Source organism: Salminus brasiliensis, chromosome 2 (assembly GCF_030463535.1).
Source record: "Salminus brasiliensis chromosome 2, fSalBra1.hap2, whole genome shotgun sequence".
In the NCBI taxonomy this organism is placed as follows: domain Eukaryota; kingdom Metazoa; phylum Chordata; class Actinopteri; order Characiformes; family Bryconidae; genus Salminus; species Salminus brasiliensis.
The window spans coordinates 54,397,168-54,519,063 of record NC_132879.1 but is presented as its reverse complement, the minus strand read 5'-3'; the positions used below and the strand labels follow the sequence as shown (position 1 = coordinate 54,519,063).

The 121,896-nt window shown below is 44.4% G+C and overlaps 2 protein-coding genes across 7 annotated transcripts; both read right to left on the bottom strand.

The window, feature by feature from the left end:
• Nucleotides 1-1,950: 1,950 nt before the first annotated feature.
• Nucleotides 1,951-73,633, bottom strand: cald1a (caldesmon 1a). Of its 6 annotated transcripts, XR_011978987.1 has the most exons (16): nucleotides 39,430-39,787; nucleotides 38,820-38,918; nucleotides 28,465-28,608; nucleotides 25,307-25,688; nucleotides 24,383-24,601; nucleotides 21,918-22,009; nucleotides 20,756-21,026; nucleotides 16,983-17,123; nucleotides 13,577-13,620; nucleotides 13,312-13,387; nucleotides 12,126-12,263; nucleotides 11,900-11,995; nucleotides 9,271-9,339; nucleotides 8,950-8,993; nucleotides 6,447-6,483; nucleotides 1,951-4,081 (listed from the first exon to the last, which is right to left on the bottom strand). XR_011978987.1 is itself a non-coding variant. In XM_072673186.1 (15 exons), exons 2-15 carry the CDS (start codon nucleotides 38,891-38,893, stop codon nucleotides 4,068-4,070), a joined length of 1,797 nt encoding a protein of 598 aa, XP_072529287.1. In that variant the 5' UTR covers nucleotides 38,894-38,918; nucleotides 73,549-73,633; the 3' UTR covers nucleotides 1,951-4,067. The 6 variants fall into 6 exon arrangements, 5 of the variants coding, with proteins under 5 accessions (XP_072529287.1, XP_072529288.1, XP_072529286.1 ...); XM_072673186.1 differs by lacking the exons at nucleotides 8,950-8,993; nucleotides 39,430-39,787 and adding an exon at nucleotides 73,549-73,633; XM_072673187.1 differs by lacking the exons at nucleotides 8,950-8,993; nucleotides 39,430-39,787 and adding an exon at nucleotides 61,673-61,747.
• Nucleotides 73,634-89,588: 15,955 nt separating this feature from the next.
• tnni4a (troponin I4a) lies at nucleotides 89,589-97,303 on the bottom strand. The gene is made up of 6 exons (XM_072673986.1): nucleotides 97,293-97,303; nucleotides 94,835-94,895; nucleotides 92,897-93,028; nucleotides 92,552-92,641; nucleotides 90,736-90,906; nucleotides 89,589-89,675 (listed from the first exon to the last, which is right to left on the bottom strand). The coding sequence occupies exons 1-6, from the start codon at nucleotides 97,301-97,303 to the stop codon at nucleotides 89,589-89,591; spliced, it is 552 nt and encodes a 183-aa protein (XP_072530087.1).
• Between the last annotated feature and the right edge of the window lie 24,593 nt (nucleotides 97,304-121,896).

Here is a 121,896-nt window from a genome sequence, read left to right as displayed (position 1 = left end):
CCGGCACACGGCCTGTGCCGCTGCTACAGAAGGGGCTAAACCTCAGGCCTCTCGGCCCTCGCGCTTTTTGGGACACTTCTGTGAAGGCTTACATCACCGCTCTTGAACACAGGCCAGTGGCCATGCAGCTGAAGAGCTGTGTGAGTTGAGTATCGGTTACAGTGAGACAAGCCCACTTAAGACATGTGAGGATGAAAAGAAGGGCGTGCGCTGGCCTACCTGAGATGTCCGCAAGGAGAGGGATGGAGTCTTATTCTCGAGGGTCCAGGGCACAGACAGTTTCCAGCAAACTCAAACACAGCTCACCTAATACAGACCTGTAGGCCCATGTGACCTCTGGGCTGCTCTCGATTGGACCGTGTCACCAGGTCTATTGTTAGTGTCCTGTTTTTTTTGGGGGAGGGAGGAGGTGGGGGTAGATGGTACATACATGATGACAATCAGAAGTCATGGCATCCATTTCCAGGACACAAACTCAGCCTGGTCTAAAAAGGACCTTCGTGGAGAAGCCCCACTGACATTGTAATTTAGGGACACAAGATAAGCTTGGCCTGTGGGTCACACTTTGGACAGCCGCCCTCGGCTGATCTCGATCTGGGAATGCAGCCTTTAAAGGGGTCCTAGAGAATGGAAAACTGCATTTGGCTTGGCGCAGAAACCTCGTAAACACTGTGTAAAACCCATGTAAGTAAAACAGGCCAATTCCAAAACTCCAAATCAAACAGTTTTGGCTCATGTAATTTACGCCCCCCAAATGTTTGTGGACACCCTTCTAATGAATGCACCCAGCTACTTTAAGTTGCACTCTTTGCTGATTTGCAGATGCACAAACACACAGTCCCTGTAGAGAAGTGCTGCCAGTAGAATAGGACTCTCTGGAGCAGATCAACATCACCCTATTGGCACCATGCTGCCTAATACCAGGTGTGGGCTAGTAGAGGGGTATAAAGCCCCCCAGCATTGAGCTGTGGAGCAGTGGAGGAACTGTGTTGTCTGGAATGATGGATGGTGCTCCGTCCAATACTTGACTCTTGTCTCTGAATGCTGCAATCAAATCCTCACAGCAATGCTTGCTCCAAAAACTAGTAGAAGCCGCCTTCTCTGGACATTAGAGACAGTTACTTCAACAAAAGCAGGATAGAGAACAGTGAGAGAAACAGGTGTCCCAATACTTTTGTCCATATAGCATACATGCACTCAAAGTTTTAGTGAGGAGAATACAGAAGTGAATCTAAAAAAGGCTAAAAGCTAATGCTAGCAGTCGGGTTGAAGCACCGTTTGGAGCAGGGCAGTCTGAAGGAAGTGCAAATGGGGGTATGTGCACAACAGTGTGGTGGCTGGAGACAGCTGCAACGGCTGGGGAAGAGCCATGAGGGCTGGGTAGGCTCTTTTGTCTGGGGTACAGCCGGAGAGGTGAGCGGATGGTGGGTAGGTAGGTAGGTACTAGGCTAAAAGCTAACCCTACATGCGGCCTGTACACAGAGAAGACCCAGAGGATGGCAGCGCTAGCCAGTTAGGCTCTAAAATAATTATAAGAAGTTCTTTCTGCAGTGCCAAAGTCAAGCGCTTACTATTTATACACAGGAAACACCTCAGTGGATAGATTCTATGGCCTCTTTAATATATTTAGACATGCATTCAAAGCAGACCCCAATTTTTTTTTTACATTGATCTCTTTATTGCAGTTGCTGAGTCAATGTTCCGTACAACACTATCAGCTACAATAAACATGGTCAATAAAAAAAAAGTGTGGACAAGGTAAGTGCAGTTATAGTGGGTGGGATTTGCACATTTGAGTGATTACAGGTCAGGACTCGACATAGGGGGGAAAAACAGAGGTTACTACAGATAATAGGTAGCTTTGCGTCATGAGCAACAAGACCAGGACACACAACTGCTCACATTTCAGACCGTAATTCATCAAATCACTGATCTGAAGAGATCTGGATATTTTGACACATTAAAAAAAAAAAAAAAAGCTAGGCACACATACTGTCAGTCACATGACCTGTGATACTGCCGGTCTAGATGGCCCTGTAGGATCCAACTGCAGAGGTGCTGTACTGCACTTTCAGACCTTTCAGATTTTCACTGTCGCTCCTTACAAGTTCAGATTTCACATCTCAGAACTGCAGCCCCTTTTTCCTGATCTCGTGTGAGAATTCGAATGTGACATAAAATAAAAAATAATAAAAATAATAAAATAAAAAATTCAAGTAACGGCGTGTACGCCAGTGGAGCGATAGGAAGGAGGAGGAACTTCGTGTGGTTTTGGGGAATTTTGGGAATGCTGAGGTTGTAGTTTATTAGCTTGTTTGCACTATTCTACTGGGGTTTCGAACTCATACACTTTTTAAAAAGGATGGATGAAGAAGGTTCTTCAAGGGTTCTTTAGTAGAGGAAATGGTAGAACACTGACTAGATTCGCAGCTTCTTATTCGCTGAGGTTGGGTCCTCATTCGCAGCTACTGCTATGAGTGTTCACATAAACAGGCCTGCTGCGCATATCATCAAGAAAGCAACCAATATGGTATTATTATTATTTTTTTATTGTATTTTATGGTTTATCACTTTTCTAATTAATATTGGACCAGAAAACACAGATCAGATTAAGAGTTTGTTTCATACTTTACGGCCCAAGCTGTTTTTATACTTTATTTACTGGAAAAATAGAATATTAAGTCATTGTAGGCGGAGCTGAGAGCGCGGAGCTGACAGTGCAGGGCTGACAGTGCGGGGCTGACTGCGGGGCTGACAGTGCGGGGCTGACAGTGCGGGGCTGAGAGCGCAGGGCTGCGCCTCTGCAGATGGACCCTTCTCAACAGGCCGCTGGCCATCAGCCCACCAACATGTGCTTTAGTCCAACTCTATACCGTAGTTGCTCAGGTCTGACAGTGTTGGAAATTGCTGCAGAACAAACAAAATAATAAACAAGCAAAAAACAGAAACAACAGAAATTGGTCCTCAGTAATGGCTCTAAGCCATCCATGCCCCTGTCCTTAAACATACAGAACATCGCTTTTTTTATTTGTGGATAGTGATAATGGCGAACGGTACGAGATCAAGCGTTATATTGCAAAGAATGTGAAACTGAACTTTTATTATTTATTTTATTATTATTATTATATTAATTTTTTTTCCGTTTTTTTGGTTTTTGGTCAAGAAGTGTATGTTCCCTTTATTCAGTGCAGAGCGAAGCCTTTACGTCCGTTAAGAATCGGATATATCATGGTGACTATACTGATGGGAAAAGCGCTTGAAATACCGGTGAAGAAAGAATACAATAACAAAAATGATGGAATAATAATCGTGGAATGTCTATAATGGGTTTTACCTCGATCTGACATATAATATCGAGAGCGAAAGCGAGGACATCATCTCGTATAAAGCGGCAACATATAAAATATATAGTTAATTACAAAACATACACTATGTGCTAACATATATTATTAAGACCATAGTTTTAATATTTAAAAAAAACAAAAAAAACAAATGAAAAAAAAGTGTCATTATGACAAAAGTAAAAAATACACTACTCTATGGGTGCTCATATTCTGCCCTGGACCTGGTGAACATGAATAAAATACCAATAAGTGAAGCTTTGCTTTAATTATAAATTAAAAAGGGCGTGAGGGGTGACTAGCAGAGAGGAGCTTTAAAGGAAAACAAACAAACAAATTAAAAAAAAGAAACAGCAACACTCGCTTAACATGACGTTTAAATAGGGTTGCGTCTGTTTTTGTGTAAAAATGAATAAGGAAAAAAAAAAGGTGGTTTGTGGTTTTCACTGCATGCACATCTGTCTAAAAGTCCACGTCTCAGACTGGTGTCTGCTGTAAAAGAGGCTCTATGCTATGCTAAGCACTATACTGTAATTAGGGTGATGCAACATGCAGTGGTAAACACACAACCCTGCTCTGTCTTCTTCTTCTCTCTTCTCTGAGATGTCTGGGCAGTGGGAAACGCAGAAGATTATTTTTGGTATGAGTAAATACATATATATAAAAAAAAAACACAAGGAAGACGCTGCTGTCTCTTGGTCCCTGGTGCTGTGGCTTCTTGAGAAGTTAGTGGCCCATTCCTGTTGAGACAACAACAACAACAACAACAAGTATTAGGAAATCGGGCGAGCTTACATCACTTTCTGCACACTGCCGGTGGACATCGTGACATAAAAAGCACAAAAAATATCCAAGCCCAAATAAATCTGTTTATATTCACTTAGGGGTCAAACTAATAGGGTGCGAATTTTTCTTAGTTCAGGGCTGAGAGGGGTGCTAAACGGGCTGCTAAACGGGAGAGGCTAGCTCTAGGGTGTCGAATGCTCGGGACATCTTGACTAATTCTTGCCGGCTTTTTATTTGCCCTTTACTCTATTAGAAACTGACCTATTCAACCTCTGCAAAAATGATGCCATAACATACACAATTTGGACAAAAGTATTGGGACACCTGCTCATTCATTGTTTCTTCTGAAATCAAGGCTAATAAAAAGAGATGATCCTGCTTTTGTTGGAGTAACTGTCTCTACTGTCCAGGGAAGAAGGCTTTTTACTAGATTTTGGAGCAAGCATTGCTGTGAGGATTTGATTGGATTCAGCAACAAGAGCGTTGGTGAGTTCAGAATGTTGGATGGTCACCACCCCACCTCATCCCAAACAGCTGAAGCTCTTATCCAGAGCGACTTACAAGGTTACGTGTATTATAGACGAGGGCCAGTGTAGTGTTAGAAGTCTTATTTGTGTAGCACATAGGCACCCAGACCAGGAATTGAACCCCAGTCTCAGTCTGCCCCAGTCTCAGTCACATAGTGTGGTAGCTGACTGGTAGGTGGTGGTGTTATCTGTTGCGCCACACCAACCACTAACCAACGAACTCCCCATGTCATCTACAACGTACTAGATGGAGCACCACCACCATCATTCCAGAGAACACAGTTCTTCCACTGCTCCACACCTCAATGCTGGGGGGCTTTATACTCCTCCTTTAGCCCACGCCTGGCATTATTAGGCAGCATGGTGCCAATGGATTCATGTTTATCTGCTCCAGAGAGTCCAATTCTATTGGGAGTACTTCTTGTCTTCTACAGAAAGTCAACAGACTTTCCATTATTTGACGCTGCGTTGAGGTGAACCTCAGGTGAATCTTGTTCCCATCCATCACTGCCATGTGCTTGTCCGGAGGCAGCGGACAGGGCCGGCTGAATTCTTCGCTCAGCTGCTCTCCTATACTTGCCTATGTGACGTGTGAGCATGCTAATCTTTTGCCACCCCGCTCAGTAATGTGACAAATCAGGCAGCTGCTGGCTCTGACTGAGCCTAGAATGCACTGAGAGGAGGTGAGGGGCAGGAGCAGGGTGATATGTATCTGACTGAGTGTGTGTGTGTGTGTATGTGTGCACAGAGGGGGTTCATAGGCAGCCGTTGCCCATTACCCAACCACGTCTGGCATGCCTGAAGGCCACAGCGTCCTCTTCTCCTGGAACAAAAGGTGTGCTTTGGAAATAGAACACTATGCCACAGAGGCATGTTAAAACGCTGCGGCCGACGAGCGAAGAGCCAGCAGTGATGATCTATGCTTGGCGGGGACCCACCAGCCAAAGTGCGGCCATGGAATTGTGGGATATGGGTGACATGGTTCTGCTGCTCAAGACAGCCTGCCTAGAAAGAGAGACTATAGCATTATTTTTTTATTCGTTAACCTAACTGACCTGGGTGTTGACCCGAACACTGATGCAGAGTAGAGAAGACACATATACCAATTAGCCACAACATTAGTACCGCTACAGTAGCTTTATCCGTCAAGGGGTGGCTATATTAGGCAGCAGCGAACATAAGAATAAGAATCTGAGCCTCTTTGGTAAGAACCAAATGGTGATGACGACTAGACGACTGGGTCACATCATCTCCAGAACATCAGGCTCACTGATGCGATCCATGGAGGCCCCACCTCACTTAATCTAACTCAACTTACAGGACCTAAAGGTAAACTGCTGCATCGCGTTTACAACGAGGGTAGTTTTCGAGTTCCTCGAGTTCCTGCAATCTGCAGCAGCTGAGAATCATGTCTCTTAATGATGCCTAGAGGGCGCTCTGCTACAAATGCTGATCCATAATGTATATAAAAAAAAATGCCTGGATTGACCCTATCCTGAGTCACTGAACCGGGGTCGGGACATCCCTAACAGAAACACCTGTAGATGTATTAAAAACAAGAATATCTGATGAGGGCAGATGGTAATTTTTTATGGTAAATCTTTTATGGATTATTTTACAATTTAATCTCTTAATATCACCTGAAACATGAATTGCAGCTTTTATTTTTTTAATTAGATAAATGAAAGGTCTTTAGGCTTTTGCCCAGTACTTTGCATTGAACCTTGAACTGGTACTGATGCCTACACTATGAGTATTATATGGAGTCATTCCAGCAGCTAAATTCACTTACCATTGGCAACAGATTTGCTCTCTCCTCTGCTCGTCACCTGGATGAGAAAGACAGAGAAAGGTTCGAGAGAGAGGCTCGGTGAGAAGGAAATGGCCCTCTACAAACAGTGCCCTTTAAAATAAGGTCCTAGCTCCTAGCTAGCGAGGTCGTCGACTGGCAGTGACTAAATTCAGAGCTTCTTCTTCTCTATCATATCTAATCATTCATCTGATGCATTGCATCTCCAGTCTAATGACTAAATGAGTAAGTATGTAGTAATGAGTGTACCCAGCAATGTACATGTACACACTGTCTCAGGGGTGAACTAGGTGGCTGTGCAAAACCCCAATAAGCAAGACCACAGAGTCGGATTCATATCCAGGCTTATTTTCCATTCCCACACACTCTCCTGATCGCTCAGCTAGCCTCGCTCACCCCCCGCCCTCCTCCTCATGTAACCAGTGTTGTATTTCTTTACCATAAGTGTGGCCATAACCACGGCTTTCCCTTCATTAGCCCCTCATTACGTCAGCATTAACCACAGCTCAAATGGCTCCGGCCGTGAGTGCAGTGTGCGGCTAACCACGCGGCCTCGGCCTGGCCTGGCCTTGACATGGCTGCTGCATGCCAGCGTCGCTTCTCACCAGCCTGGAGACTGCCAAAGATAGAGCTGTCCAGATGAATATCGCTGCTGTCTTGCTTTATCAGAGCAACAACATCCCCGAACAAACATGTGGCTTCACGCAGGAGGCGCGGGGCTCTGGGGCATGCCTTTTCAGTTTCAGCAGAGTGGATAGAGACTGATGATAGCTGTTGGATTGGCTGCTGTTCAGGATATGTATGTGTGTGTGTGTGTGTGTGTATGGAAGCCAAGTGCAACTGTGAGAGGTTGTTAAAATAGATTCAGAGGACAATCTGCATGTGGTGTGTATGTAGTATTTGTGCAGTGTGAGTGTGTGTGTGTGTGTGTAAAGAGAACAGAAGAAAATGACAGAGGGAGGAAACACAAGCACTTGTGGAGACTGTATTTAACCAGAATCCTGCATGGCCAGTGCTGGGCGATTTGTACTGGTATTGATGTCACAGTGGTGTCACACACACACACACACACACATGTGTCATAACTATCATGCAAAAGCCTCCTATCTCAAAAATAGCAGGATTATATCTGGATCAGGCCCAGCCGCCTATAACTGCAGGTGTGAACTCAGCCAAGCCACCCATTTAAAACCACTTAAGGAGGTGGGCTAAGACCCCGTTCACACAAGGGGGTCAAGAATTAGGATTTGATCTTGATAAGGCCAAGCTACGTACACAGTGCAAGCTCTGGGGTTCCAGTGGTCCAGCTAAGGCGCTGTCACCATGATCAGAGGATCGCTGGTACGAATCTCAGTCATGCTGCTAGCCATCGGCAGCCGAGACCCCGAGAGAGCACAATTGGCCCTGCTCTCTCCCCGCACATCGCTTTGCTGCGCTGGAGCCGGGAATGCAGCACTTCCCGCCAGGCACATTGGTTGGTTGGCCGACGATGTTGCTTCGGCGGCAGTTTGAATAATGAGCGGCTTGCACGCATCTGAGGGGGCATGTGCTAGTCCACCCTCACTGGTGTCAGGGGCATCACGGCCGAGGTGGCAAAGCTGCATGGCTTGGGGTTTGAACCCGCAGCCCACACGATCCGCAATGTAAAAAAACACACATTATGTTACACAAACTGAAAAACACCTCAAATGGTTGGATGGCTGGATGGAGCACCACCATCATTCCAGAGAACTGGGGAATGCTGGGGGGCTTTATACCTCTCTAGCCCACGCCTGGCATTAGGCAGCAGCATGGAGCCAATAGGCTCATGTTTATCTGCTCCAGAGAGTCCTATTCTATTGGCAATATTTCGACAACTACTTCTACAGTGACTAGGCCAGCTTTGTGTGTGTGTGCGTTTTCACATCTGTGTCAGCAATGGGTACAACTTTGAATTTAAGCTGATTGCATTTATTAGAAGGGGTGTCCACAAACTTTTGGATGTATAGTGTATCTGTGTTGGATAATAGGATGTATAATGCCTTAAACTAGTGCTGGTTTTTGGACTCCACTGTGTATTTGGAGAATGCTGTAGTCCTGTAATTCGCTCGAATTCATGGATTTGCAATTTCAGCGTGGGGGGGGGGGGGTCCTGTTAGCCACCACGCTACACCAGCTACGTTTATCAGTGTATCAATACCGCCCAGCACTACACATGGCACACGAAACAAGCAGGAGGCTTTGCTATGCTTGCTTGCAGCCCCTTTCTGTGACTATCAAAAAATCTAGCATTCCATAAGCCCCCCAAACACCAACCCACCCCACCCCTCTCCATCTAGCATAGCTGTGAGCGAACGTGAGCAACACACAGGCGCAACAGGAGTGAGAGAGGGAAGGAACAGGGTGAAAGTCAGGGCTGAACAAGGTGAAGCCGTCGTGTGATAAGTGCATTAAGTGGGCATGATCAATCACTGTGCCCCCCCGCTTGTGAAAAAATAACATTTACCTCCTCATGGAGCCCAAATCTGAAGACAACTAGCAGGGAGAGGGCTTTAAACAGAAACACACAGTGTTAACTGCTCAGCTCGCTGGCACGGCTCGCTTGCTTATCTCTCTTTATCTTATATACTGCAGACATATCAACTGACATGATGGCTTTAGCAAAGCAAACACAGGCCCTTAATGGCATACCATGAGGGTTACGAAAACACACGGGCCGTTTTTAGGATGGAGGGCCGCTTTTTGAATTTGTCTCTGAGGGGACGTGAAACTGGGTCTGAGCGCAGAACATGCGATGACGAATGCCGCGGCTTTGTTGGCTGGTTACCTTGGTAGCGGAGGAGCCTTTGTTTTCCCATAGACTGCGTTTGCTGGTCACGTCTCCAGGTTTCAGGTCCTGCAGAAGGGAGAGAAGGTGGAACTTGTAAGGTCAAATGCAAGGGGACCAAGCACTGAGTGTGCACTCGCAGATACACACATACATACACACACACACATATATACATAAATATATGTATACACTATATGTCCAAATGTTTGTGGACACCCCTTCTAACGAATGCATGTAGCTACTTTAAGCTGCACACATTGCTGACGTGGATGTGCAGATGCACACACACACACACACACAGCTTGTCTAGTCCCTAACCCGTAGAAGTACTGCCAATAGAATAGGACACTCTGGAGCAGATGCCTAAAGCCAGGCATGGGCTTGAGGGGTGTAAAAAGCCCCACAGCAACATTGAGCTGTAGAGCAGTGGAAGAACTGTGTTCTCTGGAATGATGGTCCATGCTTCATGCAATGCTTTTGGGAGGAGTTGGAGAGTTGGGGGTGGTAGGGATGGTGACCATCCCAACCTCCTGACCTTGCTAACGCTTGCTCTTGTAGCTGAATTGGAGCAATGCTCCTCAAAAATCTAGTAGAACGTCTTCCCTGGATAGTAGAGACAGTTACAGGATTTTTCCTTGATTTTGGATTTCGGAAAAAAATACGAAATAATGTATGAGCAGGTGTCCCAATACTTATGTCAATATAATGTACAAACACTGGCAGAAGTGCTAAGACAGCATGCAGAGAGAAAGAGGGGGGCATGTACAGACGTTTGCTCCTACCTCCGTCTCTGGACAGATAGAAGAGAAGAAAGGACAGAAGAAGAGCAGCCCAGAGGCCGAGCGAGGCTGAGGTGCTGCTTTATGCGACAGTGGGGAAGCTTAGCTAGCACGAGAAAGAGGACACACAGAGACCAGAGAAAGCACTCAGAACATTCTGCATTAACGGTCCGTTCATCCAGTGTCTTCCTTTTTGCATTAAACTAGTCTGTATGGGATGCCAGAGACATTGCACATGGATGATGCTATTATCTTATGCTATTGTCTTCATCTACTGTGGCTTCGTCTGTCAATGGGTGGGATCTACATAATAGGCAGCATGTGAACCGTCAGTTCTTGAAGGGTGAGCATAAAAACCTGAGACACTCTGACAAGAACCAGACTGTGATGTTCTAGACGACTGGGTCATCAGAACATCTCTAAAACATCAGGCAGGTCTTGCAGGGGTGTTCCCGGTACACAGTGGACAGCACCTACCACCTAAATGCCACCTAAAAGGACAACTGTTGGTCTTGGTGCCACAGATACCACAGCACGACGCCTTCAGAGGTCTTGTGGAGTCCATGGCTCGTATAGTCAGATCTGTTGTTGCGGCACAAGGCGGACCTATTCAGTATTAGGCATAAGGTGGTACTAATGTTATGGCTGATCTGTGTATGTACATGGTAAACATTAGATACTGGCAGTGGCTGAGAATTCAACTGGATTCATGGTAGCTTCTGTTGGAGGTTTAGCTGAAGTGCAAGTGCAGTGCTGCTGTTGGCCACCAGAGTGCACTCTTGTGGAGGCTCACTCACAGTTTAGCAGAGCTCAGAGAGCAGTGAGTTTCTACACAGCTGAATTATGGGAATTATAAAGGAGGGAAGCAGCTGAGGAATCTGACCCTAGATGAAGCTATGACTGCTGGACACACACACACACACACACACACCTTTATACTTATCATTTGTTACACTGCATTAAAAAACACCACCTTGGCCTGCTGAGCAGTGTCTACAAGGATCCTCTCTAGCAAAATTCAAAGTGTCCACTAGAGGTAGCCAGTGTGTCATTTTTGCATTGAGGCTAATATTTAAGGGGTGACGCATAAACCTAGTAAAGACCTAGTAATTTCTCTCCAGCTGAAAACCTTATGGAACCTGCCTAGGTCCCATATGTGCCACCACAAGAGATCTGACCAATCGAGGCATGGACGCCACAAGACCTCTGAAGGTGTCCTGCTGTGGTATCTGTGGCACCAAGACTGACCAACATTAGCAGCAGATCCTTTAATAAGTCCTGTAAGTTGTAAGGTGGGTGGGGCCTCCATGACCCTGTCGCTGGTTCATAGGTGGTTCCTTTCTTAGAGCTCTTTTTAGGTGGGTACTGACCACTGCATACAAGACCTGCCTGATGACCCAGTCGTCTAGAACATCACAGTTTCCTGGGATGTTCTACCTTCATCACCTTCAAGACCTGACTGTTCACTCGCTGCCTAATATGTAGATCCACCACTTAATAGATGAAGATCCCACTGTAGATAAAGTCAGTGGTACTAATGTTATGGCTGATCAGTGTATCTATACATAAGAAAATGGCATCACAGCAAAGATCACCTTCTACACCTGAACCAGGTACAGTGGTACAGTGGAACTGAGGCTCATGCCACTGTGTCACAGATGAAGTGTGGGTGACCTTCACCTCTCCATTATCTTGTGGGAATCACCCAGAGCCACTAGATGGCATCAGCTAGTCAGTCTGTCATAACTGTCATGTCTGTCCTGCTCTAATCTAGAGAACAGTAGTCTACACTGAGGCCATGAAGTGCTGAGTCATGTTGAAGTGGGGGGGCGGTGCTCGGAGCCTACCGCAGGTCTCCCTCCCGGCATTTTGCCTGTCTCCGGGGTTTTATTCAGCCAATCGTTGATGCGGCCGGCCACGCCCACCTTTATCCCAGCTGCATCCTGCGCAGAGAAGAGAAAACTCACCGTGGGTCAAAAGTCAAAGCACCAGGCCGGACAGGACAGGACAGGAAGTTGGTGTGAGTGGAAAAAAGGCTCCCTTCATCCAGATACGTGAATGGATGTTGCTGACCTTGTTGCTGGATGGTGTGCTGGCTCCAGAGCCGAAGACATTTCCCTTCTCCCACATGCTCTTGATGTTCCGAATGCCATCAGTGACCATGGGCAGGTCAATTGCGGCGGACCGCGGCGAGCGAGCATCTTTGTTTGTCTGGAAAACAAAACAAAAATTGTTTGGCTGTACAAATGACTTCAAAACCTACACTATATGGACAAAAGTATTGGGACGCCTGTGACACCTGTTCTTTTCTTTGGGTATTATTATTTCTCCCAATTTGGTACTGCCAATTCACCCACCCATTTGTAGCTCCCCTTAGCACCAGCAATGCTCCTGACACTAAGAGGGTAAGGACTAGCACAGGCCTCTACACATAAACATCTGCTAACCGATACATGTGAAGCCAGCCTCTGCCTCTTTTTTCAATCACCGGGTGGCCGACACGCTCTCAGAGGAAAGCGCCGGGTCCCCAGCTTCACCACACCAGCTGACGGACGTCTGTGCCGGCCAACATCTTGCTTAAGAGCGATGAGGGGAGAGAGAGAGAGAGAGTGCCATCTACCCACCCAGGGAGAGCACAGCCAATTGTGCTCTCTCTGACTCAGGTTGCTGATGGCAAAGTGGCACGGCTCTGTCTGGGCCATAGCAGCAGCGCAATAGACTGCTGAGCTATTTGGGAGCCTCTCTCTCTTCTTCATCTCCACAGTGCTAAATATTTAACCCCTCACATCCCAGAGATGAACTAACAATAACAATAAGTGTGGGTTAATAAAGCACAGCTACTACCAGGGGAGGGCAGTACGACAATATTTTAGCATACTGTGCTCAATTTTGTTGATTTGGTGATGCATAACATGCATTTCTAAGCATATCGAGGGTATTGTCAGTGCTTGATGAACCCTGATCTGAGTAATTAGTCTGGATTAATTGTAATAATTTAAGATTCAGTTTGTCTGCGATCACCTGTATCGTAATAAATATTGTGCAGTGTGAAAATATCGTCTTTAAATATGGTGATATAGTGTTTTTCCCATATCACCCACCCCTAGCTACTACATAAAGATTCTCAGGACTAAGCTACGTGTCCCTCTTTATCCACTGTCCCACCGTCTGGCTTTTTTTTATGCAGCATTTTAAACTGCACTGATGCCAGACCTCCTGTTTCTGAAAGGCCTTCAGCGAAACCCCAGGTAGAGCTCACCTGCACAGCACTGGTGTACTGCTCCAATCTGTTGTCAATCTTCGACACCACAGGAGAGTGAGACATCTTCACAGCACTGGCACCGCAGAAAGGGATATACACACACACACACACACACACACACATACATAGACTTAGGTTACACCATGCTGATGCATGAAAACACCTCATGTCACATTACCTGAATAATGCAGTAATAACACAGTAATATGATTTGAATGGAAATGAAACTGGGGTTTGTGGGTTAAGTAAGACCCGACGGTACCTTTTCTGGGCTGACTTGTTGAGGAATTCGGCCCTTTCGCCAATCTGGGAAGACAGATCATACAATAGATAGACTTTAGACGGGTCACTGCATTGATCATGTGGAAGGACATACGAATACAGACACACACACACACACACACACAATGTTGGAGTTGGCTATTCTGAGAGGCCGAGAGACTAGCCTGTTCTTTTTAGGCTGAATCTGTCAGGGGGCCAGGAAAAGCAGGGCCTTTTTCAGGCCGAGCGCTCTGTGGGAACGCGGCCTGTGTTTATGATATACGACAACAGGGCTAAGAGGGGGGCAAGTGTTCCCGCTACGCAGAAAAAAGAAAAAAAAAAAACCACACACACACACACACTAACACACACTAACACACAACCATTCCCCCCACTCTTCCTTAGCCCTTCAACAGCCTCCCTACCCCACTACCCTCCAACCCCACCGAATGTGGGAGTTCTTAAAATACTCTCTTCAGGAAATTCCCCATTCTTTGGCGTGTTCGGAACAGCTCCGTTCGAATGTGGTTACAGTAATCCTATTAGGCTAATAGCCTTCCTGCATTCCCTGTGAGCCCACGCTCTGAAGCCTGCAACTCCTCTTTATCTCATTCTGTCTGTTTGGAGAAGTCGGTTCCACCAGCAGGACATTAAGCATACCATAGATATTGTGAAGAAAAAGATTAAAAAATATCACATTAACATGGTTTAGCGCTTAGTCCAGCTGCAGCTGATCAGCCAGGACATGTCTGATGTCCGAAGTATCTCATATTTGCTGCTTTGGTTTTAAACGGGAGATGCTATCACCACCCCAACTCATCATCCTCAACCCATCCCATTCAAAAGTACTGGATGGAGCACCACCCTCGTTCCAGAGAACACAGCTCAATGCTGGGGGGCTTTATACCCCTCTAGCCCACGCCTGGCATTAGGCATCATGGTGCCAATAGGTTCATGTTTATCTGCTTAATTTAAAGTAGCTGAATGCATTCAGTAGAAGAGGTGTCCACAAACATTTGCACCTACAGCTTCAGTAAAAATGAAGAGACCACCCTACATGGCCAGTTTCTCTGTTTTTATTATTTATAGGCAGTGTGTTTTAGGGAAATTAACATTTGCGTTGTATTTCATAAACCATGGACTACATTTTCTCTACAATTCCAAATAAAAATATTTAGAACCTTTATTTTTTGTCAGAAATGACAACTGCTCAAAAACAGCTGCTCAAATAATGCAGAGAAATGATGAGAGTAATTATAAAGTTATTATTCAGATTTAAACACAGTACTAATATCTATGCTGGGCTAAGATTGCTAACAAACACTGGACTTAGACTGTTACCAATCCCTAAAAAAGTTCTGTCAACCCACTCAGAACACATCCAGATCTTTATATATTTTATAGTTTATGGTAGTTATTAAACCCAAGGTACAAACCACTGTGAATTATTTGGTAATCGATTGGTTTAGCATAGCTCGTGGAGTCCCACAGGGTTCTATTTTGGGGCCTATGAAACTGATGTGTGCTGCCTTAAAAACAGGGTCTAAGGGGTTAAAGATTGGCCTGTGGCCTTATTTATATGTGCTTGTTTACTGGAATGCCCTGTTTGACCCCAACAACCCCTTAGAAACTCTTACAGCACATAATATTTGTTAGAGAGCACATCTGCGTATGGCAGCCCAGTCTTTTGCAGCCCAGCTCAAACTGAGATAACAGCAGTTAGGCAGGTTCTGAACTTGGACTGATAGGATATCGGGAAGCGTTAATAATAAACTGTAATCCACTTAAATTAGCATTTTGACGAGAAGAACACAGGAACTCAACCCAGGTACACATCACTCTCACACAGCATGCGTTACATACAGTGAACATGACGACAAAGTAAAGCTGTGGACAGAACAGAGACAACTGTTAGCTTTTACTGCAAACACAAGCCCTCTCAGACCAAACAACACGCGAAAGTGTCACGCTAGCGAGAGTGCGGCGAGATTGAAGAGGAGATGTGGTTCGCTAAACACATGCTAACTGTAATCCGATTGAGCTCAGTTGGTGGAAAATCAGCTCAGACACTGACCACAACATAACCTACAACACCATTACCACGTCCAAGCAAATGCATCCACCACAAATGGCCTCAGGCACACACACACACACACACAGACAGACACACACACACACACATACACACACAGTCTTTCTTAACTCAATGTTTAAGATGTAAACAAAGGCACTCCAAGTGTTTTGCTGTGTACTGACCAGGGGTCACAATGGCTACGTTCACACAGCAGGGAAAGTGGCCTAGTAAAAAAAAAGGAGGCGTCATATGTGACACAGGTGTGTTATCTGTGTGTCAGTGTGAACAGCGAAAACACACACACTGAATCTGATCTGATTTTCAGTTCAGATTTTGGGTTCATGGACAACCTTTCTCCTGAATTCCAAATAAAAATATTACTATTTAGAGCATTTATTTATTTAAAATAATTTTTTAAAATTTATTTATTATACAACTGCTCAAAAACAGCTGCTCAAATAATGCAGAGAAATGATGATAATAATTATAATGTAAAGAAGTTATTATTCAGATTTAATAACAGTGCTAATATCTGAACTTTGAGAGCATTCAGAAATCACTATGATGAAACATCCTCGACGGCCAATCACAGCTCTTATGTCTTGGCCGGCTCTCCACTAGTCATTCACATTGCTGTTGGGACTTTATGCCGTTCATAGTCTGCAGATTCAGCTAACTCAGCTTAGTTTGATGATATGTCTTGAATAAAACGACTGCCAGACACATACAAAAAAAATTGTGGTCTCTGTAAAGTGGTCGCTGTATAGTGTGTGTGTATATATATATATATATATTTATGCATATGCCTTTCAGACATTTAAAAAATACATTTTAGGCCAAAGCTTTATTATAAAAAACAATCAGACTATCAGTCAGCCTAAAATGGAATTGATTAGAGATTCCCACCAATTTCTTATTATTTAATTAATAGAGAAAATAATTAGCAGTTTAATCTAGAATAAAAAAATATTATTAACTAGCTCAAAAGGCTCCACCTCATGTGCAGCTTTATTTATCTATTATAAATCACTGTACTCAGTATCTGTACTCAGTATCTGTACTTAGTCTGGTACTTGAAAAGCATGTTTTTAAGACAGGGATGCTACTGGGGCATTTTGTCAAACTACTGTGATAAATATTATATATCATGAAATTGTCTTTTATTATCGTGATATAATATTTCTACCATATCGCCCAGCCCTCGTTACAACCCTAGATTTCTCTAGAACACAGCATGTCACACCAAACCTCTCAGAATGACTTTGTTTACATTTGTTTACACTTTACAGATTTAACTCGGCCGAACCTTTAAAAACGTTTACAGGAGACTGACCTTCAGGGAGGATCCTCTGGGGCTCACACAAACAAAGGGCTTCCTGGTATCTCCGTCCACTTCCTCCCCAACCTTCTGCCTCCGCTCTGCTGCTTCCGCTCTCCTCCTCTCGATCTCCTCCTTCATCCTTCTCTTCTCCTCCTGCAGCAAAACCCATCATCACATCTTCATCACATCAAACACATGTCTGGAATATCTGTTTTTAATGATAATAATAATCAGTGAATACAAATAATAAAATGTGCTGCAGCTACAACGTGTACTCCTTCATATCTTTCAAATAATTAGTGGGAAAAATGTAAACGATGAATGTCAATAATCGAGAAAGTCGAATAACATCCGTAATGATTCAAAATAAATGAAGAAATAATCCTGTATGTTTTAAACATGCGGGCTAATTTGGCAATATTACAGTGTATGACTGATCATTTAATAACTTATTGTTGTTTATTAAAACATTTTTTATGAAAATGCTCTTCACTATCTGGTTTACAGTATTTCAATCCACACATTGTCAATAAATCACTGAACAAAATAAGAAAAATTGCTGCTTTAAGGTATTTTGTTAGTTGAATTTGGCTCCACCAATTAACCCACTCATTTGTAGCTCTCCTTAGCGCTAGCAATGCTCCCGACACTGATGTGCCGTGACTCCAGCTCCAACGCAACCAGCTAACAGAAGCCTATGCTGGCCAACATCGCTTAAGACTGATGAGGGGAGAGAGCATGATCTACCCTCTCGGAGAGAGCATGGACAACCCCCGGGCCATAGTCTCAGCGCATTAGACCAACACTGATCAACCCTGAGAGATGGAGGTGACATGAGAGATTGACTAAACACATAAAACTGAAGACATTTTGAAATAATTGTTAAATGTAAATAATAGAAATGTCATTTTTCTGTAAGGAACAAGTTCGATCCCCCCGACACACACACATTTCTAACTACTGAAAATATGCAGAATCCGAATCTGGTGCAGAACATCAGCTGCAGATGATCAGAACATGGTTGGAGAGGATTATTCTGGAGGAGTCTTAGAGTCTTATTTAAACCTCAGACGTTTAGTCTGGTCTGCTCTTGATTGATGGTTGAAGTGAGGGGTGAAGAAGATCACCATCATGGCCAGATCCAGAGAGCTCTCTGAGGCTTTTCTTCAGAAAGAAGGGTGGAGATGCAGAGAAAGGGGTTTATAAGGATCTCAGATCTCAGAAGAATTAGAAATCAGCTGCTATTCCACTGTCCACTACATCATCTACTAGTGGCCAACTGACCAACATGGCCAGATCAGGCCATCTAAAAAGGCTTTTTGTTCAAAAAAAGAAAGGAAGGCTGGGGTGTCCACAGTTTTCATATGACTGTATGATGAGCGATTTTAAACTTTTGAATAGCAGTGTACACACTATACACACACACACACACACACACACACACACACATATGGACAGACTGGCCTAAAATCAGCAGCTGGGGAATCATAAAAAAGGCCTTTTTTCTTTTTGAGCCCACAACGACTCTTGGCAAGCCTTTCTGCCATCAGCACGGGGCCTTGTGCCGTCTAATTAGTCCTGTTTTTTATTTATTCCGCCTTTTAATTAGGAACAAGGAAGGCATTAGCATCACAATGACAGAACAGGGCTGGACGAGGCGAGCTGACCGCCGTGCGTGGCCCGGGCTCAGGAAAGGCCTGCTCTACACTGATAGCCTGTGTACAGCTGTGGGAAATTTGCATAATGCCATTGAGAAATACGACCGAGCTGCGGCGTGCGGCGCGAACATTTAAATGATGTTGGGCCGTAATCTGAAGCGCACACAATAGAGGCATCGGTGTGAATTAGGGCTCGGAGAGCACACGGCAGCCTAGCGATAGTGATGGAGTGTAATAAAAAGGAGTTATGACCTCGTTACACAGAGTCACCACAGTCACACACGACACATTCAAATTAGGAACGCTCTGAGGAAGACAGAGCCTCCGCACAGCCCAGGTCTTCTTATCGACGCGGAGTTAAGAAAATAAAGAGCTTAATGACTCTGAAGCAATCAAATATGCAAAGAATGTCCTTCTCTTTCAGAGAGGTTCATTCTCAGACAAATTTAGAAGGGTACTGTTGACCGAGGGCCAGGAAAATAAGATACACGCATACCAGCGAGCTCTAGAAAAAACACTCGGGATGATTAAAGGGATAGTTCAGCAGAAAAACAAATTTTTTGCATTTCCCTTATCCCAAATGTCGTCCCTCAGCCAAGACAAATTTGGTGTCCAGACGTCAAGCTGGCTGCTGCTTTTATTTTTAGCTGCACAATACAGTTTTAAGCCATTTATAGATAACAGTATGTCATACGCTGTAACAAGATGCATGTGGCCTGAGAGCAGAGTGTGACGTAAGCCAGTGTTTCTAAAGGAAAGTGCATCTTTCTGGCCTCAAAACAACTGAGTTTGTAAGATGTAGTGCGCACCGGCTGCTAAACAGAACCTAGACCAGCTGTGATTGGTCTAAATCACCGCCTTGTTTGTTCCTAATCACTACCTCATTTGTTTTGAGACCTCCCTCCAATTCTGATTGGTCTAAACGATCACCTTGAGATTTCAACTGGGATGTAATAGGTCCTAATTACCACATTGTTGGTTCTGGGACCATCCCATAACTGAGATTGGTCCAAATTGGCATCTCGTTTGTTTTTAGACTGTGATTGGTCTTAATCGTCGCATTATTTGTTCGGAGACTTTCCCCTGACTGTGATTGGTCCAAATCTCCACCTTGCTTGTTCCTAATCGCACACATCGTTGGCTCAGAGACCTCCCTGTGACTGGTTCTAACCTCTGCCTTATTTAGTCTTAGACCATCCCCTGACTGTGATTGGTCCTAATCACCACATTGTTGGTTCTGGGACCATACCTAACTGTGATTGGTCCAAATCGCCATGTCGTTTGTTTTTGACCTCCATCGGACTGTGATTAGTCTTAATCACCGCCTTGTTTGTTCTGAGACCTTTCCCTAACTGTGATTGGTCCTAATCACCGCCTTGTTTGTTCCTAATCACCACATCGTTGGCTCTGAGACCTCCCTGTGACTGTGACTGGCCCTAACCTCTGCCTCTTTTAGTCAGAGACTAAGAGAGAGAGAGTTTTTAGACTTCTATCGGACTGTGATTGGTCTAAATCACCGCCTTGTTTGTTCTGAGACCTTCTCCTAACTGTGAATGGTCCTAATGACCACACTGTTGGTTCTGGGACCATCCCCTAACTGTGATTGGTCCAAATCAGCATCTCATTTGTTTTTAGACCTCTGACGGACTGTGATTGGTCTTAATCGTCGCATTGTTTGTTTGGAGACTTTCCCCTGACTGTGATTGGTCCAAATCACCACCATGCTTGTTCCTAATCACCACATCGTTAGCTCTGAGACTTCCCTGTGACTAGTCCAAATTGGCATCTTGTTTGTTTTTAGACCTCTATCAGACTGTGATTGGTCTAAATCACCACCTTGTTTGTTCTGAGACCATCCCCTGACTGTGATTGGTCCTAATGACCACATTGTTTGTTTTGAGACCTTCCTTTTGGATGTGATCAGTCTAAATCGCCACCTAGATTGTTATGAAAATTCTCCTGGACTGTTATTGGTCCTAAATACCACCCTACTCGTACATGCTTGCAGCATTTGTTAGCTACATTAGCCTCATAGCAAAACTAAAGAAGCAAAGTTTGGACATCAAATGTGTTTTGGAGAAGAAGTGTAACATTAAGAACCAAAAATCTACTATTAAGCTAACGTACCTCCTCTCTAGCCTTCCTCTCTTCCTCCTCTTGTTTCTTATGCTTCTCCTCTTCCTCCAGCACCTTCCTCCTCTCCTCTCTCTTCCTTTTTAGCTCCTCCAGCTCGGCCTCTGCCTCTTGCTGCTTCTGCCTCATCCTCTCAAACTCCTCGCTCTCAGTCTCGTCTCTTCTCCTCTTCAGCTCCTCCAGCTTCCGCTCAGCCTCCAGACGTGCTCCCTCTGCGTCCAGGTCCTCTGCTGCCGGAACCTCGGGAGAACGCAGGCTGCCGCGGCTGGTGGGTTCACGTGCGAAGACAAGAGGTGTGGGGATACACCCATGTTAAGATAGGTTAAACAGCACGCTGTCAAATATTAACATCCATGCATGGTGGTAAGAAGATGCACATGCACACACACTGTAGGAATCAGCTCACTCGTGGCTAAGGTAACAGCGTCTCCAGTTACAGTCGTTATCAGGACTCAGGAGGGTGGTTAGGATTGGGTGACTGGGGTCAAATACATCTTCACAGTACATAAAAACAGCTGCTGTGTGAGTGCATGATCAGGACTGGTAAACAATTGGAGCACCTTACGTACTGGGGCATGAAACAAACTACTATGGTAGTTACTATGCACTACACACTGTAACTCCACCACTAGCATAATTTCTTTAAGGCTTCTTTTTCCTGCATTCTGTCCTTGATTTTCCAAGAAATATGGACTGTTTATCAAACTGTGAGATGTTTAAGGGTTCTCTTGCTGCACAGCCTGAAGTCAAGTAAGCTCACAGCATTTCAATAGGATTAAGATCGAGGCTTTGACTTGGCTATTGCAGTATTTTGGGTCATTGTCATGTTGCATGGTCCACCTCCGCTTTAACTATTTTTTAACAAATTTTTAGACAGATGGTCTCACATTTTCCTCAAGCACCCTGTGATACAATGAAGAGTTCATGGCGGATTCTATGATGGAGAGCTTGCCAGAAGGTTAAGAGGTTAAATCCCTGTGATTAAGATATACAGTCAGAAGTGTCTCCCCTTTCCTTATTAGCTAATTACAGGACTTCTATTCAAACGGTTTCCTTTTGCATGGCTTAATAGCAGTCATTAATAGCAGCCATAAACTCTGTACAGTGTGTGTTACGTGTGTGTTGAGTGGATCAGCATTATCTCTATCTCACACACCTCTGGGTTCTCTCCACCTTCTTGTGCTTGCTGTCCTCATACACTCCTCCGTTCTGCTGCTTGCTCTTCCTCCCCACGTCTTCGTCCTCCGTCTGTCAGCGGAGAGCAATCAGAAGTGAAAACATGGCACTATAGCATCATTTGCTGGGCGAGCGACCCACTCAGGGTGATAACGAGGGGAAGAGTGTGAAACAGTGGTCAGAACAGCACTCGGAGAGAAAGGGCAGGTGAGAACACACACATATACACACATACACACACACTCCTGTCATGCAGCAAGCTACCAGCAGTGTGTGGTAAACCTCATTTCGCCGGTGAGAGAACAAGACCATATGGAAGAGACCATGACCTTACTGAATTCTGTGGGGAAAATCGATGAAGGCATTTAGTGGACATTTCAGTGGGGTCACTGCACACACACACTGTGCTCAGACTGGTGTCTGGATAACCTTCAGGGGCTGGATTCACAAAAGCTTTCCCAAGAAAAACATTAGAGATACTTAAGCCCTGTTCGGATGGGATTGGTGTTACATGGGGAGGTGGGGGCATTGTCATTCTGCTGCGGGACGTCTGTAAAATTTATACTGTCACCTCTAGAAACATGATGCCCAATCTTATAACCCGCTGATAGTAATGATGGCGTTGTAGTGTAAAGACTCAAATGTGCTACATGTGCATAACACATCGTGTAGGCTGTAGGCTACGCTACATATAAGTGTCTGAGGAGTCCTTTAGCTAGTCTGCTGGATGCTGTACAAGTTGAACGGCTCAGGGGTATCTGTGCCATGCACGATGAACCGATGAAGTGCTGTGAAAAGCCGCGAAAACTCCTTTTTATATGGATATGGTGATTATTTACCTGCATTTTACTTCATTTAGGGTTAATATAACCTGATATTATCTTTATGGCTTGTTTTACTGAAGGTAAAAGCCACCAGAATCTAAAATCAGTGAGAAACTCTGGTAATAATTACATTACCCCATTACTCCCCATATAAAACTAAAATAGGGTTTGAGAGATGAACGCTAAGGAGTTCGTAAAGGCAATTCTCCAAACATAACCTAAAAAAATTCTTAAATATGCTCAAACATTTTAATAAACAAGAACCGGAAAGGATGGTGGCAAAACAGGAAAATATCCTCCTTGGAAAATATGATTTTGGAAAACCATGATTTTCCAATCTGTAGAAATCTGTAAAACTCACAGTACCAGAACTCATACAGTATTATTATTATTAGGGCTGCAAGATTCCAGGAATTTTCAAAGTTGGGAAATTTACCATGTGAATTAACGGGGATTAATGGGAATTAACAAGAATTAACAGGAATTAACGGGAATTAACAGGAATTAATGGGAATTAACAGGAATAAAATGGAAATATTTGAACCTACTTACAACGAAACTTACATATCGTTGGTAAAAAATATACCGAAGCATAATCTTGAATAAAATAATTGGATATGAGACCAAAACAGTTAAATAGCAAAGCTGCTCCTCAATCCCAGACACATGGCACATTACACACTAAAGGGCTATTGAGACCAAACCCCCTGCATGCACTGGTCATTCCTCTATCACATGTACAACATATGTCCAGATGATTTCTAGAAACCTAGCTCCCAAAATGTCCATGAAAAGTTTACATTTTGGAACATTTCCAAATTTCCAGAGCTAAAGTTCTCATGGAAATGTTACCAATAATTTACTGAAAATTTATCAGATATTTTCCACCCCTTTGCAACCCTAATTATTATGAATTATATAATAATATGACTTTTATGAATTTTTGAGGCAGTTTAGGAAGCAGTCTAAGACAATTAGATTAAGTATTTAAGAACTGTAAATGTTTTCAAAAAATGAAATAATAAAGAATAATAATTTTCACGATTTTATACGAAGTACAAGATTTAGAAAAGAAGAGCTTATCTAAATTCTCAGAATTCTTTCTTAAGACACTTTTGTGAATCCAGACCCAGGTTTGGGGACAAAGCCTCTAGCTACCATAACCACTGTATTTTGTATTTACACAGGTTTTACATAGGGCTGCATGATATATCATTGGTTTACTGTTATCACAGTATACCCACTTATAAAAGTGATCCTGCAAAGACTGACCGCTCTGACCAGTTCTCACACCAGAAGAGTTTCTGTGTGTGTTTTGTTTTCATGAATGTCCCCATATGAGGACGCAGGGCCAAAGTTTTAAGAAATTAAGCATCAATTATGTAATGTCCCCATATGAGGCCGCAGGGTCTCAAGAGGTTCTATAATTTAGGTCCAAATAATGCAGGCCAAACAAGACCTCTCACACATTTTGTCCATATCATGCAGCCTGAGTTTGATGGAAGTTTGAAATCTTGACAATTCACCCCCTTAATATTCAAGTGTAATCAGCTGTCCTCTGAGACGAAGCCCCCAAAGCTTTAATCATCCGTCTTGTACAAGCATCCATCTGGGCGCTTACCAAACCTAAATCACTGTTTGCAAACTCTCTCTCTGGCTTCTCAGACACAGCTGTCTCCTGTGTTTCATCATCTGCCTTCTCCGCAAGCTCCTCTAACTCATTCTCCTCTACTTCCTCTACAGCCTCATTTACGTCTGCTGCGTCCTCGTCCGCAGCTTGCTTTGAAAAGACTGTGGAATCAGCTGTGTCTTCACTCACAGCATCCTGCTCAGTTCTGCCCTACAAAAGGAAGTGGGAGCCACATGGTTTATATGGCAACAGTTCAATGAAAAATCAAGATACACAATTTTCCGAATGAACCCAAGCCAATAATACACCGATCAGCCATAACATTAGTACCACTGGCAGGTGTAAGTGAAAAAGTGGGATCTTCATCTGTCAAAGGGTGGATCTACATATTGGGCAGAAGGTGAACAGTCAGTAGGTGTTACACTTTGACAAGAAGCGAATTGTGATGTTCTAGACGACTGGGTCATCAGAACATCTCCAAAACACCAGGCATCAGGTCTTGTGGGGTTTTTCTGGTCTGCAGTGGTCAAAAGTACCTACCAAAAGTGCTCCAAGTAAGGACAACCAGTGAATCGCCAACAGGATGGACTTTAAGGACCTGCTGTTAACGTTGGTGCCAGATACCACAGATGGACGCCTTCAGAGGTCTTGTGGAATCTGTTGTGGCGGCAAGGGGTACACAAGGGGTACCTGCTCAAAGTCTTATGGCTGGTCTGTGTATTTAAATGGCCTCTGGTTTGATGGGCTGTACTGTATTGTGTCTTATTCAATCAGACGCCTGGGCTGAAAGACACCAAACATGTCTTGGCTGATCAACTACTGCATATCTAAACCCAACCTGTACATCAGCAGCAGACCGCACGCATTACAGCACGCAAAGGTAACCCTCAGAGGCTGCCATTTACAGAAACACACCTGCTCCCTCAGGTAAGACCTCCGTGGCTTCTCCTCCACCACTTCCTCCTCTTTCTGCTCGTCCTCCTCCTCCTCCTCTGGAGCAGCCTCCTCTTCCTCCTCCTTTGCCTCCTCATTCTCCTGCTCCTTGCTGTTGAGCGCAGACTGGTCCTCCTGCTCGTGGTGGAGGAAGCGGCGGCTGCTGGAGCGCTCCTCCGTGCCGTAGTGAGAGGTGTCAGGGGACTCCATGTCCTTCTGTCTGTCCAGCGCCTCCTGCATCCTCCTCTGCCTGCGCTCCTCGCGCTTGGCAAGGCGGTCTAGCAGGGCCTGCTCCTCATCGTCTCCTTCGCCGGCCTGGCTTGAGCTGACCACTGAGCTAGACACCGTCTCTGTGACAGTCACGCTGGCAGAGGGAGAAAGAGAGATCAGAGACATGGTGAGGACATTTCTACAATATATTGTATGGACAAAAGTATTGGGACACCTGCTCATTTACTGGTTCTTCTGAAATCTAGGAATTTAAAAAAGAGTGTATCCTGCTTTTGTTGGAGTAACTGTCTCTAATGTCCAGGGAAGAAGGCTTTCTACTAGATTTTGGAGCAGCATTGCTGTGAGGATTTGAGTGCATTCAGCAACAAGAGCGTTACTAAGGTCAGGATGTTGGACGATTACCACCCACCTCAACCCCAACTCCCCAACTCATCCCAAAAGTATTGGATGGAGCTCTTCCATCCATCATTCCAGAGAACACAGATCTTTAACTGCTCCACAGCTCAATGCAGGGGGGCTTTACATTTACCCCTCTAGCCCACTCCTGGCATTAGGCAGCATGGTGCCAATTGGTTCATGTTTATCTGCTCCAGAGAGTCCTATTCTATTGGTACTTCTTCTCTACAGGAACTAGACAAGCTGTGTATGCGTGTGCATTTGCACATGTGTGTCAGCAACAGGTGCAACGTAAAGTAGCTAAATGCATTTATTAAAAAAGGTGTCCACAAACATTTGGCATTGATGAGACCTTGATAAGAAAAGTCAGATTGGGCAGGCATGACCTGTTCCGCATTGGACCACTGTTGGTAAGTACTGACCACTGCATACCAGGAACACCCCACAAGACCTGATGCCTGATGTTTTGGAGATGTTCTGATGACCCAGTCGTCTAGAACATCACGGCATTTAGCTGACGCTCTAATCCAGAGCGACTTACATGGTTACTCTTATTACATAGGTGGGCCAATGAAGTGTTAGGAGTCTTGCCCGAGGACTCTTGTTGGTGTAGTGTCGCATAGTCACTCAGACCGTGAATCGAACCCCAGTCTCCAACATGGTGTGGTAGCTCAGGGTAGTGGTGTTATCTGTTATCTGACTGTGCTTGGTTTTAATGTTATGGTTGAGCAGTGTACAATGCACTTGTATTTGGTGTTGTTCAGACTCATTAAAGACAGACTTAAGAGTGTTATAGTCATAAACATGAGCCAGCCAGACTAGGACAGACTGTGGTAGACTAGGGTTCGATTCCCCAGCCAGGCAAACTCACCAAATGACACCAATAAGAGTCATTGGTAAGACTCCTAATGCTACATTCACCTGTTTGTAAATCTTCAGGATTTACTACATTTGGGACAAAGGGAGTGCTGTATAATGATATCAGGTCCCTGTACGTACAGTATATAGGGTCTGTCCACTAAATGTCAAAGCCAGACTATGTAGCATATTCACTGTGCTGCCATCTACTTCACACACAATACCCCATTGAGTCCCTTTCCTGAATGAAGTGTCCGCTGGCGATTTGGAACAGGCCCTGCTGTTTCCCATCCCCCCCTACCTTTGTTAGGCTGCCTAACTGGCCTGCACTGGACTGTCGCGGACCTAGCCTGGCTGCCACAGGCATGCCACTGTAGGTTAATGTAGTCTGAGCGCACCACTTGGCACAGGTTTCCCCTGGCGTCAGCACAATTCACAATAGGGGTGGCTATGCCTGCTCACGCGCAGGGAACACTCGCAGGCTGCTGCGATAGACTCTCTTGTGTGCGAAAGCATTCGGGACTACAATGGCGCAGTGTCAGTGAACGTCAGCACGACCCACTGCTTCCACATCACTGACCTGCCACAGGAAGTTATTTGTTACACACGCTGAGCAGGGCTGCGGGTTAAACTAAGGGACAGGGAGGAGACTTATACAAAAATACTGACTGTTTGTGTCTACAGAGGTGTGTGTGTGTGAGCTAGAGATAGAGTTTCATGCATGCATTATTAAGTGATAGTACTGAAATATGCAGAGGACCCAGACTCCACCTGTTTGTGGGTCACACTGGTGGAGTGCCTCGGGACAGGCCGTAAACATAGACAGTACTGACAGCACTGATACTCCAGGAAAGACATCGAGTGACCCCTAGTGTTTCAGTCTAGCCACCAGATTTGATCCAGAGTGGACTGGGATCTGGACTGGGAAATGGTCTCGTCCCAAATGGCTGGAGCTCTTTTTAAGGCTTATTTGAATATATTATTTGAATATATATATATATATATATATATATACATACAGTCTGCATACTCTGTCATCAGCCTCCTTTCACCCTGTTCTTCAATGCTCAGGACCCCACAGAACTGACCACCACAGAGCAGACCGTGTTGTTTGGGTGGTGGGTCATTCTCAGCACTGCAGTGACCCCGACTGACATGGTGATGGTGTGTTCAGTGGATCAGACGCAGCAGTGCTGCTGGAGTGTTTAAACACTGGGTCTGTCCACTCACTGTCCACTCTGTTAGACAGTCCTAGCTAGCTGGTCCACCTCGTAGATGTAAAGATAGGACGCTGTTGGCTGGATATTTCTAGTTGGTGGACTGTTCTCAGTCCAGCAGTGACATTAAGGTGTTTAAGACCTCCAGCAGCACTGCTGCATCTGATCCACTACTCGTACCACCAGCACAACACACACTACTAACACACTCACCACCACCATGTCAGTCAGTGTCACTGCAGTGCTGAGAATGACCACCACCCCAATACTACCCACCTGCTCTGTGGTGGTCAGTCCTGTGGGGTCCTGAGCATTGAATAACAGGGTGAAAGAAGGCTGATAGCAAAGTATGCAGAGAAGCAGATGGATGCCGTCTGGAGTTACAGGGCATGTATATATTATAATAACAGCAAATGCAGGAAAAACAGCATGTCATACCTGTGGCTGTTGTTTAGCTCCATGCTCTCGGGCGGGTTCGGAGCCTCCTCGCTGTCTTTGCTGCGCATGCGTTCCTGACGAGCTCTTCGCCTACGCTCGCGAGCCGCCTCCTCCTCATCCTCTTCATTCCGCCGATAGGCCATCCTGAACAGACACACACACACACACACACACACAAAAACACTCAGGCAATGACAGTGATATTGCTCTAGTGAGAGATGGTAGGAGCCAGGGCAGGAGTCTTGTTGGCAGTGACTGCGTTTCTCACAGCCATCACTGTTATTGCTGCTGTCGCTGCTACTACTACTGCTGCTGCTGCTGCTGGGGGTGAGTGGTGGCTGGATGTCAGCTGTGTGTTTGTGTGTGTGAGCAGTCAAAGCTTGGCAGCTGATGAGAGGAAAGCTGGACACCAGTGTGTCTTAGAGCCTATGAAACAGTCAGTCAGACAGAACACGCTCAGAGCACAGGGAAGGAGGCCTTTCCTCATCGAAACTGTCCTGCTGGACTGTGGTCAGTTTAGAGGAACAACACCGTGGAACCATAGATGGTTCTCACATTCCCGATCGTTTAAACTGCAAGGGAGCAAAGTCCACCTCCACCAAGGGTGTTTAAGTCCTCCTCCTCCTCCAGACTGGGCTGGGTGGAGTCCCGTGACTACACACCCCCTTCTGAGGTGCTTTGAGGAACCTTCAGGGAATCTTTTTCTTCTAAAAACCTTACAAAGCACCTTGTGAAGTTCCTTCACAGTTACAAATTGAAGAACCTCCAAAAGGTCCTTAAGTAACCTTTAATTTTAACAGTGTAGTATGTTTTTTTAAGGGACCTGTACACAATCAGCTCAGAATTGACATAAATATGTATATTAATATCATTTTTTAAAAACTGAAATAATCAACATGGGCAAGATTACATTGATTAGAGGTTCTGAATGTCGGTTTCCATAAGATTGTGATCAACCACATGGCAAATACACAGCGGAGCCCACTACACACACTCAAGATCCACTGAAAATCAAGCCCACGTACACCTGCCGCCCGCTGCTTTGCGAAGGCTTTGTCTGCAGCAGACCATGCTGCTGGACTGTGTGCTGTGGTCAGGAATTCTGCTGTAACTCAACAGAGCCTACTGCTAACGCCCAAGCAAGGCCGTAGGGAGAGTGACATCATCTACATGTCCTTTGTCCTCCCTCCCTTTCTCTGTCTTTACTGCATGTACACAGTACAAGACACAGCTTGAATCAGGCTGTTGTTTTTACACGAACCAGCCATAACATTAGTACCACCTACCTCATATTGAGTAGGCCCCCCTTGTGCCGCCACAAAAGATCTGACTATTCGAAGCATTTGAGGACTCCACAAGACCTCTGAAGGCGTCCTGCTGTGGTATCTGTGGCACCAAGATCAACATTAGCAGCAGATCCTTTAATAAGTCCTGTAAGTTGTGAGGTGGGCGGGGCCTCCAGGGATCATATTAATGAGCCTTAGGTGCCCATGACCCTGTTGACTGGTTGTCCTTTCTTGGGGCACTGACCACTGCATATCAGGAACCCCCCACAAGACCTGATGCCTGATGTTTTGGAGATGTTCTGATGACCCAGTCATCTAGAACATCACAGTTCGGTTCTTGTCAAAGTGTCTCAGATTCTTACGCTTGTCCATTTCTGCTTTTAACACCAACATCACCTTCAGGACCTGATCACTGTTCACCTGCTAATATGTAGATCCCACCCCTTGACATATAATCAATGTTTTTCACTGCATCTGTCAGTGGTACTAATGTTATGGCTGATCGGTATATCTGGGAGAGTCTCTAAAAACCTTGAATATTCCCTAAAAGTCTTTCAATTCCTTACATGAAAGATTAGATCCGAATGGATCAGAGTTATTCTGAATGAAACATTCCTGGCCATCAATCCCCAGCTTTCTCCTGGACCCCCGGCTCCACCACGCCCCCACCACGCCCGATCTGATATCCTCACCACACTCTCTCTCCGAAGTGTCCGGCAGCATCTCGGCTCCCTCTGCTTCTCAATCGTAATAATAAATCTCCTCCAGACAGAAACTCCCCGGCCTGAACTATCCGCTGCAGCAGCTTTCAGGTGGGTCTCTGCCGTTTCCTGAAGCCGTGTTCAGCAGTTTGCCTAAGCCACGCGGCCTACGCCTGTTTGGAGCTTCGCACTTCCCAGCATGTCTTCAGTGCACATAGTTATTTAGGTTAGCCGAGCATGTAGGCCATATGGAAGGCATCATGTGGTTTAGTATAACATTAATTGTTTAACGGCTTCTGTGGTGAACGCCGGGCCGGTTTCATTTGGATTTATGGAGTCTGCGAAGGGAGAAAGGGTTCTAGTGTGGGAGATGATGCTGATATGAAGCTGATCCCGTGTCTGTGGCACTTTCTGGCTCTCTCCATTTAATTAGGCTGTTAGAGTCAGACCTGCCGGAGTCGTCAGACACTACTCTGATACTCTGATCAACATTCTCTGCTCTCTGTAAGTCCATTCAGAACGAACTCTGTCTCTTTACCTTCCCGACTAAACGGTCACCCAGCCCGACCTGCTGGAAAACTGCCCGCTGGGGTCCCCTCTACCTGCGTCAGACCAGCTGCCACCTACCAGTCCGACCATCAGGCTCCCCTACCACCTGTGTCAGACCAGCTGCACACCCTCCTACCACTGCTACCTGCCTAATGACCATGATAAAACCTAAATGGACTCTTAATTATCTGCCACTATTACCCATCATTACTCTCATTGCTCTGACCATCACTGCCATGACTATATTAAATCATACTACACCATGATTATTAAATTATGAATTATTATATTAAGAATATGTCGCTCATCTGAGCAGTACAACAGTTTAGGTTAGTTCTGATCAGAGGAGATGGGTCGGTCCCCCTTGTGAGTCTTGGGTCCTCCCAAGCCTTCTTCCCTGGAGAGTAGAGACAGATACTCCAACAAACACAGGATAATTTCGATGAGCAGGTGTCCAAATACTTTTGTCACATTATGTTGCCACTTGCCACTTGAGTTTTTACTTGCCACTGTGGCCTTTGGCTGCTCACTGGGAGTATTGGGGGTCTTGCTAATTGTGTGAATCTGCTTTGTGAAAACAGCAGTTGTAAAAAGTGCTAGACTAATACATTTGATTTGATTTGATTTGATTAGATTAGATTTGATCCGGCACTCCATTAAGCAAGATCGTGGGTAGCAACACGGAGAGGGGGCTCACATCCAAACAGGCAACACATTAGCCTTCCCAAATATTTTCCTATCGTCCAAACATCTCAGAAATGTCACTTAAAACAGTTTGGGAAAGGCCCCTGAGAGCGGGGTCTGACACTGAGCGAGAGAGAGCGAGAGAGAGAGTGAGAGAGAGGGAGAGGGACTAACCCTGCCAAAAGGCTGCCCTATTCCCACACTCACCCTCCCTCCCTCCCAGCCCTCCATTCCCTTCTCTCAGAACACCCACTGACATCACGCTCATCCATTATCTCCTCTTCTACTGGCCTTTCACTTGATGATGGTTCTTTACGGTTCTTCACGGAACCCGAAAGTGGTTCTTCTCTGGCATCCCTCAAAGAACCCCTGTGTAGCACCTTTATTTCTAAAAGTGTAGATACTACAAGCTGACTGTGAAATACCTAGATGCCATACTGGTACAATACACTATGTGTCCAAATGTTCGTGGACACCCCTTCTAATGAATGCATTCAGCTACTTTAAGTTGCAGCCATTGCTGACTCAGACACACAGCTTGTCCAGTCCCTGTGGAGAAGTACTGCCAAAAGAATAGGACTCTCTGGAGCAGATGAATCTACAAACATGAACCTATTGGCACCATGCTGCTGCCTAATAAAGCCAGGCGTGGCTAGAGGGGTATAAAGCCCCCCAGCAGCATTAAGCTGTGGAGCAGTGAAAGAGATGTGTTCTCGGGAATGATGGCTGGTGGTGCTCCATCCAGTACTATCAGGATAAGTTGAAGTGGAGACCGTCTAACATCCTGACCTCTCTAAGACTCTTGTCACTGAATGCAATCAAATGCTCACAGCAATACTTGCTCTAAAATCTAGTAGAAAGCCTTTCTCCTTGCACAGTAGAGACAGATACACCAACAAAAGCAGGATCAACTCTTTTTTTTTATATCCTTGATTTCGATGAGCAGGTGTCCAAATACTTTTGTCCATTTGCACATTATGTTGCCTTGTGTGGTTTTTGTGTCTGATTTGCACTGGAGGTACTTGGCAAGATCTCATCCTGGTACTCTCTCTCTCTCTCTCTCTCTCTCTCTTGCTCTCTCTCTCATGTAAGTCTGGCTGTAACGGTGCACGCAGAGCTCACAGTGGGTTTGGGACGGCCCATTCACTGAGGATGGGTGTTATTTCCTGAGCTCTTCCTGACCTCTCATGGGAACGCAGTGCAGATGTTGTGGTGCCAAATGGCTGCGGCGCGAGAGATGGAGTTACACAGGGACTACAGCAGGATCTGTAGGAGAACTCTTGCCCTCCTCATGCGGTAAAGCAGGAGTTAGGACCTGACCCGGCGAATCGCGCAGAACTGAGACGTGTTCCTTAATCGAGGCTCTAAAGCTCTGCAGAACAATCCATCAGGAACGTCGCTGGAGAAGAGAAAGCAGCAGTCAAAACATTCCACAGTGTGTGTATGTGGAGTGTCGCTGACCCGAGTCCGCTCTGGAACACACTGCTCCGGCACGGGAAAGGCCACGATGCTCACAGAGCAGAGGGAGAGGGAGAGAGAGAGAGAGAGAGAGAGAGAGAGAGACAGAGAGAGAGAGAGAGAGGGCAAGAAAGAAAGAGTGAGAGAGAGAGAGAGAGAGAGAGACTAGAGAGAGATTGGACGTGAAAGAAGAAGGAGACAGAGGCAGAGAGAGAGAGAGAGAGACTGAGTGAGCGAGAAAAAGGGAGAGAGGCCGATAGAGAGAGAAAGATAGAGATACTGGACGAGAAGGAGAGGGAGAGTGAGATTGGACGAGAGAGATAGAGAGTAAGATAGAGATATTGGATGAGAGGGAGAGAGAGAGATTGGAAGAGAAAGAGCTATAGAGAGATTGGATGAGAGAAAGGGAGAGGGAGATTGGACGAGAGAGATAAGAGAGAGATATAGAGATACTGGACGAGAGAGATATAGAGATATTGGACGAGAGGGACAGAGATTGGATGAGAGAGAGATATAGAGATATTGGACGAGAGGGACAGAGATTGGATGAGAGAGAGATATAGAGATATTGGACGAGAGGGACAGAGATTGGATGAGAGAGAGATATAGAGATATTGGACGAGAGGGACAGAGATTGGATGAGAGAGAGATATAGAGATATTGGACGAGAGGGAGAGATATTGGATGAGAGAGAGATATAGAGATATTGGACGAGAGGGAGAGATATTGGACGAGAGGGACAGAGATTGGATGAGAGAGAGATATAGAGATATTGGACGAGAGGGACAGAGATTGGATGAGAGAGAGATATAGAGATATTGGACGAGAGGGAGAGATATTGGACGAGAGGGAGAGAGATTGGATGAGAGAGAGATATAGAGATATTGGACGAGAGGGAGAGATATTGGACGAGAGGGAGAGAGATTGGATGAGAGAGAGATATAGAGATATTGGACGAGAAAGAGCTATAGAAAGATTTGATAAGAGAGAGGGAGAGGGAGATTGGACGAGAGAGATAAGAGAGAGAAAGATAGAGATATTGGATGAGAGGGAAAGAGAGATTGGACGAGAGAGATATAGAGATTTAGAGCGAGAGGTAGAGAGAGATTGGACGAGAAAGAGATATAGAGATATTGGACGAGAAGGAGAGGGAAAGTGAAATTGGACGAGAGAGAAAAAGAGAGTTGTTGGATTAGATAGAGATATTAGACAACAGAGAGAGAGGGAGAGCTAGAGATACTGGGCGAGAGAGAAGAAAAGGGCAGAGGGAGAGAGAGAAGAGATATCAGGGAGAGATCGAGGACAAGACAGAAAGAGAGAGAGAGAGAGAGGAGAGAGAGACCCAGCAAACTCCTGCAAGCAGCTCCATATCTAATAAATAATAATAATAATAATAATAATAATAACACTGCTGTAAGAGGTTTATCTGGTCATTTACAGAGACTCAAATATGCAGCAGACATCAAATATACAGCCAGAGCACAGTCTCTCTCTCTCTCTCTCTCTCTCTCTCTCTCTCTCTCTCTCTTTCTCTCTCGTTCTGAAGTGGAGTTAATCTTGGCTGGCCGAGATGGAGGAGCGAAATGGCACTCGTCAAGCCTTCATCGCCTGACGGAGTTCCAGCCGGGCTTGGGTGCCAAGTCGCTCCCGCGTGCACAGGCCTTATCGTTCCTCTCTCACTAACCTCTCTGCACCACCGACCAGAGCTACGCCAACATCTGCCCGCCTGCTGTTCCAGACACCCACTCCAGCGCTTCCGCTGAGATGCAGCAGCAGCAGCACCAGTGCCAGCAAGCTCTGGTAATGTAGAAGCACTTGGCCAGAGGACAGCACTTACAATTACACGCTTTCCTACCTTCACTCCATGTCGATGGTTAAATGGACGGGCGCAACAAAATGTGCTAATGTGCTTCAGCTAGTTCGATTTTCAACTGACTTTTTAACCATGTTAATATAAAAGATGCAAGTTCTAGCTTCTGGGTTACGTCTTTGATCCGGTTCTGAGGGCAGAACTGAATGGAAAGCAAGGTGAAACTGCTCCAGAGGTTAACACAGATGCAAGTGATTTATTCTTATTCCCGCTTAAAGATTCTATTCAGGGCATTTATTCAGTATTTAAGTTGTTTGTTGTTGTAGAAATATTAACTATGTGGTGATTTTACAACCCTGTTTACAACCCTGTTACTTTGCCTCTATTAAACAGTAATTTTCCCTTTATGGTGAGCTCTTGAAAGAAAAAAGATGACCTCAGCTTTTATTAGCTGGTTTACTATGCCACAACAGCCCACAGCAACATAGCATACCCTAGCCTAGCCTAGCTTATAGCACTGTAACGGATTGGATCATTTTTCAGAACAACAAAAAAGATAAAGGGAGACACTAATTTTGTGTTGCTGCTTAATTTGTACTAGTGACTTTTATTTTGACGTGGTCCGTCTTTTCGTTTGTATTAATGACTTTTACTTTGACGTGGTCTTTTCATTTGTATTAATGACTTTTACTTTGACGTGGTCCGTCTTTTTGTTTGTTTTAGTGACTTTTATTTAGACACAGACTGTTTTTATTAGTGACTTTTATTTTGGCATGGTCTTTTCATTTATATCAGTGCCTTTTTTGTATTTTGACCTGATCCGTCCTTTCATTTGTATTAGTGACTTTTATTTTGGCATGGTCTGCTCATTTGTATTAGTGACTTTTATTTTGACGTGCTCTGTGTGTGATGTAGCGGTTAAGTGGAGTGACTGCCTCTCTGCGTTCCACAGTAAAGGTGAATAGTGGAGTCGGTGGTTCTGAGCTCGACTCACTGAAGCAGTTCAGATACCTGAGCCTGTCTGAGCCTTCCACTCCTCCCACTAACAGAACTCTGCTCTCCACCCACACACCAGACTGATGGAGCTGCAGCCGCGAGGCCGTGCTCGGTGTGTCGGTCAGAGTTTACGGACCGTCCCGGTCCTCCATTCACTTGACCGTCAGCTGCTCAGTCTGTGTGTGTTCACTGCAGACCTGCGTCCAGACTGATTGGTGTACTATTACTGTACAGTAACAGCAGCAGAGGGTGGGATTTTCAATCAATGATTTTCTTCAGCTTTCCACTCTAAGTTCCTAAATTTCTCCTAAATGTAACATCTGGGAAAAGAAACGCAGCTCCCTCTTTCACAACATTCGCTGAAAAATGTCTTGGGTTTCTGCAACATGAGCGAAATCGAATGGTGCCTACTCTCTCTCTCGTCAGACTTTGGCCCGGGATTACGGGAAGCGACACCGTGTCCTGTAAACCGATTTTGTGTGCATGGCACCCACTTTCAGGAAAAAAAGAGAAAATGCAAACCGGGCAGGAACTCGACACGCAGGCCTAACAATGCACACAATTAGCCGAGGTCCAGTATTCCGGCCAATGATAACATGGGCGTCAGCTATTGAAAAGAATCCGCAGTGCTTATAGCAGCGAACGCGCTGGGAATAGCGGCCAGCCGAGTCCGGCCTGCTTGCTCTTTACCCCATGATGCTTTGCGACGGCCGCATAAATCACTCCTCGGCAGCTGCTGTCCGTGTTTGTGAAACGGTGGTGAGAAGAAAAAAATGCAGCGTTCGACGAGAAACGCTGATGCTAAATCTCTATTTGAGTCCCTGCCATCAGTGTTTATGGGAGTGCCTCTTTTCCTTAAATGGGCACGAGGCTGGGGAAAGAGCTGGAGTTCAGAGCGCTTCCCACACACTGCCGTCTCCAAGCGGAGAGAGAGAGCTGTCCCACTGACTAACTCCACAGGATCTAAAGCCTGTCAAGTAGGAGCTGAGAACAGGAGCGAGAGCAGCTGTCAACAGCGGAAGGCCACGGGCTCATAAAGGCCCTGCCATGTTTTACTCATTTCGAGACGTCTGCTGAAAAGCGGCCTTAGAACCGGGCCCTGGCTGATCAAGTCGGAAACGGTATGACGGTGTCAGCCGAAGAACAGGTAGGACAGTAGAGGAGGGCTGCAGGAGAGGCTGTTGCAGTCAGTGATGCTACATTTGCACAGCTTATGGCTGTGTAGTGAACCGCTGCACATGCATCCGTGATGGCGGTGTCTGTATTCATTAGAAGGGGCGTCCACAAACATTTGGACACACATTCAGTCATTCAGTAATTCAGCTCTGCCACTAAGTCAGATGGACTTCAGCACGGTGCAGAATACAACCTGGAGGTCAAGTACACCAAGCATAAAGTGACTTCACACAAAGCCTGTGCTGCATAACAGCGAGAACTCACGAGAGCCGTTTCCAGAGTTTTCAGAATGGGCCGGGTCATAAAAAGGCCGACAGATGTACAGTAATGGATGTTAAGATGTTAAACATCTGTAAGCACGGCCCACCCAACAGAGGAGGCCATGTAAGGTCTATATAGGAACAAGCAGGACTGAAATACCCTCAGAACTGAGGAAGAGCCAGTCTGGTGCTGTTGCAGCACACGCCTGACAAAACTGCTGGTTCCAGGACCACGAACATCAGATCATCTGAAACTGGAGCAGCTTCATGCAACCCCACATGCAGCGCCAGCAGCAGACCCCGGAAAATGACCAATTTAATCAATCTGAATATTCTGACCAGCCCTGGTTTGGAATAAACTGCCCATTAGATCAGCTCCACTTATCATAAAGGATATGTCATAGGTAGTATTATTTAGGTGGTGGTCATTCTCAGCACTGCAGTGACACTGACTGACATGGTGGTGGTGAGTGTGTTAGTAGCGTGTGCTGTGCTGGTGGTACGAGTAGTGGATCAGACGCAGCTGTGCTGCTGGAGTTCTTAAACAGCTTAATGTCAGTGCTGGACTAAGAACAGTCCACCAAGCAGAAATATCCAACCAGCAGCGTCCTGTGGGCAACAGGACTAGAGGATGCAGATTAGACAGCTTCTGTCTCTGACTTTACATCTACGAGGTGGTCCAGCTAGGTAGGAGTGTCTAGTAGAGTGGACAGTGAGTGGACAGACACAGTGTTTAAACACTCCAGCAGCACTGCTGCGTCTGATCCACTGAACACACCGCCACCATGTCAGTCGGGGTCACTGCAGTGCTGAGAATGACCCACCACCCAAATAACACAGTCTGCTCTGTGGTGGTCAGTCCTGTGGGGTCCTGAGCATTGAAGAACAGGGTGAAAGGAGGCTGATAACAGAGTATGCAGAGAAACAGATGGATACAGTCCTCCTGTATGGGAAGCGGAGCTAATAGAATGGGCAGAGATCATAATATTATATGATTTAATGTGTATTAATATATTTTTATATTAAAGACATGCTGTTCCGGTCAGTTTGACCCAGCAGTGACAACAGAGTGACAAATCCATGGACAAGCATAAGAATCTGAGCCACTTTGACAAGAACCAAACTGTGTCATCAGAACATCTCCAAAACATCAGTACCAACTACCAGAAGTGTCCATGAAAGGACCGTGGGCACCTATGGCTCAATGAAATAATCCATAGAGGCCCCGCCCACCTCACAACTTGCAGGACTCTGCTGCTAATATTGATCTTGGTGCCAGATACCTCAGCAGGACACCTCCAGAGGTCTTGCTCAGATCTGCTGTAGTGACCTACGCCAGCTTCTGATGGGCAGTGGGTTCTCCTGTGGGTGGGTCAGTGCTGCCACTAGCGTAGCAGAAAGGTGATGTAGCTGGCCTGGATAAAAGCGACGTTACCTCTCAGCCTCCAAGCGCATCTCCTCTCGCTTCTGCCTCCTCATCTCCCTGCGCCTCTCGAAGTCGTCATCCATGGTTCGGCCCTGCGGAGGTGCGTCCCTGCGGACAAAAAATTACGACAAGCACAAACAGTGTGTTGGTCAGCCGCAGACAGTACACGGGCACCGCGTATTATGCCACATATTCCGGCATATGGTGCTGAAGGAGGCTTCTGCATTCCGCAGCTTCCCTCCCAGTGAACGTGTTTGCTTAACCCTTTTAACACAGTCACACATTCACATATGCAAGACATTTCCACCCCCCCCCACCCCACCCATCATCTTCCTGGCCTGACATCAAACAGATCACACAGTTTATTTTCACACTAGTGCTTTAAAATGGAAAATTGGGGAGGCAGGCAGAAGAAAGAAGGAGAGAAAAGTGAGCGAGAGAGCTAGAGCGAGAGCGAGAGAGGGAGGGAGAGAGAGGCGAAGGAGAGGATGTTAGCACAGGATGTTCACTCAGCCAGGCAGAAAGACTCTCACTAAATATACTTCTGGGTACGTGACCAAAGCGAGTGCTGGATGGACCACCCAGGAGCTCCCGGAGTGGGCTTTCGTGTGGGCCATACCTTAGCAACGGCGTCGAAAAATGCCTCGGAGCGGTCCGCTTTGCTTCTCTCTCTCTCTCTCTCTCTTTCTCTCTCTCTCTCTCACACCATTCCAGCCTTTCCTTTCTCTCTGCTTTCCCTTGCTTTCCCTTCCCTCTTCCCCGTGCTTTCAGTCTCAGCACCACTCCAACACAAAGAGTTCCTCTGGCTCAGCCTTTCTCTCCAGCTGCAGCTCCACCAGAAAAGCCAACAAAAAAAAAAAGAGAAAAAAAGGAAAAGCCAGCCTCTTCCGTTCCCCTCTCGCTCACCCTCCCTCTCTTCCTCTCTCTCGTGCTCTCTCTCCCTCTCTCTTTCTCTATCCCTCCTTCCCTGGGTGCAGACAGTATGGGCCTCCCCTCTAACCCTCCTCTTCCTCTTCTCTCTCTCTCTTTCTCTCTAATTCTCGCTTCCACTCCTCCCTTCCCCTCTTGCTCTCCCTCCATTCTCTCTCGCGCTCGCTCTCTCTCTCGCGCGCTTTCCTCTCGCTCTTCCCTGCTGCTCTGTGCCCCTGTTTTTTTCCCTCCCACCCTGAAAATGACATGTACTGTTATATGCAGGCAGTAGAAATGCAGTACACTGCAGTAAGTGTTCAGTATAACACTGGTCATCTGAGCCTTTCTCTTCCTTTCGCGCTCTCTCACGCTCTCGCGCTCATCCTCTCATCTTCTCAGTTTGACCCTTCTCTTGCTTTCGGACTCTCTGGGCCTGTTACGATAGTGGCGTTAGCAGCTTATTAGCGTGCTATATACATATATGGATGTGACCGCTGTTGTTTTTGCTGACCTCGATATTGACCTATTGACCTTGGTGTTTATTAGGGTGTTTAAATATTTTTATGTTATAATATTATTATAATATTTTATGTCTGAATATTCCTAATTATTAAAAGTCCATTGCTCTCTAAAAGGGTGTCATTCCACTGGTATGCTACGCTACCCACCTCATTTTCCATTAAACAAGAAGGGGGGGGGGGGGGGCATCTTTCAGAACCATCCTTCTGAGAACTTCCGGTTCTACGGCAGATCCACTGATACAGGTCACAACCGCAGTGCTAATGAACATGCAGTGAGTCGTGTAATTCGCTCAGTTCGGGACAGCAGCAGAGTTATGAACCCAGCACAATAGGATCGGACTGCTGTGAGGCACCACCCACCTGTGTGAGGACCCAAAAACACCCACCCAAACGTCTGTACGTCTGCTCTTGAGCAGGTGAAACCAACACCAGAACATCCTGACCCAGATGGCTCGGTTATGGAGCACCGGTGAGGCTCTTACATAGCTAGGTTAGCTCTTAGGCTTACGTCTAACGTCTAACGTCTACCCCCCCCTCTCTCTCTCTCTCTCTCTCTCTCTCTCTCACTTTACTTCTCTCTCTCTATCCTCTCTCACTTTACCTTTTCTTCTCTATCCTCTCTCTCTCGCCCTATTGTTGGCTTTATTTCTCCCTCTCTATTTCTCTCTCTCTCTCTCTCTCTCTCTCTCTCTCTCTCTCCCTTTTCTTGGTTTTATCTCTCTCTCTCTCTCTCTCTCCCTTTTCTTGGTTTTATCTCTCTCTCTCTCGCCCTCTTCTTGACTTTATCTCTCCCTCTCTATCTCTCTCTCTCTCGCCCTTTTCTTGGTTTTATCTCTCTCTCTCTCGCCCTGTTCTTGACTCTATCTCTACCTCTCTCTCTCTCTCGCCCTCTTCTTTGACTTTATCTCTACCTCTCTCTCTCTCGCCCTGTGCTTGACCTCATCTCTCCCTTCCTCTCTCGCTCTCGCCCTCTTCTTGACTTTATCTCTCCCTCTCTATCTTTATTTCCCTCTCTCTCTCTCTCTCTCTCGCCCTCTTCTTGACTTTATCTCTACCACTCTCTCTCTCGCCCTGTGCTTGACTTTATCTCTACCTCTCTCTCTCTCGCCCTGTGCTTGACTTTATCTCTCCCTCTCTCTCTCGCTCTCGCCCTCTTCTTGACTTTATCTCTTCCTCTCTATCTTTCTTTCCCTCTCTCTCTCTCTCTCTCTCTCTCTCTCTCTCTCTCTCTCTCTCTCTCTCTGTTGTGTTTACAGAGCTGTGTCTGGTTAGTCCAGGCCTGACTCTTGGACGCTATGTGTTTTAAAATGCAAAGCTCTGAGGGTTTCCTGTTCAGCATTGTGAAGGCCTGTCTGGACTGCTCTCCGTTTCAGCAGAAAGCGAGAGAGCGAGAGAGAGAGAGAGAGAGAGAGAGAGAGAGAGAGAGAGAGAGAGAGAGAGAGCGAGACTTCCAGCTGTTCAGCCTCCATATCACACTGAACCACTGGCTCATCTGGACCCGCATTCACACACCGCAGGAATTCCTCCCTATCTCTGGCCAGATCGGCTGTTTTGCAGCCCGACTGCGTCTCGTATTTGGAAGCTGAGTGTCGCTGCCCTCACACAGCCCTTTAAAAGTGTCCTGTTAAAATGTCTAATCAAATCCATCCGCTAATCTGATCATCACATCAGCACCGGAACACCACCGCACACTGTGTCACTGTCAGGGTCACACACCATCCCCGGCTGATGTACAAACCCTGCTAATTATCTGCTAACGTCCCGAACATCAACACTTTTAGGCATGCAGTATGAGATGTGTAAACACACACTGTAGAGAAGTACTGCCAATAGAATAGGACTCTCTGGAGCAGATAATCATGAGCCTACATAGGCACCATGCCTAATACCAGGTGGGCTATAGGGGTATAACACCTCCAGCACTGAGCTGTGGAAGAACTGTGTTCTCTAGAATGATGGATGGTGGTGCTCCAACCAATACTTTTGGGAGGAGCTGGGGAGGTGGGGATGAGCTGGGGTTGGGTGGTGATCATCCAAACATCCTGACCTCACTATAATGCTCACATGTCGCTGAATGCAATCAAATGCTCACAGCAATGCTGCTTCAAAATCTAGTAGAAAGCCTTCTTCCCTGGTCAGTAGAGACACTTACTCCAATAAAAGCAGGATGGTCCCTGTAGAGAAGTGCAGATGTGCAAATGCACACACACACACACACATATACACACACACACAGCTTGTCTTGTCCCTGTAGAGAAGTACTGCCAATAGAATAGGACTCTTTGGAGCAAATCAACATGAACCTACGTACTGGAAGCATGCCTAATGCCAGGCGTCCCAATACTTTTGTCCATATAGTAGTAACTAAGGAGTGCCGTAGTAGTTCCCAAGGGCCTTGGTTTTTGCGTCACTGTGTGCTCTCTGTATGGGGCATTGCTCTCTGTATGAGGCCCTGTCCCCTTCCTCCAAACATTCCTTTCTCAGCCTTCAATCAAAAGAGAGAGAAAGAGAGAGAGAGAGAGAGAGAGAGAGGGGACGGGAAAAAAAGGAGGTAGAAATAGAACTGTTGTACGTCTTCCTCTGCCGGACCACCCATATGTGGATAAAGCCAGCATACAAGCAGCAAGATAATGGAAGGCTCTAGACTTTCCTAGAATTACATCCCTCCACTGTGCTCTTGAAGGGTGTTTCGCAAGAGGGGGGTCCGGCCACCTCCTCCTGCTGGCCTCGATGTGCTGGCAGCCACTGCCCCCCCTCCTCCTCCTCCCCTCAGAGAGCAAGGATTAGAATGGCTGTAATGACACATTTACTTAGCAAATTACTACCTCTGTCAGGAGCGCGCCACTCGTGGAGAGGCTGTCATATCAGGCCTGCGCTCGCCTGTGCCTTTCCGAGTTGCACGTTTACAGTGCCGAGGTGCGACGGTAACCTCAGAAGAACTGCTTTTAACAACCAGGGTCTTGCTCTATAGTGAGAGAAGCCGTAAACAGTGCAGCGAAGGGGTGGGAAACCGTGTGCTTGTCGACTGTGCCTGCAAATAGCAAGACTGTCCGAGTCTAGACAGGATTAAACTAATGGCTGCACTTGTAGCCAGGGCACTTCCCTATAGGCTGCAGTTCTGGGTGTCCAGCACAGCTGAACAACAGCGAGGCTGCACAATTTACTGCCTGCTAATCACGCAGAGCGATCAGAGAAGAAATACTCTACGTGTCCAAAAGTTTGTGGACACCCCCTTTTTTTACTGCATGGATTTGGCTATTGCTTTAGGTTGCACTCTAGTCCATGTAGGGAAGTGCTGCCAGCAGAATGTGGAGGAGCTCTCTGGAGCAACCTAGCATCATTGAGCTGTGGAGCAGTGGGGTGGTGATTATCCAACATCCTGACCTCACTAGCACTTTTTGGCTGTGAGTGCAGTCGAATCCTCACAGCATTGCCCTCTTTCACTGTCAGTGACTTTTAGCTTGTCCGGAAATGCATGTGTTGAATTCCAGTTTCAGACTGTAGGGGGAGCTCAAGAGCAAGACATGCCCATTCTCCCTGCATAATGCTGCCTAATAATTGGTAGGCCTGTGTCCACTGCAGCCTCAGCCTTCTGTCCTCCTGTATTTTACTTTATTTAACAGTAGTTTACTGTCATTACCGTCATTTCCGAGCATTAATAGGCCAGGCTGTTTGGCTGTGGTAGAGTAAATGTTCCACTGTCTCTAATAGGATTCCCTGAGTGTCACATACCATCAAAAAAGTCAAACTCTCCTTAAAAACCCAGATTTTGTGATCCCCACACACATCTATAGTGCCAGAGCTCCTCCACCACAGCGACGGGTAGCACTTTTGTGATATTGTAGCAAGTAAAGCATGTGAATGCTGTCACCGCCTCAGACACTCCCTCCACATCTAAACACAGCGTCTGAGATCTTATACACGTGATGCTGAAGGTTTTGTCAGCTGCGTGCTGATTGGCTATCCACAAGCTTATGTTTACACACTTCCATGCAGCACGTTTATCATTTCCTCATACCCATTAGATAGCTGGAAACGCTAATGTCAACAACCTCAGTCTGTGCAATTAGCCATTATCAATTTGTCTGCAGCCTGCTGAGGGACAGAAGTACTCTCCACAGAAACAGCCAAGTCTGAAGTGGTCTATGACCCCTTACCACCATCCACGTGTTCATGCTTATGCTCTTCCATGCAGCCTTTTTATCATTTTGATGAATGCCTGCCATGGATCTTTCTGAGCAAAGGTGGGATTTTTCACAACCACTGCCGCCCCTCTATAACAACATCAGGCAGAAATCTAGCCTGTGAGACTAAACCCTGAGGGGTATGAAGCCCCCCAGCATTGCGCTGTGGAGCAGTGGAAGAACTGTGTTCTCTGGAATGATGGTGGTGCTTAATTCAATACTTTTCCGGAAGAGTTGAGGAGTTGGGGATGAGGTGGGGCAACTTCCTGCTTCCTGACCTCATGAACACTCTTGTCGCTGAATGCAATCTAATCCTCACAGCAATGCTCCTCCAAAATCTAGTAGAAGACCTTTCAGTATAAACAATGAATGAGCAGGTGTCCCAATACTTTTGTCCACAGAAATATAACTGGACAAAACATTGCACCTTGCATGTTTAAGGTGGTGGCATTGTCAGGCTCCTGCAGATGGTGCTGCATGAGGATGATGGGGCTATGAATACCTGTGGGGTGTGTGACAGGACTCAGACTTTGAGAATAGGTGGAACAGTGCAGTGAGGGTCTCGCTGGATGTGTGGAAAATGGGTTGCAAAGCAGATCCAGTTAATGATTGGCTGAAAGGAGTGACTGTATTTGGGTGTGTCACCACAGACCATAGTGTGAAGGAAGTAGCTGAATCTGCAGGTGTATGGAAGCAGACGGTCATACGGGTCTACCAGCAGTGGCAGAAATCCCACCAGTCTACAGGAAACTCTCCTCAAAATTGTGGCAAGTTAGCGAAACTGACGGGCAGGGACCGCTGGCAGGTTTCACGTCTTGTGAATAAAAATTGCTTTGATTCCTGGATAGAACTGCTTCTAGAATTTAGCGTAGGTCCTTCACCACCAACCTCTGAATGAACACTCCTCAGGGAACTGCAGACCATCAGCATATGGAGCAGAGTGGCTCATAAGAGGCCTGTACTCACTTCTGCTCAAAAATGAGGAGAATTTCCTGTAGACTGGTCGGATTTCTGCCACTGCTAGTAGACCCGTATGACCGTCTGCTTCCATACACCTGCAGATTCAGCTACTTCCTTCACACTGTGGTCTTTGGCCACGCCCAAATGCAGTTACTCCTTTCAGCCAATCATAGACCTCTGCTTTGCGGGCCATTTTCCACACATCCAACGAGACACTGACTGCACTGTACCACCTATTCTCAAAGTCTGAGTCCTGTCACACAACCCACAGGTATTCATAGCCTGATCATTCTGATGCAGCGCCATCTGCAGGTGCCTAAAGTTACCACCACCAGGGAGCTTATATATATATATGTATATAGATCCATTTCTATTGGTCCATTCATCATGAAATTTGGACATAATGTAAAAATGAACAGCAGGACTCACATCATGTCAATAAGTAAAAAAAGCAAGTTATATAATATGATATATAAAATGTGATTATTAAAAAAGCCTAAGTACACTGAAGACAGCGTACAGCTGTAATAGATTGTATATGTGTGTGTGTGTGTGTGTGTGTATGTGTGTGTGGGAGCAATAGAATTCACAATCCCCTTTTTAATACTGCCCAGCCCCGACCACATCATTGATCCACCCATCTGCTTTCCCAAGATCTCGAGTCATATCGCAATATGCAGCAATATAAACGCTCCACTGGTATTCTGTCCATATTCTGCAGCCCTACCACACAGCTAGGCAAGCACATTTATCTTCAGGGCACGCATCCGCAAGTATTTAAAGAATGCGCCTCCGCTCCAGCCGCGGTCGCAGCGCAGTGACATTGAGGTGAGATTTCTTTGCCTCCCTGCAGAACAAAAGGCGGCCTTCGTGCGGAGAACATTTCCTCATACCCATTAGATAATTGGAAATGTTAATGTCAACAAACTCAGTCTGCACAATTAGCCATTAGCAATTTGTCTGCAGCCTGCTGGGAGGGACAGCCAGGCAGAAGTACTCTCCACAGACACAGCCAAGTCTGATGTGATCCACAACCCCTACCGCCAAACAGATTAAATAACTAAATGTTTGGATCTACCACCCGCTGCTTTTTGGAGCGAGGCCTTTCTGGACCACTCCGACGAGTGGCTAAATTTACTCCCCCAGAAAAAAAGGTGCTGCACTGCCAACAGAAACCACTGGCCCTTATTTGCATGTCTGTCAATAAAGGTCCATTAACACTAAGCGGCTAGTCGTAGCTAGCGCTTTCTCGGTGCAGTCTGGCATCGGGCACGTTATTGGCTTGGGTTATATCTCGCCAAGGGGTTCATTAATGGTCATGAAGCGGAGGGGTGGTGCATAAAAAGACATTTTACTGACATGTTAAATATTTTTTATCAAACATTTATCAAATATTGTTCGTCCAACGTTTCACTGACCTCATCTGACCTCATTGGGTCTTCATGCACATCATGCACTTCAAGAACTGACTGTTCCCTTGCCACCTAATATAGCCACCCTTTGACAGATGCCACTGTAGATGAAGATAATCAATGCTCGTCACTTCACCTGTCACCTGTCACTACTGTTATGGCTAATTGGTGTACAATACAGTTATATGCATAGAGTTACTGCTAGATTAAGGTAATTATGGCATTATACACAACAACCAGGCCTTTTATGAGGGTCAGGGGATATGTAAATGAGCTGGAGGAGGGTGCCTCAAAGTCACCACCTATATACTGGGATCAAAACAACCTCTACAGGTTAAAACTAGCCACATCAGGCAGCGCTATTTTGACAGTCTATCAATGCTAACACTGCTACCAAGGTTTAGGACTTGGGCCATGCTTAGACTTCATGTTAAGTTCAGGTATGGTGAAATGTGGGGCTCTCGAGAGTCATCTAAGCATTGGCCCTATCATCAGGATTAGATCACTTGTGGCCGGGAGTCCTGGAGAGCATATTTACCCTCACTCTTTTTAGGTGGGCAGGTTGGCCCTCCAACTCTCTCCATCACTCCGTTAGCTGATATAAGGGAACCTACAGTTAGTGGTCTCCTCCAAGTGTGTTCAGCTGTCCAGTGACTTTGTTTGTGTTAGCAGAAGTGCAAATGTTTCTTCATTCGATGCAGAAAAAGCACACTCTGGCCTACACCTTCTGGCCAACAGTGCTAGCATTACATAATAGGGGAGTCCTAGCTAGTTGTGGCCCATATTTACTACTTTTATCCAGCTCAGAGTCTGCCAGAACTGGGTGCCACAACACCCACAGACCAGTTTAGCCCCACAATAGGCTCAGCATTGCCATTACTGACCCATGCAGGCCTGAACGGGACTGTATGTGGGCCAGAATTGTGTGTTGTCTTGGAAAGGTCAAGAGGTCAACGACTGGCGGCTGCTGAAACAAGTGTCTGCTGGCTTCTGTTATAAACCCGTGTCTGCAACGTTTGAGGAGATTAGCTATTTTTATTATTATTATTTTTTAGGATTAGGTGTGTCCTTGTTTATGTTTATTTATTAAAACTTAAAACCTTAATTTGCTGACTCGGACCAGGCCTTCAGCTTATGATGATCTGGGAGGAGGCTGTAAGGGAGGATCGGGGGGGGGGGGGGGGGGGGTGGGTAGGAAACCAGTCCCCTCACTGATATGTGGAGCCGGGAATGATAGATGACAGGGTTAAAAGCGAGGGGACGGGGTGTTAGAGGGTTGTGCAGACTTGGAATAGAGACTGGAACAACAGATGGATCTTATAGGACGTCAGAATTTAAGGATCGCTAGAAAACTGTCATTTTTACTTAGACTTACCACCCCGTCACACTAACTTGTTTTGACTATATATAACGTACATTTCCTTTATATGACACCACAAAGAGGAAGTGAGATTATGTGAGTCTTTGGAGCAACCAGGAACAAAAAGGGCAAGTTCTGACATTTAGTTACGGTGCTTATTTGATGCGTTTTCATGTTACAGCTTGTCCGTCAAGCTCAACCCAACCACCCCGTCACACCGAATAGTTTTATAAACTTTTTTACACTACTAATGCAAAGAAAATGAATTTTTGAATTGACTGGCATGTGTGCTAGGTCAAGAAGGTGACCACATGAAGAACCGCTGCCATTTTAGCATGAAATGTACCACCCGTCACGTTTTATAATGAATACGCATTAATAAAAATGATATTACGTATAAGGATTTTATGCCTAAGATAAGACAAAATAGGGGATGAAAATATTTTTCACACTGATTGTGATCATCTCCTTGATGGAATCTCCTTGTTCTGGGCCTATTTTGTCATTTCCGTATTCTGCAGGTGAGCAGGGCTGATACTCCACTGTCTTCTAGAGTGCATGAGCAGGTGTGCTGCCAGCCAGGTGCAGAAAACATCCCAATAATTTGCACCGTCAGCAAGCTAACAAGGCCTCACACACATACACACTCACACACACACACAGACCTTACCTTGCTCATCCACTGGCTCAAGAGGAGATGCAGCAAGCATGCCAGCTATGCGAACTCTGGCCTTCCTCTGGATTTCAATCACTCATCATCACCAGGCTCTCATTGAGCATGCCAATCAAAGCTCTCATTAACCCTCAAAGAGTGAAAAAGGCTCCTTTCTCCACGTCCACAAAGCAACACACACACATCCATCAAGCTGGAGGTGGATACAGTAGCCCTTGCAGCTGCCCGCGGAGGGCGCGGTGCATTGGCGTTCATGAATCAAGCCCATGCTGACATGGGGCCATATGGGGACGAGCAGCCAAGCCCTGAGGGAAGGAAGCGGAGGCGCGGCCTCACCTGCGGAGCGAGTCATAGAGCACAGCCGCCTGTCAATCACCAGCAGTGGGAAGAGCATCTCAGACTCAAGCTTTTCCCCCTGAGTGCTATTCGCTCAATGAACTCCAATGAAATAAAGAGATCAAAGAGCCGAGGCTGGGAGCAGGGGCTCCCTCAGGGCTGAGTCTGAGCCAAGCTAGTGAAATCCACTCTGCTGCACAGTCTAGCACGTCCACTGGGTCAGAGCACAGTCTACAACTCTGGCCTGCTGAAGAACAGAGATGTAACCAGGGACTGAAAGTTTGATCTGAACCCGAATATCATCAATTTAGTCATTGTTCACTTTTTGATATTATTGGAATCTGGCATTTGTCCTGAACATAGAGTTAAAATTTCATGATGAACGGACCAATAGAAATGCTCCAAAATGACCTGGAATAAACATTGACTTTTTACATTGACTTCCATTGAAAGTTAGGAAGGTTTTTTCCTTCTGTAAAATTAACATTTTGGTGATATGAACGATATTAGTGTATAGTATTAATAAGTAAATAAATAAATTAATATATTACAGTCCTGAAACATCACTATAGGCCTAGGCCTTCAGTTTAGACCACAAATATCAAAGTATAGTAACACACAACAACACAAAAGACCCCAATTTACAACAATTATCATATATATATATATATATATGCCCAGATGTGCAAACTCACCCATACAGCTTGTCTAGTCCCTGTAGAGAAGTACTGTCAATAGAATAGAACTCTCTCTGGAGCAGATAAACATGAACCTATTGGCACCATGCTGACTAATGCCAGGCATGGGCTTGAGGGGTATAAAGCTCCCCAGCATTGAGCTGTGGAGCAGTGAAAGAACTGTGTTCTCTGGAACGATGGCGGTGGAGCTTTTGGGATGAGTTGGGGAGTTGGGGGTCATCCAACATCCTCACAAATGCTATTGTTACCGAATGCAATCAAATCCTCACAACAATGCTTCCAAAACCCAAACCCATAATTTCATGAAATATTGATGAACGGGCAGCTTTCCCAATACTTTTGTCCAAACAGTGTAGCTGTGGTCACATTCTTGCTGAAACTATAGCTTTGTGATGAAACAATGAATACATACTTGTCCCAATACTTTTGTCCACAGAGTGTTTATTTCACCTTGCAGTTTTAGAGTTTCGTCTGGTGCTGCTATTTTTCTATTTCTAACAACTGACTGTCCGGTTATGCTAGCAGTGCTATTCACAGCCAGTGACGTATCTAGAACGTCTTGAAGGCTTGGAGAGATGGTCCTACCCAATGGAAATCAAAATATGATTGGCTGATTCTAGTGTCACTGTCCCAATTGGACAATTTTGAGTGTTGGGATAGATCTGAACCTTAATGTTTACAACCTAAATGTACAGAAATGAGAGCCGTATGCCTAGCAACCTCCAGCTTAATAGAAGTGTGTACAAGCATGCTTTAAACACGAAAGGTGCTTCCACTAGTGGTTGACAATAAAAATAAATGCTTGCTAAAGATATTTCTGGTAGCTGGTAAAAAGACTGTGACAAGAAAATGGATGCAGCAGGATCCCCAAACAAGGGAGCAATGGGTGGAAATTGTCTAAGAAATGTACGCAATGGAGAAAATCACATTCATGTTACAATTAAGGAGTAGTTTTTCAAACAAATGGGAAAAATGGACTCTAATTGTTTAATAATTATTTTTTTCCCCCTACCTGCCCTCCTCCGAGAGGAGGATTTGTAAAAGCATGGTTTAAACACAAATAGCCTCATGATACTGTAAAAATCATCATGGTCTTCCCTGAAGAACTAGAAGGCTGGAGGGTTACCCTCTAGTATAATAAGTCTATGGTTGGAGAGGTTAACATTATACCAGTGGAGAGGACCTGAAATAAAAGAAAGGTGCTACAAAGGGTTCTTAGGTGAACACTTTGGAACCAGAAATGGTTCTTCTACGGCATTGTTGAAAAATCCCACATTTTTCCACAGTAAAGGATAAATACAGGCCAAAATCCAGTGATTCAGGTTATGAGGTATGTTCTGAGAAACCCAAATGTGAAACTGGAACCTGATCAGAATCTGATCTGACATTTAACCATAAGGGAATGATATCAGACAATTACTTCAAGCTCTATCGAACTACATTTGCATATTTCAGATTATGCAAATTATGCAGATTCAGTGGTCAGATCAGAATTGTAGGTCATTTTTTTCAGAACAGCGGCCTGTTCACACTACTGACAGATCCTGGATGTCTTCCGAACACGAATGCGAGTCGAACGAACGAACGAACGACGTGAGCGAACCCAGAATTAGGGCGGCGTAATGTGAACGCAGCCGTGTAGACATAAGTGAGATGCTTTGTGTGCCTTTTAGCACTCCGTTGAGGCTGAACTCAGAACAGCTGCCTTGGCGTGACTTTTTTTATCAGCTTGGATGAAAGATTTAGGAGAGCCAGTAACGCAGATCTCAGGCCAGTGGCGTCTCGGCAGTGGCGGTGGCTGAGCTCCAGCGTGAAGGCCTGGTCCATGTGCAGTAAAACTACACAGCGTGTGACAGGCCTACAGCCATCATTATCTCCCAGCTGTGTTTATATGCAGGACATAATGGGACCTGCTGAGTCTCAAAGGCTTATTGGAGCAGTGGAGACATTAAAAAAAAAAAAAAAAAAAAAAAACAGGAGAGACACCCTGCATCTGCAAGAGTGGATGCACGTTACAGCTGCTCCACTGTTTGGTTTGGTTGGACGTCCTTACAGCCATCCTGGTAATGCCCCCGGGCGGATATTTCCAGTCAGACAGGACTGGTCATACTGTGCTGGCCTCAATGTAACTTCAATAACAACGAATAAATTTCCACCACTATTTTTTTTCTTTCCATTTCAAACAACTGACTGGCTGGTTATGCTACACCATCTGGACAAAAGTATTGGGACACCTAGACATTACACTAACAGGAGCTTTAATGAAATGCCATTCTAAACCCCTAGGCATTAATATGGAGCCGGTCCCCCTTTGCAGCTCTAACAGCAGCAGGTCTGGAGCTCTGCCGTTATTGAGTCAGCAGAGGGCTGGAGACTTTTCTGCACTATTTGCTGAGCTCAGCACTCAGTGACCTCGCCCTGGCTGAGCTGCTCTCTGTGGTTCTCAAACTCTTCTACTGTTCAATAATATCGCTCACAGTTGATGTACAGGGAAAGATTTCGGAGGGAGGAAATTTCAAATTTCACCAGCTGGCTTCTTGTTGTTGTTGCAGCGGTGGCTCCTATTACATACAGAACCACGATGGAGTTCAGTGAGCTCTGTAGAACCTCCTGTTCTTTCACTAATATGTGTAAGAAAGGCAGACTGCATAGCTAGGGGCTTGATTTTCTACTACAGCAGCAGTGGAACTTAATGAAACCCCTGAATTTAACGATTATTCAATGTGTGTCCCAATACTTTTGTCCATATAGTGTCAAACTGGTTTTCACGGTCAGTGGCATGTCTAAAACTTCCCCGTTATATTTAAAAACCAGTCAACCAACCCCCTATATCAATGATTTCACATCTCCTCACCCTGCAGATCCTAAGGAGGATATCTGAGAAGGCCTACCGAGATATTGACTCTATATTGAGCGTTACCAGCTATCCCATTCATATTTAAAACCAGTAAACCAGTCTCCTCTGTAGATGATGCCACTTTTATGCCCAGTCTCTTTACCCTGTTGATACTGAGGAGGATATCTAGAGAACATCCAGAAGGCCTTCAGCGATATATTGACCCTATATTGATGGTTACCAGCTATCCCATTCATATTTAAACCAGTAAACCAGCCTCTTCTGTAGATGATGACACATTCATGGCCAGTCTCTTCACCCTGTTGATACTGAGGAGGATATCTGAGAAGGCCTACTGAGATATTGACCCTATATTGAGCGTTACCAGCTATCCCATTCATATTTAAAACCAGTAAACCAGTCTCCTCTGTAGATGATGCCACTTTTATAGCCAGTCTCTTTACCCTGTTGATGCTGAGGAGGATATCTAGAGAACATCCAGAAGGCCTTCAGCGATATATTGACCCTATATTGATGGTTACCAGCTATCCCATTCATATTTAAACCTGTAAACCAGCCTCTTCTGTAGATGATGCCACTTTTATGGCCAGTCTCTTCACCCTGTTGATACAAGGGAGGACTATACCATCTGTTATTACAGGGGTGATCTGTGTGCCGGTGGTCAGTTGGCTGGCGACCCTTACGATTCCACATAAGAGATGGCTCGGCTCACGCACTGGTCCCTCTGATGATGCATCAGCACATTTACAGCCTTGGGGCATCAGACCAGAGCGCGAGAGAGAGGGAGAGAGAGGGAGAAAGAGAGCAGGATGTACAGCCATAAATTCAGTGGAGTTTTTGGCAGGCAGAGCGGTGACTGCTTTCCACTGGTGTCACTGAGCAAATTGGCTCCACAAAGCAAGAGAGGAGAGGAGAGGAGTGAGGAGAAGAGAGAATAACAGAAGGCAGGAGGGAAAGAAGCAGGAACGGCTCTATAGATCTTTCTCTGCCTCAGTTTAGGATGAGGTTCTGATGAATTTACTGCTCTGCTACTGCAGCGCCAAACTGAAATAATGACCAAATTACACATTAAAAGCTCTGAGGAATTCGGGCCAGAAATACCTTTCAGGCGGCGACACGTTAGCGCGCAGTCCTAAAACGACTCCAGCTGTCCAGCCTTTTTTTGCTGAGCACTTTGTTATGTCATTCTTTCTGGATGATCTCTGGACAATCTCTAGGCATACAAAGCTGGAAGTGAAAACATCAAGATGGTGACACCATCATTCATATACTGTTAGAGCGTCTTGTGACAGCGTGTGCCTGTAAACATACAAATCAAACCCCACACTCGCTCCACTGCCTTCATCGAAAACACAAGTTTAATGAATAGAGGAAACTCGAGCCATTCAGAGCCATTGGGTTTCCATTCCAGAGTGAAAATTGAGACGCCCGCATTCCCAGACAATGGATCACATTCCTCACCACACAGGCTCGTCCAGTGAATCACTTTCTGACTGTTACCTGAACGTCAAATAAGCCTCAGATGTTGCAGCGGGCGAAATGTCGTGCAACTGCAACAATCTGGACGCTGGACTGAGTTAGCAATCGTCTTGCGACTTTCCAGACTTCTGGCATTTCACAACGGATAAAGCACATGATGACATTATGGTGATCGGAGCTGCCCACATCGTGGAAACTTGCTCTTTTCCTTTTTTCTATTCTCTCCTCGGTACTTATATTTAAAATAACCTCATTTACATATATCCACCTATTCAGCCTTCAGAAGCTGAATTTAGCTCTGCCCATTCATGCTGAATGAAACTATAAGTCAGTTAACCTTTGAACACTCCAAGCCTTATTACACACTACAGTGTATTACTCAGTAACTACAGGGACATCTGTGCAAACTGGTGGGGCTATTCTTTCTTACACTTTTGGCCTGCTGGGGGTAAAATGTTATGCAATCCACTGTCTGCTTTACTTTAGGACTATGTCTGACATTGGTTTGTTTCATGATGATGGCGACATGCTTGCATTTACTTACTTATGGATATGGTTGAACAATGCTTCTGGTTTGTTTTAGGACTACATAATCATTGTTACACCCTAAAGTTGTGACTACATGTCCAAATATTTGTGGACACCCCTTCTGATGAATGCATTTGACTAGGTTAAGTTGCACCCATTGCTGAGACAGATGTGCAAATGCAGACATAAACAGCTTGTCTAGTACCTGTAGAGAAGAACCTGTTGGCACCATGTCGCCTAATGCCCAGGATGAAGCCCCCCAGCATTGAGCTGTGGAGCAGTGGAAGAACTGTATTCTCTGGAATGATGGTGATGGAGCTCCATCCAATACTTCTGGGATGAGTTGGGCAGTTGGGGATGATGAGGTGGGGCGGTTAGCATCGAACATGCCTGACTTCACTAATGCCTTTGTTGCTGAATGCTGCAATCAAATCCTTACAGCAATGCTCCAAAATAGTACTGACATCCTGTCCAGGGGGGTATTTCTGCCTCGCACCTAATTAATCCAGGTAGGCTGCTGACCCACCGGGAACTTGACTCGGAAGATGCAGATAAGAAGATGGATGATGGGGATGATGGAGATACTGTTCATGTACTGTCCATGTGTTGTCATGTGACTCCGCCCCATCCAATGAATGAACTTAAACACTTTGCCGACTGAGCAACTCGAATGGCTTATATAATTGCTTGTTAATCGCAATCAAGGTCAAAAATTACTGATTTGAGGTCATATCGCCCAGCACTGCTACAAAATCTAGTAGGAAGTCTTCTTCCCTGGACAGTGGAGACAGTTACTCTAACAAAAGCAGGATCAACTCTTTTTAATACCCCAGATTTTAGAAGAGACAATAAACGAGCATGTGTCCAAATACTTTTGTCCATATAGTAAACAATGATATCATCGCTTTCCCGCAAAAACCTTGCATCTCCATTTTTTTTGTTTTTCACTTTTTGACATAATGCGAATGTGGCAGTTCATCTTTACATTGTGTCACAATCTCATGATGAACGGACCAATAGAAATGCTCCAAAATGACCTGGAATCAAATCGTTTTCCATCGACTTCCATTGAAATCTAAGAAGGTTTTTTCCCCCTCCTGTAAAGCTCCTGTGTCGCAGATACTGTTTGAATACACTGCAGTGTAGCAACCACAGCCTCTAGCAAGAATAGAAGCGTGGTATTTTTGTCCACATTGTGCAGCGCTAGGAAAATGAGGGGGCAGCTACTCTTGGACGTAGCAAGCAAATTCAGTAGGAAAGCCTATCCTTCAGCTGACCTAATGAATCAAGGGGTCTCAAGCTGCACCCCTCACTGGAGCAGGGTGCCAGTGAAGGGTCTGCTCCTTTATTTTTCTCCGATTCCTCTCCTTCGTGACAGAAGGTAGATAAACGGGGCAGGATCCCTGCATTCCTCTGCTAAACTGCAATTGGTATAAGTGCTGAGAATGCAATGAGGCTTGTGCTATGCTTTTTTTTTTTATGCTTGTTTTAAATGGTCCTCTCATGCGCTTCCAGAGATTGCACCTCTATCAGCCAGTACTGGCATGCAAGATCCTCGCAAAAAAAAAAAAAAAAAAAGAGAGAGCGAGGAGGAGAAAAAAAAAATAATGCGAGTACGGCATCAAACGTCTGCTGCCTATTGGCGTCGCTCCACATGACCAAATATGGTAAGAAAAAAAGCTCCCTTTCCCGTAAGTTCAGAAAAAAAGGGGGTTTATAACATGCTGTGCAGAAAGATAGAGCCCTCACACTCAAGCACGCTGACCACAACCAGTGGGAGAGGGAAAGCTCTATCTGCAGCCCGTGGAGCAAACGAACGGGGCAAACGACAGCGCTGTCGCAGTGGCACACACGGCACACTCTGTCCCAGACTGAGCAGAAAGCCTTTTCTCCTCTAGCAGGCGAAATATGCTCTCCACACTGAGAGAAATACGAGATCTGAGGAAAAACAGAAATGCTGGACATTTTTGTTGGAGATGGAGCGGTTTTAGCTTTCAGCTACTTCTGTCTCTTATGTAACTGAAAAACACTCGAGGGGGAAAAAGAGACACTTGTCCAAATATTCAACCTGTCAACCAGCGTGGCCTTGGGGGGAGACTAACAACCATGCAACCTTGCACGAGCTTCCTGATCAATGGGCCTACTCAGCATGCTTACTGGTGACAGATGAGGCGAGAAGGCACTGAGGCACTCGGCTAATCGGGACTCAAAAACACATGTACTGACCACTGCAGTATTTACTGTCTCCTACGACAGTGAGCCTCATTCACTTATGGCAGAAATGAGGTGCTGCAGGCTCCCAGCTGGCCACCAACGTCGATAGACATGGCTGTGACCGAAATCCCTGGCTGCGCTCCCATACTCCTTCAATACAACTGCGCTATGTAGGGAGTTCATTATCATCCTCATCACCATCGTCATCATTATGGGTCAGCACTGGTTGCATAAAGAAGTGCTGAAAGCAAGTGTTGTGGACCGATGAAGTCCAAGTAAAACTCAAAGGTTAGCAAAGGTACCTTTGGTGAAAAAAGAATACCTTGCCAACTGTGAAGCATGGGGGTGGGGGGTTGTGTTGCTGCCAGTGACACTGGCAATATTGCCAGCAAATCCTTGATGCAAATGTTTAACCATCCGTTAAAATGCAAGGGCTCAGAGGATGAATTCTTTAATTTCACAACACTATAATGATCCCAATCACACCTCAAAATCAATGTTGGCTACTATAAACATACATATATAACAATAGCAATGTGTAACATGTATATTTCCTAACACTTAAGGCCCTATCCTACACCCTGTGCAAGACGTGCCGTGATCCTCATTGCTATCTTCCACCCCACCAACAGTCTATTTTCATGTCTTCCGTCTGCGTCGTTCACAAGCAGCGCTGCTTGTGAATATACCTACGCTGATGGGTGTGGTGGTCTCGCGTGGTATCGCTGTGTATCTTGGCAATGGAAAACACAGGAGGAGCTCCACTGACTGAAAACAACCTAGACAGACGTTCGTCAACAGTCAGACGTTCGTTGCTATCTCGGCAGTGAATTGTCAACACAGGCGCGTGCAGCCCAAAGCACAACACCCCCTTAAATTAGCAATCCGCCAAAGTCAGACCACACCTGGCTCTTAAAGGGGACAGCGAGCGACACACTGATTGGTTTATTATTGCACGTTACTCCCAAAAAAAAACTCGGTACATGACTTAGAGACTCAGTACATGACTTTTCCCATCGTTACGATGGAAAGGACACACCGACACGCCCTAAATCAAGCGCTCAGACGGCTGAAATAGGGCCCTTAATAGCTTATATATCTGACACAGTACAATAGTGTATATTCACGCATATAAAATCTGTATTTGGGGGGTTATTGAGTATTTGAGTACATTGACTTCCATCGAAAGTTGAGAAGAAAATTTTGGAGATGCGAGTTTTTTGCAGCAGCGAGAAACTGTCATATTTACTCACCAGTTGGCTTTAACAGGTCATGGACCCAGAAGCTCTATAGAGCCTTTATTGTGATACACCCCAAAAACAGAACCTCATTGCAGTGCACTGCAGACAGAGCGAGCTCGGCAGTTGCTCCTTTAGCTGCTCGATTTCCCTGTGTTGTAATTAACATTAGCCAGCAGCATGCGCTGTATATGTCCTGCCCTGATGAAACATCAAAAATGGAACATGTTACATTTAATGGTACATAAAAAAGTATTCACCATAAACCTGAGAAGTTCCTGATGTGCCTTGTAAAACGTGCCTCTGACAGGCATCCTTTAGCCACGGCATATACACACACACATGCACAGCCTCCAAGCAGCAATAATCGCGCGAAGAAAGACGGAGCTAAAAATGCTGGAGTGATTTAAGATCCTGCTCCGGATCACAGCAGGGTGCGCTCTTTCCGTCATACCGTACATGGAAACACACGCGTCAAAAGCATGGACACACTACGTCCACAGCAGCACATGTGCAGAACATGTGCATCCGAACCCCTGGCCCTCAGGCATACGCTTCTATCATATCCTTCGTTTACGCCTCACAAAACCCTGAGCTGTGAGGAAAACATTTGCTCCCCGAAGAGAATTAATGCCATGGCTACCTCGTTCTTGAGTGACACCCCAGCCCCTATCCCTCCCAGCATGGGTATTAATCATCATCAGCGTATCTATTTAACGGAACAGATCCCTGTAAATCAGACAATGGAATGTGTTTTTTTGTCAAAGCCTGCGAGAGGATTTCAAGGGTATTACGTGACAACAGATCTCTGAAAGAAAAGACGGGGGACGCATTCCCCAGGAGAGACAAGCAAAGGGGAGATTAGGCCTCAGGCTCGATGACCTCAGTGTGTGGATGCTGCAGAGGGTGGAGGCAAGAGGTCCAGAGCAGAGCGGGACCATAGATTTTCGAACCCTTTAAAAGAGACACACACACGCCTACTTGCCTACTGTAAAACCAGTAAGATCATACTAACTAGCCCTCATTTTTGCCCCAATTGTTCCTGAATGTATTACCACCCCCCTCATCACAGCAATCTGGGAAGGTTGAGGCTAGCCCATGCTTCCTTTGACTCAGGAACAGCACCATCCCAACAGTGTTATTGGGAAGCTGGCTAGCTATGACATCAAACTTATTGCCTGCTGATGGCCTCAACTCATTGTTAGCAATGCTAGCATTCTCAACAACACTCACACCAATCAGCCATAAAATTAGCACCACTGGTTGGGTGGTATACTCCTTTTTCTTACCGTCATACCATCTCAAAGTATTACCGCGGTATACGGTATTACCACAGGGAGGTTATTTAGCGTAAGCTGTGCAAGTAGCACTAAGGGGTTTTACGTTTACATGGCTTTTATACAATCTCAATCTAGTTAGCATTAGCTTACACCACAGAACAAATTCCGGTCTGTCTAAACGAAAGCCCACTTATAAACGTTTAGATGTTGTGGACTGCTGTTGAAGGGACAGGAAGCTGAATTTGAAGTTTTCCCCCTGTGGTTTTGGATCTGTAGCCACTCGCTAAGCTAGCCTTTGCTTAGTTAGCTCAGCTAGCTACAGCTCCACCGAGTATCAGACAGCCCAGAGCAGCTGCTGTTGACTAACTGCTGAGCTCCAACACAAGTGTTGACCATAAAAACTGGTGTCTGAGAGCGAAGTTGAGCGACCGGTGTTGGGAGGAACAGAAAGGCGACACGAGAGTCCGGTTCTGCTGGGTTTGGACTCGTAGTCGCCTATCTAGGCCTAAACACCACGGCACAGGCCATGTCTCAGATAACCGAGGCTCAAATCACACAGGTTTAGAGGATAAAACCTCATATCTGAGAGCACAGAGTCGAGGGACGGTCTTAGGAGTGTTGTCCACTGTTTTCAGGCTCATTTAGTCGACTGGCTCATCCAGGTTTGCTTGCTCTGCCCTTTCTAATCAAACTCAGCATGTCGCTAAACTTGCATGGTGGGCTCTCTTAAATGCACATGGGGAAATGAGCTTATTTGGCCGTGTACTAGATAGACACAGAAATCTTGAACATCAGATACCAGATATCATACCACACCCAACCCTACAAACAGGCGATCCAATCCCTTCCGAACACTCAAACTGCTTCAGGAGGTGGTCTGAGACGCATTTGAGCTATATAGCAGCAAGTTCTCGCAGTGTAAACGCATCCATCGTCTCTCCAAGACGCATTTAACAATCAAACCCAAACACCAGCAATAACTGCTGTATAACAAGCAACTCATGGAGGCCCCACCTCACAACTTACAGGACTTCAAGGATCTGTTGCTAATGTTGGTCTTGATGACAGATACCACAGCAGGACACCCTCAGAGATGTTGTGAGGCCCATGCCTCGATTGCTCAGATCTGCTGTGGTGGCATGAGGAGGACCTACACCTACTTCTAATATTAGACAGGGGTAGGGCTGGGCGATATGGTAAAAATACTACATCACGATATACACAATATATTTTTTTAACTATTCAGATCCTCTCCTGTACTGAATACAGTGATTTATACTCAACATCTGCTGCTCTTCATCTAATGAACCCTTCAGTCTAATCACACTGTTAGTAATGAAACCTGCAGCTGATCAGTCTTTATTAGGCACTAACAGTCTCCTCCATATGTTTAGAAGAGATTATGCAATAAAATTGATCACGATACGATAAAATATCGTCATATTGCCCAGCTCTACTATGGCTGATCGGTGTATATCCTCTATGTATTCAACTGTGAAGTGATGCCAGCCTCAAGGCCGAGGAAAACTATCAAGGAACTTCTTGTATTGACAGACAGGCAGACAGACAGACAGACAGACAGACAGACAGACCGACAGTCTGGAAATCCAGCGATCGTGATCACGGCTCTCGGCTTTAGGCAGCGATGAGCCGGAACAACTTAAAGCAATCAGACTGATGACAGCACTGGGGAGTGTGACTGAAGAGACCCTTTTAAGAGCCCCATCTTGCTACGAGCCCACTTCCTACCATTATTCCTTCCACTTCTAGCATGAAGTGGACGAGCCCGGCTATGGGGGACCACAACAGAAGCATTCCAGCTTTCTGTCCTCCAGTCTAAAGCAAACACGGCTAACGTGCCTCACATTAATCATGTCTCCGAGGCATGTACACAATGTAGGTAGACTCTCACAAGTTTGCTCAGGAATGCTTAGAAGAAACGTCCGCATTAAATGTAATGTATGTGCGCTCATGTGAGCGAGAGTGTGTTGTATTGTGCATGTATGTGTGTGTGTGTGTGTGAGTGTGTGTCGGCTGCTGTGCTGTGTGGCCCTACAGACCACACATTCCTGTGTGAGCAGAGAACCCTTTCTCGTGCCTCTCTCTGCACTCCTCCCGTTACGCTAGCATAGTCCCGCTCTTTCGCTCGTATTTATGCTGGCCATTATTATTATTAGCAAGGCAGCGGGCCAGTGTTTACGGGCACTGCTCACCGTGTGTGTGACCCCCGCTGAGGCACAAAGGAGGCTGCTGTCCTGCCATAAATCTGGAACTACACAGACACTCTGTCCACAAACTGCTGATAGGGATGCGTCTCTTAAGTTTGAGTGTTGTGAAATCACCTCTACGCTTCTTATACGAGTACGTAACTGATATTTAGTCTCTGGGGTCCGGCAGGAATTCCTCCATGTTCTGAACTCATGTACCGAACGCCTTCTTTAGGCAGGGCTCAGGATTAGAGGGAGATAAACTACAAAGTGAAGCCAGTGTTTATTTTCACAGCAGGGACTCGAAGTGATCTGCCACCAACCAGCCATTACGTCTAAATGTAATCAATCGTTTACTACGAAACAGAGAGATCTGATTGGCTGAGTGATGTCTGAAGTCATTGTGAAAGAGCCAATACACATGCAGGACTCTGTGAAATCTGCCTTCACTGGTAAACTGGTAAGAAAAAAAGGCTGGACTGGATACTAGAGGAAAACGTCCTGAAGAAACCACCTCCGCTGGTTGCTAGGCTGCTGCAGCATTGTTGTAATTTGGTTGCTATGGTTTTCCAGGTGGTTTCTAATGTATTGCTGTACACTTTCTACAGAGTTGCTTAGAAGTTGCTGGGGGGTTGCTAGGTTGTTGCTAAGAAGGCACTTGCTAAGGTATCCCAGGTGGTTGCTACAGTAGTTGCTACAGTGCTGCTATTAACTTGATAGGTGGTTGCTATGGAGTTGCTTAATGGTTGCTAGTTTATTGTAAGGTCATTGATAGGCACTTGCTATGGTATCTGAGGTGTTTGCTACCATGTTGCTGAACAGTTTCTACAGAGTTGCTTAGAAGTTGCTGGGGGTTGCTAGGTTGTTGCTAAGTAGGCACTTGCTAAGGTATCCCAGGTGGTTGCTACAGTAGTTGCTACAGTGCTGCTATTAACTTGATAGGTGGTTGCTATGGAGTTGCTTAATGGTTGCTAGTTTATTGTAAGGTCATTGATAGGCACTTGCTAAGGTATCCCAGGTGTGTGGTACCATGTTGCTAAACAGGTGGTTGCTACAGTGATGCTAAATGGTTCAGAGTTGATTGTTACGGTTGTTGCTACTAGGTTGTTGCTACTGATCTGTACGGACATAGTACCCCAGGCGGATGCTATGGCGTTGGTATGTGGTTGCTACGGTATCCCAGTGGTGGTTGCTAAGGTGTTGCCATGGTATATTTATTAATGGTTTGACAAAGTTGCTGTGTTGCTAAATGGTTGCTATGGCGTTATGGCACTGAAGTTGCTGGAGTGCTAGGTAAATGCTTGGCACTTGCTATATGATATGCCTTATATGGTATCCATTGCAACTTGATAGGTGGTTGCAATGGAGTTGCTTAGTGGTTGATAGGGTATTGCTAGGCACTTGATATGGTATGCTAAGGTGGTTGCTTTTGTGTTGCAAAATGGATGCTAGGTGGTTGATATGGTGTTGCTAAGTGGTTGCTAGGGTGATGCTGTGCTAGAGAGTTGGTGTGGTATTCCATGTGGTTGCCATGGGTGTCTGTTAACAGTGGCTGACTCCATTGGTCTCCACAAGATTGCATCCCAATTACCGCTGTGTGTTCAGTAATGCAGTGCTGAGAGGCTGCTGAAACCTTGCTGCCTGTCTTTCATTGGAGCTGCAAGAGCCTGTGGCTCCATTAAAATACCTCTTTGTGTGTCCTGCTTTCTCTCTCTCTCTCTCTCTCTCTCTCTCTCTCACACACACACACACACTTATTATGCACTGGATGCTGTTGAAAGTCCTCTGATGGATTCATTTTAGTCATATGAAATAGGCCTATTTTTCCACTTGAACAGGTTTTGCTGTGCAGGCCTTTAAATCTAATCCTTTTAGCTTCGTTTGAGGAATATCATCATTTCATATTCAAGAAAAACATCACAGACCGTTTCTGAAGACCCTTCTATCATCTAATCCTTACATAAGTTAATTCAATAGCCGGTCTCAGGCGGCTGAGTGTGTGTCAGGGTGTCTCTGCTCATGGCTAATGGCTCGAACTGAGAACTGAGGTCACCCTGTATGTTATACTATGGTGCCAGGGGGGGCTGCCATTTACCCCACCGTCTTCCTTGCAGTTATACACCTGTGCTGTGCACACACACACGCACACACACATGCACACAATCAGCCATTTGAAGTGCTGTGTGTGGCTCTGTTGACAGAGAGCTTGACTGACTGACTATTGCGTTTCAGGCAGGTCTGGGCGGCTGGGACGCTATTACTGATCATTAAGTTGAACCTGAACTAATGGAGGGCTATTATTATCCAAGGTGGTCTCTCAGACATGTGTCATAGGCTTGAGTGGCACAGCACCCTCCCTCGCTCTCTCTCCCTCTCTCTCTGTGGGTCTCTCTCTCTCTCACACACACACACATAGAGCAGCCCAGCAGACATGCAACAAGAGTTCATTGTTCTCAATGGCGCTGCTATATTCATTAAATCAGACTTTAATGAGGGCACAGCCCCCCTCCTCTCTCGCTCTCTCTCTCTCACACACACACAGGTTTGTTTTTGTACAATGTCAGGACATGAGGTTACATATGTGTCGCATATGCATATATATGTAAGTACCTATGTCTAATATTAATAATAATAATTTCTAATAAGTCCTATTTATATATATATATATATATATATATATACACACTTTATGGACAAAAGTATTGGGACACCAGCTCATTCATAGTTTCTTCTGAAATCAGGGATATAGGAGGAATTGGGACTGTATGTGTCTAGATTAGCATTACAGATAAATGTTATATGCATGCACACCGATCAGCCATAACATTAAAACCACCGACGTGTTAAGTGTGTGACATCGATTGTTGGTTATAATGGCACCTGTCGAAGGGTGGGATATACTAGGAAGCATATGAACAGTCATTTGGGCTATGCCTTGTTGAGTCCATACCTTGACAGGTGAAGTTGAGTTGTTTTAGCAGCACAAAGAGGACCCACTTTTTTTTTTAGGCAGGTGGTTTTAATGTTATGGCTGATCGATGTATGTAGAGTTACAAATTCTGTAATTCCTGGTGATGCCCTATATTTTCTGTGGATGGAGACCCTTCTTTTCAGTGTAATCCTGGCCACTGTGTGGCCATTGACTGTGGCCAGTGGCCATTGACTGGCAATTAGTGTTCTCCTCCAAGCATGCTGAGCCGTCTACTGACGCTACAGTCGAATTGCCATGGTAACACCACGTGACAGGCAAGATTTAGCTAGTGGGTATGAACAGCCAACAGCCAAACTGGGTATTGGGGAAAAAGCATCTACCTGATGCTGATCACTTCAGCTGATCTGCCCTATATTTGTGTCCTGCAACTGTATGAAAACAAACACACACACACACACACACCAGCTTCAGTTCTCTTGTTCCCCTCGCAGACACTCACACATTCTGCCTGTCTGGGGCATCTTTGGCCTCTCCTAATCACATGCAAGTGCTCTAGTCATTAATCAGAACATGGCTCCAAATTAGAGTGAACTCTAATGCCTCCATTAACCAAATGGCTGTTTACAGCACCAAGACCAGGATAAACAAACACGGCGAGGCCATGGTGACCCTGCTATTGTCTTAATCCGCGTGTCACCAAGCTGCTTCTGGGTTCGGCTCAGCCGGTGACACAGTTCTAGCGCCTGCATATTTGTGATGTAATCTTGTAACCGGCTGCGAAGGCTGAAAATCTGCCGTCTGATTATCCTCATTCTGTCAGCTTAAGAATGACTGAGGAGCTGATGCCGTTTAGCCTATGAAGGCCTTCGCTGACTGATGGCACCGGTAGCAAATAAATACCCCGAATAGCTGCTTGCTACTCGTGAGAGCGGCTGCGCCTGGGATGCGTAGCGAGCAGCCTGAGTCAGCCTGTGTTTGAACTGCAGCTGAAGGCCAATAAAATCCCCCCTTAAGAAAGCCAGACCTGAGCTGTTTAATAACAGCCTGAGTGACTGTAGCAGAGCCGTTCCTAGCGCGTTACTTATGAGGTAAGAGGTTCTCGCATGCCAGGCTTTCCTCCAGCAGAGGAATTACAGCGCTCTGCCACTTACTGGGTTGTACTGCAGGGGAGAGCCAAAAATGGTAGATTATGGTACTTACAAACACAGATATACTATAACATTATAACCACTGATGGATGAAGTGAATGATGGATTGAAGGCAACCTTGACATGGGTCAGAACATCTCCAAAACATCAGGCAGGTCTTGTGGGGTGTTCTCCATATGCGGTAGTCTGTACCTATGGGGCCCCACCTCACGAAAGCCCCACCTAAAACTTATAGGACTTAAAGGATCCGCTGCTAACGCTTTGATGTCTAGGTGCCAGATACGTCAGGACATCTTCAGAAGTCCAAATACCTAATTAAACGCCCAAACTGCTTTGTAATGAGGTACAATACCCGGCAACCAATCAGAAGAGAGTCGACCCATTAGATCAGCTCCTCTGACCATATAGGAGCACTGTGTAGTTCTCTAACTCCAGACTGTATCCATCTGTTTCTCTGCAGGCTCTGTTATCAGCCTCCTCCTTTCACCCTGTTCTTCAAATGGTCAGGACCTCACAGGACTGACCACCACTGAGCAGGTAGGTAGTATTTGGGTGGTGGGTCATTCTCAGCAGAGATGCTTATGGGAAACAGGGCCTTGTCCATTGTTTGCACGTTACAGAGTTCATAAATGACTGGGTCTATTTATCGATCTAACGGTCCATTAATGTCTAAATGTAATCTATACGATGTCCTGTGACAAAGTTTTCGCCCTCCCTCCTCTCCTCCCTGTTTGTTCTCTCAGCCCTACCTCTATTCGCCTAGGGACGTCCAGCCTTTTACCTCAAAGCAGAAGCTGCACAAAATTCCGGATGTTCCCAGAGATCTCTCCCCTCCTACAGTCATATATGAGTCTCGGAGGAGTATATACATATCTCCTCTTCTCACACTACAACCACATGTTGGAAGCATGGCCCGAAATCGCCGAATTTGCTTGTATGCGATGGCGGACGGACCCCCGTCTTGTGTGACTTGCCATGTCGGACTTTGATCATGAGCTTTGATCAAATTTAATTGCCTTGTTCCAAATGGAGCAATGACATGTGAAGTGGAATGAGAAGGGATGGGAGGGTGGTGTGTGTGTCGTGCCTACAGCACATTTCTAAGGAGTCCTCCGAGGCTCATATATTAATGCATAAATATGCTTCTGATTAGGAGAAGCGAGTTCACTCCATAAAGTCACTCCTAAACAATTACTACTGCTCCCCATTAGCAGACTGCAGGCAGCCCGAGCCAGACCGGCTCTATTAAAGCAATTGTACACACACTGGAGGAGCTGTAGTTTAATGCTGAACAGTGTGGCATAATAACACTTCCTGTTACTACACACACACACACACAGAAACTCACAAACACACACTTAGCTTAAACATAAAATAAGGCCTGAGTCTTGGTTTTCCTCAAGGTTTCTTCCTTATGGTCTTAACGAGCTGCCCTGTAGTCTCAAAAACAACGGTTCCTAAATGGTTCTTTAATTGTTATAGAGCTTCTACATTGTGTGGAGGGTCTTTAAACTTTTAAAAGGTTCCTCACACCTGCACGCCCTTTCATCCACCTTTTTAAATGGGAATTATCACAATAAGCACAAAACCTGGACGAAAAAAGCCAGAGATCCAAATAAATACCCACATATCCCTCAGACCCTAGATTTATTATTTATTATTAATTATAATGCAGAAAGTACTCTGGATTGTTTGGAAACCATTTGGTCAAGCATATATTGTGAATTTTAGGACCTATGAAATTGATGCTAATATGACAGTAATGCAGTTGTGAAGGAGTGTAAGCTTACATTAAGCATCCATGGAGTCAAATAAAATGTTAGGATGAGGTGGAATAATGTTCACGTAGTGCTTATTAGGAGAGCCTGAGTAGGCCCACTGCACACCGAGCCTGGTGTCTTTGAACTGTTAGGGCTACGGTTGTGTCCAGCTAACTCTGGTTGTTATGACCTCTCTGCCGCACCCCTCAGCTGTACGTTGCTGCCGCTGTCTAATGAAAACCATCTCCTTTTTTGTCAATTTTTAGTGGGACAGTGATGATATGCTGTGTATGGTGCATCAGGAGGCAATTAATTTGCATAAGCAAAAGGTCTAATGGCGTTTTCACATTTGTCCCGAATACACAAGTCCAAACCCAGGGTCGATTCTGGACTCGTTTGGGGGAGGAGCTTCTTATCACTGGACCTGCAGACAAGATCAAGCCCAGCCCCCCACACTGTTATCAGATCCAGTTATCAGATCCAGTTTCGTGGCCAATTCTTCTACAGCTACCTCCACACCACATCACCAGTCTGAAGGCCTGTTCTCAGACCAAGCTGCCAGTAGAAGTAGATGGCTTCTACACCTCCAGTGGACTGCCCCAGACCCCAGGTCCCCCCCCAGAACCAGACCTCGGTTCTCTGGATCACTCCTGGGCTCTAAAAACAGCTTTCATGCTTCACCAAACGTACCAAACTCACAGAGCAAGTGGACCTGGGTCCGGAAAAAAGGTCCTGAATGAAGACTGCACTCTTCTGGTGTAGATGTTCTGGACCCACATCTGTATAAAACTGCCATATATAGCAATCGAAGTGAATCTGAGAAGAACTTGACGAAGTGAGCTCGCCCTGCAGTCCATCACGTTGTTCATGCATGCTTTTAGTCTTACATCATAACTCAACGTATATCGGTCCCTTAACTCCTCACATCGCGCTCTTCAAATGAGATGGTTTAATCTGATTTCCACTGACCGGGCAGGCGGACACTCTTGGCCATGTCTTGATTAGGCCTGTTTGTTTAGTTTGGGCTCGGGGAGGGGTGGTGTGTGTGAAGCAGAGAGCCCTTGGGCTGAGCATGTGATCCCCATGGGGGAAGAGGCTGGAACAGAGAGACCAGGGAAAATGGACTCAGCTCAGATATTTCCTGTGCTTGTTTTATCAGATGAGAAGAAGTAAAAGTCGAAGGATGTCTAAGGAGGCCGAAAACGTTACGTTACTTTAGCGCGTTCATTTTCAACACGACTGGAACTTGACACCGAGCACCTCTGGGCGATGACACGCCGCAAGGGCCACGTAAGATCAGTCTCAGAAGCAGAGCCATTATGCCGGCTTATAAACGTGAACATAATGGCAGGAGTGTCGGGTTCAGCCGTATATGTTTCACGGAGGATTCATCAAACGGATCCAAGGTCTTTCCTCCCAGGTGAACCGCTGACGCTCTAAAGCCGGAGAGGGCCGAGAGCCATGCCAGCGCGCGGATGACCAGGACCAGGGCGGCCGTATACGTTTATAAAACTTGAGCCTCGGTGATTCGTCCTCTGTGAGCAGGATTTATTTCAGTAGTTGATATAACATGCCTGCGCCCTTGGGCAGTGGAGCAAGGAGAACGCATCTGTCAGCATTATCCATCACCCCAGAGAAATCCTCACACATCAGCAACCCCGGCCTGCTGCAAAGCCTGGCCGTTTAGGAGCTACGGAGCCCGGGTCCAACTCTGGCTTTGCTGTTCCAGAATCCGACTACTTTTCCACTGAAATCTGCCATCGCCACCACGAGGAGCAACAAACGGACCGCAACTTCAAATTATATATAAAATAAAATGAAAAAAGGCCTGCCGTGCAAGCACTGCTTTCGAATGGGAGTCCTTTCGAAAGGAATTTCACATTTCTATATTACTACCAAAACATCTGCAAGGAACGTCTTGCATATTTGCAGGGACCTAAATAAACAGGGGCTACGGTTTCAGACGGCTCTGACCTCACGAGCAAGGAATGTCCCCGTTTTTTTGACGCTTTTTCCCCCTCGACCGTCACAACCAGCGGTTAGGAGTTAAACGGATCTCGAGGTCCTGAAAGCGGCCCGAGAATTCACCGGGTTATGCAACCCGGCCGTGCGGTTCTGGAGCTAGCTCATTCAAATTACATGCTATCAGATTCAAAGCGGAGGAGGGCTGCTTCAGAACTTGGTGTGGTTCTGAGTCGCAGGGCCGCATCTCCCGAGGTTTCTCCCCTCCCGTCAATCATCTGGACCGAAAGTTAATTGAACATTTGGAGACTTCTGTCCAAAGTAAACGTTTTTTCGGTCTTATTTTACAAGAACACAGTTTAAAAATGCTGCCCTGGGCCTGGGAAATGCCGAGGGTAATTCTGCTTGTGCATTTGGGATGGGATCTTCTCACATGCGTACGTCTCGGGCTCCCGTTCGCGGATATTTTGTGGAAGATTACCACGCAGAACTGTTCCAGCCTGAAATTAGGAAAAGTGTTTTGCACATTTAATGAGAACCTATCTAATACGGACTCGCTAATTATGCTGTCATTGAACGGCGCGGTAATTACACGTTTTGAGGTATTTACGGAATCAGAAAGTGGTTGCGGCAACAAGGACACTCGGGACGGATTCCGCACAGTCGGGAATATTTGTTAGGGCAAACCAAACCAGATCAGGCCCAAGAGAACTGCGTCTGGAAACGGCCCAACTGTCAGGCAAACAGCATGGGCTGGTTCTGGGACTGTCAGGCGAACAATCTATCCATCATCATGGTTTAGTCCACCCCTCTGCTCCGCTCCTAGGCCGACCTCAGTGGTGCGGCCCTGTTTTCCAGAATGGGCACAGGGGCCAACACACTCCGGAAACACGGGGCAGTGTTCTCTACATCCTGCTCTGGTCAGGCTCATGCCAAAGTCTTGTTATCACTGTGCAGAATTACCTCCAGATTCCTCTGGGCTCCACTCGCCCTCACGTTACAGCGAGTGACTGCGAGTGAGCAAGCGAGAGCAAGAAAGATAGAGAGAGAGAGAGGGAGAGCGAGCGAGAGAGAGGGTCAAAGAGAAAGAAAATGGTGCTGTTATGCATTCCAGAGGCTATTCCAATCGTCTGTCACCAGGTTCAATCTGTTCCTTATAAGGCGAGGGCATTCCCCTCATATTTTCCAAACACCACACTGTTATCAGATCCAGTTTCGTGGCCAATTACCGGCCAGCTCCACTGCTACAGCTACCTCCACACCACAGCACCAGTCTGAAGGCCTGTTCTGAGACCGGGCAGAAACCAGACACTAGGCCCCACCTCGGCACCTTGTTATCCGCACCCCTTAATGAGCCTTTTTGAAATGTACTGGGGGGGGGGGGGGGGGACGGGACTATACTCTAAGGCCGGGACGACTAAGTAACACATCAATGTGCATAACCTGCATCACAAAGATAGCCACGCCCACAGAAAACAGTGGATTTCTCCGGAAAGAAAGCTGTGGATAAGAAAACTGGCCCACGGAACGGAACAACTGCATAAGAGTAAGTAAGTTCACCACCCGTTCACACATTTGCCAGTGATTACCTGACCTACAGAGATGAAATAAGTCCAAGTTAAAACCATATTAAGTGTTAATTCTACTATTTAACTCATAAGAGCCCTGAAAACAGTTAAATTCATTGAGCAGCTCATTATTGTATTTTTGGAATGTGATAAAGAGGTAACATGACGACCTCTGTAATTATTTTTAAGGTTGAAATCTGACTGTATTCCATCTTTATGTCCTAGAAATGGGGTCAGAACTGGTTCTATAGATTATATAGATTAATGGGCGATATGGTAAAAAATTTTTTTTACATGTAATCGATACATGTAATCAGACTAAACACATAAGTAATGAAAACCTGTAGCTGATCAGTGTTTATTAAGCACTAACAGTCTCCTCCATATGCTCCATATGATAAAATATCATCATATTGCCCAGCTCTAGTTGGTAGTAGGGCTGGGCGATATGGTAAAAATGCTACATCACGATATTTAAAGACCTTTTCAAGATACATGATATTCATCACGATACATGTAATCAGACTAAACACATTAGTAGCGACAGATTCTTATAAACTACTATTCAGATCCTCTCCTGTACTGAACACAGTGATTTATACTCAACATCTGCTGCTCTTCATCTAATTAACCCTTCAGTCTAATTACACGGTTAGTAATGAAACCTGCAGCTGATCAGTGTTTATTACACTAACAGTCTCCTCCATATGCTTAGAAAAGCTTATTGTCTATCATGATACCAGAACGTATCACGATACGATAAAATATCGTCATATTGCCCAGCTGTAGTTAGCTCCACTATTACTTCTGCCAAACTGGTGCACTAGCCCCCTTCTTCTGAACAAGCCCGTCTAGATCTCATGTACTGAGTTTCTCTGTTCCGCCCGCTTGTATCCCGGCAACCAGACTGAAATCCAACATTATAGTCTTTCCAAGTGGAGTTCAAAGCATGCATGTGTGCAGTTAGCCTAGATAACCTATAATTAAGCAAAGTCTTTTCTACTGTATACGTTTTCCAGCCAATCGTTCATTAAAACGACTGCTCAAAGAGAAGGGTTCAGCATAAGAGAAGCGATACAACACTGTGATGTGAAAGAGCATGAAAGAATGATTTGCATTATAATTTGCATAATATCAGCAGTTGTTTTAATGATCACAAGACTGGCCCAAGGGACTTGAACCAAGATAGAGTACACGGTTATAATAGTCCCTTATGGTTTGGACAAAAGCCAACCTCTGAGGTATTCCTCTGCAATGTCTACATTCATATTGGAATGATAAAGGTGCCATAGAAGAACCATGTTTGGACCCATGAAGAAGCCTGAAGAACTTTCCCATTGACATTTTTTAAGGGTCTTCACACAGATACACCATACGTCCAAATGTTTGTGGACACCCCTTCTCATCTACTTTAAATTGCACCCGTTGCTGAGACATATGTGCAAATACACAGAGACAGCTTGTCTAGTTCCTGTAGAGAAGAAGTACTGCCAATAGAATAGGACTCTCTGGAGCAGATAAACCTGATGAACCTATCGGCACCATGCTGCCTAATGCCAGGCGTGGGCTTATAGAGGGGGATAAAGCCCCCTCCTAGCATTGAGCTGTGGAGCAGTGGAAGAACTGTGTTCTTTGGAATGATGGTTGTTGGTGCTCCATCCAGTACTTTTGGGTATGTGATGGGGTGGGGTGGGGTGGGGTGTGGATCATCCGACACCCTGACCTCACTAACGCTCTTGTCGCTGAATGCATTCAAATCCTCACAGCAAACGCACCTCCAAAATCTAGCAGAAAGCCTTCTTCCCTGAACAATACCCTTGATGTCAACAATGATAGAGTAACGATTGAGCAGGTGTCCCAATACTTTTGTCAAAATTATTGGTCTTTATGGAACCAAATATGGTTCTTCTATTTTTTAAGAGTGTAGCAAAGCAACACCCCCCACCCCACCCCAAAACTCCAACCCCTGCCCTTCCAAAATCCCACAACAGAAACCGATGAAACAATGCAAGAATGTTGGGGACTGGCAGGAGCACGCCTATTTTGGGAAGGGAAGAAGGAGGGGAGACAGGCAGCCGAAGAAAGCACACAGACCAAGCTTCTGAGGGTCTGCAGTGTTCCTCAGTGGTCCAGCATCCACGATGAGGGGGATGAGAGTATAGACTACTGAGCTGGACAGACAGGCCGGCCATGGATGAACACCAAGGTTTGCAGTTCATAGGCAAGTGTTCACACAGGAAAGTGAGGCTCTCTGAGGAGCTCCAACTTCATAAGTAGGGTCTAACCCCCCCAGAGACCCACCACCCAGCCAACCTGCATTACACACCAGCCCATAAACCTCACTTTAACATTCACACCCTCATTAACAGCCAGCGACACAAGCAGGAAAACTTCAGCAGCCAGGCGATGTCTGCATGCCGGTGAACTGTGAAGCTTTCCAAACACACACACACACACACACACACACACACACACACTTGCACACCCACATACACACAGGCTGGAAACTTACCTGCACTCAGTGTGGAAGTGTGGACGGGCTGGAAATCGCCAGAGTTTCCGACTGGACTCTGCTCAGACTGACCCTTCTCTGGAAGTGAGTCTTCTGTATTCAGGCAGCCTCCAGCACAAGCTCCTCCCCCCTCTAACCGCTCCTGTGTTTACAGCCCGGCGCAGCCCGGTGCAGCCCCCCTCAGCCCCCCGCAGCCCCGCTCCCACACCAGCCCTCAGCACTGCGAGCGCGCTCCTGACAGATACAGGACAAATCACGCCTTCCAGGTTCTTACATTAGGATTACAACACTGTACCTTCTAGAGGAGCTTTGAGTTTTTATATTTAATTTTCTAAATGTAGAGATATTAAAATATAATTTTGATATTTGTCATTTTAAGCTTATTATTATAAGTCACTATTTTTAGAAAATAAATCAAAATCCACAGACAATTCGTAACAAAAGTGAATATCAAGGACAAATGTTGAGAAAATTTAAATAATTGTATTATTATGATCAAATAAAGTCTAATCAAAGTCAAAATCTAAAGACAATCCGTAACATTTGAAACATTAGATTAAAACTGACCGAAATAAACAGTTAATTATGATATCATGCGCTCATATTTAAAGAAATTAACTCAAAATCTAGAGAAAGTCTCTGTTTTCTAAATAATAAGTCAGAATATAGAAAATAATGTAATTTTTGTGGAAAAAAGTCTAAATATTGGGGAAAATTAGGTCATTACTTTTAGAGATGAGTTAAATTTTACAGAAAATAATTATTCATTATTATGGTGTAATGCATTGAAACTTCATCATTTTGAGATCAGCCAAAACACCACTTAGGTCAAAATATACAGTCAAATATAATCTCAAAACTCTTGACTTATTATCTCAAGATTTTAGTTATGAGATTTTGAGAAAATAAGCCATTATCTGCAGGTAATCAGGGTTTATAAAGTTAAACTATATAAGTTAAACTATGTAAGCCATTTTTGTTAGAAAATGAACTTTTACTTATATAAAATTCTTTGTGATAATAATTTGTTAGTGAGTTAAAATTTAGCTTGACTTATTTTCTTCACATTTTGAGTTAGTAAGTTGAAGGTGTAATATGTCAGGCCATCGTTATCGTGCACTCACCCGGAGCAATCCCGAGCCGCCGCCCACAGGCCCGTATAAGGACTTAATGTTTTTTTGCGTTATTTCATGTTCAGTTGGGTTTGTTTGTGTTGTTCATAAGTTGCACCTGGGACTGGGAGCATTTAAGGAGCTCCAGGACGGCCAATTGGGGCCATGAATTGAATCTTATGGAATCCTTGGATTTCCAGGGATCTCCTTGACTCCCCACGTGCTGGTGGCATGTTCGTGTTGGGAAGTGATCCGTTCTTAGGCAAGCGATACCACAGTCTGGTGTTATGTACGCTTCCCGCTCATATTCATAGATGACCCCGGTTCTAGCTCTTACGCTGCTTACTCAGGTTTGGCTTGCCCATTTTCTAGTCATGAAGGCTGGCTCTCCAGCTACCTCCGTATGTTCTAGTGTTCTGTCATAGTCAGGAGAATTCGTAGTGTAATTCTAGAGGCAAGCGAGGTACGCTCGCTTCCTGTTCATGTTCCTAGGCTTTGCCATCAGCAGTCGGAGTCTGAGAGAGCACAATTGGCCGGGCTCTCTCCGGGTGGGTAGATGGCGCTCTCTCTCTCTCTCCCTTCATCACTCTTAAAGCGATGTTGGCCGGCACATAGTTTGTTTATTGTCCAGTATAAATAGAGGCAGTGTCTGACTTTACATGTATCCTAGTGTCGGGAAGCATTGCTAGTGCTGGGGGGTGCTATGAACGGGTGGGAAAAAGGGAAAAATATTTGAACTGGAGTCCTGATGTTGAGAACATTTTGAAAACAGGTGGAGGAATGGGGTGGGCTCACCGCTTTCTTCCCAACAGGGTGGGATTTTTTTTAGTAATTAAAGGGCCAATCTGTCAAGCTGGCACAGAAGAGAGAGAAAAAGTTCAAATACCAACACATTAAAAGCTCTGGGGAGCTGAGGAAGCGGCCAGGCTGACTTGCTGAATGCCCTTTTTTGGTTATCCTTCTCGAGGCCTCAGCAAGAAAAAGCCACTGTCAGTAGTGATCATAGAAAATGTTAGTCTTGGAGAAAAAGGGGTGTCGGTCTGTTTAAGCACTTTAAACACAGGCCTAATATCTTCTGGGAAGCCAATGCAACCCTACACCTTTTTGATTCATGATGGATTTAGAAATCGCACAAGGTGCCCAAAAATACCCACCAATCTGATGACACTAGAAGCCAGTACCAAACGCTCGGCACCGTAACAGTACTCCAGAGTCAGACACTGTTGATGCTCGACCTGAGCCAGGCTTTTGAAAGCAGCCCATTAGATGTAATCACCAGTTGATTTAGAAAAAGAGCTCTCTCTCTGAGGCCAAAGCGCTTATGTAATTATAAACCAGAAGGACTCACTCATTTCATGCCTTTCCTAATTCTGACCTTCTGCTGGTTTGACTTGTCAGCGTGTTTCGTGCTGACATCAGGCCTCGGCATCCTGAAAAACCTTAAATAAGGATCGTGTAGGCAGCTTCCTGAACAAACACTATTATTTAAAGGGCCAGTGTCATGGAAAGCTGAAATTCCCTCACTTGTATGTCAACAATGTTTAAGATTTACCAGCATAGCCTCTACAATCCCACAAAAATCTCCGGGTCACACTTTCCGGGCCACACTCTCTGGACCACACCGTCCATATATGGAAACTAAGCTTTAAAAACAAACGCCCAGATCTCACAAAATTCAGCGTGTTTACAGGCTATACATGCCTACAGCATGTTAGCCCCACCCATTCACACTGGGGTTATATGACATGTTTGCGCCTGGACTTAACAAGTTCTGAATAAGGCACAGTACAGGGCAGCCAATCAGAACCGATGCTATTTCCATACCGTCACTGTCACTTAAAAACATACTGTCTATTTTTGGAGGAAATGGACCAGTAGTAATATAAATTTGGCATTTTGGACAAATGGAAAAAAGTTTTGGGACACCTGTTCATTCACTGTTTCTTCCGAAATCATGTCGCAGTAAATGTCTCTATTTGCTGCTTCGCCATCAGCAGCCGGAGCCAGAGAGAGCACAATAGGCCATGCTCTGTCTGGGTGGGTGGATGGTGCCCTGCCCCCTCATCACTCCCACAATGATGTTGGCCGGCACAGGCGTCTGTTGGCTGATGTGTCAGAGCTGCTAGCTCCTAGCATGATGGCTGCCTTGTGCATTGGTGGCATTTAGAAAAAGAGACTTCAGTAACTCTCTCTCTCTACTGTCCAGGAATAGGCTTTCTACTAGATATTAGAGCATTGCTGTGAGGATTTGATTGCATTCAGCAACCTCATTCCCAACTCCCCAGGACATCCTAAAAGTATTGTATGGAGCATCATCCATCCATCATTCCAGAGAACACAGTTCTTCCACTGCTCCACAGCTCAATAATGCTGGGGGGCTTGATACCCCTCTAGCCCACGTCTGGCATTATTAGGCAGCATGGTGCTGATAATGGGTTCATGTTGATCCGCTCCAGAGAGTCCTATTCTATTGGCAGTACTTCTCTACAGAGACTAGACAAGCTGTTTGTGAATGGGTGCACATTAAAATAGCTGAATGCCTTTCTTAGAGAGGGGTGTCCATAAACTTTTGATCCCATAACATACCATAGTACATGGGGGGTTTGGGGTTGTAATCACTTTTATGGTCATGATCGCATGATCGCAAGTGTTCATCATAAGGACTTGTGTCTGTATATATGTGTGTGTGTGTGTGTGTGTGTGTCTGTGTGTGTGCTTTGGCAACATTAAAAAGAATGGAGAAACACCCAATATTCAAACTTCTGCAAATAAATCAAGCCACTGAAGGGAAATGATCATTTATTTGTTTTGCACAAACGCCTTTGAGGAAATGGGAGCCGTGCGACAGTTTACCAGAGTAAAGATTACATGGATTTTTTCCCACACTTTGGAAACAAAGCTAAGAGATCTATGTATCCAGAAATTTGGTAACAAACGAGAGGCTGCCAATCATTTTATAGCCTCTTGATCTGAGAGCTTTCGCCTGGTCTATATTTACCGCAATGACTTCACTTGTTTACCTCAGCAGTAAGCTGGCGTTTATAGCAGCTCTAGCTAGGTATGACCTCATGCGTGTTCGGTGATCAATATGGGGTTTCTGGACATATTAGGCAATTGGCAACGTATCATAAGAAGGCATTCTTCATGCTCAGCTCTGTAACAGGAGTACCTCTGTCCGTGTATGTGTGTATGTATGAGCTTGTTTTAAACCATCTGAACTGCGAAGTTCAACATCACAGGGAAAAGCAGAGCGAAGGCTGAGGTGTGCCAATATCTCTATTTTGCCCAAAGCACAAGGCCTTATTTTATTTCTTGCCAGTCGAGTTTTCACATGATAGTCAATCACGAATGGCTTTGTGATGGTAGGTAATTTCAAACAATGCCTTGTTGTACGCATAACACACACGAGCCGTAAACTGATCCCGCTTACTTTGTTGGGACAGTTCAAGAGAAAAGTGAAGACAAGCACCTGCAACCGCCCCCTGCTTTTCACAACCTGTCAATTGGGAACTCCATTGTTGTAGGAACTTGCTCATGTGGGGCTCATATGAGTGGGATGTGGGCAAGGTGGGTTCCTGGTGGGCATGAAGTGGGTCTGAGTCGGTTTGTCCATACAAATGGGTCACATCATTACAGCCCACCTTAATCTCACATGGGTCCCATTTAAGGCCTATGGGCCAGGCTTGACCCCTCCTGGTCCCATCACTGACCCTGGTGAGGTCATCCATATTTGGGGCTAGGTTGTAACCAGAGGCTAAACCTTTTTGGCTACCAGTTAAGATGCCAATACAGGCATTTGCATTTAATCCAATGTAGTATTATTACTATTCGCAATCCGAGGTATAGGCAGGGGTGTAGGCACTGAGTTTGGTGGGATAGGGGTGTATATTCATCTTAATATTCAAACGGTCCACCAGTGGCCTAATACGCCCTGATTTATTACCTCTAACAGAGTAAAACACCTTAGAAAACCTTATAAGGAATGACAGTAGCATTTGATGGTGATTAATATGGTATAACCCTTACCCTATCTGGTATCCAATTGCCTACAGAGCCAGAACTGCTCCTGCTTCTGGTTATTATAGGTAAAGCTGATCTGCTCATTGGCCCTTTCTCGACTGGTCAGGTGATGATCACACTAAAGCAGACAGACAGTAGCACAGTTAGCACCAAACATCAAAGGGGGCCTCCTTTCTCCTTGCTTTGTTTTGGGGGTCAAACAAGCAGCTGTAAGCCTAGAGCGGTCAAGCAGCCCAGCTGCCTGGACATGGTCCACTCAACACTGACCTTAAAGTTGTAGACAAAGAGGAGATTAGAGCATCAAGACCCAATTTCAAAGACCTGTCATCTTCTAGCTTAACACCAGCAGAGGTGGGTCATTTCTGAACATATGGGGGCCCAACATAAAGTTCTGCTTGCGGAGGGGGGAAGTGAATACTTCATTTTGTTCATTTTAACTACAAAGAAGTTTATTAATAATAATATATGCCCAGAGAGTCGTGAGGAAACCAAAATGGTGCTAACTATAAACATAGAAGGCAACTGTTTAGTCCTCTGCTTTTCATAACCTATCAATTAGGAACTCCGTAGTTGTAGGAACTTCATTTAATCAAGACCCACCTAAGCCAGCATGCTCATGTGGGGCTCACATGGGCTTGGTGGGTTCCAGGAGGCTATGGGCTTTGAGTGGGATTGTCCATACTTTGTTGGGTCTACTGAAATGGGCCCCATCGTTACAGCACACCTTAATCTCATCTAAGCCCTGCGGGCAGTGTACAACCCAGATGGGGCCCATGCCGAACCCCTCCTGGTTCCATCACTGTCCCTGGTGGGCATTCATATGTGGGTCCAACATGGAACCCAAGGACAAAACTTTCTGGTTCCCAGTTGGGCTACCCATACAGGCATTTCCATCCAATAACAAATGAATAAGCAGGTGTCCCAACACTTATGTTCATATAGTGCATATATATATATATATATATATATATATATATATATATATATACATATATATACACTATATGAACATTGTATATATATACACTATATGAACATTTCAATATATATATATATATATATATATATATATATATATATATATATTAAAATCAATGCTTAATGAGAAATCTTCATTTGGTCTAACACAACTGACACAAATGAGCATTACTTGTGTGGAGTCCCACTGGGTTCAGTATTAGGCCCTATAAAAGTGATGTTAATTATGACATTAATGTAGTTTTTGTGTGGGCTTACATTCATATAAACAGATGGAGAGACATGCACAAGGCCTTTTGTAGTTTGGGGGCCTTGTGGTTTAAGCGGCTGATTAAACCACTTGCAGTAAGAAACAACCAATCATAATGCAGAAACTATAGTAAATGATTTAGTAACTGTTTGGTATAGCATAAGTTTGATGTAGCATTACTTGTGTGGAGTCCCACTGGGTTCAGTATTAGGGCCTATAAAAGTGATGTTAATTATGACATTAATGTAGTTTTTGTGTGGGCTTACATTCATATAAACAGATGGAGAGACATGCACAAGGCCTTTTGTAGTTTGGGGGCCTTGTGGTTTAAGCGGCTGATTAAACCACTTGCAGTAAGAAACAACCAATGTTACAAATGCTGAAATAAAGTGGGGGGGAAATTTTAACAGAAATCCAATAAACATAAATGTTCAGATGGCCTCTTTCCACCCATAGAACCCAAGAGTTACCACTTTCATTTTACCATGCTGTTCAATAGGGTGATCTGAAAACGTCCACAGGTGCTTCTGGCCATCCTTTCACTGTGGCAAGACGACTCAACGCTGTAGGTCTGGAAGGATGTGGGGCTGAGAAGAAGCTCTTACAGATAAAAAAAGCAGACCACCTCAGAACATGGACAGACCACCTCAGACTCCAGACCTCAACATAATTAAATGTGTTGGGATTACTTGGTAGATCAAGTAGTTAGACAAGTAGTTAGACAAGGCTCCTGAACGTTTGAATAAGGAGGTGTCCTAACACTTATGTCCATATAGTATATATATATATAAATATATATTATCAAATAACTCATTTTTTGTAATTATATATTAAAATCAGTGCTTAATGAAAAATCATCATTTGATCTGACACAACTGACAACAAATGATTAATCATTTGTTTCAGTTGTGTCAGTGGACATAAGTGTTGGGACACCTGCTTATTCATTTGTTATTGGATGGAAATGCCTGTATGAGTAGCCCAACTGGGAACCAGAAAGTTTTGTCCTTGGGTTCGCTGTTGGCCCCACATATGAATGCCCACCAGGGACAGTGATGGAACCGGGAGGGTATTCTGCTGAGTCAGCGAAATCACAGTGGATGATTGCAGAAGCTCAGTAGGTTTTTCAATTATGTCCGATTATGCTTTTATGTGTTTAGGATGCTAAGGGGGGAGGGGCGTAAAATTCAGCTGCAGCGGAGCATGCTTTCAGTTAGCACTCACTTCATCCATTGCTGTTTACTAGAAGGCCTCAAGGCCCTCCTGATGTGTTAAAAGACGGAGGTCAACTGCGTCAGGTCAGGACACTGCCGGACCTTTCCCATTGTCCTTCGCAGATGCAGATTATAAGCAACTGATCATTATAAATCATTTTCCAAAATGGCAGGAGGAAATTAGCCATGGTGCGACTGGTAGGGGAAAGCGTTGAGGAAAGTTCAGGCCCTTAGTCATCTCTCATGGAGCTTCAAAACCCAAGTTTCCACATGAGAGTGTTGTGTTTCAGCACAGTAAGATTTATTCCAGCCTCTAAGGCAGGCCATGCAGAAATGAAATAACCACATGGCACTGCGCTCCTTTTACTGCCAGCTCCCATTCTGGCCTCTGTGTTACAATGGAGCGCATGCAGGAAGTCAGTTGATATGAGCATCTGGTCCATTTGCTTTATCACATAGTCAGACCATGACACGCGTTCGAACATTAGCACCGTGGCACGTTCGTAAGGGCTGAGCATCACACAGTGTTCGCACAGGGCTGAGCGTATTCCCTCAGCAGACTATGTGAGATTACAGCCTCTTTGTTAATGGTATTGTCTGCAGAATGGCTGTGATCTGGGCTCTAACCCAGACATGTACATGCTCATTTTTGAGTGATCGGGAAAAATGCAGAACATTGAACAGAAGAAGCCTCAAGTCCACCTTAACCTTCATCAATACAGCTCCCATTCTTTTCAGGAGACTCGCCTTCAGTGATCAGAAAGGTCTTTCCACAACCTCTAAAGTTCAGTCTTCAAAGGTTCAGGAGCATTGTCTGCTTCCCACCATCTACCAAGGGAACACATTCAATGATGTCGAGGTCTGGAGTCTGAGGTGGTCTGTCCATGTTCTGAGGACTTGTGTGGGACTGCAAACAAGTAATGCTATACCAAACAGTTACTAAATCATTTACTATAGTTTCTGCATTATGATTAATAACTGAATAATAAAGCCAGGGTCCAAGGGGTTAACCCCTTGAAGACTGAACTTATAGTATTAAATTATAGTAAATGATTTAGTAACTGTTTGATGTAGCATTACTTGTGTGGAGTCCCACTGGGTTCAGTATTAGGGCCTATAAAAGTGATGTTAATTATGACATTAATGTAGTTATTGAAGTGTGGGCTTACATTCATATAAACAGATGGAGAGACATGCACAAGGCCTTTTGTAGTTTGGGGGCCTTGTGGTTTAAGCGTCTAATTGCAGTAAGAAACAACCAATGTTACAAAAACAACATAATCGGAACACCTCCTGAGCTTCTGTGATTTCGCTGACTCGGCAGAATACGGAAAATGCCAGCTCAAAGCTCGGCAGCAGGACCCGTAGAGGTAAACACATGTCACGGATTTATCACACAGGGGTAGTTCCCACTAACCGCTCAGCAGCCTGCTTATGTTTTGAGATGATCCCCCTTTGTTTCATGAGCCCCCTCAGTCTAAACTGCTCCGACATGCAGAACAGTTCAGCAAGAGACAATAAACCTTTGGAGGCAATTTCTCAGCAAAGGTCACGCAAAACAATGTGTGGGATGTTTAACGTTACCACAGAGACTGCATCTGTGTCCAATCAAAACTCAACCATCTGCTCATCATAAAAATGCAAAAGCTGGATTAATAGGACAGTCTTAAAAAAAAAAGAGGCCACATGAAGATGCGGCATATGTAAGAGGCCAAATACCATGATAATGAGGACTTGCTGGGAAACCGGTTATGCTGTCCAGCATGGGCCGATTTTAGGTTAAATGTAGGTATATGGTTCAATACATCCACCGCTACATATCCATTACATATCCACTACATCCACTCTCAGGCAGACCCCCATCTATGCACATGATGTGATGACGATGCCTGTCCATGTGTTTGCAGGCCATCTGCATGGGCCAAGGATACCACGCCACTCCAACTCCCTTCCTTTACCCACCTTCTGTTTCCTCCAGCGGACACCACCTCACTGAGTCACTGCCAGAGGAAGGTAGAAGCAGGGCCGGCCCCAGCCTTTATGGGACTCTAAGCAGATTTTCACCTCAGCACCAGATGCTTCATCATTTCATAGGGAGAGAGAGAATGTGCAATACGCTGAAGCACCGGGGCCTTTATCGACCACCCAAGCGGCTCATATCTGCATTTGTCCAACTGTGGCAGCAGCCGACAGCAGGAAGTGATTAACCTTAGTTAAATTAACCTAACTAAAAAATTTTTTACTTAATTAATTAATACTGTTTCGCCTTATTATTCAATGTTATTTTAAAAATATGTATTTTTTTATTATCCTGGTGCTCTTGGTGGCCCCTGGTGGCAATGGGGCCCCCTAAGTGGCAGCGTATTCGAATATGCCTTAGCCCGGTTCTGAGTAGCAGAGTGGTTCTCTGTATTTGGGGGCTCTTTTTCCCATCTTAACTTAATAATAAAATAATAATATTTGCCATAATTGTGATTTATTATTTCAAAGCACAGTAAAGACTTAATAATGGCCATATCCTCTAGAGGTCTCTTTTGATGTTTTATGGCCATATTGACTAAAAACAGTACCAATTAAGACTTCAGGAAGTTTAGTTTGTATTTTACTTTCATTTCTACACTGTTACTAAAGATACTGGTGGTAAAACTGAAAACCTGTCACGACCATCACCAGGTGTCATTACCATCGCAACATGTGTTGGTAATGGCGCGTTGCAAATGACAAAAGTCACGTTCAGGAAAAAGACCATGGGCCTTGAGTTTTCTATCCAAACAGTACTCCACATCAAGTATAAGATATACATTTCTTTTTAAAATTAAAACAGTGCCATAATCCTTACAGAAATCATAAGCTGTTGCGGTAATGACAGTAATTGTGTAAGAGAATGCGAAAGTTGGATAAATATGAATGTAAGTAAAACATTATGTGTCTATGTTATTATTTTTAATCAATTGGTCACTTAAAAAAAAAGAAATAATAATATATATATATATATATATATATATATATATATATATATATATATTGGAACAGATAAGTTTGAAAGTCTGGATTGGAAACAAGGCCAAAGTTACAAAGTAGATTTTAAAAAAAAACTTTATAAGGAAAATGGAGATGCTAATGATTTTTTGGGTGGTGCAATAAGTAATTTAATAAATACCTAAAGGTATTCGTTTTGTAATGAAATATTTGTAAGATAAATTTAAAACCAGGGGGCCAAACAAGTTCCCCCAGCTGAAGAATCTCTCATTAACTACATACATTTACTAGCCTACTCAATATTACGAGAACGAGTCACGAGACTCATATTTCAATTTTTTTACTGCTGAAAACAAAATAGTAAAAAAATGCAAAATTAAGTCAGTTATAATTTAAATTCAGTGGAAAATTATACATTTAGAAAAAACAAATGGATTAAATGTTCTGCAAAGAAACATCATTATTTTACTGGTTGTTCCTGAATTATGAGGATCAAACACCTTCAGTAAAGACAGTGAGTGCTTTGCATAGAAATATCTTATAGATTTGTCCCAGTAATTTTCTAAAAGTTTGATAAATTCATATCCAGTATTGCAAAGTTTGAATATAATAATAGACATAAATATACATCTAATACGATTAAAAAAAAACAAAAAACAATTTTAATATGGAAATAATCTATAATTAGCTGCATTTTTAATTATAGATAATTATTGCAATTTTACATAAATTCGAATGTAATTCAATAAGGCAGAAAAATACTGTATACATAATAGCATTTTGTCTATAAAAATAATAAGAAATAAATGTTATCTGTCATTATTGGCATAATAATAAAACTAACAGTTGAGTTGTTCATTTATAATAGTTTGTATACAATTAAAAAGTATATATATATATATATGAATAGATATATTTTTAAAAACATTCAAACTATTTTAAAATATATATTTAATATATATTGTTCTTCTTCTGACCACTTCTGACCACAACCCTGGACATTAGAAAAGGTTACTACAACAACAGCAGGATCAGCTCTTTTTTTAATCCTCTTAATTTTTGGAAGAAACAATGAAGGAGCAGGTGTCCCAATACTTTTGTCCATGTGGTGTAGCTTCCATAAATGGGCATTCTGAAACTGTAACAATGCTGTTTGTTTATATGGGGCTTTTAATAAAGGTTTAGGGCAGAGCATGTTCTGCATAGTGTACAACCATTTCTTATACAATTTAAAATCTATATTTGAACTATTTTTAATTTACATATTTATTATTTACTATGAATTTAGATTTTTAGGAATAAAAAAGTTGCACAGAGTCTGCTTTGCTCTGCTGGTCCAGAATCTGACTGGTTTACTGATGATTATTACCAAAAAGATAAAAAGATCCCAGAAATAGAAGAATTGAGTCTTTCAAGCGTCTGCGCTGATACACGCTGGCTCTGCTCCTCACATTGTCTTCCTGCGTGGAAACTTTAACCACTTACTTCTACTTCAGCCATTATTTCATTGAAGTAACAGCAAATTTACAACCCTTAGCCTTAATTCTCCCTGCATTTTATGCTTCCCCTGAACTCCTTATAACATTTGTTTGGATTCACGAATCAAAACAGCTGTGATTCATTTCTGCACGACCATTTTCCAGCCCCTCTTTATCCCGCAGAATTAAACAGGCCGTGTTTGGTACTGCGTCTTTAGGGCCGACATATGTAAACGACCCCAGGCCTGACTGACTGCTTGTGTTGAGCCTTAATTCAAGACTGAAGACTAAAACCCTCCTCATAGCTTCAGTGTGAAAAGGCAGGGCTAATCTGATGTAGACTTAAGAGGCAAATATATACATAGAGATCAGCCATAACATTAAAACCACCTGCCTTATACTGTGTGGGCCCCCCTAATGCCGCCAAAACAGCTCTGACCCATTGAGGCCACAAGACATCAAAGCCATCATTAGCTTTTTTTCTGTGCTTCAGGCCTTTGGCACCTACTCGTATCAGTGACCACTGTTGGTAGGTTCAGACCACTGCATACTAGGAACACCCCACAAGACCTGCCGGATGTTTTGGAGAGGTTCTGATCACCAAAACAACTGTTTTTCAGCTTATACTATCTGTCCGAATGTTTGTGGACACCCCTGCACTTATTGTTGACACAGATGTGCAAATGCACCCAACACACAGCTTGTCTAGGACCTGTAAAGAAAGTACTGCCAATACAATAGAACCCTCTGGAGCAGATTAACAACATGGACCTATTGGCACCATGCTGCATAATGCCAGGTGTGGGCTAGAGGGGTATAAAGCCCCCCAGCATTGAGTTGTGGAGCAGTGGGACTAACTGTGTTCTCTGGAAGGATGGTTGGTGGTGCTCCATCCAGTCCGTCCAGGAGTTGAGGGGTGAGGTTGGGTGGTGATCATCCAACATCTTATTGCTGAATTCTACAATCAAATCCTTACAGCAATGTTTGCTCCAAATTCTAGTAGAAAGCTTTCTTCCCTGGACAGTAGAGACAGTTACTCCAACAAAAGCAGGATCAGCTCTTTTTAATATTTTTTAATTTTGGAAGAAACAATGAAGGAGCAGGTGTCCCAATACTTTGGTCCATGTGGTGTAGCTTCCATAAATGGGCATTCTGAAAATGTAACAATGCTGTTTGTTTATATGGGGCTTTTAATAAAGGGTTAGGCCAGGGCATGTTCTGGATAGTGTACAAGTCCCACCTCCACCAGGACCACAGGGCAGGGCAAGCCTGTAAGCAAAGCTGTGTCGCCTCCTTCTGGTGAAGACTGCAAATTACAACAACTCAGATTCAATGAGATCATCATCTGCAGTAAAAACCCCAAAAGCTCATCCTAAATTAAGCTGTTGTTCACAGGATCTCTCAAATTTACCTCTCGACCATGATGCTGGAGAAAGAGATTGTTCACGCAGTCAGGGCCAATAGGCTAATCGTCTTATTATTATTATAACTTATTATTATTGTGTGTTCTGTGATACGCCCATCAGAACAGGTTACGCTGACCATGACAGAACTTTCAATGAATGCCCAAGAATAAAGTTCTTTAAAGGGAGTGTTTATTTATTTGTATGCAGTGTGTGCTTCCTGGCACTCGAGAAGCTGCAGAACCAAATTAAATGGGTGAAGAGCTCCAAATTATGCAAATATGCAGATTAACTGAAATGTGTTATGGGGATTTAAGCAGCCGAGGTGAACTGCAGCACAAAAATGATAATGTATAATATGTCATAATCATCTTCCTTCAGACTTGTTTTGCCTGAGACTGTTAAATCGGTAGCTTTGTGAATGGGAGTGATGCATGGAAAGAGGACAGAAATGCTCCTTACTGTACTAAGGGGAATTCTGTAGCATGGGGAAAAGATGCAGGAAGGTCCTGACTCTGACCCTCCTGCTTGGGTCAGTTGTTGAGGAGCCCATCCAGAAAGGACATGCATTAATCAAAGCTTGAGATCAGGCCCTCAGGTGCAGTTTAGAGTTGAAGGCCTTACTGGAGGGCACAGCTGCAGTAGCCATCAGCTGGACTTGAACTCATGACCTACCAGGCCTGGACTATGAGGGCTGGTCTCACTGTTGCCCTCGCTAATCAGTGGAGAGGACAGATGTGATGTGTAATGCAGGCTGTATAGTCTGAAATGACTCTGCTTCTAATAATCATCAGAATCAGAATAAATCAATAATCAATAATCATAAATCAATAAGAAATTCATTAATTGACTGATTGATTAAAACAGTCAGCCTCTGCACTGTAATGTTTTTTTTTTCATTTGTGTAATAGGTCCTCTCATCTAAATAGTATGTGTGCACTAAATGGACAAAAGTATTGGGACACCTGCCCCTTCATTGAACTTGATTTTGTTGAAGCCTCCCTGTCACCGGTTCACTGGTTGTCCTTTCTTGGACCACTTTTGGTAGATACTGCATCTTAGATTCTGAAGATTTCTCCTGCTTTTAGCACCTTTACCATCGACAAGAGCTGACTGCTCACTTGCTGCCTAATACACTGTATAGATCCAGATGAAGCCACTGTAGATGAAGATAATCAATGGTTTACACCTCACCTGGTACTAATGTTATGGCTGATCCAAACATGCCGTGATACTGCCCAGATTAGCTTTTTAGCCCAGTACTGAAACTAATTAAAGGACGTATGTTCAGATAAACACTGCAGAATTCACTGAAGAGTGATTCCACTGTCGAAGAACAGCTTGGGAATCCTTATTATATTACATTATATATTATATATATATTATATGTTATATAAATCAATCATAAATCAATAAGCAATTAATAAATGAAGTGAGTGATTGATTTAAAAGTCGGCCTCTGCACTGTAGTGTACTTTTACATGTCGAAGTATGTTTCATTTTTAGAACAGGTCATCTAATCTAAATGGTATATGTACGCTATGTGGACAAAAGTATTGGGACATTACTCATTCATCATTTCTTCCAAAATCAAGGGTATTAAAAAGAGCTCATCCTGCTTAGGTGCCCATGATCCTTGTCCTTTCTTGGACCACTTTTGGTAGATACTGATCACTGCATTTAAAAAAAAGGCCCCCAAGACCTGAAACTTTGGAGATGTTCTGATGACCCGGTCGTGTAGAACGCCACAGTTTGGTTCTTATGCTCGCCCATTTCTCTAGCTTTTTAGCCCAGTACTGGAACTAATTAAAGCACGTATGTTCAGATAAACACTGCAGAATTCACTGAAGAGTGAGTCCACCATCGAAGAAACCATCTGTGGAGACTGAACTGAGGTCGACTCGTCCCCACAAGTGGAAATCGGAGCTACGGTTATGAATTAGAGATGTTCTCTAGTGCCATTTCGTAATTTTCTTGCATAAGAGAGTAATCCTGCTTTGAACATCTTATTTGAAGCTTATTTGGAGGGATGATGGTACTTTGGAAGAAATATAGCTAAATATAAAGGCTACGGAGTCAAGGGGACCTCAGTTCCACATCAGATGGTTGATGCAAACTTTAAAAGCTGAAGAACTTCTCCATCATCAGTTTGTGTGGAAATAACCTTAAGAGGCAGACAGTAGAATCGGCACACTGGTCAGTTTATTCCTTTTAATTGAGCAGAATAGGATTTCAATATTTACACAGTTGATATGCATGATAGGAATATTAGGTTGATCCACTGTCTAATCCTTCTCTCTTGACAGAACACACACACAAACACACACACTTACACACATCTCACACAGAAAAATACGAGTCAGTGTATCATGCGAGTCAGAAAACATGAACGGCTGATCTGTTCACGTGTTTTTTGGAAAGTTCAAACGATCACACGAAAAACACAAACACACAAAACCCCCCAAAAATGCTATGCCCTCATATCCGGAGACCCCGTTTATGTCTTGAATCTGGTAGGCCTACGTTTTGCAGAGATGCTGACTGAACAGCCAGACTTCTCTTTGCTCCAAAATGTCTTAAAAACACTGAACACTGCTGTCACCGCTTCACTGGCCAGCATTAAATATCTTCTTCCTGCCCTCCATCCCAGACATGGCTTCCACGTTCTTCCTCCAGTCTGTCACCTCCTCTTTCTGCAGGGAGAGAGAGACGGACGGACAGACAGACAGAAGCACTTTCAGTGAAACTAAGAGACAAACAGCAGGAGAGCAGTAAAAACGAGGCTATAGCCTGAGTGTACAATTATCTCTAATGGCAGTGGATTGTTTGTGTGAATATGCCGGTATAGAGCTCCTACGCCAACTCTCAAGAGCTGCCATTAGAAAATGCTCTACTAGGGAGCTGGACTGTACGTCTAAGGCTATAGAGATATACTTGCTGTTCACTATATGCATCCGTCTGGTGCGTCACTCGGGTACTTCCTTGAGAAATGAACGCTATGCAAATCAATAAGCAATTAATGAATGAAGTGATTGATTGATTACAAAGGCGGCCTCTGCACTGTAGTGTACTTTTACATGTTGATCTGTTCCAAAAAGTTTCATTTGTTTGTTATTACAAGCTTCTATTACCAAAGAATAGCCCCACTGGTTTGTACAGAAGTCCTTGTAATTAGTGTGTAATGAGCCTTGGAGTGTTAAGGGGTTGCTTAATATTTACGACTCAGTATCCTGTAGGGTGTGGGGCGGATGCCAATTCTCTTGTGGGAAACCCAACTTTGGGTACCCAAGTTCTGATGCATCAGCATCTAAGCTCTAATGCATCTAATGCATCAGCTAGCAGATGCCTTAGGTGCCCACGCCCTTGTTCTGTGAAAAGTCACCCATTGCTAAAGCAGAACACATCCGTGGGACCATGGAGAAGTTAACTTGGCATAAATTTTTTTTACATTATGTGGAGTTTCGTATAAAACGATCCTTTAAAGAACTATCCACTGAAACGTTCTTTGGGGAGCCAGCATATTTTTATGGCATCAATCCTTAGAATCCTTTTTGGCAGGGTTTTATATTTTATTATTTTATATTTTTATTATATATTTTTTCGAGAGTGCCGTACATGCTACAAAAATCCCCCTCTCTGCAACAGCACCCCTGAACTTCAGCCTGACAGAAGGTTTGATATGAGGCTGAACCAGGGCTGCTGAAACTTCAGTAGGAAAGAGATGAAGCAGTGCTTAGCTGGCATTAACGTCACCTTTTCTTCCTCCTTCTTCACCGTCTTCAGATTGGCTTTGAAGTCGGCCTTCATGAGTTTGTTGTCTGTCAGTGCTCCCAACACGTCGTCTGCTGACTTCTTGACTCTTTTCAGCTTGGGTCTCTTCATTTTCCCCTTCAGCTCGAAGATCTTCTGCTGCAGTGACTGAATCTGATGCAAAGAATGTTCGGCTTTAGACCATGTGCTACCGTATGCGTGAAACAAGTCTTTCAGTAATGATGCAATCATGGGCTGCAGCAGTCAAGCGCAATATGGCAAACTTCCTTTCCTCATGATCTACGAGACAGAAACGCTCTCTGTCTTTAATTTTTTATAAAATTACCAAAAGAGTCTGGAAAACTGTGAATGTGAAATCAACACCCTGTTAAATCAGTACTGAATATAAAATCAAATCCTGTGAGTGTAAAAGCAACACTGTGTGAAATTGACACTATATGAAATCAGTACTGAACGTAAAATCAACCCTTTAAAATCAACACTGAGTGAAATCCAACACTGTGAGAATGAAATCAACACTGTATGAAATCAGAGTTAAATCAAACACTGTCAGTGCGAAATCAACACTGGGTGTTAAATCGACACTATATGAAATCAGTACTGAAGGTAAAATCAACACTATAAAATCAACACTGAGTGAAATCAAACACTGTCAGTGTGAAATTAACACTGGGTATTAAATCACCACAATATAAATTAGTACAGAATGTAAAATCAACACTATAAAATCAACACTGAGTGAAATCAAACAATGTGATGAAATCAGTCCTGAGTTAAATCAAATGCAGTCAGTGTGAAATCAACACTAGGCTTAAAATCAACAGTAAGTGTGAAATCAATACTGGGTGTTAAATCAGCACTGCATGAAATCAGTACTGAATGTAAAATCAACACCGAATGAAATCAACACTCACTGAAATCAACACTGGGTCTGAAATTGATCTTGGCTTGGTTTCGAGTACTATAAAGTCTTTTTTTGGACTCGCTAATTGGTGAGTATCTCACAAGGCTTGATGTTGAATTAATAAAAAAAAGCAGCACAACGGCCAAAACAGACCTAGGGCGCATCAATTGTGTACTAATGACTAATGCTGCGTAGTTCTGAGTCATGCATGTAGAACTGATAAAAGGTCTGTTGAGTGTACTCAAACATCCACGATACATACTGCAAGTGTAAATGCAGCGGTGGCTGCGGCACTAGAAGGTATGTTGGCATAGCAACACTACACCACCTCCTGTTAGTACCAAACGGATTAGTATGTTTATATTTATTGTACTAACCTGCCAAACCTGCACTATTAAGATTAGTATATTGCTGCTGTCCAATAAAAACCATGTATCTCCATTTTTGTATATTGCGTTTTTAGTTTTCTCCATGGTTTGAACCTTGTAGCTGCTTCTGTACACTGTGTGAATAATTCTGGATGATGAATGGACCAATAGAAATGCTCTAAATGACTTACATTAACATCCATTCAAAAGTAAGACCATTTTGGCCCTCTCTTGTGAAGTCACTGTTTTGGAGATGCCTGTTTTTCACTGGACATCGATGATATAGTCTATATCTTATATAGTGTTAGTGTGTAGTGCTCAAATGGGATGCAGCCTCAGTCTTGACTTGGTCTTGCCTCTAATGGTCTTGACTACAACATTAATAACTACTATGTAATTTTGATGTAATTATGCAATTACATTTACACAGTAAAAACCTTTCAAAGCTTAATGACGGAACCAACCGAACAGGAAGAGATTAATATTAATAATTAATAATTAATAATTTGGAAATGAGCTTCAGTACCTCTGTATCGTTTCGGCCCACTTTGATGGAAAGGTCATATCTCGCCTCATCCACAATATCAATCTTCTGATGTAAATCCTTGCAAAGCTCCTGCAATCGAAATTTAGGGCAGTTCTGTCATTGGGATGCAAAAATATGTAAAGATGCATATTTTATAGAAGCAAACAAGGCTTCTACTTCCAAATTCTGGCACGCATTTTAATAACGGTAACGAAGACACACTGTGCAGCCCTGTAAGCAATAGCGCGCTGAGCGATTCTAAGCCCAGGGGCTTTGAAAATGAAGAGTAGTAATGTTTCTGGGTCGTGTTAAAAAGCTGCTAATTGTAATGCTGATCTGCAGTACCTGCAGCTCCTGTACTGAGAGGCCAGAGAGTTTGAGAGGAGGCGCTCTCTCGTTCAGAACGCTCTCGCGCTCTATTCTCTTCTGTTCTTGCTCTTTTTCCAGTAAGCCTTCTGCCTTCCTCAGAAGTTTTGTCTGTGAAAGATAGAACAGATGAAAGACAGCAGCAAAGCACAGAAACAGCGGCATGGCTAACACTCAATCAACTACTTGTTGCTATCCAGCTGAGAACATCTTCCTGGCCCTAATAGGTTGTTCAGGAGTTTAGGTTGAAGGTAGTCGACCAGCGTTACCAGTCTGACAACCAACTTAAGGAACCCAGTGCTATAAAAGTTACAGACAGAGGCCCCATTGCCATCTTACCCCCCACCAACAGTCTATTGACTCATTGAAACAGCAGCACTGCTTGTGAATATATCTACGCTGATGGGCGTGGTGGTCTCGAAATGAGGGGTGTTCAGGTCAGTTTCTGGCGTATTGCTGTGTAGCTTGGCGATGGAAAACACAGCAGGAGTGACTCCACTGACTGAAAACAACCTAGACAGGCGTTCGTCAACAGTCAGACGTTCGTTGCTATCCTGGCAGTGAATTGTCAACACAGGCACGTGCAGCCCGGCGCTCGTACACCCCCCACACTTTACACCACTGAAGTTGCAATCCGGCAGACAGTCAGACAGACCGCACCTGGCTCTTAAAGGAATGGCAAGAGACACACTGATTGGTTTATTATGACACGTTACTCCCAAAAAAACACACCCATGATTAATTAAGAGACGTAGTACAGTGTACTTTCCTGTCGCTACGATGGCAATAACACACTGACACGCCCTGCATGGTTGATGGCTCGCCTAAGATTGCTAAAATAGGGCCCAGAGCCTTGCTTAAACCTGCCACAAGATGGCGCTATACGCAAGTGTACGGTAACAATAATTAGGTGGCGAAAAGAATTCATTAAAAACATGAGGAATCAAGCTTTAACAGGAAACAATGGATAAAATGGCAAAAGTATTGGGACACCAGTTCGTTCATAGCTTCTTCTGAAATCAAGAGAAACCAAATTGTCTCTACTGTACAGAGAGGAAGGCTTTCTACGAGATTTCGGAGTAGCATTGCTGTTAGTATTTGATTGTAGCATTTATCAACAAGAGCATTAGTGAGGTCAGGATGTTGGATGATCATCACCCCACCCTACCTCATCCCCAACTCCTCAGCTCATCCTAAAAGTCCTGGATGAAGCATCATCCATCACTCCAGAGAACAAAGTTCTTTCACTGCTCCACAGCTCAATGCTGGGGGGCTTTATTATACCCCTCTATAGCCCACCTAGCATTATTATTAGGAAGCATGGTACCAATAATAGGCTCATGTTTATTATCTGCTCCAGAGAGTCCTATTGTATTGGCAGTACTTCTCTACAGGGTCTAGACAAGCTGTGTGTGTGTGTGTGTGCATTTCCACATCTGTGCCAGCAATTTAGCAATGTAAAGTAGCTGAATACATTAATTAGAAGTTGCTGTTTTACAGCAGGTCCATTTTGCTACCTAGCCAGCTATATGCTATATGTCCAAATGTTTGTGGACACCATTTGTAATGAACGCTGCATTCAGCTGCGTTATGTTGCCTCTTGCCTGGATGACCAGCTTTTCAACCACTTTGACTATCAAAAACTAGGGAGGTCTTTAATGATACATGTCTTTGGGTAATGTTCAAGAAGTACTGAGAATACCCAGGATGCACTTGTGTTGTAATTATCTACCTGAAGGAACAGAGACTGTTACTCTATAGCCATATCATTACAAGATGATGCATGAGCTGTGAAACTGCTAAAAGGCCCAAACAGGCCAACTAATCAAGTGTGTAAATATTCAAGGAGTGCAATGATAATGGATACAGGTGGGGATTCATCTGCAGAAGATATTGACTTGACATGTTCCAACCTACCTTCAGCATCAGCCTGCGTGTGGCTGAGTAATTGGACGTGGGCTTGTTCCTGGACCTGGACCTGGACTTTTTCTGCGAGAAAAGAGTCGAGTCATTCTCATTCCAACCTGCAGTCACATTAGGACGCGAACACTGCCTAATCTGCAGACGCCATGGAGCATGCACAAACTGCCTGAGCTGATTACCGCTGGAATTTCCAGAGTGAGGACTCAAGTCGCCCAATGCGGGACTAAGCGGAGCACGGCATACCTACAGTGGAGCTTACTTTGCGACATGCTGCTCTGCAACCTCATGTGAAATTCTCAAAGACAAGACCATTTACCCCGGGATTAGGCCGAGTGATTCAATTCAGCTCACTGCGCTCTCGTGATATTCATGCTAATTGCTCACTGTCAAATATGTGAGCTTGGTAAATGTCAGCCAAATTTCAATCAATGGCTTTTGCATGCAAACAATTTGTAGGATCATTACGCAATTGAAAAAAGGCGTTTTTGAAGATGTGCAGTATTATATTATATAAGCCATAACATTAGTACATTAGGTGATGTGAAAAACACTGACTATCTTCACCTACAGTGGCTTGACCATCTGTCAAGGTCAAGCAGTGAGTGAACAGTCAGTTCTTAAAGGTGATGTTGGTGTTAAAAGCAGGAGAAATGGGCAAGTATAAGAATATGAGACACTTTGCCAGGAACCAAACTGTGATGTTCTCGATGACTGGGTCATCAGAACATCTCCAAAACATCAGACAGGTCTTTTGGGGTTTTCTGGCATGCAGTGGTCAGCACCTACCGAGGCAATATAACTAAACACATACAACTGAAGAACTGTCTTTTAAAACCCCTTATGGCCTAAAACCCCCTGTCCTGATGGCTGAATTTTCCTCCCTGGGTGAAATAACCTCAATTAGGCATCACTATAACTGTCTACCAGCCTCTGACGTTGACTTGGAGAAGGTTTATTCCCACTCCTCCATGCAGAAATCTTTCAGCTGTGTGAGGATTGAGGGGTTTCTTGCCTGCACAGTCCATATCAAATCACCCCACATCAACTCAATAGAATTAACATCTGAGTTCATACTTAAGCAATCCAGAACTCTCCATTTTTTGCAGCCATTTGGTGAAATGGTTTGGATCATTGTCATGTTGCATAGTCCACCTCCACTTTAGCTTTAGTTTAGGGTGAGATGGTCTCTTATATTTCTTTCTTAAGCAATACAATAAATATCTGATACATTTAAGAATTCATAGTGGATTCTATTATTATGGCGAGCTTGCCAGGACCTGCTCCAGTCAAACTGCCCCAAACCATGACATTTTCAGCTCCAACCTTCACAGTTAGGAGGATGTTCTGGTGGTTTGCGCCTTGTCTTCTGTTACAAGGTGCAAAATAATTCAGTTTTGAATTTGTTCTTTGACTTCGTGTTCTCTGGCAAACTTCAGTCTTGCCCTGATGCTTTTTGGCAGGCTTTTTTCTGAAGGCCTCTGAGAGCTATTTGGAGCAGCCCATGGTGATCCCATGAAGCAAACCAAACTAATTTTTGAGGTTTAAAAAAGACAGGCTCCTCCAAAATTCTCTCTAACCATGTTCTAATCATCTGGAGCTGATGTGTTTAGTTTTATAACCCCCATCTTCAAATGAAGATTAAATCCATATATTTAAATAGGCTTTAATTGAATGTCCTAATTCTTTGACATAACTGTATATTAATGTCAGAGTGTAATCCGAATAGCCATGGATCATTTCTATTAGTGTATTCTTCATGACTTACTGGCAAATTTGGCAAAATAAGCAGTCAAACGTTAGGCCTAAAACCCCCTTTCCTAATAGCTGGAATTTCCTCTTAGGCTAATCTAACCTCAATTAGACACTCCTATAACTGTCTACCAGCCTCTGACATGACACGGCTAGAAGAAGGTTTTTCCCACTCCTCCATGCAGAAATCTTTCAGCTGTGTGATGATTAAGGGGTTTCTTGCCTGCACAGTCCATATTAAATCACCCTACTTCAACTCAATAGGGTTAATATCCGAGTTCATACTTAAGCAATCCATAATTCTCTATTTTTTGCAGCCATTTCTTGGTAAAATGCTTTGGATCATTGTCATGTATATTTAAATAGGCTTTGAGTGAATGTCCTAATTCTTTGACATAACTGTATATTAATGTTAGTGTAATCCGAATAGTTATGGATAATTTCTATTAGTGCATTCTTCATGACATACTGGCAAATTGTGCAAAAGAAACAGTCAAAAGGGAGCTTTTGATTTGATAGCAACAAAAGACTGCAGATTTTCTTACCGGCCTGTTGAAGGACGACGTCATCCATAAACCAACATGGCAAAGAACACAAATAACAAACATATTATTTGAGCAGTCATCATCACACGCTGTAAATCAGTCAGGTTAAAGGAATGTGATGCTGATAGAGTCATCATGCCAGGTGAAATGACCCTTACCCCTCAGACATGGTCACCTTGCGCTACGTGTCCTGAAAGAAAGCCAGAGTATTCATGGTCAGATTTCAGCACCCTGCCGGGAAGCACATTCATACTATGCAACTTCACAATGCCAGTCAGATGTCGGCCTTCTCTGCCACGGGATTATCTGAAGTCGCCATGGAAAGAGAGATCACGCTGACGAAAGAGGCACAATGCATGAAACAAAGCTCTGAACCAGGAGGGATCAAGAGATAACGTGCTAATGCAGGTCCCATACACGTGAGACCGGTGGGGCCTGTCGGGCCCAGGGGAGAAAAAGCATGTATTACTTTTAGACTAGGCCTCAGTATGACACAGGCATAAGCGTTTAAAAATAAAGGTGGTTCTCAGCTTAGGCATATGATTCGAGGAAAGAAATTTTTATTGACGTATCCATTCTCCTCCCACAAAAGCATTCTTTCATAGTAGCTGTAGTAAGGTTAGGCAGGCTTTATGGAAGGGCTAGTGGGTGTAAGGCATTTAGGTTGGAGGTTCTGTTGATGTTGAGTTTCCTACACAACCAACCTGGACATGTACATGTTAGTGCTTAACCCCTTAATTCAGAAAGGCTTATCACACACTAAGGCTTCTGTTGTGTTAAATAATGTAGTTATAATTATATATAATCTTATAATGGTTATAAATTGACTCAAAATCAATAGAATTTGGCTTCTTTTACAAGAATACACAAAGAAAACTCATTAAGGTCAAGTGAACATTTGGGATTTCTACAGAAATGTCAATGAAACAAATAATATAATGTAAAATAAGTGACTGCATCAATATTCACCCCCTTAAAAGTGACTGACCTAATTAAATAGAGCTCCAGCAGGCAGTTCGCACTCTTACAGTAAGTAAAATGGAGATCACCTGAGTGCAGTGAATTTCTCAAATGACTGTACTATAAGGTCCAGTCTAGGTCTAGAAGGTCCAGTCCCTGGTTAATCAGTATTCCTGGCAGAAATGCGCCATGCAGACCAAACCTCACTCCACACGGCTTATAATAAGAAAAGCTTATTAAAGAGTATAAGTCAGCCCACTGAACATCCCCTGGAGTTTAGCTAAAACCATCATTAAAAAACAGTATGAATATGGCATCTATCAAGATCAGGCCACCATCCTGACAAACTCAGCGACTGTGCAAGAAGGAGGCTAGTGAGGGAGGCCACCAAGACACCTATGACTACTCTAAAGGAGTTGAATTGATGCTACCACCACCATGCTTCATGACGGGGATGGTGTGTTTATGGTGACGTGCAGTGTTTGGTGTCCACCAGTCTGACAGCCATAAAGCTCCAGTTTGGTCTCATCTTACCAAAGACTGGCCTTGGTCATGGAGATGTAACTCTCTATGCTGCTCTCCCATAAAACTTTGACTGGCGAGGAACCCAGGCGACTGTGTTTGCAGGGTCATGTGAAGAGTTAGCAAGGTCAATGTTCAGTGTAGATTAGCTTAGGTTAGCTTCCCAGCCAGACACCTGCTCCGCTAACTGTTTTAGCTATGTATAATGTTGTATATGTTATAAGTTAAGCTAAAAAAGCTTAGATGTCTTAACACTGCTTGATGCCGCTAGCTCTTGTTCTGAGGTGGATAAAGGCTTAGTTAGCTGAGTTAACTCAGTGCTAGCGTTAGCTGTTACCCTAGCAGTTGAGGACAGCAACGCCACCACCGCGGACTCAGCACTGTCGTTACCTGATCCACATCCCTTGGCCAATTTGCACTCTGCTTGCGTGTGCATGCTCGGCACAAATCGGGCAGGGGATGCAATTCGGGTAGCGGCACCCCCTGCTGGGCTGGCATGCTCAAGCAAGCCTTTTTATCAGGGCTGTTTTTGCCTTCTCAAGTCAACTGACGCAGCATGGATGGATTCGTCGGATAGATCTTCACACGCCTGTGTCTCATGGAACTGTCCAGTAAGAGGTTCTTGACTGAACCAAAACTGGTACTGCTCCAGAGAACCCCACTTGGCACCTCTTCTGTCTGCATCACTCTCAGGCAGCCGGAATCCCAAAGAAATGATGCATTATAGTGTAGAGGTCATGGGTTTGGCACTGTGGCCCCAGACAGCAAGAAGTGACCCCTTCTTCTCTTCAGAGCAGAGGGGGCCGCGGTCTCACAGCAGGGGTTAATGGGGTCTTTGGCTGAAATGGGGCGATGAAATTCAAGAGGACAGAGAGAGAAATCGAAAGAAAAAGTCTCATCCCAGTGCTTCCCATTGAGGGGTCAGGCGTGCAGTGAGGGGATAGTTAGGAGGTAGGCCAGTGTCAGATCGGGTTATTGTGAAACCAACAGTGTCGCCCATGCGACTGTTGGAGCTGCTGGAGGGTGTTAGTGGTGAAAGGCTGGTAGAGCGAGAGTCTATGCGGTTCGGTCTGTGAGTGAAAAATCTCAAGTTGCACCCATCGCTGACACAGCACACACTCACACACACGCTTGTCTAGTCCCTGTAGAGAAGTACTGCCAATAGAATAGGACTCTGGAGCAGATAAACATCATGAATCTAATGCCAGGTGTGGGCTAGAGGGGTATAAAGCAATATAAGGCAAGACAAGCTGCTGATTAAGAGGTGTGTCCCAATAATTTTGTCAATATAATATATACATATATGTGTTGGAGTGTGTGTGCTCACAATCAAATATTCATGTCCACACAAATACACACACACATACACCCATGTACACAGGCTCACACACTCACCTGTCCCTCATGCCTCTCCACATATTCCACATATTCATCTCTAGCTATTGGTCTCTCTCTCTCTCGCTCTCTCTGTCTGTCTCTCTTGCCAGGAAACTCTACTGAGTGAAGGCCAAGTGCTGCCCTGCTTTACGACAGAGTTCAACAACACCAATAAAACACCCAATACCTTTTATTGCAAGAAATCCACTTTGTAAATAAACACGATACAGAATGCACTCAACTTTAAACAACAGGGTCTTCAAGACCCCCTGGACGGACCGAGACAGAATAACAAGCCAGCAACGCCTCTCATATTGTTTTTATTGTTTAATTACATCCATTAGCAGCTGAGGAATCACTCCGGAATGACTTGGAATAAATCGGGTTACACAAACCTACACCAAAAGTGACCATTTCAGAGACAACAAGGCTTTGTTAACGACGGCGAGGAGATGTTTTACGGCCTGTGCCGTGGAGAATTTCATTCCCTTCATGCCACAACATGCAAAATCTCCCCTTAAAAATACCTCAGTTGCAGCTCACGTGACCTTTCCACCTTTCGAACACTGTTATGGAATAGAGAAAGTCTCTCTAAAGCTGGAGGAGATGAGAGGAACTTGCATTTTAGTAAGTTTTAGAAAATGTTCTATGCACTCCAGGCACTCTCCCCACTCTCCACTTCTGGACGGCTAGCTGGGATAAAAAAGGCACTGATACAGAGCTCTTACCTGTACAGAGAAGCGGTGGAGAGTCGTCAGGCGAGCGATGGTGGAGAAGAAGACGGTGTAGTGGATTTTTGATGACTGATTTATGGCCTCTCCTCCCACATGTGAATGGCACACCAAAATAGCCCCTCTGTTACGCCTCCTGCTGTGCAGCCCACCTTTCTGACCTACACCACTGTCCTAGACCTGCGGCAAACACATGCACACCACACAAAGAGGACGGCCAAAGTTTTCCCCTCACATGTATCTGAGCTATTACACACACACACACACACACACACACATACAGACACACAAGCACAAGTGGTGGATGATGTTCGGGGTCTGGGCACATAGATATACGAAGCTTCATCATGTCTCGTCTATCTATTCTTAAGCATTATGACAGGGATATGATATGCTGTGGGGGTCAGAAGCCATGTGGTCCCTGCTAGCATCTGTACCAGCTGTGCTAACTGACTAGAAGAGTACACAAGAGCACCTCAAACACTGTATTAGGTAAAGAATAAATAATTGAACATGTTCAGTGCAGAAACACCTGCCTGAGTAATGTAAAAATACACAGACCAGCCATAACATTAGTACCACTTACAGGGAAATGAAAAAAACAAAACAAAAAAGCATTTAACTTCATCTACAGTCAAGAGGTGGGCTCTACAGGTGCTGGTCAACATTAGCATATCATGAAAAAGATTTATTTTTGTAATTCCATTCAAAAAGTGAAACCTGTATATTATATTCATTCATTACACACAGACTGATATATTTCAAGTGTTTATGTTTTTTTTATTTTGATGGTCATAACTGACAACTAATGAAAACCTCAAATTCAGTATCTCAGAAAATTAGAATATTGTGAAAAGGTTCAATATTGAAGACACCTGGTGCCCCACTCTAATCAGCTAATGAACTCAAAACACCTGCAAGGGCCTTTAAATGGTCTCTCAGTCTAGTTCTGTTGGCTACACAATCATGGGGAAGACTGCTGACTTGGCAGTTGTCCAAAAGACAACTATTGACACCTTGCACAAGGAGGGCAAGACACAAAAGCTCATTGCTAAAGAGGCTGGCTGTTCACAGAGCTCTGTGTCCAAGCAGAGGTGAAGGGAAGGAAAAGATGTGGTAGAAAAAAGTGTACAAGCAATAGGAAGAACCGCACCCTGGAGAGGATTGTGAAACAAAACCCATTCAAAAATGTGGGGGAAATTCACAAATAGTGGACTGCAGCTGGAGTCAGTGCTTCAGGTACGCAAGACATGGGTTTTAGCTGTCGCATTCCTTGTGTCAAGCCACTCTGGGTCATCAGAACGTCTCCACCAAAACATCAGGCAGGCCTGGTGGGGTTTTTCTGGTAAGCAGTGGTCAGCAAAATCTATACTATTCCATAAAATCTGAAGAAGTATTTAAGTTTACTGTAAAGTACACTCGTAAATACTATAGTATGCCATGTTATAGAAGTATTTTAATCATTTTACTGTAATTAATTAATTAATAATTCTACTATTAGTCACTTACGAATAAGAGTATTTACATGAAGCACAATTTCAGGCTTGTCTTACTAGTGTGTTAAATTGTCGTATCAGATCAGATCAAATGAGGAGTTTTGTAAATGTGTAAATTGTCACACCCCTGCCCAAAGGGCCTCTGAAAGGAGTTCCCATTAATTTGTCTGATATTCAGGTCTGTAGTCAGCTCAAAAACAGCGAGAGTGTCACAGCCCTTGTGGTCAGGTGGCGCAGACGTATGCGCACATAATTATTAATAGAGCATTTTTCACCGCAGTGTGACACCGTAATTCAGCAGCACTCAGAGACCTGCTTTTAAAAGGAGAGCCTTGAATTCAGCCGAGCAAGGCTTTAATTACAAGAATACAGGTATATTATAAGCGCTGCTCTTAGCTACATTTCATAGAGATGGAGGGAGGTGAGTTGGGGGGGGGGGGGTAGCGTGTGTATCCATTTTGCCTTGGAAACAGAGGTCCTATTTCTCTTTGCATTGGTTAACCCACTGAGTCGAGTTACAATGGCATGAGTGTTGAGCATAGCAGCTTTTTCCATTTTCCTTTTTAGCCTCGCTTCCATACTCACAGGGATGAGTTACAATGAGGATTGTTGGGCAGCACTGGATGGTGGAAGATTCAACATGGCAGCTTTCTGATCTATCACTTTTCTGGGGTTAGCAGTTCGAGCACTGGGCCATTGATGATAGGGTTGTGGGTTCAATACCCGGACATAGCAAGATGTCATTGTTGGGCCCTTGAGCAATGCCTTGGACCACACCTTCTGCTCCCTGGGGTGCTGCAGCGATGGCTGCCCACTGCTCCGGACACGTGTGCTCACTGTCACCGTGTTTGATCACTAGTGTGTGTGTATGTATGTGTTCACTGCACAGATGGGTTCAAGGTGGAGGCCCAATTCCATCTGTGTCCAACACTAATGGTGAATATGGTTGTCTTGTCAATCAGTGTAGCATTAGCATTTAACCTTTTTCGCCTCACTTTCATACTCTCCCAAATAACCCATTATGTTTAGCCTTGGAAAGCTTTGGCTAGCGGGCTGGGGAGTATGCAGATTCGAGGGTAGTAAATAAAATGAGCCATGACCAGTGTTTGAAGTTCATGTTACTTTCCTGTAGCGAATTCCCATTATGATACGACACACCATACACTGGCACTACACTAGTTTGAAGTACCAGGGCACATTTAATATAACCCTATGACGAAAATAGCCAATTCTACACAACCTTTACGAGGCACAACCTTTATGATCGCTCATAAAGAAGCCCCTAGCTAGACAGGCTTTCAGGAATCCCAACAGAACGAAGAGCACCATTGTAATTCCCTAACGATGATGGATAATAAAGGATGATTTTGATGCTGTCCTTTCCGAGGCATGTCAGATTTAGTCCGACTGACTCAATAAAAAGCCCCGCCTAAGTTTTACAGCCGTCCATAAATAAGCCCCTGTAATGAACTAGCTTAGCATTTGGGAGTCACAACAGAGCTAAGTATAATAATGTCGTACACATTACTCAGTACATGCATTCGGCACCTTTGTTTATGGTTCCTGATTCTGATTGAGTATCAACTCAACTGTGTTTATGGCAAAAGCTTAGTCTATTAAGGATGGCCCACACTGTAGTTGTGTTAGGACCATTTAATAAACCTCAGATTGAATGGAGGTGTTTTTAAACCATGCCCAACACCTTTGCCCATACCTAACGCATTTAACAGTGTGGTACCTACTACTGACACCTAATTACAGCACCACAATGCTGCTGTATGTGCTGATTATGATTGAAATCTTTACTGTTGTCACCAGTCTCCTGTTAAAGCAACACTATGTAACATTTTTACCTTAAAATAGCAGCTTCAAAATCCCTCTGATGCTCCACTGACTGCATTAGGGAGGGTATTGCTGCTGTCGTTGCAACTCCAGGCCCGGCATGCTGCTAACTGCACTATGAACTCTTGCAAAACTGTGTACAGTGCTCTCGAGAACTGGGTAACGCTCTGTACCCTGAATCACATTGGGGTAAATACTGTAATACCACTATATACTGCCTCAGTCCACATGCTTCTTTAACTTTTTTTTTTTGTGACGGTTCTGTATCTTTCAGCTTGTCCAGAAAAACATATTTTTTAATGATGGCTCAAACTGTGGCACGAGCTACACTTCCTGACTATAGGGGGAGCCCAGGAGCAAGAAATGCAGATTTTCCATAGTGTTGCTTTAATAAAAGTTGCTGCTAAATGTGGTGGAAATCTGGGCATCAGGGGCATCACTAGAGAGCTATGGACAGTCTACTGGGCTAAGCCTTTGCTAACGGGGCCATCTACAGGTAAAGGAATTGAGACATTCAGCACAAATACTGCGTTACAATCAACACTACGCACCGTTTTCACTAATGTGTCACTTATGTGACTTCAAAATACTGAAGAGGCTTAACTAAAGAACTGTAAATAATATTAATTTAATCTCTTTGGTTAATTCATATTTACTGTCTGTGGAGTTTTGAGCTGTTAGGTAGCTAACAAGCAGATAAGAACAGGGTAAAAACTGGATAGCTAGCTGTGCTGGCCATAATTTGCCACAAATACATTGCGTGAATCAGTATCTTCAGTCTGTAATTGATGTAATTTTAGAAAAGGTTTACTGCATATTTATCTCAGTAAGCTTTTAGCCAACATCCTGTCACAGCTTTTACAGTTGCTAACTGCCTCATAGTTTCTCTCAGCAGCTGAGGCAACGCTGCAGTAGAGCAGCAGCAGTACAGTATAGTGCCTTCCGCAGGTTGTTGGGCCCTGCTTTCTTCATACACTATATGTCCAGATGTTTGCGGACAGCCCTATCCAATGAATGCCTTCAGTTACTCTAAGTTGCTCTCATTGCTGACACGGATGTGAAAATGCACAGTGTAGTCCCTGTAGAGAAGTACTGCCAATAGAATAGGACTCTCTGGAGCAGATACACCAGATTAACCTATTGGCACCATGCTGCCTAATGCCAGGCGTGGGCTAGAGGGGTATGAAACCCCCCAGCATTGAGCTGTGGAGCAGTGAAGGAACTGGTTCTCTGGAATGATGAACGGTGGTGCTCCATCTAATACATTTGGAATTAGCTGGGAAGTTGGATATGAGGTGAAGTAGTGGTCATCCAACATCCTGGCCTAACTTAAGCTCTAGGAACTGACTGCAATCAAATCCTCACAGCAATGCTCCTCCAAAATCTAGTAGAAAGTCTTCTCCCCTGGTCAGTAGTGACATTTTGTTTTATTTTTAAATCAATGTAATATCTTTGATAGTGGAAGAAACAGCAGCAGGTGTCCCAATACTTTTGTCCAAATGATATGCCACATCTAAATAGTTAGGAACAATAGAAAGTACTTAAATAATACTTTTGGTAAAATAAAACACTAAAGACCCTCCTTCCCCGAAAAAAAGGGTCCAGCAACACCCTGCAACGGATAGCCTTCACTAGAAAGTCCATGCTTGTGTCCTGACCGGTAGGTTTGCATTAGCCAAACCTTATACAGTGCTACATTCTTACTATAGTGACTGACACCATCAGTACCCTGCCATTGTATGGCCTGGATTTCAAAGCTCTGTCTCTCTCCTTTCTGCTCAGACACTGAACCAAAACGAATGCTGCAGCTGTCAGCAACTCCAGTGATGTAGAGTAATTGAAGCCACCCCAGGATGCATTCTCACCGAGTCCAGCAGGCGTCCGGGTGAAAGAGGAAACCTCTGTGTGTGCCCTGTATCACATGCCTCGTTCTAGAGGTCACTCTCTATTAATGGCGGAGCAAGCTGTCATAGACTCCAGTTTTATTAGTGTAAGCTCTCGCTGAGCACTGCAGGTAGACCATACGGCTGAGGCCTGTCAGGCGAGGACACAAAGGGTGACTCTCTTGTTCTTGAGGACATTCTGCATTCCTAAAGGTCATTAATTAAGCTCCTGACCTTCATTAGCTTTTTTTTCCCACCCTTCCAGTTTGATGGGCCGTGCCTAACAACACCAGTTCCACATAGTAAAAGCCACTATTACACATAGCCTGCCTTGCTGTATGCTTTTTTAAAAAATATATAAAACGACAGCTAAATACATACTAATAATACATAATCAATTATTAATATTTCATATTACTAACAATAAACAGAAATTATATTATTGGGTTGTGTAGTTTATTCCATTACCAGCACTGTGGTTTAAATAGGCCCATGTAAAAGTCAGGTGCCTGCCTTGCTATGGAATCGAACCCTGGACTGTCATGAGTCCAGTCTCTCCCAGCAGCAGTACAGTATAGTGCCTTCTGCAGGTCCTTGAGCCCTGCTATCTTCCTACACTATATGTCCAAATGTTTGCGGACACCCCTATCCAATGAATTCCTTTAGCTGCTCTAAGTTGCTCTCATTGCTGACACGGATGTGAAAATGCACAGTGTAGTCCCTGTAGAGAAGTACTGCCAATAGAATAGGACTCTCTGGAGCAGATACACCAGATGAACGTATTGGCATCATGCTGCCTAATGCTAGCCATGGGCTAGAGGGGTATGAAGCCCCCCAGCATTGGGCTGTGGAGCAGTGGAAGAACTGTGTTCTCTGGAATGATGGATGGTACTCCATCTAATATTTTTGGGGATGAGGTGGGGTGGTAATCATTCAACATCCTGGCCTAACCGAAGCTCTAGGAACTGACTGCAATCAAATCCTCACAGCAATGCTCCTCCAAAATCTACTAGAAAGTCTTCTTCCCTGAACAGTAGAGACATTTTAATACATTTTAACTCAATATAATACCCTTGATAGCGGAAGAAACAGTGAACGAGCAGGTGTCCCAATACTTTTGTCCAGATAATTTGCCACATCTAAATAGTTAGAAACGATATAAAGTACATATGTCCACCCACCCCCTAATGTCCACCCATGATTTGTGTGCGGTTTTATGTATTAAAACCAATTATAATGAGAACTTTCCATGATTTATGTAAATGACCTCTGTTCTGATTGGCCGACCTCACTGAAAAGCAGTACAGGCTGAAACACCCCTTGTAACTTCAGTAACTGCGAGAATAGGCGGAGCAAAACTGCTGCTGGCCGAATTGTCGTATAACCTGCATGTAAATGTGCATTAGTACACCATTCAGATGATGCATGGCTTCAAACGTGGCTCAGCCAATCACACCTTAGAACCATAACTCTCTTTAATAGCAGCTCAGTGAATGGATGTGGAGCGCAGTCATGCTCCAGAGTCCTTTAGTACAACAAAAGCAAAGCGATTTTATGTGCTTTCACAGCACGATGGTCGTAATGCTCCTGCTGTTTAAAGCAGTTTAAGGAACGGCACTAATGGCGTGCCAGGGCCGCATGTGGATAATTAAACACAAGCAAACTACCGAGTACAGAAACTTCCAGTTTAAATGTATTGGAATTTTCATTGCTTTTCTCCAGCACCCTATTCCGCATAATGGACATTAAAAAATAAAAAAACACACTAATCAACTGCTAATAATAGCCACTGCTAATTTGCAGACCTAATGATGTACATTAACACACCCAGATACAGGCACGCATACCCAGGATTGGAGTTGTTTGGCTCTAATTCTAATTACGCTGGATTTGCATAACGATTTCCCATTAAATGGGTCCCAGACGGGCCTATCCTGATAGGGGGAATTGGTCTCCAATGCCCACCTCATTAGTGAGGGACCTGACGTCACAGTCTGCGAAGTCTAGCATAGCCATGGGCAACACAGCCGCACACCCTGAGTGCCCATGGGTAATGTAGTCTTTAATCACATGGTGGGGTGGCTTAGGATATGCAGGATATATCAGTTAGCTGGATACTGTTAGCCAAAGCTTACGCTCGTCCAATAAGAGAAGAGATCAGAGAGGCTGTAAACCAATCACTTTTAGCACCATTACTCCATCCCATCTCCCCAGTGCCCCAAAACTCCAATCCATCTCCCCTATACCCCATTACTCCACCCCATCTCTTCAACGCCCCATTACTCCTCCCCATCTCCTCAACGCCCCATTACTCCACTCCATCTCTTCTATGCCCCATTACTCCTCCCCATCTCCTCAATGCCCCATTACTCCACTCCATCTCTTCTATGCCCCATTACTCCTCCCCATCTCCTCAATGCCCCATTACTCTTCCCTATCTCCTCTATGCCCCACTATTCCACCCATCTCCCCAACGCCCCAAAACTCCAATCCATCTCCTCTATGCCCCATTACTCCACCCCATATCTTCAACGCCCCATTACTCCTCCCCATCTCCTCTACGCCCCACTACTCCACCCCATCTCCCCAACGCCCCAAAACTCCAATCCATCTCCTCTATGCCCCATTACTCCACCCATCTCCTCTATGCTCCATTACTCTTCCCTATCTCCTCTATGCCCCACTACTCCACCCCATCTCCCCAATGCCCCAAAACTCCAATCCATCTCCTCTATGCCCCATTATTCAACTACATTTCCTCAATGCCCAATTACTGCATTTTCACAACCTCCATCTCCTCTACATCCTGTTACTCAACCTCCATCTATTCAATGCCCTGTTACTCAGCCTCCATCTACTCAATGCCCTGTTACTCAACCTGCATCTCCTCAACACCCCATTACTCAACTTCCATCTCCCCAACTCCTCATTTCTTAACCTCCATCTTTCTACATCCTGTTACTCAACCTCCATCTCCTCAACATCCTGTTACTCAACCTCCATCTCCTCTATGACCTGCTACTCAACCTCCATCTCTTCAATGTTCTGTTACTCAACCTCCATCTACTCAATGCCCTGTTACTCAGTCTCCATCTCCCCAAATGCCCCATTACTCAACCTCAATCTCTTCAAACCCCATTACTCCACCACCATAGACTCAACTTCCCATTACTCCACCCAATCTCCTTAATGACCTATTACTCAACCTCCATCTCCTCAATGCCCCATTACTCAAACCCATATCCTCTATGCCCCATTATTCAATCTTCATCTCCTCAACGCCCCATTTTTCAACCTCCTGACCCTCAGCTCTGTTTTATTTCACTCTCAGAACGGCTCTGTGAAACAATAGTGGTTCTTTGCTGAACCCCAGAGAAATGAACCACCAAAATATGTGTCGTGACAAACAACAGCAATGTCATGAATAGCTCATAAGTCATGCAAGGTGAGATGCTCCGTCAGCTATGATTCAGTCAGCAGCCTTGCCTATCAAAACCCACACTGGGCACACAGCCAAGGAGATGCCACCCTGCACTATCATTCAACACTGGACTGTTTGCTTTGCAAAGCGCTGCACTGAGCTGTGTTATGCTGTGAGTGTTGTAAGTACATCCTGTACATTTAGTTCACAAACTGCCGACATGTTCACTATGGATGGGAGCATGACTGGAATGGGTAAAGACGGAAATCGGCCCATTTTTGCTCTAAACAAGCAATCAGCAATGGGGCCGGAGTGTTTCGTCTGTGTTGCAGCTGCATCTTTACTCGATTTCTTAGTGTTTTATTATTATATAAAAAAATTCTTCATTTTTCATTCAACTTAATTAAGATGTCAGTTTCAAACCATGTAACCGCCGCCACTGCCCACATGCTTCTATGTGTCCTTTACGCTGACATGGATGTTAGTCAGTACATCCACTGGTGGGCAGCTCATTGGTCGCGTCTCGCTTGAACTATCGAATGTCCCTATGGTTGCTGCTCCAGTGGTCCTGCTCAGAGTCAGATTCGGACAGAAGGCTCAGGCCATATCCTTAATCCATATTTAATGGTGAGCATTAACCCCTTAACAGTCCAAGGTTTATTACACGCTAAGGTGTATTACTCAGTAACTACAGGGGCTTCTGTACAAACTGGTGCGGCTATTCTTTGGCCATAGACGTTTGGCGGCCCATAAGCTGTTAGAGGGGTCAATGGGCCTATTATAGCACTTAAAAAAGAGTGAATAATGTTCTGTATATTGTGACTAACAGCGACTATTTTGACTAACAGAAACTAACTGGACTTGTGCTAGCATGCTGCCAATGCCAATACCCATTGCTCCAATTATTCAGCTATTAGCCAATAGCATCCCTATCACCAGTCATGATACCATTACAGTATTTTTTTTAAGAATACTGTAACGCACAAAAATGTGGGTTTTTACATTAATATACTACATATTTTTGACAGCTCTGTTTAGGAGCTAATTTATCTAATTTACGTTAAATGGTTCCGAAAAAAAAGAAAGCAGAGACATAAGTATTTGTACTATGGCATCATTTCAAAGAACCCTTTGGGGCATCTTTACTTTTAGGACCTCAGTCTCACGGATGGCAGCAGATCTATGGCTGGTGGTCACAGCTAGGTCACTGCTGGGTTTGTGGTGTTGTGTGTTATACTGTACTCTGCTGGGTGGACTGTGGCATGTAGGGAGCGGTTAGCCTGTGGGGCGCGTTCTCTCTTTCTCCGTCCGCTGCACTCCCAGGAGGGAGTCGACTGTTTAACACGGATGAGAGAGTGGCCTTTTCGGGAATAGAGACAGAGGCAAAGGGCTTGTTGTGCTTTTTTTGACATGCTACAACTCCCCCCCCCCTTCCACCCCCCACCCCACTCCCCCTCTTCATCCTCCTCCTCCTTTCCTCCTTGGCTTACAGGCAGTGTTTCTCTGAACTAGGGCAATTTCAAGCAATCTCATAACCTATCATGTCGGCTACTGAGCGGCATTTTTTTTCTCTTTTTACCCTTTTGAAAAAGGAGCAGTCTCAGTCTGACCTAAAAACAACTTCACTGGGACGGGACCAGAGACAAATGCACACACACATAGCCTACACATGCACATGTAGGCCTACACACATACACTCCGCAAGCCTGGCTATGAAATATTTAACAAAAGAAGCACTTGATCATTACACCGAGGGCATGTTTGGCAGGGAAAGAAGGGCTGAGTGGTATTTAGAAAGCCATCTTTAGGCCGTCCATGACCGCTTTTAGGTTCTCAGATGGGGGTGTGTGTGTGTGTGTGTGGGGGGGGGGGGGGGGGGGGGGGGGCGGGCTAACCGGACGCAGAGGCGCAGCGTTTTTCCTCTCATTGACACCAACACACATCGAAAAGTTCTGAAAGGCTTGAGATATGGAAAGCCTTGGCTTTCTCGGGCTGAAATAATGAAATCCCTCTGACACCCAGTCACTATCTGCCCACACGCTGAGTGCGAATAGCACAGGAGGCGTGGGTGGTTAAAAAAAAAAAGGAAAAAGAAAACCCGAACAAGCCCACACCCTGAGCAGCAGCTACAACGCAAAGCATTTCTCCAGTGTGTGTATGTGTATGTGTGTGTGTGTGTGTGTGTGTGTGTGTGTCTGTGTGTGCACACTTGCACTGCACTAGGCTCTAACAAACGCTTATAATGCTCTGTCCTTGAGAGCTGAAGATAAATTGTCATGCTGTGGCCCTGAGAGCGAGCGCAAGTGTTGTGCCGGTTGACCCCTGTGACCTTATCTCATGTACAGATATGAATGAATGTGTTTCTTCTGGCCTCCCTACTGATGCTTTGTCTTCTGGAGACAGAAAAAAAAACCTGTGCTGTGGCTGCCGTCCACTAGGGGGCAGGGCCTCATGTATTTACCCAGCAGTTCGGACAGCAGCAAACACAGCACACGTCACTGCTGCAATGATTAACAATGAGTGTTCTGCCTGTAAACACACCAGCGTTTCTATGTGTGCAACAGTAGGGCAGGACAGGAGACAGCACACATGTCCTAGATGTCCCTGCTGCTGCTGCTGCTGCTGCTGCTGAAAAAAAAAAAAAATAAATAAATAAAAAAGATCATAAAAGAGATTTGGATAGCAATAGCTGGCATGTCACTGGATGTCCTGTCCTCTGCTATAAAAAAAAAATAGTTTCACCAGCTGAAAGGAGGAGGTGTGTGTGTGTGTGTGTGTGGTGGTGGTGGTGGTGGTGGTGGTGGTGGGGGGGGGGGGTTATTTGGCCCTCCTTGCGTACGGTCTGTTAGCTCGAATTTCTATGGCAACAGAAGGAGCCGGTTGCCTTGTCACTGCGCCGCTTTTCGCAGGCTTAAGCCAGACGCTGTGGGTGGATTGACACCTGTTTTCTGCAGCGCTAGGCGGGTGAGGGAGGCTTTGCTGACATGACTGGCGGGGGCTGACACTTGCACAGTTATAGAGGGATGCCTCTTCGCAGCCCCAAGCTTTAAAATAAACAATGCGTGTCATGCAGGAAACGCCTGCCGAGCCCGGCAGACAAAGCGGCATGTAGGCTATAGGCTAACAGGAGTGCTGATCCGTGCACGGAGCTGATGTGATCTGCTGATCCTGAGTGGATCTTGATTTCAATCATCAATCAGCCATAACATTTAAACCACTGACAGGTAAAAGGAATAACATTGATTATCAGGTTACAATGGCACCTGCCACCTGTCAGGGGTGGGATCTACTTCCTGAGGCCCAGGATTTGCTTAAGGTCTCAGGATGGCGAGGGCTGGCACCGATTATAGTAAAAGTAACAATATTTTTTGGAATTCACTGCACATCCCTGCACATGTCTTTTTAAGTCTGTTGGAGAAGATTCCCAGGAGGCTCCTTATGAAGCTGCTTGCGAGGAAGCCAAAAATGTGTAAAGTAATAGGATTCGTAATCTATGTTTAAATAATAAAAGTCCTCTATGAGCTGAAGTGTGTCCAAACTTTTGGCTGGTACTTTAGCTCCTCTAGAGACCCTCGAAGTGCCTTGGTTTGCGTGTGATCCCTGTCCTGACCTCGAAGTGGCTCTGGGAGGTGAGGTCATCCAGATAAACTGTCCCAGAGCTGCCCCCTTGGGCCGTGCACATCCGCTCCGCCCCTGTGTCCTGTCATTGGGATTGATGGAGCGTGAGACGGCCAGGAGATGCTCCGCTGAGCCAGAGATGCCTCAGTGTGGACAGGGTCACCAAGGGGCAGGCGCTCCGCAGACGGCCCATCACACTCCACCTGACTTCCCCCAACACAACCACCACCTACCATACTCTGCAGCAGCAGGAGATTAGAGAGTAAAGAGATAGTGACGGCAATTAGGGTTCAGGAGAGAAGCAGATCAACAATCATGTCTTTCTGTTCGATTACAGTTACACTCTATTATATCATTAATAAAATAAACAGAATAGGACGCACTTTAAACCCACTCGGCTCGACCCGCCATCCTTTAAGATCCACGGAAGACGAGCATCCAGACTTTTTACTGTCCTGCACCAAAGTGGTGGAACGAACTTCCCCTGGGTGTCTGAACAGCAGAGTCCAACGCTCGCTGTCTTCAAACCCAGACTGAAGACCCCCCTCTTCTGAGAGTACTTGGGCGAATAGCAGAGTGGTCTCCTTACTGACTTGTGTTTAGTAGAGTCTAAACTTAGAGGATCTTTGAATTATTAGTCTATTTAAACTAGCTGAGGTTTTTCTTGGGTAAATAGTGAAACACTTTTGTAAGTCGCTCTGGAGAAGAGCATCTGCTAAAAGCCTTAAATGTAAATGTAGTCATAAAAATCAAATATCTGACCTGCTCAGCAAGAAAAAAGCAACTCAGCATCACCTCTGATTGCTTCCAGCTCACGGAGCTCTCGCCTCCTTTCAAAAGCCTAGCCAGTGTTCATGCTGCTTTTAGCGAGCACTCTGTCGCTCTCTCTCCAGTTGTAATTCTGCGTGTCTTTGGTTGGACAGTGGATGATCGAGCAGATGAAGACAGTAGCAGTAGCCGTTCTGTCTGTATTAGCGCCATTAGCAGCACCATGGCTGCTTGGGTTACCAGCGAATGATGGCGAAACCTCATGTGGCGTAAGTGTGTAAAGACGTGACCTGGCTGGAAACACTTCCAGTAAAACCTACCAGACCACTCTGACTGTTTTTAGAATGAATATAATATTAGACAATGCTGGGATGGTCGGGGCAGCACACTGCCATCATTAACCACCATTTACCACCATTTACTCAGTAAAAATTAGATAAAATCTTAGGAACTGCCCCTTTAAATAGGCTAAGATTGTCATTACAGGGACAATATTCTAGAAGTGTCCACAATGATGTTATCATGTGTGTTTAATATTGGGGTAAATTCAGTAAGCAAACACAGGCACATGTGGATTGTAAACCATTTTGGAGATCTGAGGTTATGGTAATGCTTTCTGGCAGAATTTTCTACACAATACAATCAAGCAAATTTACTGCATTACTTCTTTTAGTGCATTATTCAACGTTTCATGTCTACTTAATGCTCTAATTTTTAATACTTGGGGTTTGGGTGGGGGGGGGGGGGGATACCTAAAGGTACGTTATGCTTAATTTGGCCAATATGGATATTAGGTTAAATGAAGCGGTACATTGCTCTAAGAGAAAAAAATTGTTTTGTTAAATGAGATTATGTATTGAGGGCATGTTATGACAAGATTCATTATTCAAACTCGCTCTCTCTCAGACCTTTAATACAAGTACGAACAAAAAACCCCCAGAAAAACCCTTAAAAAATACAATGTCAAAAGTATTTCCATAAGACAGAGAACAAATGCATTGGGTAATTAGCTTTTAACCCTGAACAAATTGCTTTTTGTCTGCACCGATCAGACAGATACAGAGAAAGGCCGGACGCGTTTAGTATAAACTTGGTAAAAATGCAACATGACACGAGAAAAGCCAGTCTGCACCTGATTAAGACCAAACGCACCAATTGCAAACTGAGCTGTTTGAAGCTTATTCTACCTGGGAGAACCACAGGCCCAGCCGTACCACATGTCCAACGAGCATAGCTAGGTATAATAGTATAGCAGAGCCTCTGACGTTTGCCGTGGGCTTTTCTCTGTGGGCTACAGCTCATGGTGATATCCTAATAAAGAACTAGGCGGCAGATGCCAGTCATGGAGGAGTGTGATCATTAGCCGGGGCTGCAGCGCGGCCTCCGCTGCCCTGCCTGCTTAGCTGCCACCCTCCTGGGCTTCAGTTGAGTCCGGAGACTCCTCATTTGTCAGCCTGAACGTGTCAGAGTGCAAGCTTTAAACTCTGCTATGCTATAGAGCAGGGAGGCCCCGTGTACACACACCATTCAAAGCAAAGTTTTGACAGAAGGCTGGGCCGAGGGTGCTGACTTCTCCTGCGCCCTACTTAGAAACCCCTAGGAAGATTAGATGATTGCAGATGTTAAGTCATTTCTTATAACTGAAGTGACAAAGCAGGGTCTAATATGAAGTTCAAGCCCTGCTTTCCACTTGGAACACTGATGAGAGATGGCAGAGTACAGCTTGTGTTGGACCTGTATGCTGTGCTTTACACGGATACCAGAGCATTAGCTTGAGGTGTAGATCACTGTGGAGAATATAGGTACTTGATGGTTTATAACTCTTTTGCTGGGACAAACAATTCTAACACAATGACCAGTGATCTTAAATATACTGACACATTTCACTGCATAAAAAAACACTTAATTTGTCTCAAATGAATGTTGTACAATTTTAAAATAGGAAATATATTAAGAATAAAAGCTAGACATAAGATCACATTTGGCAAGAAAATGATATGTGAATTATATGGATTATAATTATACAATTATATCTCTAATTTTATGTAAGAGAATTATCTGTGAATTATATGTAATATAATTATACAATTATATGTGAATTATATGTAATAATTCTACCATTATTTGTAAATGATATGCAATATACTTATACAATTATGTGATGAATATGCTATTCAATAGTTTCTATATAGTACTGAAAAGAGGTTGGTATTGGATTGGTAGTGGAACCCTTTTTTGGTACGATATAGTTATTATAGGGCTCATACTATAGTTAGTATAGGGCTCATACTACTAATATTTGTGTATTATTATTGACCAGTGTAGTGTGTGGCAAAGACACTTATTTATCTAACCCTAAAGAGGAACCTACTCAGGCTTTAGTTCCTACTAAAGCCTGAGTAGACTGATAAATCACTGTGCTGATGATTTATTGATCTCAGTGTTACTGAGCTCTACTAAAGTCTGAGTAGACTGATAAATCACTGTGCTGATCAGTTATTTATCTCAGTGCTACTGAGCTCTACTAAAGCCTGAGTAGACTGATAAATCACTGTGCTGATCAGTTATTTATCTCAGTGCTACTGAGCTCTACTAAAGCCTGAGTAGACTGATAAATCTGTCACTAAATTGACCAATATCCACATTCTATATTCTTATTAATATTCTACTTTTTTGCAGAGGTTTTTGACAGTGGTATCAATATACAACCATCATTCTTTTTCTGCCCAATTCTATACATGTATTATATGTACATGTATTATATTATATGATATGATCTTATTCATCTTTTTAAATGATTGTATTGCTAAATAACTGTAAGGAGCAAGTTTGAAAGAGCCCATTGCACTGACAATAACATGGTGTGTAGCCATGGTGGTCATTAGCACAGTGTGATACTTGGACACTGTTGTTTTGGCTGAATATCCCAGTGCATTGGATCTGAAAGGAAACAATGACTATGAGGTTAAATGCTGGATGTCATTCCAAATCAAGGGTATTTCCTCTATACTGATAAATTAGAGTAATTCTCATTCATAGTCCCCACACTTCAGGGACCATACGTAATTAAGCAATTGGCTGCTCAGATGTTTCCCAGCCAGCTGTGTGTCTTAGCATCTTTAGTCCATGCATAAGAGAGTGGCGAAAGAAGATGTGGAGTTCATTCTGGATCTGTCCTGTGAACAAAAGCGGAAAAATCATCAATGTGCCAAGGCAAGTAATAATGAACCATGAGAAGATCCGAATAAATCCGCCATCTGTCAAATCTGTCAAAAACAGAGACACCAGGTGACAGTTTACTACAAAGTACAGTAATCCCTTAACCCCTTAAAAAGCCTATAGCCTGCTGGTAGGCCAAAAGTGTTATTAAGACAAGACAAGGCAACCATATTCACCATTAGTGGGCTAACTGTAGTAGATTCTCCCATGTACTGCAGTTATTGGCCTTATTATGCCGTAGATACCAGATCCACACAACCAGATTGGAGAGATTTAACTCGGCCTTCGCTTTTAGCTGAATCATCTTTGCAGCGGTTTTGCAGTCTTTTTATGACTGTGTTGTTGTTTGCAGTTCAGAAAAAGCCGACAGGATGAGCAGTGGTCCACCTGATCATCTCCACCCTGGAAGAATCTCCACCCTGTCCACCCTGTACGTCTGGGAGCGCAAAGGCAGCAGACAATTCTGGGCCATTTTTCAGACCATTGCAGAATGTGGAAAGCAACCTTTGAAAATTGGATCATCCATAGGGCCAGTCATTTCTCTAGTCACCGGCCACCCATGCCAAATGATGAGAGAATCATGTGACTTACAGCTTGATTCGCCATTGACATTCTAACTTTTCCACCTCGTCCTAGCATAAAAGTCTTTTGCGATATCTGCATATTTATTTTCTAATTTGGGGATTTTTTCAGTCAGAGCATTTTCAAAATTTGCCAAAACCTGGTGGAGGGCAAACCCTCTACAGCTGCTAAAGCCTCTTTAGGTCCAAAACATGTTCTGGTCTTAACTGGCCAAGTTAGTCATCTGACCTGAACCCCACTGAGCAGAACTACCACCAGAACTGTATTCTCTGGGTTCTCCTCTTTTACAGGATATACTGTGGTCTGGCACCGAACCAAAACAACCACAGTATAAGGTTATACAGTTATATAGTTTAGGCCTATGAAAAGATATTGGGCCCAACTACTGGCCCCAACAATTCTGCCAAAATACTCAATGAACACATTAATAGGGCCCCTATCAGTCACAGGCCTTTGGAATCGTCCTACCCCCTCCTTAATACGGCGTCCCCTGACTGCATATGCCATAATATGTAAAATTGTATGTGCTTGTATATGTAATTGGACTTTTTTCTACAGGTTTTTAAACACATTTCCAGGGCATAGTGGTGTAGAGGCACACCTCCCATTTGAGCTATGGCACCATTTTTTCTACAAGCACTCCAGACTTTCTATTTGGAATTAGCTGTGACTAAATTGGTCAAAAAATAAAAAAATTAAATAATAAAATCACTTTTTGATGATGCTTAATCCATGATTGGCCCTTTAGCCATTTTCTGTACCTGGAGTCATTACAGAGCAAGCAGTAGCTGTTGTCAGCGTAGGCCTATGGTTTACCAGGAAATTCATTCTCACTAAAGAGGTTTGAAGAACAGGGCACAGCTCAGTATCTTCTAAAGCATCACCAAATCAACATGATCTAAGAGCAAATGGGTAAGTCAACAGGAAAAGCATTTCTGCTTGAAGTAGTTCATCATGTGGGCAATCTCGGGCCACTAAACCTGCTCTTCGCTTCTAGGCTCTGTAATACTGGGTCTTGGAAATGAGAATTTGCTATAGAGAACAGACAGTCCCTGTACATCTGGTACTTGCAGAATAACGAGTGTGATTCTACTAGCTAGCCGACCAATTGGGACGAAGGAATGTTTCCCACATATAACAGGATTCCTATTAGACCCGTGTAAAGCACTCGACTCTAGCTGATATTTCCTGATATTTCAGCTGCCTTTTATTTGAAAAGCCCCAAATATTGGTCGTTCCCTTCCTTTTTGATAGCATGGTTAGCTACAGGGGGACAGCATGGTGGTGCAGCAGGGAGTCTTTGTGCAGCGCAGCTCCAGGGGCCCTGGGGTTGTGGGTTCGATCCATCCTCTGATCTCTGTCTGTGAGAAGTTCGGTGTGTTCTCCCTGTGTTTCTGTGGGTTTCCTCTGGGCACTCTGGTTTCCCATCTCCTATGAAAAAAAAAACACATGGTAGGATCATTGGCTTGCTAAATTGCCCCTAGGTGTGAGTGTAGAGAGTGTGTGTGGTACCTTGAGATGGACTGGCACTCAGTCCAAGGGGTATTGCTGCCTCGTGCCCAGTGAGTCACGGTAGGTTCTGGATCCACTGCGACCCAGACCTGGAAGAATCACAGCTATGAGGATTTGATTGCATTCACAGACAAGAACATGACTTAGGTCAGTATGTTGGATGATGATCACTACCCCACCACCTCATCATGCCCAACTCCCCAACTCATTCCAGAAGTATTGGACAGAGCACATCCATCATTCCAGAGAACACTGTTCCATAGCTCAATGCTGCTGGGGGGCTTTATACCCCTCTAGACATTAGCATGGCATTAGGCATGGTGCCAATGTGTGTATGTGTGTGCATTTGCACATCTGTGTCAGCAATGGGTGCCAATTATAACAGGTGAATGCATTCATTAGAAGAGGGTGTCCACAAATATCGGGACATGTAGGGAACTAGCACTCATTAGCAGGTCTAATAAAGTCAGGAAGCTAAGCTGGGACTGTTTTTCCTCCAGAACGACTGGCTTGGCTCTACAATTGAGGCCACGGTGCCAAAACGTGTCTGAGGAACACTAGCCTTAAACTTTTTATCACGCAGATGTGCATCTTTACAGGCCCTTTCATCTGCCTCTGTTTTCGGTCTCTCTTCATCAGTTGCCCACTGCGTCTGTTCTCAGTGGAGAGTAAATGACTGCCAGAAATCTGGGTTCATGCTCCATTCTTCATTAGTATAATCATTAGGATTCTTCTCGAACCATACTCAGACCACACACCCATACATCTTTTAAACACTACAGTATTCTTAGAGCTTTGTGTGCCCAGCAGTTTGGGTTCTTCAGCGACTAAGACAACTCAACTAAGTGTATTTAACCTCACTGAGCTTCATTTTCACAGACAATTGCATAAAGCATGGATATTAATTAAGACGGCTGCTACAGAATTATGGACACCCTTGGAAAAGACCAACAAAAAAGTCTATAAAATGTCTTTTTCTGAAAATACTACAGTAATTGAAGCTTTTACTGATCAAACAGCTGCTCATCCAACTTTCCAAATCAAAGAAATTAACAGGGAGTATTGTTTTGTTTCAGTTACAGGCTCTACTAGTCTGAGTAGGCTTAATATTAGATGTTGGAAGATGATGGATTTACTCTCTGGATAACCAACTCCAACCAACCACCATCTCATCCCAAACCTACCCCATCACTCCAGAGAATGCAGCTCCACTGCGACACAGCATAGTGGAGGGGACCACTGTACCGTCTAGCCAATGTCTGGCATTGGGTATGGTGACCTTAGGCTCATATAGAGCTGTTCCAGGGCACCCCCTTGTATTGGTCATTTATTTCTATGGAAATTACATGAGCTGTTTGAACACCTGCTTCAGAAATAGTAGCTTAGATTTACTAATTAGATGGGTTGTGTAGATATGCCTCAGTATACTACATTTACATTTACATTAACGGCATTTAGCAGACGCTCTTCTCCAGAGAATACCCTTTCCTCAGAAAATACCCTTAGCTAGTCTGAATAGACCCAAATTCAAAGATCTCTCTAAGCTTAGGCTCTACTAAACACAAGTCAATAAGGAGCCCATAATACTCTACACTTCATCCAAGAGGAGGGTCTTCAGTCTGGGTTTGAATACAGCGAGTTTTCGGACACCCAGGGGAAGTTCGTTCCACCACTTCGAGTCAGGACAGAGAAAAGCCTGGACGCTCGTCTTCCGTACTACCATATATTACATTTTCGAAGTATAACTGAGATTTTAGGAACATATTAAGTGGTCAACCATCAACATCGAGAAGGCAATGACTAAAAAATACTAAGCTTTTCCCACTGTAAAAGCTATAATTTTGCCCCATCGCGCTTAAGTAATAAGTAATGGTTTGAGAGGCGAAACCTTTAACCAACAGTTCCAGTTGGAGAACTGCAGGATCTGGTTGCATTTGGGGACACCAAGTCTCCAAAACTACAGCAACAGTTTCTTGTCAACAAACCATTTGGAAGGCTTGTCAGAAGAAAGCTTCTGATATCGTCAAAACACAAGCCTGGAGCTTTCTGAATGTCACTGAAACTCTGAAATACTGAGTTAAAAATAGAGCTTTTTAGCTCCACAGGAGAGTTTGGCAGTGAATGGTTTAAGGTAATGCAGTGAAGAACCTTTCCTCCATTGTGAATTATTGTAGTGGATCTGTTTGCTTCCAAAGGTCCTAGAGAAGCCATCATATAAGGTCTCAAAAAGGCATCAGAATCTCTGAGGTGTTAGATCATGGTCATGATGAGATCTTTTCTTAAGAAAAAGACCAAAATCTGGCCATAAAACCATGCTTTTTTAGGCATTAACCAAACCAATGTCAATGTCTTGACCTCAACCTTACAACACAAACTGTGGGTCCAACTAAGGAGAAGCATCTGCAGCTCTGAAGGATCTGGAGAGTCTGTGCATGGAGGGTTGGCCTCAGGATGTTTGCATACTTTTCCCAAATACACAAGTCGGCACCCAGGGCTGGTTTTATCCGATTTCAGGAGGACCAGCGATCAGCTCTCTGGACAGCTCCCAGGCTTGAGTGCAGCTTTTACACTTGACCAAATGTATATGTTTCCAGAAAAGGAAGTGTACTTAAGAGCACTACAGATATTTTCAAACACGGTAAAGAATGCTAAAAGTACATCTCCCATTTTCTTTTTCCATGATATCCTTTCTGAAAACATACATAAAATCTGCTTTCTCAGTATTTCCATTAAATGTATTGTAAAGTAACTCATTTTAAATGATACTTTAGTGTGCTGATTGAGAATACATGACTTCTAAACCTAGGAAATGTCTGAAAATCTCACCATAA

Bases quoted from the DNA above. Each gene is read 5' to 3' on its own strand.
- cald1a (XM_072673186.1), bottom strand. From the start codon at position 38,893: ATGGATGACGACTTCGAGAGGCGCAGGGAGATGAGGAGGCAGAAGCGA. The intron at 28,609-38,819 runs GTAACGTCGCTT...GTGTCTGTTCAG, and splicing joins ATGCGCTTGGAGGCTGAGAG to GATGGCCTATCGGCGGAATG. The intron at 13,621-16,982 runs GTCAGTCTCCTG...CTGTCTTCCCAG, and splicing joins CCAGAGGATCCTCCCTGAAG to ATTGGCGAAAGGGCCGAATT.
- tnni4a (XM_072673986.1), bottom strand. The intron at 92,642-92,896 runs GTACTGCAGATC...TTTCGATTGCAG, and splicing joins TCTCAGTACAGGAGCTGCAG to GAGCTTTGCAAGGATTTACA. The intron at 89,676-90,735 runs GTGACGTTAATG...CTCTCCCTGCAG, and splicing joins TGAAGAAGGAGGAAGAAAAG to AAAGAGGAGGTGACAGACTG.